General features: G+C 42.6%; 1 protein-coding gene and 1 pseudogene across 1 annotated transcript; one reads left to right on the plus strand and one right to left on the minus strand.

The window, feature by feature from the left end:
• Positions 1–10636: 10636 nt before the first annotated feature.
• Positions 10637–121563, plus strand: CACNG4 (calcium voltage-gated channel auxiliary subunit gamma 4). Its single transcript, XM_070735982.1, has 4 exons — positions 10637–10865; positions 102623–102706; positions 113784–113924; positions 120894–121563. The coding sequence occupies exons 1-4, from the start codon at positions 10637–10639 to the stop codon at positions 121427–121429; spliced, it is 990 nt and encodes a 329-aa protein (XP_070592083.1). The 3' UTR covers positions 121430–121563.
• LOC139163244 (large ribosomal subunit protein uL23-like) lies at positions 89838–90229 on the minus strand (annotated as a pseudogene).
• Positions 121564–133756: the final 12193 nt, after the last annotated feature.

Raw genomic sequence — 133756 nt, forward strand, 5'->3', positions numbered from 1 at the left:
GCAGAAATGGTAAATTGCCGTAGCCAGGCCAATACATTTGCTGACCTGCAATACAGTGCATAAGTCAATCCTAAAGGAAATCAGTCCTGATTGGTCTGTGGAAGGGCAGATACTGAAGCTGAAGCTTGAACATTTTGGCCACCTAATGAGAAATGAGGATGATGAGACGGTTAAAAAATCAAGAAGAATCTGATTTTTATAATATTTGGGAAAAGATTTATGCATGGCTGAACAAAAAAAATGTTAAATGAATGGAATACAAAGAAAAATGTATATGGATTGGATTTTTTTTCTTCTTTTTTTTACTTCCTTTTAAAATTAATATTAAGAAAGATAAAATTACATGAAAAAACTTATTTTCTCACTTAAATTACTGTATTAATTTTACAATTCTAGTGTTTTTCTTTTCTGTATTAGAAAGACTTCTACTACGAGCGGGGCAATTGTGGCCCCTGTATATGTTAAATGTATGTTTGTCATGTTCGTCTTTTTATGATAATTAATTTTTAAAAAAAATTTAAAAAAAAGAGAAATGAGGACTCATTAGAAAAGACTCTGATGTTGGGAAAGATTGAAGGCAAAAGGAGAAGGGGACAGCAGAGGAGGAGGTGGTTAGATAATGTCATTGACCCAATGGATATGAGTTTGGGCAAATTGCTGGAGACAGTGGAGGATGGTGGAGTCTGTTGTACTGTGGTCCATGTGGTCGCAAAGAGTCAGACATGAACAGATCAAATGCCCCATTTTTGTTTTTGTTGTTTTATATGTGTGAGTGTGTGTGTGTGTGAGAGAGAGAGAAAGAAACTGGACAGAAGGGCAGGCCCTTAGGACTTATTTCAATATTTGCTCACTAACTGATGGCATGAAGAGTAGGTAATTGAACTTCTAGGAGAGCCATGGAACTGATAACCACAGCAAGGACCAAAGTCAGTTTTTGATTCTTCAAAATCTCTCTGGACAATGAGAAGATAAGAGATCATTCACAGGTGCTCCATATGTTGGTGGCTCCTCCTGGAAAACACGCCGGTGGTCTTCAGTGGGTTTGAGCATTAGGAGATGAAGAGATTAGCCATGTTGCTTGCAACCACAATGGAGTTAAGAGTAAAGATAGTTCATAGATCTCCCTTTCTAACCATTTATGGAAATTACCTATTAATTACCATATTTTGAGGTGGGGAGAAGATACACAATTTTATTCTTGTTCCACCTTTTGAGAAGTGTAGATATGAGAAGAAAATCTAGTTATATAGTTGGATAGGACAGAGATGCATTCATTATGCTCTTGAGAAGAGATAAAAGGATTTCATTGTGTGCTTATTTATTTATCAGATATAGAAGTCTCCAATTTCATTGGACTCACAGGAATTTACAGAAATTAAATATCTCCTGTAAAAGTAATAACATAAAAAAGCAAAACAAAAAAAAAAATAGCTAATAAATGTAAAATGTCTGCAATAAACAATCAATACATGACCCAAGCCTTAGTAAATTGGAACCAAACTCTTTTCAAAACCGGGTGTTAATTTATATCTGTCATCTGCACCTCTATAACTGTCTAGTTTGGTGCTGCAACCCAACAGGACCGACACAGAGGATAATCAGAACTGCAGAAAAAACAATAGCTGCCTACCTGCCTTCCATTGAGGACCTGTATACTGCACGAGTCAAAAAGAGGGCGGGGAAAATATTTACTGACCCCTCACATTCTGGACACAAGTTGTTTCAACTCCTACCCTCAAAACGTCGCTACAGAGCACTGCACACCAAGACAACTAGACACGAGAACAGTTTTTTTCCGAACGCCATCACTCTACTAAACAAATAATTCCCTCAATACTGTCAGACTTTCTACTAAATCTGCACTTCTATTCTACTAGTTTTTCTCATCATTCCTATCACCCATTTCCTCCCATGTTGACTGTATGACTGTAACGTGTTGCTTATATCCTAAGTTTTTTATTAATATTGCTTCTTCATTGCTTATTTGACCCCTATGACAATCATTAAGTGTTGTACCACATGATTCTTGACAAATGTATATTTTATTTTATGTATGCTGAGAGCATATGCATCAAGACAAATTCCTTGTGTGTCCAATCACACTTGGCCAATAAAAATTCTATTCTATTCTACTTTGTTATGAATCAGAATATATATTTTTAAATGCGTTAACTATAAGTACATATCAACTGCTTTATCTGATTTTATTTAAAATTAAATCGGATCAAATTTAATTTTGGTCTTCTCTTTGTGTTGTTCTCTTTCTCAATCCTCTATCACTGGACCCATTTTAATGGCTCTCACCCTGTTAAAAATTGCACAGCAAATAGCAAAAGCATTCTTGCCAGTGACCTTCTAAAATGTCTTCTAAATGATTAACAGACTCATGTTGTTTCTTCTGATTGGCTTTTCTTGAGTTCTAGCTCGTGTGCCTGCTTGCTTACTCTGTTCCTGCTCTCTGAAATGATCAAGACCCAAACTGACAAATAAACCTCTGCTGACGTGGAAGAAACAAGATTAGCTCACTTGACAAGTCTAAATATGCAAAGCAAATACAGAGTGTTTATCACCAAGCTTGTCTTCTATAAATAGGGAATTACTCTCTATTTCTCAAACATATGAACTGTGAAAGGCCCTCTGGCTGCTGGACATCATTGTCTCCACTGAAACTCTGTTGGGACCAGCCAGCCTTCTTCTTTCATCACCCTCCTCTTGATAACCAATCAGCTGGCAATGTTTCTACATAGTTTTTCCAATCCTAAAACCAATTTTCTGGGGGGAAGGGGAGGAATCCCACTGAAAATAGTGGAAAGTATTTCTAACTGTACATGCATGGATCAGCTATTACTCCCTCTAGCCAGCAACAGGACAAATCTCAGCTATATTATATGGTATAATATTAAATTGATATCTTCTTACTTAGATGTTGAGTTTTTAGATTCTTTTTTTGGTATATCCCCAGACACTTTTCTCAGGTAGGATACAGAAAAGTATGTAGGATTCTTAATAGCTCCCACAAGACGTCCATTTTCTGACCACATAACTAATGTGAGTAGGCTCATTTTTTTAAAAAAAAAAGTATTTTAATTAGTTTTCAATAAAAAGCTTAGAGCATTGTGCAATCCCAGTTGATTTGGTTAATTTATTGTATGAACCCAGTAAATGAACAACTTCAGTAACCAAATTAAATGTACTGTATCAACACATACAGTATGTGGTATACTTTTGGAATAGTTTTTTCCCCAAAAAATATCCTTTAAATTCTCATTGTAACACAATGTTACTTGGCTGATTATAATAATTAATAACTGCGCCAATTGTACAAAACTTTGTTTTCTATAAGATTACAGGTAGTCTCCAACCTACATCTGTAACTGATCCCTGAATTATGGCTGTAAATTATGCCAGTGGTTAATCAAATCACCATATAGCCAGAGATGGTGTTCAGCAGGTTCTGACCCGTTCTGGAGAATTGATAGTGGAAATTTTGAGTAGCAATAGCATTTAGCAATAGTATTTAGATTTATATATTGCTTCACAATGCTTTACCTCCCTCTCTAAGTGGTTTACAGAAAGTCAACATATATTGCCCCCAACAATCTGGGTCCTCATTTTACTGACCTTGGAAGGATGGAAGGCTGAGTCAACCTTGAGTCTGATGAAATTTGATCTGCCAAACTGCTGGCAGCCGGTGTTCAGCAGAAGTAGCATGCAGTACCGTGCTCTCAACACTGCACCACCAAGGCTCTGTAGTTTGGAGAACCACTTCTGATTGGCCCCGCCCCTATCTATTCTCTGCCTCCTGAGTCCCAGCTGATTGGGAGGAAATGGGGATTTTACAGAATCCTTCCCTTGCCATGCCCACCAAGCCACGCCCACAGAACCGGTAGTAAAAAAACATTGATTCCCACCACTGCATATAACCAATTTCATTGTATACATTATGTACAATGACAATAAAGGTTATTATTATTAACAAATTTTACAACTTTTTTTGTGGCAATTGTTTGTCATTGTCATTAAGCAAATCCATTGTCTGCAATGAGTGTTTTTTGTAAGAAGGATATGCTGTTTTTCTGCAAAAAAAATTAATAATAATTGCAAATTGTGATTGAGGTCATGTGATTGGGGGGTGACAATGCAAACAGCTGTAAAGGCAGAGTTCACAAAATGCGATCACATGACTGGGAGGGGCGACTGTTGAAACTTCAGATCCAAATCAAAGGAGCTCTGGGGACCTCCTTTGAAACGTCAAATGGTCAAAAAGCAATTAATTCCAGGACCGCCTTCTGCCGCATGAGTCCCAGCGACCGGTCAGGTCCCACAGAGTTGGCCTTCTCCAGGTCCTATCAACTAGACAATGTCACTTGGCGGGACCTAGGAGAAGAGCCTTCTCTGTGGGGGGCCCTGCCCTCTGGAATCTGTTCCCCACAGAGATTCGCACTACCCCCACCCTCCTCGCCTTCCGTAAAAGTTTAAAGACCTATCTGTGCCACCAGGCTTGGGGCCATTAGACTCTAGCTCCCTGGCTGACGAGTGTAGTATGTCTTGCTGTGTGCATGGGAATGAATGATTTTTAAATGTTATTAAAGTTTTTAAAGTTTTTTAGCGATATTAATTGGATTTGTTAGATATGTACATTGCATATTGTTTGATATGTTGTGAGACATCCCGAGTCCTCGGAGAGGGGTGGCATACAAATCCAAATAATCATAATCATAATCATAATCATAAATCAAGGACTGTACAGTACTAGTACATATAGAAAAATAGAAGAAGCTATTAGAAATGTGAAACAAGAAATGCTACTCCCTTCTAAATAAATCCTCCCTACCGGTACTCAATCAGCTGTACTTGATAAATTATCAATGTCTTTTAAGGGTGCTATGCTTAATGTGGTTGGGGAGAATAAATTTTTGTGTGTGCACCTCTGCAAGGGAGAGTGAGAGCCCATTTTCCCAAGTACAGTATGTGAATCTTGTCTTCATGTCTGCTGCTGTTTTTGACACAACAAAGCTTAGATGACTAGGTGACATTAGAAGAAATCACTGATAGGAAAAAGTAAAGAGAGAAAATGTGCATGTAAAGATTCTGAGTTTATACACAGTTTGGGGGATGTACAGATGAAAGTTCATTAATTGACCTCAGCAACAGATTTAGTGAAAATTATCTTGTACAGTGGTACCTCTACTTAAGAACTTAATTCATTCCAGGTTCTTAAGTAGAAAAGTTTGTAAGTAGAAGCATTTTTTCCCCATAGGAATCAATGTAAAAGCAAATAATGGGTGCAAACCCATTAGGAAATAATAATAATAATAATAATAATAATAATAATAATAATAATAATAATAATAATAATTTATTAGATTTTTATGCCGCCCCTCTCCAAAGACTCATGGCGGCTCACAACAATGATAAAAACAATATTATAGTGGCACAAATCTAATATTAAAAGAAATAACTAAAACCCTATCATATTAAAACCAGACAACACATACATACCAAACATAAATTATAAAGAGCCTGGGGGAAAGATGTCTCAAATCCCCCATGCCTGGCGGTATAGGTGGGTCTTGGGTAAGTTTACGGAAGACAGTGAGGGTGGGAGCAGTTCTAATCTCCGGGGGGAGTTGATTCCAGAGGGCCGGGGCCACCACAGAGAAGGCTCTTCCCCTGGGGCCTGCCAGACAACATTGTTTAGTTGACGGGACCCGGAGAAGGCCAACTCTGTGGGACCTTATCGGTCGCTGGGAAAGAAATAAAAGCTCAGAATTTGGGTGGGAGGAGGAGGAAGAAGAGGAGGAGGAGAGTCGCTGCTGAAAGAAGAAGGTGAGGGGAGGGGAATCAAAAAAATCCAAAACTTTAAGGCTTAAAAAAAAAAGAGGGACTCTGAGGCGGCGAGAAGGAGCACATGCCTCCCATACACCCAGCACGAGGCTGCCTCCCATACACTGTGCCAAAGAGAGAACCCCAGTGGGAATGGCAGGAAACTGGCCAGCCTTCGTGCCGCTCTCAAATTTCCTGGGAATTTTTCTGGGCTTGGGTTCTTAAGTAGAAAATGGTTCTTAAGAAGAGGCAAAGAAATCTTGAACACCCAGTTCTTATCTAGAAAAGTTCTTAAGTAGAGGCATTGTTATGTAGAGGTACCACTGTACCCAAAATAGAAGGGGAGAGAAGTGTAATAAAATAACAAAGATTAAATTAAATGGAAGGTCATTTGAATTTCTGAAATGGCAAGAAACTTTGTATTCAGTCAGGAAATTTCTCAATCTGTTGTGTCACAATTATTTTCTATTTTACCCCCTCCCCCTCCTGTGACATATATTATAAATGACTGGGGGGTTTAAGCTGATTTCTTCTTCCACGTCATCTTTCTTTCTACTATCACTTCTGTAGTAAAACAACAATGCAGGGTGTGTTCCAAAAGTAATGCATTTTTGAACAGATTTGTACAAACACTTAAAATTCTTCAAAGTACTGTCCTTGGGCCTCTACACATTTTTTCCAGTGACTCTGCCATGACTGGTATGTGCCCCTGAAGGCGTCTTCGGGGACCTTTCACCAGGTCTTTGTCACGGCTGACTGGATCTCTTCTATGGATGAAAAATGTACCTTGCCACAACGTGATACGAGTCTGCAAGTTCCTGGTCAAACACCAGGTGACAACACTGCCCCCCCATAGGTCTGACATCGCCCCAGCAGACTTCTTTTTGTTCCCAGCCCTGAAAGGAATCCATTTTTCATCCATAGAAGAGATCCAATCAGCTGTGACGAAGTCCTATCGGTCCATGAAGACACCTTCCAGGGTGCATACCAGTCATGGCAGAGTTGCTGGAAAAAATGTGTAGAGGCCCAAGGACAGTACTTTGAAGAATTTTAAGTGTTTGTGCAAATCTGTTCAATAAATTACTTTTTAAAAAATTGCATTAATTTTGGAACGCACCCTGTATGTTTCTAGATATTTTCTTACTTTTTAATTTCTCTTTTTCTTGAACTATAGAAGATAGAAGTATTTTCCCTTTGATCAAATTTTCATATCCTGCTCCAATTGTTCATTCATACTGATTTCTGCAGATTCCTTAGTCTAATGCTTGCTAAACATGACTTATTTCCCTAAACAGAGAAAAGGGGGGGGGGGGCAGGGTACAGGAAGGACTTCCCCAACTTATCTCACCAAGTCTGGACTTAAAACAAAATTAACACAATCTAAATTACTCCAAACCTTGTCAAAGGCCAGCTTTTGAATTCAGAATGTCAGACTCACAGTCTACAGTCTGCCTGTGACCCTCCAGGTCATTCTGTGGAGCCCACCCCATGAATCAAAACAGAGACACAAGTTAGGAGAGTAGTGTCCATGAGTGATAAGGGGTAAGGTGGGAGGACAGAATGAGAAAACAGTGTTGTGGCATTGTGCTGTAAGCCACACCCCTTTTGAATGTATATTACAACATCCACAAGCACATATGGAACAAGGGGAGCTTATAAAAGCACTATTTCCTATAGAGGCCCAGAGCTTAAGATGGAGCCCAACATATCACCATGCCTGGGATGAACCAGGAATATAGCCTAGCTCTTGCAACTTGGGCTGGGATAACAGTCTATCCTGTTAATTGAAAGTGTATTCTCTTCCTAGTCAAATTTGCTAGGGTTTAGTGAGAGATGCCTTTGGGCACAAAATGGCACAAGAAACCAGATTCACAAGCTAACTTCTTTATTGTATTCTGCCTATAATGCAGGAATCTCCCCAGACTTCTTGCCTTCCCTTGGGAACAGATAGATAAGAAAAAAAACTATAATTCTAAACCCCTGATTAAAACCCATAACAAGGCAACACATGACCCGCATACATACCATTCACAAAGTCATGTTTATACAAGTGGTAAAGTTGGTGTTAATTTAATATTCCCAAGCCTGCTGGCATAGCCAAGTCTTTATGGCTTAATGGAAAGCCAGCAGGGTGGGAGCAGTGTGGATATTTGGTGGGAGTTCATTCCAAAGAGCCGGGGCAGCAACAGAGAAGGCTCTCCCCCAAGATCCCGCCAATCTACATTGCTATAATTGGTCTCTGGGAGGTATGTGGCAGGAGACGTCCCATAAATAGGTACCATTAAACTTGGCTGGGCAGTCAGTTCTGGAGCTCTTGTGGCTGCACAATGATTCAAGGTTAATTCCCCACTTCATTCCTCCTTCTTGTCTAACTGGGCACTTCCCAACAATGCCACTTCATTGCATTTTCCCACCTCCACTCTCCTTCTTGCCATTCTCTTGACCTTGACTAATAGCTGCAGAACGATATCAACCTTGTCCTGCTATTACCCATCTCGCTGGATGAGGAGAAGGAAACCACTGGGAAAGAAGAGGGCCCTCGTAGGAAGAAACTTTGCTATGCCAATTGCCATTTGTCTACCCTCCACTTTTAATCTCCCTCTTTCCCAGCAGTTCTCTTACTGCACTTCAGCTGGGATGGATTACAGTGGCTTTCCCGTGAATTATAAGTGAGAAATACCAAAAGGAAATTCCTTTTTTTTTGTGGGACAGATTTTAATTTTGTTTTAGCTTACTTTGCATTAAAAGTCATCTGAAATTGAACTGAATTTTGCAAAATTGCCCCATTATACTAACTTAAATGAAAACAAAATTTGACTTTTATTTCTTTAACCACCAGTTTCATTTTTACTTGATTGGTAGAATTGGAATTAATTTTCTGCCCATAATAGTTGGTTTTGGGGGGGGGGGTTGGGGTGGTGGTGTTGCGAGGTGTTAAAAGCCAGCCAATTTTTAGATGTTTAACTTCAAGAGTTTGGGTTGTTATACAGCAACAATAAAACAAATCCTGATGCGTTGGTTAATGGAAAGGTTTGCCAGGTAAGTGGCCAAAATGAAGTGATAGGAAAATATCTGAGTTTCATTGTAAAGTTAATTTATGCCCAAGTGAATAGTTTGATAATCTTTCTGATTTAGACACTTTTGAACAACGCAGAGAAAAGCTTCAGGAGTGCTGCCCAGATTCACCGGTGATAGTGAGATGGGTGACATATAAATTTAAACAGATAAATAATAGATAAACTATATATATGAAAATATGTATATGCAGGGGTGGGCTACTGCCCGGACACGGTGGGGGGGGGGGACGACACAGTGGGGTAGCAAAAATGGAGCTCCACCCCAGAGCAACCAATTTGCACTGAAAGATGTTGAAAGAAAATGCAGGGCGTCCTGCATAAGCCACACCCACAGTGTGGTAGTAAAATTTTTGGTAACCCTCCACTTGTGTGTATGTGTATATGTGTGTGTATGTATATGCAACATGTTTTTGCTGAATTGAAAATGAAGAGAAAACATATATATTCGACAGAAAATATACACTGCTCAAAAAAATAAAGGGAACACTTAAACAACACAATATAACTCCAAGTAAATAAAACATCTGTGAAATCAAACTGTCCACTTAGGAAGCAACACTGATTGACAATCAATTTCACATGCTGTTGTGCACATACAACTTTGTACAGAACAAAGTATTCAATCAGAATATTTCATTCATTCAGATCTAGGATGTGTTATTTGAGTGTTCCCTTTATGTTTTTGAGCAGCGTCTCTCTCTCTCTGTGTGTGTGTGTGCGTGTGTGTGTGTGTGTATACACACACAAACACAGGCGCACACACAAGCATATAGAGAGGGGGGAGGAAGGGGAGGAGAGGGAGAAATCCTCTGCTACTAGATTTTACAATGAGATTTGAATCCCTGGTCTGAATAAATCTCCTCTTTGGGCACTTTAACCTGAAAGAAACAAGTGGCTGGGAAAGCATGGATAAAAGAGTCTGAGCCCCAAACAGCGACAGGTTTTATTCCCAAGCTCCTCCAAAGTAGATTCCAGAGAAAACTGCCTCGAAATCTCGGCTACTAGGGACTTCTAGGTCTCCTCAAAAGCCCCGCCATCCATCCCCGCCCCTTTTCAAAGGCAGAGCCTTCGGCCGTTTCCCACCGCGCCGAGAGGCGATCTCTTCCACCCGCGCGCCGTTCGCCGGCGGTCTCGAGAAAGCTGCGCTGAAGGGGCGGTCGGGCGGGTGCGCGCGGCCAAGCCCCGACCCTCACCCACTAAATTTCCTCCCCTCGCTCTCTCCGTCTCTTTTCTCTCAGGGAGGGGCGGAGCCCGAGCTGCCTCGAGGGGCTTTTAGGCGGCCCGCCTCCTCTGCCTCTGCCGAATTTTAGGCGGCGGGAAGAGGTAACTCGCGGCGTGTGCCGCTGGGCGCGTGGCGCGCTGGAGTGGCGAGGGAGCGCCCTGAGGGGAAGGAGCCCCAGGGGTCGGTCGGGGCGCCGGCTGGCAACGCCGCGCCTCGTCTGACTCCTGAAAGGGCGGCGACCTTTTTGGGGGTGGGACACTCCCCCCCCCTTTCTTTCTTTCCCCGCTGGGTTTGGCGCGCAGCTTTTTTGGCGCGCCCTCCCCTTCCCCTCCGCCCATGCTTCGTCTCCTTTGCCACGTCCTGGGTGAATGGAAGGAGGGAGGCGAGGGGGGAAAAGAGAAGCTGGAAGGAGGGGAAGCCACCGCTCGGGCGCGGCGGGGGGGGGAAGCAGGGCTCGACTGCGTCTGTCTCTTGCTGCCCCCTGAGCCCGTCGGGTGGAGCATGAAGCACCATGGTGTGGTGCGACCGTGGGATCCAGATGCTGCTGACCACGGTGGGTGCCTTCGCCGCCTTCAGCCTCATGACCATCGCTATCGGCACCGATTATTGGCTCTACTCGAGCGCCAACCTCTGCAACGGGACCAATGTCACCGCCGCGGACGACACGGCACCGAGCCAGCCGAAAAAAGTGAAGGGCGACCTCACCCACTCCGGGCTCTGGAGGTTCTGCTGTATTGAAGGTAGTGGCCCCCGGCGGGAAGGGGTCGAGCGCCTCAGACACGCGGGGCGAGGCGGGAACGTGGTCGAGGGCTGGTTCCGTCTGCGCGGGAACGATCTCATGGGAAACAAAGAAAGGGGGGGAGATTCAGGGAAAGTGCCCAACTTCCTCGCTCGGAATGGCTAGTGAGGAACAATGCGAGGCTTTCGTGTGGAGATCGGAGGGTTGGCCAACGGAATTGGGAGTTTTCAGTTCTCCACTTTTTCCCTGGCAAAGCTATCTTTCTTTTTCCCTCTCTTATTTCTCTCTCCGACGTTCTCTCATTCTCTCTCTCACTTACACACACACACACACACACACACCCTTTCCTCCAGATACAGCTGGCCGCAGCCGAGTTGGTACTTCTGCTCTGATGCTGTCTGGGAGGGAGGACGTTGTTGCCTTGGCAACCGATGTCTCTCTGATTGCTATGGGAACCGGACAGTGGGAGTGATGCTTAACCCAAAGTGTCTGCGTTGCCTCAACCCCAGTCCTGTTGAATCTTAACCTTCCCCCCCCCCCCCTGGACACTAGCTTAGCCAAAGATTGAAAGAAATGCAAAAGAATGAATTTAAAAAAACACACAAGTAGGTAAGAAATTGGGGATGAAAGAAACAAAGAAAGCAGCTTCACTACTGTCTGCAGAATACTAAAGATTGCTTGTGAATGTGTCTGTGTATGAGCTAGTAAAATATTCCCCAAACTGGTGCCCTTCACGTGAGCTATAGCAACTGGTGGTCTGCGATGGTAGTCTGCAGAAAAGTTACTTGCATTTCTATTGCACTAAATACTATTTACCTTTTAAATATATATATTAGTGGTCTATGGGATTTAAAATTACGAATTTGGTAGTTCCTGAGGTCCGAAAGGTTGGTGACCCCTGAGCTATAGAACAATGCTTACAGAATCCCCAGCTAGCATTCCAACTGGAAATTCTGGGAGCTGTAGTACCAAGCAAAGGGGTAAGGGGTTACATTGGGGAAGGTTCAGCTAGAGAGCTTCAGGGATGAAACAGGTTAGACTTGGGAGATTGTTCAGAAGAATATGCAAGTATTTAATTTTTCAGTCACATTTGCACATGACAAATTGGTGTTCATCCTGATCAAATCATTTCAACAATCTAGAGCTGATTATGGGTTATGGAGTAAATTTATCACCTTATCAATTGGGGTGGGTGGGTGTCAACCTCCCACTTACTTCTGATCTTTTCCTTAAACATGACAAAATCCCGGCAGGGGAATTGATAATCAGATCATGCTCTTTCCAGGTGGTCTAATGAACAGGATGGGGCTGCCTCTTCCTTTTGGAGCACAACAGCACCAAGAATTTCAAACTCCAGCTTGAGACTCATTGCTGCATCCTCCCCTAGACCCAGCTCAAGCAAGGGAAAAGAGGAAATGGTCCTTACCTCTGTAGCCCCACTCTTTCGCCCTGTTCTTCGGGTGGCTTTTTTAAAAAACCTCTGTCTCTCTGGATGGGAATACTAGGGGGAAGTTGACTTAATGAACTCATTTCTCACTCTGGTCTTCCCAAAGGATGAACTCGTGAAAGTGAATGAGATGGCTGCTCTGGGATAATAGTGAGTCAGTGGAAGCTGTAGATGGTCTTTCCATTGCCCTAGGTAGCCCAAATGTAACATTTTCTGATTTTTTTAAATAATTACAGGACCTCTGATGGAATTGTAAAACTTGGATTTCTGGAGGACAATGGAACTATTTGGAAAAATCCTTTGTCCTGCTTCGATTCTTTTCCAATTTCTTCCTTTCCTTACTATACCACCTTTTAATTTTCTGTCTCCCAGTGTTGGGAAGTGGACTTTTTGTTTCTTCATTTAGAGAAGCAGTAGTCAATCTGGTGTCTTCTGAATGGTTTTCCATTACCTTCTAAGTTCCAACCAACATAGTAAGCTGGGAAAAAATGAGTTATTCAGAATTCATATTCTCCCTGAATGTTATTACTGAATTATATGATTCCAAGCAGTGCTACTCCACGTGGTGTAGAGTGAAGGATGTTGGAAACTATAATTGTGTGAATTATGTGATACTGGGAAGGATGAATAGGGAGGATCATGAAAGATAGCTTGTCTTCTGTTCTTTGGGTGACAGAGGCTGAGTGAGAATTTAAAATCTGACAGGTTCACCATCCTGTTTATGTACTAGTTGCCCTGCTGCCTTACAGGATCCCTTTTCTGAATTTCATTGCTGGGCTGGTGTTGGAGGATTTCCACCTTCTTGCTAGGGATGGGAGGAATCTGGGAAGGCTCAGGTGTCATGGTAGTGAGTTTATCCCAGGTGAAGTCTCACTTGTCACATACAAAAGGACACATGTTTGTTCTTTTCTTTATTTTGAGCAGTTGGTGTATGATCCGAAGATGGAAGAAGTACTTTCATCCTTTGCCAAGATCACATCGCTACCTGATCCATATTAGATTTCCTGCCTTCAAAGACCACTGTAGGGGTAATGGGTTGATTAAGATGGTTCATACTAGGTACCTTATAGATTCCAGTGAATGGTGGGAGATTCTCTCGGGCAGTTGTACTGAGTGCTTGGTTGAGAGCTGTAGTTGAAGATGCCCAGCATACTTGATATAATTGCCCCTCAAGTAGTCTCTTCACCAATCTGGCATGTCTCTTGGTTTACAAAGAGCCTTGGGGAGACAAAGCAATAGACGAGACGACTGGTAGAAAAAGGCCAAAATTGAGCACGATCACACAATTTGAGCCTGCACCAAGCATCAGTGTTACTGCGAACTTATTGCATTAGCAGGTTGTTTGTCCAGCAGCTTCATTTAAGCTAGCCTGCTCCCTGTGGGAAATAGCAGACAGAGAGGTCTGCTGCTACCCTGTAACATGTTTGCTTAAGAAAAATCGCTCATATTCAAGAGGGCTTGACCCTTCCGAGGCAGCGTCTGAAGTAGTGATTGGAGTAGCATCTTGTAATGTCACATGCGATTAGGTTGGTCTGTAGACTCTGATGAAGTGGGTAGGGTACTTTTCATAAAAAGTCTTTTTCCGTGGGCTCCTTTGGGAAGCTAGTAGCAGGGCGAGGTGACGGGGAGCTGGTGTTAAGGGAATTTTCAGTATCTCCTTGGTAGAGTGAGTTCTGCTGGATGGTTTCAAAAGAGTGATGCCAGTGGTGGAGTGCTGCCGGCTTAACCACTGGTTCGGTGATCACGCGCACATGCCTAATGCGCACTGTGCACGCGTGCACAGTTTTACAAATACTAACCTTCTGTGTTATACCGCATGGGAGTAACACAGCTGAAGCACTGCAATCTGCTATGCTGCGCCAATCAGCTGAGAAGATAATGGTAAGTGAAGCGCAGGGGTGGAAGTGCAGGCCGACCTGATCATCGGAGTGAACTGGTTGATTGTCGGAACTTCTAGTTCACTCGAACCTGTAGAATCCCACCCCTGTGTGGTGTTATGAATCTCCTGAAGAAGGCCTCCCTGGATCAGGATATCTTGGACAACTACTGTGCTGACTTCAAACTTTGTAAGAAAGGTGGTGGGACTTTAATTATAGAGTTCCCCAGAGCTGAATCAGTCAAGGTTTAAGCCTGGGCATTGGACAGAAATCGGTGTACTCGCTTTGGGTGACCTTTGTTAGTACTTTTTACAGTGTTTTTGTTGTTGTTGTTGTTGTTTTGTTTTACCATTTATCATGGTACCGTTCTGGATAGCCTGCTTTATTGTAGAGGTTCTTCAATGGTTCTACTCTTTCCTAAGTGGTCAATAGCAATAGTATTTAGACTTATATACCGCTTCACAGTGCTTTACAGCCCTCTAAGCAGTTGCAGAGCTTGGGAGGGTTCAGGGTGGGAACAGAGAAGAGAGTTTGGCCTAGGAAACACTCCCATGTGGAATGCTGAATGCTTTGGCCTCTTCATCCCTATTCTTTAACATATAGAGGAAACCGATAGGAGAAGTCATGCGTCTCTTGGAGATGTTGATATCTAATTGTTTCACTGGACTGAACAATTTGGAGATGCTGTGGTAATGCACAGGGCCACCATCAGGAATTTTGGGGCCCCATACAGCCTAAGTGTCTGGGCCCCCCCCCCCCGGCCATTTTAAAACTACTGCCCCCCAAATCCGGTGCCATGCCCACCATGGCCACACACCCTGGGCAAGCCCTCCCCCGGCCCTCTGAGGTCAAACACAGCCCTGATGTGGCCCTCAATGAAATTGAGTTTGACACCCCTGACCTAGAGGCTAAATCCTATGAACAAGGGCTAAGAGAATGAGTATGTTTAACTCAATAAATAGAAAACTGAGGGGGAATATAATAGTAGTTTCCCAATCTTAAAGGGCTGCCACAAAGCAGATGGCATCTATTTATTCTCCATGCCACCTGAAGGTAGTAGAAGAAGCAATGGGCGGAACCTCACCAAGAAGAAATGCAATCTGGAAATAAGGAAAAACTTGGGACTGGGCGGCATAGAAATAAAAAATAAATAAATAAATGAATAAATAAATCCCTTCTTTTTTATTAAAAGAAATTAATAGAAACATAGAAACATAGAAGACTGATGGCAGAAAAAGACCTCATGGTCCATCTAGTCTGCCCTTATACTATTTCCTGTATTTTATCTTACAATGGATATATATTTATCCCAGGCATGTTTAAATTCAGTTACTGTGGATTTACCAACCACGTCTGCTGGAAGTTTGTTCCAAGGATCTACTACTCTTTCAGTAAAATAATATTTTCTCATGTTGCTTTTGATCTTTCCCCCAACTAACTTCAGATTGTGTCCCCTTGTCCTTGTGTTCACTTTCCTATTAAAAACACTTCCCTCCTGGACCTTATTTAACCCTTTAACATATTTAAATGTTTCGATCATGTCCCCCCTTTTCCTTCTGTCCTCCAGACTATACAGATTGAGTTCATGAAGTCTTTCCTGATACGTTTTATGCTTAAGACCTTTCACCATTCTTGTAGCCCGTCTTTGGACCCGTTCAATTTTGTCAATAATAATTTAAAAAAACCAAAATCCATTACTATTAAAACTAAAACAACCAGCAAAACTATTAATAAAAACAGGTGAGGGCTGGGTTTTTTTCTCTGTTATTATTTAAGTGCTTTTACCATATGCTTTAAATCAAGAATCACTTCTCCCTCTGTTTCTCTCTCTTTTCTGTCATTCTCCGTACTGAAGGAGCGGGTCCAGCAGTCACATGGGTTGCTCATGTCCAATCCGGTGGAACTGAGCCTAGTGTTAAAAAAGCTTGCTGGATCCGCCCCTTCCCCAGAATTCGCTCAGTTCTCGCATCCAGCGGAATATATGTGAATAGCTCGTTCATCACTAACACCTTCCCTTCGTTCTATCCTTCCAAACAGTAAGAAATCCTTTCTATTGAATTTCGAGACTTGCTAATTAACGCCAGCCATCGGCGGCTCGGCTTTTCTCTCAGGGGAGAAGTAGCGGTTTAGCTTCCCGCGGCTCCTCTCGCCGCTGGCTATTTCTGCTGCCGTTTTGGGTTATTTACAATCCTTCGGCCTGGAGGTCATTAGGCAAGTCTATTTATTATCTTTTAAGGGCTTTACCTCCTGCGGTGTGAGACGCTTCCCTCTCAGTCTCCTGGACTTAGCCGGCCGTTTCTTTTAAAACTTTTACGGAACGGTTTCGTTTTTGGCGCGAAGGCCTTCGCGCCCTGTAATTTAGTACCTCGTGTTGGCCTCCTGCCGGCCGTTGGTGCTTCAGTCCACCGCCTGGATCCTTGGAGTGGGCTTTGAGACGCTCAGGCTTAATTCTCCACCGGCCAGACCTCCAACCAGGGTGCCTTGGTTACTTTAATTGAAGTTTAGGGAGGCTGGCCACGCTGTATTTGGGAACACGAACTCTGGGTTTGCCCAGATTGCTCTCAAGTCGCAGCAGCTCCGAGGCCTAGGAGCAGGATCCCAATCCTCTTGGGAAAGCTTGGAATTCTTCTCCCCCCTATAAATCAGATTTCTTTTGGCTCAAGCCTTGTCTTCTGTAAATTGTCAGACTATGGCTTCCTTTCCCAAGAGAGGCACCACTCAGGGTCCCAGAGAGGCCAGGCCTACAGGTGATGAGATAACCAGTATCCCCCAGGCCTCGGCCCCCTCTTCTGCCATAGCCCGCCCCTTGACCAGAACCACCAAGGCTGAGAAGAGAAGGGACCAAGCCCTACAAAAAATTCATGATAAATCTGCTAAACGCTTGAAAGTGCAGGCCCAAGTGCTCAGCAGTCTTGACCCCCCAGAGGCTCCTATCCTGCCTCTCTCTGGTGTCACTGTGTTATCTCTGGATGAGCCAAACCTAGACAGACCCCAACCTAATCTATGGGGCTTAGGTCCAGAGGAACCAGATATCGTTGAAGAATCTTCCCAGCCAGGAACCTCTCAGGCCATCAGAGATTCTTCTGTCACTCCTGCTGATATTTCTAGCCTCCCTCCAGAGTTCCAATCCATTTTCTCTGTGTTGTCCAAGGCCATTGATGCCAAGCTCTCTGCCATCAATGTGCCCTCTTTACCTCTTCCTCCTCCTCGTCCCCTCCGTCCCTTGAATTCTCCTTCAGCAGTCAGAGCTCCTATTCAGGAAGAATCAGATTCTTCTCAGGATGATTATGATCAGGATATGGAAGAGGATGAGGATCCATGTCAAGGCCTCTCGGACGATGAGGAATCCCAAATCAAGGTTCCTTCTCCAGTTACTATTTTTCCCTCTCAATTGTTCAAATCTCTCCTTCTCAAGGCTAGAGTTTCCACAGGGCTAGCGGCACAAGAGAAGCAGGCCACTACATCCACTGACCCTCCGGAGGAGAACTTACCCTACTTCACAGAGGAACAGGAGGATAACGAGGTAATCCCTATGCCAAAATTGTTTAAAGATGCTTTGCTTAAGCAGTGGGAGTTTCCAGCATCAGGGCTTAACCCCACCACCAAAGACAAAAGATTGTATAAATTATCCCCCTCTTATGAGGATCTCTTATCCTGCCCTAAGCCTGATGAACCGATAAAAACCCTACACTCTGCGGCTGCAGTTCCAGGCGAAGCAGAAGAGGTTCTCCGCCCAGAGGACAAGAGGATTGAACAGATGCTCAAGAGAGGGTTCACCGCAGATACCTGGGCTATTAAAAGCTCCGCATCTGCTTCCTTTTTTTCTAGAGCCATGCTCCTATGGCTTCGTCAACTTCAACAACATATTCCTCCCGATGACTTAAGAGGTCAACAGGACTTCAACAAGGTATTTGCAGCCGCCCAATACGTGGCTGATGCCACACTGCAATCCACCAGATTCGCAGCCAAGTCCATTGCGGCCTCCACAACGGCCAGAAGACTCCTCTGGCTTCGCCAATGGCAGGCAGGAGTACGTCAGAAGTGGCAGTTAGCTTTAGGTCCATTAAAACGCGACCTCCTATTTGGAGATCTCCTAGACCCACTCCTAACTGAAACCACGGACAAGAAAAAAGTATTGGGCCCGACTACCAAAAAGACCACTAAAACGCAGTCCTTTCGTCGACCGGGGCGCCAACAAGATCAGGCGACCACTTACCAGAGGAATCCAGGTCAGTACTCCCCTCGTTTTCGTTCCCAAGGTAGGAACCCCAGGGGTAAGGGATACCGCTACCAGAGAGGAGCGTCCTCTAACAGGGCTTCTAAAAAGCCTAGATGGTAATCCCCCTTCGGTCCCCATAGGGGGGCGCCTGGCCTACTTCTCCTCTAGCTGGCGCCAATCTTCCAAGGACCCCTGGGTCATTGATACAGTTCAAAAAGGTCTCCTTTTAGAGTTTATTTCTCCCCCCCCCCAAACGTTTTATTTCCTGCCCTTCTCCCAGTACTCCCTCTGCTCATACCCGGATGGAGGAAGCCATCTCCCATTTATTATCCATTAGAGCCATCCAGCCGGTCCCCTCCGGTCAGAGAGGCCGGGGTTTTTACTCCATCCTTTTTATGGTCCCTAAGACCTCCGGAGGTTGGAGAGCTATCTTGGACCTCAAAAGGCTGAATTTATTCATCAAATATAGAAAGTTCAAGATGCATTCCCTGTCATCTATCTTAGCAGCTATTCATCCGGGGGACTTCATGGCTTCCTTAGACCTCACTGAGGCCTACCTCCATATCCCCATTGCCAAATGCCACAGAAAATTCTTACGTTTCTCCTTCCAGGGCAGACATTTCCAGTATAGGGCTATGCCATTTGGTCTCTCCTCGGCCCCTAGAGTCTTCACAAAGCTTTTGGGGTCATTGGCGGCCTATATCCGGGCCAAGCCCATCCACATTTTATGTTATTTAGATGACATTTTAGTTCATGGAAATTCTCTAGAGGAAGTAAAGGTAAACCTTTCTGTCACCATGTCAGTTTTACAGACCCATGGCTTTTCTATTAACTTTGATAAAAGCCACCTTCAGCCTTCTACTTCCATATTGCATCTGGGATCTATCATTAATTCAGAATCATCCCAGGTTTTCCTCTCCCCTGAGAGGAAACATAATATAGGGGAGTTGATTTCTCGCATTTTACCCCTGCAATCAGTCTCCATAGTCACCTTGTCCTCCCTTTTGGGTAAAATGGTGTCGTGCATAGGCATCATTCCCTGGGCTCGTCTCCATGCCAGGGAACTACAGTGGCTCCTATTACCCTTTCAGAGATCGGGGCTCAGCAACTCAAGTCTTCGCATTGCCATTCCATCGATGGTTCGCAGATCTCTCAGGTGGTGGATGTCTCCGGCCATGGACAAAGGATCCCCTTTCAGGTCCCCGGACCAATTCGTCATCACCACAGATGCCAGTCTATCAGGATGGGGCGCCCATGCCCAGGGGATGATAGCCCAGGGCACGTGGTCACCGGAGGAAGCTTCCAGGCCAATCAATTGGCTAGAGTTAAGAGCCGTATCCCTGGCTCTAAAACAGTTCAAGCCTCGCATCCCCAACCGGCACGTTCTCATTCTCACCGACAACATAGCCACAAAAAGCCACATCTGCAGACAGGGGGGCACGAGATCCAAGGCTCTCATGAGGGAGGCCCTCAAGTTAGGCCTTTGGGCAGAAAAACACCTTCAGTCGCTCCTAGCCGATCACATCTCGGGGAGCCTCAACGTCCAGGCGGATTGGCTCTCTCGAGCAACGATAGACCCAGGAGAGTGGAATCTACATCAAGACCTGTTCCATCAAATCAGCCTCAGATTCGGCCTACCAGTGCTGGATCTCTTTGCGACCGAAGCGAATGCCCAACTCCCTCGATTCTTCTCCAGGTTTCCATCCCCGGGAGCAGAAGCAACCAATGCCCTCAGGAGCCCCTGGCCCCCAGGACTCCTGTATGCATTCCCTCCAATTCCAATTCTTCCGGACGTGATTCACAAGGTCCTCATCGAGAGGGCCCGAGTAATCCTAATCGCCCCTCATTGGCCCCGCCGGCCCTGGTTCGCGGATCTCCAACAGCTGTCCGTCCAGGACCCCTGGCGACTCCCCGTTTCGGGGGATATGCTACGGCAGGGGGCCTCATTCCATCCAGACCCGGAGTGGTTCCACCTCACCGCCTGGCTGTTATCAGGAGAGACTTAGAACTGCGTGGACACGACCCCGACACAGTGGAGGTCATCTTAAAGCCCAGAAGAGGTTCGACCAATCGAATCTACGACCATACATGGTCCAAGTTTCACCAGTGGTGTCTACAGGAAGGTCTTTCTCCCCTGTGCATTCCCATACACAGGATCATTTCCTTCCTTATGCAAGGGTTCCATCAAGGCCTTTCCACCAGTACTCTCCGTCGTCATCTGGCGGCCATTTCCTCTGTCCTAGCAGGGCCCCGCAGACAGCCTCTCCGTTCCTTCCCAGAAGTTCAGGAATTCCTCAAGGGTATAGCCAACCTCAGACCTTCTAAGGTCCACAGATATCCATCCTGGGATTTGCCACGGGTTCTCCATTCCCTCACGCAGGCACCCTACGAACCCCTAAAATCTGCATCCCTCAGGTACCTATCCTTTAAGGTAGCATTCCTGGTGGCAATTACCTCTGCCCGACGCATTTCGGAGTTGGCTGCCCTTTCAATCAGGCAGGACCTCTGCCAATTCCATCAGGACAAGGTAGTCTTACGACTGGACCCCACCTTCTTACCTAAGGTCAGTTCCATGTTCCACAGAACCCAGGATATTGTCTTACCTTCTTTCTGTCTCCAACGGGACCATCCCTTGGCAATTAGATGGCACACCCTGGACCTCATTAGAGCGCTGAGGATCTATATCCAACGCACAGGACCCTTTCGGAGGTCGGAAGCACTTTTTGTAGCCTATCACCCCAGAGTCATGGGTGCCAAAGTGTCTTCAACAGTGATAGGCCGTTGGATCAGAGGGACTATCTCTAAGGCCTACGAGTCGGCCTCCCTCTCAGTTCCAAAGAACATCACAGCGCATTCCACCAGGAGCGCAGCCACTTCGGCCGCTTGGGCGACTCAAGCCCCGTTGGAGGAGGTCTGCAAAGCAGCCACTTGGGCCTCGCCAAATTCCTTCATCAGGCACTACAAGATTGACTCTTACGCCTCAGCGGACGCTGCCTTCGGCAGAAGGGTACTCCAATCCATTATCTCTCACGATAGCAATCTAATCCCACCCTAGGGACCAATCTATTGGGTATGTCCCATGTGACTCCTGGACCCGCTCCTTCAGTACGGAGAATAGGCGTTGATTGCTTACCTGAACACCTCTTCTCGTACGGTGAGCGGGTACAGCAGTCACTTCCCGCCCTTGTATGTGTCTTCTATACCTTCTATAACCTTTCTTTCCTCTAACAATGAGAGTTGAACACTAAAGAGCTTCACATCTGAGCCTAGTCTACGGATTCGCGAATTCTGGGGAAGGGGCAGATCCAGCAAGCTTTTTTAACACTAGGCTCAGTTCCACCGGATTGGACATGAGCAACCCATGTGACTGCTGTACCCGCTCACCGTACGAGAAGAGGCGTTCAGGTAAGCAATCAACGCCTATTCTCTGCCTCAATCATTTTCTCATTTCTCTTTTTTTCTCCATTTTTTTCTATCATTTCTCTCTCTCTTCCTTCCACTCTTCTCTCTCTCTCTTTCTTCCTCTCTTTCACTCTCTTCCTTCCTCTCTCATCTCTTTCTTTCTTTCTTTCTTTCTTTCTCTTTCTCTCTCTTTCTTTCTTTCTCTTTCTCTCCCTCCCTTCCTCTCTCATCTCTTTCTTTCTTTCTTTCTCTATCTTGCTTTCTTCCTCTCTCTCACTCTCTTCCTTCCTCTCTCATTTCTCTCTCTCTCTTTCTCTCTCTCTCTCTCTTTCTCTCTCTTGCTTTCTTCCCCTCTCTCTTTCTTTCTTTCTCTCTCTCTCTTTCTCTATCTTGCTTTCTTCCTCTCTCACTCTCTTCCTTCCTCTCTCATCTCTCTCTCTCTCTTTCTTTCTTTCTCTCTCTCTCTTTCTCTCTCTTGCTTTCTTTCTCTCTCTCTTCCTTCCTCTCTCATCTCTTACTTTCTTTCTCTCTCTCTTTCTCTATCTTGCTTTCTTCCTCTCTCTCACTCTTCCTTCCTCTCTGATCTCTCTCTCTTTTCTTTCTCTCTCTTTCTCTATCTCTCCCCCTCTTTCTCTCTCTCTCTTTTTCTCACTTTCCCTCTCTTGTTTTCTTTCTCTCTCTCTCTTGCTTTCTCTTTCACACTCTTTCTCTCTCTCGTTCTCTTTCTCTTGCTATCTCTTTCTCTCCCCCTATTTCTCTCTCACACACACACTTTCTCTCTATCTTGTTCTGTCATCGCTCTCACTCTCTCTCGTTCTCCGGAGGCTGGTGAAAGTAATTTTCAATTACTTTCAATTGTAATTTTCAATTACAATCAACCTATCTCTCCTTCCTTCCTTTCCCCCCTCCCTCTTTTCCTTTCCTTTCCTTCCTTCCCTTCCCCTTTCTCCTTCTTTCCCTTCTTCCTTCATTCCAACCAACCAACCTATCTCTTCTTCCTGTTTCCTTCTCCTCCCTCTTCCCCTTCCTTCCCCTCCGTCTTTCCCTTCCTTCCCTCCCTATTTTTCCTTCCTTCCTTCCGTGTCCTCCTGGCCCTCTCTTCCCCTCCCCTCCCCTCCCTTTCCCCGACGAGGGCAAGAGCCGCAGCCGGGCGGGGAGCGCCCCACTCGCTTCGTTCCCGCCGCAGGGCTCGGTCGGGACTCGGGAGCCCGCTGGTCAGGGCTCGGTCGGCGCCACCAGGAATCCAGGAAACCGGGGTCAGGGGACGGTGCCTGGAATGTCGGGCGCGTGGGCTGACGCGCGCTTTCTCCACCCCCTTGCTGCCAGCAGCCCAACCCGGAAAATTCAAAGTAAGAAAAACCTTCGCTCTTACTTTGAATGCTCTGGGCAGGCTAGCAGGGAGATGGAGAGAGCGCGGTGGCCCCCGCTGTGAGAATGCCTGCAGGGAAGAGAGGCGGAGCGGACGGGTGGGTGAGGGCAGCGGCGAGTAGCCAGGGGGGCGCGGGGGGCGGCCGCGGCCGCGGCTTCATGCGCGCCCTTGGAAAAGGGTGTGCGGGGGGGCCTTTTGGGGGACGCTGGTGCACGCGTGGGAAGCCTACAACTTGCGCTTGTGTTAAATTTTGTTTCTTTCCTAAGCAGCGTTCTGTGTAAAAAAATCCATTTGGGAACGACTCGTTCCCAAATGGATTTTTTTACACAGAAGGCTGCTTAGGAAAGAAACAAAATTTAACACAAGCGCAAGTTGCAACCGCCACCCCGAAGGGGCTCCTACCTTCGCCGCACGCTTTACTCTGGGACTGGAGGACCGCGCTGCCAAAGGCTCCGTCGGGGCTTCTTCGAGTCCTGCCTCGCGAGGGCCAGAGGGCCCGCCTTTTTCATTGGTGAGGCAGGCAAGAGAGGGCCGGTACTGCGCATGTGCGACGGCGGGCAAAACCGGGCCCCCTCATGGCCGGGCCCGGTACACCAGTACCAGTAGTACCCCCCTATCGGCGGCCCTGGTAATGCAGACTGGTGCTTGAAGGTTGTAAGATGCTGAAAGTTGAATCCTGCTAAGTTGCTGTCTGTCCAGAAACTATCTGGCTATCAGGTCTGGTTATAAATAATCTGGGTGTTACTGTCTCAATTAAGTGAGTCTAACTCTTCTTATATTCGTGAGTCCTGCTGGACTTAACAGTTAAGTTGAAAGTCAAGGTAGGCTTCACCTTTGTTTGGGTGGTGCCCTATCTGAAGTGGGAGATTTATGTTCTCATCATTATTATGCTGAACTCCTGCAGCATATTTTAATATTTATTTATTTATTCAATTTTTATGCCGCCCTTCTCCTTAAACTCAGGGTGGCTTACAACCTGTTAGCAATAGCACTTTTTAACAGAGCCAGTATGGGCTGCCCTTTCCAAATATTGAGTTAAACTGCAGTTGGTACACCCCAAAGGTGTTTTTTCCAAAAGGCAAGTGGACTTTCTTGTTATTGTTTTTCTTTGAAAACGTTTCTCTTCTCCAAGAATCTTCTTCAATTCTCTTGGACTAGATCTCTCGGATGAGTAAGAAAGTTACTTTTGAAGAAAGTACCTTTGGGACAACCATGACTTAGATGATTGAGAACCTCCATAGACATACAGTTGGTACAACATGTAGCAGCTGTGTACTCTTCAAAGCATTGGTTTTAATATGCAAAGTCTTACATAGCTGAATCCTAGGTATCTGCAAATCTGCCTCCTCCACACAGAAGTGTTTCAAATGGGAATGTTAATAGTGTCCCCCCCCCTCCCAATTTGTGACGTGAAAGTGTTTATTTACAGTGGCCCTCACCTTGTAGAACAGTCTTCCCGGAGAGGTCCTGTACTTACCCACCTTGGCATCGTTCTAGAAGGTTGTCAAAATATAGATTTTCTATAAGGTCTTCAAGATGTAAGAATTTTTTATCTGTATACTGATCTATATGCTTATAGTTACTGTTTTATTGATGATTGGACATGGAAATTAGTGATTTTATGGGTCCTTTGGTTTTATTTTTTTGTAAATCATAGCTCAGCTGAGTTGGGCTAATCATATGGCGTACAAATTTAAAATGAGTGAAAATTAAAAGGTAAACCTTTATTTTCTTTGATAATAGGTAAGCAAATGGAAGGAAGTATAGATAAAGTCATTTGCCTTATCATTCTGGATTCCATGGAAAGATGGTGATAGTGAGGAAGTGGGGAAGAAACACTTTCTCTTTAATCATCTGCTTACATGTGTCTTTCTGTATAGTTTGACAGACCTAATCCTAATACCTCCTAAAGCAACAACAGACAATCAGAGAGCACCATGCAGCCTACCAGTCCTCATTTACATTCAACCCCCAAAATATCCTGAGGTTGCGCCACTGAAATTTAGCTGCCAGATTACAAAGGCTTTTAACTAAAAAAATTGAAAAATGGGGCTGAAAGTGGGAACACAGATTTAATGCAAAATGGAAATATCCAGCCTCCTCAAAAGGGCGGGGAGGAGGAGCAGATGATAGATGGACAGATAGACAATACACAGAGATAGATAGATAGATAGATAGATAGATAGATAGATAGATAGATAGATAGATAGATAGATAGATAGATAGGTACATAGATACATAGATAGATACATAGATAGATACATAGATAGATACATAGATAGATAGATCAGACAAACAGTAGATAGACACCATGTTCCCCCAAAATAAGACCCTGTCGTATATTTTTTTGAATCCTGAAATAAGCTCTTGGCCTTATTGCCATGCACTCAAAAGCCCGATTGGGCTTATTATCAGGGGATACTTTACAGTATTTTGGGGAAAACAGGATACATAGAGATAAATGGAAAAGTAGAAATTAATAGATAGCTAGGGATGGAGGGATAGCTAAGTAGGTAGATAGGTAGATAGATAGACCGACAGAAATATACATACGTACGTACATACATACAAACATACATACAGCAGATAGACAGATTTTGACCTCTACTCTCGATACACATGACCATATCATAAGTAATCCTACTGGCCAACTAATCAACTTACATGCTCCATTCAACATTTCTGTTTGGAGTAAGCACAAAGCAGGAATAGGGTTCAGCTTAAGAATCAACTGCATCTAATCAGTCTTCCTGGAAACTGCCTTTTTGAGATGTTTGGAAGGCGACACAAGCTTTGATTTAAGACTTATCTAGAATCTCAACCTCAAGGCTGCCCTAATTGGATCCCACCAAGCTAAGCTAGAACGAGTTCTAGACACAAAAAAATGCAAGGGTTGCTGAGCAACTTTGGCAAAATGAACCGTGGAAAGAAAACAAATGCCACAGGTCAGAGTGCTGAGCCTCTGGCACAAAAACCCATTGTAGTGCTCTTACGTATTGTCAGCTTTGTTGCAACATGATTGGTCAAAAGTCTGGCCATAATAAGAATGACATACTGGTGGAAACTGGATGGGGAAAATATCTATTCATGTTTTATTTCATTTTGATGCTAGAAGTGTGTTTCTTTCCAAAACAATATTTTGGCATAGCAGCTTCTGTTTCCCCAATACTATCATCAAACATAACCCAAAAACCTTGACAAACCAGATGTTTGGGTTTATTCTAAATGACAGATAGTACAGAATTGACACAAAGAAAACCCAAGAATAATTCTGAAACTTTCATTTATTTTATGAGCACGTTCCAACAATTAATGACTTGGTGGACATCAGCAGCAAACTAAGATTATATTAAAATGATCATACAGTGCCTTTACATAATTGTGTGCCATTTTTTGAAACAAGGGTGTAAGTCATGCCCATGGGGAACTGAGATATTCTTTCCCCCCAGGCCTTTACAATTTATGCATGGTATGTTTGTTTGTATGTATGTTTGGTTTTACAAATAAGGGTTTTTAACTGTTTTAGTATTGGATTTACATGCTGTTTTGTACTACTGTTGTTAGCCGCCCGAGTCTACGGAGAGGGGCGGCATACAAATCCAATAAATAACAACAACAACAATAATAATAATAATAATAATAATAATAATAATAATAATATTAATTTTTGGATAGCCCTATTCTGTTTGCTGTAAAAATGTCCAAATTTAAGCATGTTTACACCAGTAGGCATTCATGTCACTGTAACTTTAGTTTACAAAACATAATTCTGGACCTGAATGACTATTCCATTAAACATAATATATACATTTTGGTTTAAGGAGAAATGAACTTTCCACAGTTCTTAATTAGCCAGTTTCTCAAAGTTTTCTTGGCTAACTCTTTTCACAAGATCTTAGAGTGAAATCAGAAAGATGTAGCCCAAGGGAATTTAACAGCAGACTACCCAGGCAACATCCTCTTTCCACAATATGCCTTTTTAAAAGGCTATAGCGGCAGAGCTAATTAGGAGTGATTCGGTAATTGAAGCATCTACAAGTATATAGTATACCTTAGACAGGCAAATCAGTGAAATTTACTTAGCTTCCCTGCCGGTTTAGAAGTGTGCACTTTGTGCTTTTGCGCACTATGCACACTTTGTGCTTCATGCACACTTTGCAAGCACCACCACTGTGTGTACATTTTCACCCTCTGCACATGCGCAGAAGGCTTTGCACATGCACAGAGGGTTAAAAACAACAAAATTGTGACATTTGGGTGTCTAGGCGGAGCATTGCCCTACCATCACTACTAGTTCTCCGAACTACCAGCAGCAGCCACTGTAGCAGCAGTACGCCCAAACCGGTAGCATTTCACATCTGAGTCAAATATGCAATATCATTTGGAAATTAAGGCCTTGAAAACAAAACAGGTGATTCTTTTTGGCTTAGCATTACATACATTTCTTTATTTTTTATTTGTTTGGAATAGATGACATTTTAAAGTGTGAATTTGATACTTTTCTCCTTTTTATATGATATTGTTATTTTCAAAGCAGTGTCAATTATTTTTTCTCTGGTGTAAGTCTCAAATATCTTGCTGAATTTTGCTGCTAATTATGTATGGTTTGGACTTGCCATGTATTGTCTGCAACTATAAGTCCAATTTCTGTATTTAGCTAAACATTTCAAAGAGTTCTGTATATGTTAATACTGACCTGAATAACAGTAGGGTGTGCAAGTTCTTTCCAATTGCCTTCCATTTCTGTTGAAAGGTTTCTAAATAATCAGATGTGGCTTGACTAAGATGTCTTTGTAAAATTTTAAATTAAAAATGGATTCTAAAATCATGCTATAAAATTTTACAGTATTTAGAATTTAAATTTAGTATCAAATATGCATATATTTCTCTTTATGAATTACATTTGTGTTCACATTCCTTAAGAAACATTAAGGAACATTTGCAACTGGGTAAGTTTACAGTTACATCTTCATGCTATATCTAATGACCTACTGATGGCAATGAAAATACAGTTCTTAGTACAGTAGTAACAAAAAGCAAGGTCTGAGAAGGTAGACCATGCAGTTTTAACTGTGTGTTTTAAAAGCCGACTTGGTGTCAAATAAATAAAGTTAATGACTATTGTATTTCAACAATAGAAAATGCTCCTATTAAATAAGGGTACTTTGGTACTAATTACCATTATTAGAAATGGGTCATTGTACCATATGCAAAGTGTGTGTGTTCTTTCTTCCAAAGGGTTCAGGATAGTATTCAGGCTTCTTTCTAATACCAAATCTATCTTCATAATAACCTATACGCTAGGCTATGTTGATTAGCCAAGATCAGACTTAAATTGTTCCTATCTGATAAAATCACACCACATTATTAAATTGACTTTTTCTGCTATATAGCACAATTATAAAAAGAGATGATGAGTGGTTTGAAATGAACAAAGAATACAGAACTACTTATGTGCTCTCAAAGATGCTTTTTCAAGAGACAATTGGACTTTCTGGTTTTTCTTTGAAGCCCTTTTGCTTCTCATCCTAAAAGCTTCTTCAGCTCTTATGTGCTCCTTATATATTGTTGTGGTTCCATCTGAGGCCCCTCCGGGAACGGCTGACCTTCTGTCGGTTTCCAGCTCAGAGGGAGAGGCTGAGGAACAGGAGGTGCAGACAGACGAGGAGGAATCCCAGGCTGAAGAAGAGGGAGGACAGCCAGAGTCCCACCAGGGGGAGCTCTCCTCAGCAAGCAGCCTGGATTCCTTAGAGGAAAGTGCACAAGCCATAATTGATCTGCGACAACGAAGAGCTAATCAGAGACGGAGTCAATTGGCTAAATACTTTCAGCATTAAAGTGGCAGCAGCTGGGTTTGGGTGTGGTGCTCTTGGGAAAGGCTAAAAGGCAGACCCACCCTTCCTGGCTTGTGGAGTTTTATCTTTGAGAGTCGTGGAACCTGACTGTGAACTTTGGTGTCTTGGAATCCTGGTTTGTGCCTTTGACTATTGAAACCTTGGGGGGGGTGCCAGCAAGAAGCTTGCTGTATTGTCTGGACATCAGGACCCTGCTGTACCGTATTATATCCTGTCTGTTGGGAAGAACAGGTTTTCCTCTGTGCTTATTTTTTCCAGTTATAAAATACTTTTGGCTTTTACCAGAGTGTCTGGCTGTTTTTTCCAGTTGGTGTTGAGGTCTGGGGGAACCCAGACAGAACATATATTATATAATGTAACTGTCTACAAGTACAGTATACAATATATAGAGTCTACAGCAAGTATACTGAATCAAGGGTCAGGCTGTACTCTGTCTTACTGAATAATTCTCGTGTTGTCTGCAGAGATGTCTTTTTCCCCGGTGAATGTATAGGGAAAAGAGTCTTGCATCAGGAACCATTTATAGGGCTATTGAGCATTAACTTTAGCTAATATGGTCCAAATAACAATTTGCATTGCAAAAAAAGATAATGCACAGTTTGGTCCTGATAGCTTGATTATGTACCGTGAGGTCAATGTCAACTGTTTGCCATCACATAGACAGTCTATTCTTAACCTGGTTTCTCAGATCTTCCAACGATGCACCATCATCATTGTAACAGAGTTCATCCATTTTTCTGCGGGCAATCCTCTTCTCCTTCCACCTTTCTCAGAATTAGAGCTTCTCCAGAGACCCAGATCTTCATGCAGTTTGTTCAAAGTAGGATAAGTTGAGCCTGGTCACTTGTGCCTCAAGTGAGAACTTTGTATAGATTTCTTTGATAATCCCTTTGTTTTCTTGTCTGTCTCTCATATTCTCAAGAGTTTTCTCCAATTTCAAAGTGTCTTAGTATCTTTTTTTTTCAAAATCCAACTTACAATCAGCGTCATAGTTTGGCACCATTCATGACATTAATCAGTGTCATGGCTCATATTAGTCTGATCTGTGTAGGCTTAGATACATCATGGCATCTGCACATCTTTTCCAAGATGTTCATGGCTGTTTTAAGTGCTAATCTGGGGTATATTTTTTGACTCTTGTTTCTTCTTTGTTGATGGTTGGTTTTGATATCTTATCAATTCTGTGTTGTTTTTACATGATGTCATTAGTTTAGCAACATTCTTTATGTTGATAATCTTTATATTTAACTAGCTGATAATCCGGCGTTGCCCAGATATTTATAGACGCTGAAGCATTTGTCTGACAGGGAGCCATTGGGAGGGGCTTTACTTCCCCCTACTCCCATGCCCATTATCCCTGCCCTCTCCCTTCCCCCTCCCATGTATTCCTCTTTTCCACCGTGTCTATGATCTTGGCACTTTGCCCCAAATCCATCAGGCGCTGCCTCCTTGGTCCATTGGAGGGTGAATATCATGGCTGGCTTTCCAGAGGAAGCTTGAAGGAACTGACATCACAAACAATTGCCACTCTAGGATGCCACACTCGCTTTATTTAATGACCCAGCCATTCCAGAGTTATGTTGTAACACAGAGAGAGAGAAACACTGACACCCAAGATATCTCTCCCCCCCCCTCCCAAGTATAGTGGCACCTCTACTTAAGAACTTAATTTGTTCCATGACCAGGTTCTTAAGTAGAAAAGTTCTTAAGTAGAAGCAATTTTTCCCATAGGAATCAATGTAAAAGCAAATAATGCGTGCAAACCCATTAGGAAAGAAATAAAAGCTTGGAATTTGGGTGGGAGGAGGAGGACGATGAAGAGGAGGAGGACAATCACTGCCAAAGGAAGAAGGTGAGATGAGGTGAATTAAAAAAAATCCAAACTTTTAAGGCTTAAAAAAAGAGGGGGACTCTGAGGCGGTGAGGAGGAGCATGTGCCTCCCATCTGGACTGCCAAAGCCTCTTTAAGCACCACCAAAAGGCTCCTCTGGCAGCCCAGAAAAGCCCGAGATGGCTGGGATTATAGGGGGAATGGCAGGAAACTGGCCGGGCCTTCGTGCCGCTCTCAAGTTTCCTGGGAAATTTTCCCTGGCTCGTTTTCTTAAGTAGAAAATAATTCTTAAGAAGAGGCAAAAAAATCTTGAACACCCGGTTCTTATCTAGAAAAGTTCTTAAGTAGAGGTGTTCTTAAGTAGAGATACCACTGTATTTGTTTCGATGGTGTAAATCATCTCTGTACCTAGTTTGGTTGAAATTGTTCAAGGCAGAGTTATGCTGGAACATACGTACATAAGTAATATTAGGACTATTGTACAATAGTCACATCTCTTTCTTTCTTTGGTATTAGAATGCAGATTGACCTCTTCCAATATGTTGATCACTGTGTCATCTCCGGATTTGCTAGCATCGTTTGATTAGAGCCTTTACTTATTCTTACCATGTATCAATGGACATTTCCTCACTTCCTGTAGTCTTCTGACTTAGTAATGATCAGAGTGCTGATGTAACTTCATCTTGCAGTAGTATTAGAGATTCATGTAAGTATATCTTAAGGTATATTATATGTTGACATTTGTACTATACTTTATTTTAGTGTACTACTTCCAACTTTCTTTGATATCCTTTGAATATGTTACTACAGTAATATCTCGTCTTACGAACTTAATTGGTTCCGGGACGAGGTTCGTAAGGTGAAAAGTTTGTAAGATGAAACAATGTTTCCCATAGGAATCGATGGAAAAGCCAATAATGCGTGCAAGCCCATTAGGAAAATCCAAAACATTAAGGATTTTTTAAAAAGCAGCAGGCAGACAAAGCTGAGGCGAACGGAATGGGGGGAGGGACAGCGAGAGGTGGCAAGAGGTGGCAGTCCCAATGAAGCAAGGCGAAAAGAGCCTCTCTTGAGCTCCATGGGTCTTTCCCTCCTGTTTTTGCCCACCCCGTCTTGCTCATTTTCCCCACACCTTTCTCCTCTCTTGAGCTCCATGAGTCCCTCCCGTTTTTGCCCACCCCGTCCTGCTCATTTTCCCCACACCTTTCTCCTCTCTTGAGCTCCATGGGTCCCTGCTTCCTGTTTTTGTCCCCCCCACTCTGCTCATCTCCCCCACACCTTTCTCCTCTCTTGAGCTCCATGGGTCCCTCCCGTTTTTGCCCACCCCGTTCTGCTCATTTTCCCCACACCTTTCTCCTCTCTTGAGCTCCATGAGTCTTTCCCTCCCGTTTTTGCCCACCCCATTCTGTTCATTTCTCCCACACCTTTCTCCTCTCTTGAGCTCCATGAGTCTTTTCCCCATGCAGTTTGGAAGGGGGGAGTTTGTCCCTGGGATTCAAAGCAGCGCTGGCAAAAATGAAGGGAATCGAGGAGCCTCAGGGAAATCCCGGCAGCTGCTTGGGGCTGCTTGGGTTCCTAAGGTGAAAATAGTTCGGAATAAGAGGCAAAAAATTCTTAAACACTGGGTTCATATCATGAAAAGTTCGTATGAAGAGGGGTTTGTAAGACGAGGTATCACTGTACCCTGTTTATTGGCATCCGTTTTCCAGTTTTTCCTTGTTTTCCCATGTCTCTTTTCAATTTTCAATGTCTGTACAGATGTTGCTGTAATACTGCCTCTTAACTCTGAAACTCTTTGTCATGTTTGTCCCTGAGATTTTTGTCCTTGGCTTTAGCTTCGCTTATCTTCTTGGCAATTTTCACAGATTGTTCTAACATCCATTTTGTCGTCTTCTCTTTCTTCATCATGGGAAAAATAAATACACTCCATTTACATTTTTCACTTTTTCAACATATTTCCATGTATAGATATTTAATCTTCATTTCTTTTTTTTAAAGGTTTTTTTTATTTTTGTCCACATCAAAAACATACATACAACATCATATACCTTCAATGGAACTTAATAAACATATTCTTAAATATACTAATTCATCTTAATTTCATGTTCATTCTTATTTATATCTTTACTTATAGTATATGTCATTTAGATCGTGCTGCCTCCACTACTAGTTATTACATCTCCTAGTTCTTAAATCTAGGTTGTTGTGCTTCATTATCTTCCTTATATCATTTACTTATTATTTGTTTTTCTTTACCCTTATTTTCTCATAACTAAATGCCCCTAGGTAGGTCCACATTTACTTATCTTCAATAATAAGATATCAATTCATATTACCTGCTTTATACATTACTAATATCCTTTACAATGCAAAAAGAAATAGAAATTATTCAAGCTCCAAAATTTCAACACACATAACTTATTTCATTCATTATTCATTGTAATTTTATCTTTCCCTCTGGTAGTACAAATATATATTTACTAATACTAAATGTAATTCCACAAATCCAATTTAAAACATTTCATTCCCTAAGTAAAAAAACCCTTATCCCTTATCAGTATGAATTATCATCATTGATTATATTTGCGTGACAAAAGAAAAAAAATCATTTGAATTTCCAAATTTTAAAAAATTAATTCATTTCATCTCTTTTTGGCTATGGTTCTTCTCTCTTAATAATACAGATGTAGATTAACCCATTTTAAATTTAATCCATCAAATCAAACCTATATCAACCCTCTATTTATATCCATGATTATATTAGTTTATATTAGTACCTATTTACCTATTTAAATTAATTCTTATACATTATCAATATTAATTTTGACAAGCCATTTTCCGGTGCTGCTGGTTGGAAGCTTTTTATTGGTTCCTTGGGGGGGTTTAATGTCCCCTCCCAGATCGCCAACAGCGTCTCCCTTCTTCACCATCCCTCCAGGTCGAACCAGATCCCCAGGCAACACGGATATCAGGGTTCCCCAGCAGAGTACAGGGAACTCCGTGTTGCCACGGCATTTGGCCACGTCCCCCTCCCTTTAATCTTCATTTCAATTACAGGTAGTCCTTAATTTCTAACCAATCATTAAGCAACCATTCAAAGTTACAATGGCACTGAAAAAGGTTGTGTCCTGTCCCAGTACACACATGCACACTCACACGCACAGCACAAGTGGAGTAAGCATGTTTATTTCACATAACCAACCCCATAGTCGTTCCCCAGGTCTCAATTCCACATGAGCATTTTTAAAGTCCGTTTTAAAGTTTGTTTCAGTGTGTAACAAAGGCAATGGAGACAAGTCTGCCTGCAGCCTTTTCTGTATCTAAGGCACTGGTATGTCACCCACAAGTTGGAAGTCCCATGATGCTCAGGGTTCAAGGCCTGGCCAAGGCAAACATGGTTTCCGTGGGTTCAAGGCACAATGAAAGCCACATGACTCCAGCAGATTCAAGTCATGATGAAGCCAGCTTGGCTTTAATGGGTTCAAGTCACAACAAGGGCAACTTGACTTCAATGGAATCAAGACATAACAATAGTAATATAAAGGCCCAATAAAGTTTTAAGGCCCAATAAAAGAAGCTTGATGTCTATGCGATCAAATCACAATGGTGGCAACACAGTCTCAATGAATCCAAGGCAGTGAATCAAGAGAGTTAGAAACATAGAAGATTGACGGCAGAAAAAGACCTCATGGTCCATCTAGTCTGCCCTTATACTATTTCCTGTATTTTATCTTAGGATGGATATATGTTTATCCCAGGCATGTTTAAATTCAGTTACTGTGGATTTACCAACCATGTCTGCTGGAAGGTTGTTCCAAGCATCTACAACTTTTTCAGTAAAACCAACTAACCTCAGATTGTGCCCCCTTGTTCTTGTGTTCACTTTCCTATTAAAAACACTTCTCTCCTGAACCTTATTTAACCCTTTAACATATTTAAATGTTTCGATCATGTCTCCCTTTCCCTTCTGTCCTCCAGACTATACAGATTGAGTTCATGAAGTCTTTCCTGATACGTTTAATGCTTAAGACCTTCCACCATTTTTGTAGCCCATCTTTGGACCCGTTCAATTTTATCAATATCTTTTTGTAGGTGACTTCTCCAGAACTGAACACAGTATTCCAAATGTGGTCTCACCAGCATTCTATATAGCGGGATCACAATCTCCCTCTTCCTGCTTGTTATACCTCTAGCTATGCAGCCAAGCATCCTACTTGCTTTCCCTACCGCCTGACTGCACTGCTCACCCATTTTGAGACTGTCAGAAATCACTACCCCTAAATCCTTCTCTTCTGAAGTTTTTGCTAACACAGAACTTGGTTCTGGAGTTCATGGATGGATGGATGGATGGATTATGAACAGTTATCTCCGACCACCACAAGGCTCCAAATGCCAAAATAAATAGGTGCTGACAAGTGCACCTTACTGTAGGTGCACACATAATATCCACAGCTGCACACAGCCCAAGTGTTGAAGTATTTATTGGGACTTTGCCAACTCCAAATAGTATTCCCTATGGTTCATCTCTACACAGGAATGCGTGCAAACCCAGTGAACACAATTCCCCCATCTAGAAACACAGCACGTGTCCATAAAGTCCCGAGTCCAAATACAAGTCCATGACCTGAGCACAAACCACCAAAAATAAAATCCAAGTTCAAGGTCCAAGAGGCAAGTCCAAAGCCCGAAAACAGAGTCAAGGTGTACATCCACGGCAGGAATCACCATGGCTGAATGAACCCAAAGCAAGAAACTGACGAATTGTTCCTAGTGACACTTTGCTCCATGTGCTGGGATAAATAGCCCCTGACTGGGGAGGAGCAAGGCTACCCTCTCAGAAGTGGCTTTGCTGACCTCCATTGTGTCTGCCTTTTCTCAGCCCTGCACCTTCATGAATGGCCAATTGCAACTGTGCACCTTCTCCCCTCCTCCTTTTCCTGCGGGAACTCTGTTCTCTCCGGCTGCTGCTGTGCCTGTCCTTTTCTTCCATCAGCCGGCCTGACCACTGGGTAACTTCTTGCCCCTTCTCCGCACATCTCCATCTCCCCCAAATTCATTCATTCATTCATTCATTCATTCATTCATTCATTTGCTTCATATGCCGCCACTCTCCGAGAACTCAGAATTGGCTCTTTCTCATTGCCCAAGATGGCATCCAGGGAAAACAGCACAGCCAACCTCCATTGTTTCTCCCACCTCTCAACTCTGCAACTTAGGATCAGCCTGGAATGGCAATTCCTCTGCTGGCTGGCTGCAGCTGTGCCTCCCCTGCCTGTGAAGCCGACTGTTTGTCCAGCTACTCACTTAGGTTCCCCTGACGTTCCTGACATATGGCTTCACCTAGACCAGTGATGGCAAACCTCCAATACTTAAATATTTAAAATTAGATGCACCAGAACTGGTGCAATGATTAAAACATCTTTGGAGTGGATGTAGAAGGAATCTCAGATGATTCATTTGATTTTCTCTTTGTTGAAGTTCTGGTAATGTATGTCTAGATTGAAAGTGCACTCAGACCTTCAGAAAAAAAGATGCCTATGAGTCTATGGAAGGATTTACAGAGATTGCCAAAGCATTGGACCTTAATCATCTCACTGTCTGCAGGAATATCTGCTTGAAAGAACATCTAAAAATGGAGAAAATTTCAAACACTGCCAACTTGTTCAGGCCAAGTTGTCCAAGCTAATTCAGTCGGTGAGCAGAAATCCTATATTGATGTTGAAGTGCATGAGTGTACCATTAGAAAGAAGCCACACGAATTAAATCCATGTGGAAGGTATGCCAGGAAGAAGCTTTTGTCATCCACAACGCACATCAGAGCATGACTACATTTGGACAAAGAATACCTAATCCAAAGACACAGAACAATCACTTAAATATGAGCCAGCGATATGCTGCAGCTGCCAAAAACCCAACACAGTCCTAGATTGCATTAACCTAGGGCAATGATGGCTAACCCTTTTCTTGTCACATGCTAGCACCCATAATGCAATGCATGTGTGACACCGCCCATACATGCTCCACTCCCTGTATGTGTGTGACCCCCTGTGCTCCCCCCACACATGCACGTGTGACTCCCCATGATCTCCCTGACCCCTCCGGAGAATGGGGGAGGCTGTTTTCACCTTCCCATAGGCTCGAGGAAATCGTCCGGAGCCTGGTGATGCGCCCCACCCTCCATGCATGGATGGCAGATACCTAAAAATCAACTGGCTGGTGGAACTGAGCTGGGTGATGGCTTGTGTGCCCACGCATGCCATAGGTTCACCATCACAGACTTGGGGATATAATCAAGGTCACACAAAGTGTTAATACTACTTTATAATACTTTGAAAAGATCCCATTTGGAATACCGCATCCAGTTTTGATCACCACCATGCAAAAAAAGATGTTGAGACTAGAAAGAGTGCAGAAAAGAGCAACAAAAATGATTAGGGGACTGGAGGCTAAAACATAGGCAGAATGGTTGCTGAAATTGGATGTGTCTAGTTTAATGAAAAGAAGGATTAGGGGTGACACCATAGCAGTGTTTCAATATCCCAGGGACTGCCACAGAGAAGAGGGAGTCAAGCTATTCTCAAAAGCACCTGAAGGCAGAACAAGAAACAATGGATGGCAGATAATCAAGGAGAGAAGCAACCTAGAACTAAGATGAAATTTTCTGTCATTGGAATAATTATTCATTGGGACGACTTGCCTCCAGAAGTTGTGAATGCTTCAACATTGGAAGTTTTAAAGAAAAGATTGAAATGGTATAGGGCATTGATGGAGAATCTTTCTTTCCTCGGGTGCCAAAAGAGCGTGGGCGCATGCTATTGCACATGTACAAGTGTCCACATTCATAATTCAATGCCTGGGGAAGGCAAAAACAGCTTTCCTGGGCCCCTGGAGGTGCTCTGGAGACTGAAAATGGCCTATTTCCCAACTTCTGGTGGGTCCAGTAGGGTCGTGTTTTGCCCTCTCCTTGAGCCTGGGGAGTGTAAAAATGCCCTCCCACATTCTCCTGGAGGCTCCCTGGGAGCTATAAACGGCCTCCCAGAGCCTCTGTGCGAGCCAAAAATCAGCTGGCAAGCACTCACATGCGCGTTGGAGCTGAGCTAGGGCAATGGCTTGCTTGCCAGCAGATATGGCTCTGCATGCCACCTGTGGCACCCATGCCATAGGTTCGCCCTCACTGGTATAGGGTTCCCTGCCAGAACAGGTGGTTGGACTAGAAGACCTCCTACGTCCCTTTCCCAATCCCTGTCCCAGTCTGTTAACAGACTGGACAGACAAGGCAAAGGTAGAGTTATATGACCAAAATGCTGGAAAACCAGCTTGGCAAAACTACAGACAAGCATTTCACTAAAAAATCTAATATCAGCTATAAAGGATAATGGTGGAAACGTTGTGGCATGGGCCTGTTTTGCTGCATGGGAGGTGGGTGGTTTCGGAGCAACTCACTAGCGTAAAATCCACTATGAATTCTTAATTGTACTGAAGCATGCCTAAGGATAAAGTGAGACCATCTGTCAGAAGATTGAAGTTCAGCCAAAAGTGGAAATTGCAACATGACAATGACCTTAAACATTCCAACAAATCCACCAAGGAATGGCTGAAAAAATATATATCAATGGATGGTTCTGGAATGGCCAAGTCAAAACCTGGATTTAAATCCCATCAGTGATTTGAAACAGGCTGTGCGTGCAACAAATCCCTCAAACATCACACACACACACAAAAAAAATCAGAGAAAAAAAGTCCTCCCAGCCAATGTCAGAGACTGTAAGACAGCTGCAGAAAATGCCTACTTGTGGTGTTTTCCACCAAAAGAGGCAATACCTGGGATTAAAGCCAAGGGTGTACTTACTTCACCATAGAAGAAAACGTTTGAATAACTGTTTTTTGTAATTTATTTTGTTCAGTTACAACTTTATACAATCGTGTGAAAAAATAAGTACTGTACATCCCATGTATTTTTCTTCTACTTCTTCAACATATGTGGACATATCATTATTGTATCTTTTTTATTCAAATAGTATATTGAAATATATTGAAAAAGGTCATTAGGGCATACCGTATTTTTCAGAGTATAAGATGCACCTTTCTCCCCTTAAAAAGACTGAAAATTTGGGTGCGTCTTATATTCCAAATGTAGCTTTTCGTGGCTCCCCCCCAGCCCTAACGAGATGCTAACAATCTTTGTTTGTTTGTTTATTCAAATGTATAAGACGTCTTTCTCCAGGGGATTCAGGTCGGCATACAAGATAAAAGAAATACAAAATGTTACAACTACAAACATTAAGAAAAAACATTCATCCAATTCATCCAATATCACAGACATACAGGCCTGCCAGAAAAGGTGTGTTTTTAAAGCCTTTTGAAAGGACAGGAGGGTGGGGTCAGTACGAATCTCTGGGGGGGGGGAGTTGATTCCAGAGGACTGGAGCTGCCACAGAGAAGGCTCTTCCCCTCGGCTCTGCCAGCCGGCACTGCTTGACTGACAGGACCTGGAGAAGGTCAACTTTGTGGGATCTGACCAGCCACTGGGATACAGGAGGCAGGAGGCAGGAGACAGTCCCATAAGTAATCTGGTCCTAAGCTATGTAGGGGATCTTCCCAGCTTGCAGGCTTATTTTCATTGCTTCTCCAAAGAAGTTTTTTTTCCAGCCCTAAGACTTTGCAGGTTTGTTTTCATTGCTAGTCCCTATGAAGATTTTTTTTCCAGTCCTAACCAGGGGATAAAATAATGTGCCGAAGCTGACCAGACTAAGGACAGATGAATACCTGGTAGGTTTGATTTCCTCCTCCAAAACTAAGGTGCTTCTTATACTCTGCTGCATTTTATACTCCAAAAAATACGGTACTTGTTAAGCCAAGAAGCCAGAACAGGAGTAGAGTTTAAAGCTCTAAAGGTTTGTTTCATGCTTATATAGAAGAATCTGATTTAAAAGATCAAGCCAAATTGGAGCTAAATAAGGGTTAATGGAATTCAAGTATTAGGCCCCTTGTGAGAAAATAACAACCCCAAACCAATAATGCCTTTAATCCTGTCCTCAGGCTTCACTGATTCTCTCCTACATAACTCTCTTATTTTGCTTAGTAGCACCATCTTTGCCAATCTTATGTCCTTCAGATGCAACAGGAGTTGTAATCCAACAAATCTGAAGGAATATTCTCAATGTATAGTAACTGAGGAAAGCTGCTATATCATATTGGCCATTCTTGCATCTAGTAGCCTACATTATGACCACATGTTTTTGGAATTGCATATGAGTTACAGAATTTGTAGAATTGGTATTATTTGTGAAGTACTTCTGAATGTATTTCAGTCTAGCAACTTGCCCTCAGTAAATATCTGTAGTACTTGCTTTTAATAATTTAACCCTGAAATTAGCTCTTGGAACGGCTACTAAATGAAATAACATTGTTACTATTCTTTGACTGGATGTTTGGAGCAGAGAGAAGGAAAACATTCATAAATCTCATACTGGATACACAGATCTATTGGAAACATATGTATCACAAATGCCTCACCATTTATTTATGTTGGGCATAATTGTAATATACAGTGGTACCTCATGATATGAACCCCTCGTCATACGAACTTTTCAAGATACGAACCCAGGGTTTGGAATTTTTTTGCCTCTTCTTACGAACTTTTTTCACCTTACGAACCTGCCGCCGGCCGCTGGGATGCCCCACCTCCAGACTTGAGTTCCTCCTGTTTTTTCCCACCCTCTCCTGCACCATTCTCCCCTCTGGATCTCCATGGGTTTCCTCCGTTTTTCTCCACTCTGTCCTGCCCCATTCTCCCCTCTGGATCTCCATGGGTTTCCCCCGTTTTTCCCCACCCTGTCTTGCACCATTCTCCCCTCTGGATCTCCATGGGTTTCCTCCGTTTTTCTCCACTCTGTCCTGCCCCATTCTCCCCTCTGGATCTCCATGGGTTTCCCCCGTTTTTCTCCACTCTGTCCTGCCCCATTCTCCCCTCTGGATCTCCATGGGTTTCCCCCGTTTTTCTCCACTCTGTCCTGCCCCATTCTCCCCTCTGGATCTCCATGGGTTTCCCCCGTTTTTCTCCACTCTGTCCTGCCCCATTCTCCCCTCTGGATCTCCATGGGTTTCCTCCGTTTTTCTCCACTCTGTCCTGCCCCATTCTCCCCTCTGGATCTCCATGGGTTTCCCCCGTTTTTCTCCACTCTGTCCTGCCCCATTCTCCCCTCTGGATCTCCATGGGTTTCCTCCGTTTTTCTCCACTCTGTCCTGCCCCATTCTCCCCTCTGGATCTCCATGGGTTTCCCCCGTTTTTCCCCACCCTGTCTTGCACCATTCTCCCCTCTGGATCTCCATGGGTTTCCTCCGTTTTTCTCCACTCTGTCCTGCCCCATTCTCCCCTCTGGATCTCCATGGGTTTCTTCCGTTTTTCTCCACTCTGTCCTGCCCCATTCTCCCCTCTGGATCTCCATGGGTTTCCCCCGTTTTTCCCCACCCTGTCCTGCCCCATTCTCCCCTCTGGATCTCCATGGGTTTCCTCCATTTTTCTCCACTCTGTCCTGCCCCATTCTCCCCTCTGGATCTCCATGGGTTTCCTCCGTTTTTCTCCACTCTGTCCTGCCCCATTCTCCCCTCTGGATCTCCATGGGTTTCCTCCGTTTTTCTCCACTCTGTCCTGCCCCATTCTCCCCTCTGGATCTCCATGGGTTTCCTCCATTTTTCTCCACCCTGTCCTGCCCCATTCTCCCCTCTGGATCTCCATGGGTTTATTCCGTTTTTCTCCACTCTGTCCTGCCCCATTCTCCCCTCTGGATCTCCATGGGTTTTCCCCGTTTTTCCCCACCCTGTCTTGCACCATTCTCCCCTCTGGATCTCCATGGGTTTCCTCCGTTTTTCTCCACTCTGTCCTGCCCCATTCTCCCCTCTGGATCTCCATGGGTTTCTTCCGTTTTTCTCCACTCTGTCCTGCCCCATTCTCCCCTCTGGATCTCCATGGGTTTCCTCCATTTTTCTCCACTCTGTCCTGCCCCATTCTCCCCTCTGGATCTCCATGGGTTTCCTCCGTTTTTCTCCACTCTGTCCTGCCCCATTCTCCCCTCTGGATCTCCTCTCCCCTCTGGATCTCCTTGGGTTTCCTCCGTTTTTCTCCACCCTGTCCTGCCCCATTCTCCCCTCTGGATCTCCATGGGTTTCCTCCGTTTTTCTCCACTCTGTCCTGCCCCATTCTCCCCTCTGGATCTCCATGGGTTTCCTCTGTTTTTCTCCACTCTGTCCTGCCCCATTCTCCCCTCTGGATCTCCATGGGTTTCCTCCGTTTTTCTCCACTCTGTCCTGCCCCATTCTCCCCTCTGGATCTCCATGGGTTTCCCCCGTTTTTCTGCACTCTTTCCTGCCCCATTCTCCCCTCTGGATCTCCATGGGTTTCCCTCCCCCCACTCCGTTCGCCTCAGCTTCGTCTGCCGGCAGCTTTTTTTTTTAAGCCTTAATGTTTTGGATTTTCCTAATCGGCTTGCACGCATTATTGGCTTTTCCATTGATTCCTATGGGAAACATTGTTTCATCTTACGAACTTTTCACCTTACGAACCTCGTCCTGGAACCAATTAAGTTCGTAAGATGAGGTATTACTGTAATAGATTTGTATAAAAATATACTATATTCCTTGCTCCCCACTCAAGCTTGATATGAAATAACTAAGCTAGGAATTCTGAGAGGTATGATCTCCCAAGTGTTAAGCCACAAGGAAGGATATGTATTAAAGTTGCCTACTAGTAATCCACAGTCTCTCGAAACCTTAGCCTGTCACTCAAGCAGAGAGCTGGTAAACACCACAGTTTGAGGTGCTGAACTGGCACAGCTGTGTGCCCATTTTGATGTGGCATGGCAGTTTTTATCTGCTTATGAGTGATTATGCTATGAGTTAGCAAAGTAGTATTGGCACAACATTCTGCTTTCACAGATGTTCTAGTTAACAAAATGTAATTGCCTGAACAAATGTTTGTGACAAGCTAATAAAATGGAATTAGCAGTGAAGGTGATGCCATCAAAGCAAGATTGTAGATTTGTTTAGCCAAATGAATCCTGGAAAATTATTCACTCCCTTTTTTAAAAAAGCCCTGCAAAATGAAAACAACAATAATAAAGAAAATCCTTTGTCTAGATTACTTTTGGCTATCTAATATGAATTTGATGTAGATGTTATGGCCAAAGCATCAGTAATAAGTTTTGTCTCCTGGCCTGGTCCCAATTAAATATGCCCCAATTCTATTCTGCTTCTCATTTTTCTGTGTTGATTCCCTGTGCAGCAGGAGGCAGTGCTTTGGATTCAAAGGAGAAAAAAGTATTTTCGAGCGGGAGGGATGTGCACGTTGCAGTTGTCAAAAAACAGCAGTCCCATCTTTTCTTGCAGTGGCACATGTGTGCTCTGGGAAAAGGCATACCTGTTTTACAGAGTTACAGACAGGTATAGTCTAATCACCTTTTTGCTTTAGAATCCAAAGATATATATGTGTGTGTGTGTGTGTGTGTGTATATACAGTATGTGTGTGTGTATGTGTCACATGTTTTTGCTGAATTTGAAAATTAAGGGAGACTAGGATAGATCTATTTCGGCCTTGTTCTGGCCTCATCAGCTAGCCATACCCTCACTGGGACTTCAGGCTGTTGTCTTCGGTTTTGTGTTTAGACCTAATCTAGGTCTTGAGAATCTTAAATCATAGAAGAATTGAGAATAAAACAAAAGCAATAGCAAAATGTCCAACTTGTCATCTTTTCTCTTACCTCACATAGACTTTCTTTAAAAGCTATGAGGCACTAATGATTGATTCACACTACATATTCCAAAACATTTTATCTGCAAATATAGGGCGAATAACTTGCACCTCTTCCCCAATCTGCAGGAACTGTTCATGGCCCCCATGGGCCCTTATTACCTTCTCCCATTGATTTTTTTGGTATTTCAGTGTTGCTACAGGTGTTTTGCAAGGTTTAATGGTAAGCTCCATAATTATATTATTTATCTTGCTGCCCTGATAAAATTGAAATCACAGTTCAATGCAACGTGTTTTAAATAGGATACATCAGTGTATTCCCACCAGTTCCCCCAAAAATCTCTTTGGCATCTAGTGTAGAAGAAGGTTCATATCCTAAAATTTTGCACACCTCAGTTTTATACCATAAGGAGTATATGTGTAAAACTTTGTTGAAATTGAAGGTGGTTGAATGGGGACACCTGGTCCACTTGACAAAGAATGACCCGAATATATTTTAGGGTTATTCTACATTGGTACAGAAGGCTGGTTAGGATTATCCATCCTTGTTCTTATTCTTCATAAGATGTATGCCTTAAAATAAGTCCAGCATCCAAATTTCATTTCTGTACTGCTCACAACATCTTCAGTAAGTATCGATAATTCACATAACAATGTACACTGGTAATGCAACAAGAAGGAACATTTTACCATAAGTAGTAGACATGTAAAGTCTACGGAGAGGGGCAGCATACAAATCTAATAAATAAATAAAAAAACAAACCCTCGTATTGGAAAGAAATAAAGAACACTATTCAGAGAACTTCAGAAATAAAGTTTTAGATGAAATTAAAATAATTTTTACTTATAACCCCAAAATATATGAACCAAAATAATATAATTTATTAAGATACATTTTATACCATAGATAAATTCTGCACAACATTGGAAGAAATATAAGTTTCTGAGGATATCAAGACAGGGAACGTACACTTGGAGAATATTCTGTAATGGCTAAATTGGCAGAATATATTCACAACAGAAGTTTAACCAAATGTAAGCAAAAATGCCTTTGTAATACAACATATTACTTAGCAAGGCAAATATAAGTTCCTGTATATAGAATATGGCTTTTAAGAAAAAAAGAATTAAAGAACTGAAATCAGACAGAAAAAGGAAATAAATGTCTATAATATTAGTTGGAGTACATGCCATCCATCCATCCTCTAATAAAATACATACTGTACACTAACTATAAATCATAGTAGTTCCTTTGCCCATTTACAGATATATTTCTGTACCAGTTTTTTTTCTTTTTTCCCTTTTGCTTCTTTGCCTTTTTTCATTTAAAAATTATCAATAAAAGAAAGAGGCAAGCACAGATAATCATATCTCCCTAAAAGTTGCCTTTATGTATTGCAACAAGATCAATTCAGTAATGGTGGACAAATTATCTAGGGAATAATTTCTTCAGTATTACTGATTTTGCTTGTTTGTTTTTTTCACACACAAACTGAAAACTCTATTTGTATATAGGACAAATCAATCGGTAGAAGTTTAATTGCAACAAATAATTGGTTGCCTATTTTTCAGAACTCTTTGAAAGAGATATCTTTAAATTGTTTGACCGTAAATCAAATTTGGGAAAAAATATCTAACACTAAAAAGAAAATAATTTCTGTTGCATTTTCTTTTATGATAACCATAATCTGACTTTTCCTAAACTAGCGATCTGAATCTTCCAGAATTTCCAATCAAACACATGCTCCAACATATCTGAAGATTGTATCGAATTGAGGAACTTAATATAGTTATTCCATCTGTCCTGCCATTAAACTGGGGGTGGGGTGGACTTTTGATCCCCTCAGAGAGGGTCCACAACTTCTGCACTCCTCCTTAATCCACAGCTGAGGTTAGAACATCATCTCTCAGCTGTGGTCTGCCTGGTGTACCAGTTGCGGCCCTATCTAGACAGGGAGTCTCTTCTCACAGTCACTCACACCCTCATCACCTCCTGGATCTATTACTGCAATGCTCTCTACATGGGGCTACCTTTTAAGAATGTTCAGAGACTGCAACTAGTCCAAAACGCAGCCACACGAGCAGTCATGGGCATTGGCTACTAATTGGTCTCTGAATGCAATTCAGAGTGTTGGTTATCACCTATAAAGCCCTACATGGCTTAGGACCAGACTACCTACTGGACCATCTCCTGCCTCATGTATCCCAGCGGCCGGTCAGATCCCACAGAGTCAGCGTTCTCCAGGTCAATTTTGTCTGGTGGGGCCTAGGGGAAGGGCCTTCTCTGTGGCGGCTCCAGTCCTTTGGACAGAGATTCATACTTTCCCCACCTTACCAGCCTTTTGTAAGGTTTTAAAAACACCTTTGCCGGCAGGCCTGGGGCCATTGAGCATTGATATCTGCTCCGGCCAAATACTGTGATTTTGATGAGACAAATGTTGATTGAATGGTTTAATGTTTTGGGTTTTTAAGAGTAGGTTTTAATTATTTGGATTCTTAAATGTAGCTTTTAGCATAGGATTTTATATTGTTGACTTTGGTCAGGTTTTTTTATGCTATAAGCCAACCTGAATCCCCTGGAAAAGGGCGGCATAGGAATCAAACAAACAAACACACAAATAAATAAATAAATTTTATTTTCACCATCTATATCAGCCTCTTTAATTGTAGTGGAGGTTGATAGAGATCCTATATTATCCTAAAGCAACACAAGGTAAGAAATTAATTAGAATGTTTATTATTTTAATTAAAATCCAACTGATTCTCTGTGATAGTTTTGTCCTGGCATGATTTTTAATCATGCCAGAACCTTCACTACACAGCTAGATACCTGAGGACCTTCTTAGAGAACGAGACAGGGAGAAAGTTGTATCCATGCTAAGGTGAAAAGTCCCCACTCCTTCCAGCTAATAACATCCTTCTCCCCAGCAAGACTCAAATGAGAAGCATTAGCATTCAAATCCTCATGGAAACCATGGTCTCTGTGATATAAATTCCTTCTTTAGTAAATGGCTGCCGAATGTTGACATTAGCACAGCAAGCCTAATGGAGAGGGTACAAAATGATGCAGCAAATCTCTCTTGTACAAGCTTAAATTTAATGGGTGATTTACCACCAAATTCTCCTGTTTTGGGTTGTTTCAATTCTAAATTGGGCAACCCAGACCTTCCTTGGCCTTCCCCCTGTAGAAGAGTTTATTACCTGATTCCAACCTGTTCCAGTGTATTAACAGCACTGGATCCCAGCCTCAGAAATGAGAGCTTATTATCTAAGCTATTACCGCGCTAATTCCATTAAGCTAACTCTCATAAATTCATGTCAGAACACAAAAGCAAGCTCACTGTGAAATAGTGTCTAAAGGGATAAATGAAGGCGAAAGCCCAGAAGTAAACAAAAATCAAATATAGGGATGGTTTTATAGCAAGGAATCAAGGTAGGTCTACATTTATCATGCCCAGGTTGCTCCCTACATGGATAGCCTCCATTAGCAAGAAATGGCCTTGGATTCCCTCAGCTGCTTTCTCTTCAGGTTTTAGCTCTTTTTGTTAACCCAAGCATCCTACACCTATCTGTCTTTAGATGGTCTTGGTGTTCTGCTAAATCCAAACCATGGGAAATGGGGTCAGTTGCTGACTCAGCATCATTGTTGAGGCCTGGAATTACAAAGTCTGACTTTTGGGATGCAATGTTCTTCGTTATCTTGATTGAACGGGTCCAAAGACAGGCTACAAGAATGGTGGAAGGTCTTAAGCATAAAATGTATCAGGAAAGACTTAATGAACTCAATCTGTATAGTCTGGAGGACAGAAGGAAAAGGGGGGACATGATTGAAACATTTAAATATGTTAAAGGGTTAAATAAGGTTCAGGAGGGAAGTGTTTTTAATAGGAAAGTGAACACAAGAACAAAGGGACACAATCTGAAGTTAGTTGGGGGGAAGATCAGGAGCAACATGAGAAAATATTATTTTATTGAAAGAGTAGTAGATCCTTGGAACAAACGTCCAGCAGACGTGGTTGGTAAATCCACAGTAACTGAATTTAAACATGCCTGGGATAAACATATATCCATTGTAAGATAAAATACAGGAAATAGTATAAGGGCAGACTAGATGGACCACGAGGTCTTTTTCTGCCGTCAGTCTTCTATGTTTCTATCTTCCTTGAATGAGAAGGATTGTTAGCCTGGACTATGACATTCTCAAAGGCAGGGCTGTCAAACTTGCCTTGTCATGGTGGTATCACATGACTTATCAGGACTTTCCCCCCCTTCGCTAAATGAGTTGGGCGTGTCCACGTGACTTATCTGGCCCGCTGGCTGGGAATTTGATAGTCCTGCTCTAAGGAAAAGAGGTCTTACCCATATGAGAGGAGGACAAACCAATTTCTTATCTTTGTTAGTAATTTATCTATCAGATTTATTTATTTATCAGATTTCTAGGCTGCCCTTCTCCAGGGGACTCATTTGAATGCTAAGAGTTAGGTGGGCCCAATTCTTTAGATGCCAGTTGCTGCAAAGGACCAGGAGGCATGTTGTTGTCACTAACCATCTCTTTCTTTATCCTATTTCTCTCTCTGCCTTATCCTTCTATGTGTGTGTGTGTGTTTCATTTTTGCAATACTGCTAGCATCTTTTTCATCCACATGTATAGACAGTCCTCGACTTAAAACCACAATTAAGCCCAACATTTCTGTTGCTGAGCATGACAGTTATTAAGTATATTTTGCTCTATTTTACAAGTTGGCCACAGTTGTTTTGTGAATCACTTCAATTATTAACTTAGTAGCATGGTTGTTAAGTGAATCTGGCTTTCTCATTGACTTTGCTTGTCAGGTGGCAAAAGGTGATCACGTGACCCCAGGACACTGCAACCGTCATAAATATGAGTCAGTTGCCAAGCATCCAAATTTGGATCATAAGGCCATGGGGATGTTGCAACAGCCATAAGTGTGAAAAATGCTCATAAGTCACTTTTTTCAGTGCCATTGTAACTTCAAACAGTCACATATGAATAGTTGTAATTCAAAGGCTTCCTGTACTGTAGCTCACTTCATCTAACCACTGTTTGTTTATCTACTTCATCAGATCACTTTTTCTTTCTACAGTTGGTTAGCTATTGTAATCCTTATTTTCATTTGGCCTAATGTGATTTGTGTAATTCCTTTAATTCTCATACCTCTTCAACTGCCACATGTTACCCTGCCGTTTACCCTGTTCCTGAGAATGCACCTGTTCTGCCCTATAAAAGAATAAACGGCCAACAGATGGTTTAGAATCTGTGTTTCCATTCAAAATGGCATTCTGAATTATACTAAATGACTCTTGCCAACCTAAACTGGACCTTGGGAATCCGAATAGGAGTGTTTTGTTGCTGTCGAATATGGCCACGACTTGTTTTCTTGGCAGCTGTGGTTGTAATTGGATAAAATTAACTGAAGTTAATGAAGTTGCACATAATTTCTGTAACTTAATTTGCCCCCAATTTTCCTGCATCATATTATGAGACTAAGCAAGCCCATGCTGTAATTGCTTTTGTCACTTCTTGTTGATGAAGGCAGAGGATGAAGGAACTTGAACATCATCCTCAACACATCATGTCCAAAGATCTTTAGGATGGTATTAAAATTCATGGCTTTCGTTTTGCTCCTGCATTCCTCCCCTTCCACTGTATAACTGCTCATTTTGGGGGGGGGGGGTTAAGTGGTATTTTATTTCACAAACAGAAATTGGCAGCAGACATATGTGATCAACAATAAATTAAAAAACTAATAAAAATTTCAGAAAGGCTAGTAATAAACTGACATGCATTAAAAACATCCATGGTGAAAAGTAATTTTAAAATGGATGAAATATAGTATATTAACAAGCTAAATCCGTAGACAAAATAAATAGAGTCACTTTGATTAATGTGCCTTCTAGGAAAGCTTGGTCCTTTTTTCCCCCTCAGAAAGCAACTCTGAGGGTGGTGGGGCTAATTAAACTTCTGGCAGAACACAGTTCCACAAAACAGAAGTTTTGTGGAAAAAGCAACACCACCTGTGGGTCTCTCTTCCCTTCCAATGGGTGGACACCACAAGCAGCTTCATTGGCCAGCTCATTAGTGATTGAAGAAGGCAGTTCAAGAATCACCCCCCAAAAGGGGATTTTTAAAAAGGTGATTATTACTTAATTAATTAATTCATTCATTCATTTTTCTAGTCCACTCTTCTACGTAGACTCAGGGCGGTTTACAATGTAGAAATGAATACAACCAACATAGACTATGTGCAGGTAGAAGCATTAAGGAGATTTGATAGAATAGAATAGAATTCTTTATTGGCCAAGTTTGAATGGACGCACAAGAAATTTGTCTTTGGTGTGTATGCTCTCAGTGTACATAAAAAAAAAAGATACATGAGGTACAACAATTAATGATTGTCACAGGGTCAAATAAGCAATGAGGAAACAATCAATATTAATAAAATTCTTAAGAATACAAGCAACAAGTTACAGTCATACAGTCATAAGTGGGAGGAAATTGGTGATAGGAATGATGAGAAAAAAACTAGTAGAAATAGTACTGCAGACTTAGTAAATAGTTTGACAGTGTTGATGGAATTATTTGTTGAGCAAAGTGATGGCATTCAGGGAAAAACTGATTGGGTTAATGACTGAATTAAGTGTGTTGGAATAGTTCCTGTAAATACATATTCACATGGAATTTACATCTCATCAGAAACATACCACACCCATTCCAACTGATCCTTTGGATGCAATTTTCCTTCAAAACTGTTAATTTTTTTCTCTCCACTAGATTCCTTTTCCCCTCCTTCTCTCCCCTCCCCCATCCATGACCACAACAATTAATCAAGTCAATTATGGCTTCTGTGTGTAAAAACTGAAATGCTACTTTATTTCTGGAAGTTTAACTAGAGGTCTGTGAGGAAGAGGAAGAAGCAGGAGTCAACCCGTGGAGACTATAACTAATTTTCTTTCCTTCTATATTTTTCCAACAACAACGCTGTGAGGTCAGGTTGGACTAAGAATGAATGTCTGGCCCAAAGTCACACGGTTGGGCATGTGGGTGTGCCTCAGGCAGGACTAGAACTCACAGTCTTCTAGTTTCTACACCAATACCTTATCCACTACTTCAAATTTTAAAAAATAAATCGGAAAAACAAATGAACATTAGAGAAACAATGGATCTGACCTCTTCATGTTTGCAAAAAGAAAATTGGACTTAATGCATCATAGCATCCCTACTTCTCTCACAATCACAGGGTCTGTGCCTATCAACAGATGAGAGAAAGTACATAATAGAGACATTTATATGATGATGTCATCACACATGTCTGTATTGATACCCTCACAGTTTGTTGCAGATGCTGCTGATTATACAGCTCTCATCTGTGGCTCTCCTATACCTACCTATCAAAGTCCAGTTGCATCTTGGGAAATTAACCGCTGCCATAAACCCTCCCACACAGCAGAGGCTTCAGCCTAGATCATGCCTGCAATAGTTTCCTCTTTCTTAACTGCTAAGCAACAGCTCAATATTAATGGCCACAATTCCAATTTTGTAGCCTTAGCAATTTATGATTCTCTGGAAGAAGGGGGGGGTTCCTTTATTATAAAGCAGAAGAAAATGTTTTCTGGCTCAAGAGGCCAGCAACTAAGTGACCGGAATAAGTACGGTAGCAAAAAAGCAATTTATCAGGATAATATATCCCACAACTTTACAGAATAAAAATCAAAGGACAAATGGCACAGCTCGCTTGTAAAATTCTGAAAGCATTGCAATTATGATTTGGTCCCATCAAGATGAAATACGTTTTCAAATTAAGTTATTGAAAAAGCGCTTTTCAAAATTTCACGGAGATTAAAATATGGTGAACATACTGCTTTATCATTGCATTATTTAATCACTGTAGATTAATCTTGAAATAATCATGGAATCATAAAATGTAAAGACCGAAATGGACCTTATGGTTTGTCCAACCGGTACTGTTTATGTCCCTTAAAGGCGAGCCCCCAGTTTAACTTTTTAACTTTCATTTTTTAATAAATCGGTCTATGTATAGTCTGGAGGACAGAAGGGAAAGGGGGGACATGATCAAAACATTTAAATATGTTAAAGGGTTAAATAAAGTTCAGGATGGAAGTGTTTTTAATAGGAAAGTGAACACAAGAACAAGGGGTCACAATCTGAGGTTAGTTGGGGAAAAGATCAGAAGCAACATGAGAAAATATTATTTTACTGAAAGAGCAGTAGATGCTTGGAACAAACTTCCAGTAGACGTGGTTGGTAAATCCACAGTAACTGAATTTAAACATGCATGGGATAAACATATATCCATCCTAAGATAAAAAATACAGGAAATAGTATAAGGGCAGACTAGATGGACCATGAGGTCTTTTTCTGCCATCAATCTTCTATGTTTCTATGCGTCCCTGGAAAAGGGCCTTCAGTGGTGGCCCCTTCTTTAATGGAACATCATCGCCCCAGGAATACAATTCCCCCTCACCTTGTTGCTTTTCCAAAAGGCCCTTAAAGACATGATTTTGTCAGCTCGTCTGGGGACCTTGAATGGAGATGGAACCAATCAAGTAGTTGACCTGAGTGTGTTGTTGCTAGCATTGATGAGGCATAGTTTTATGTTGTAGTTTTTAATGTTGTAAGCCAGCCAGAGTCACTGGGATTTGAGCAGACATACCAGTATGGGCACAATCTGAGCTTAGTTGGGGGAAAGATCAGAAGCAATATAAAGCCGACGGTTGTTGAATGTGGAGCTACTGCCACCACAGCAAACAGCGGCCAAAAGCCAAAGCTGAATCATGGCGAAAAGGTGGCTGAGGGCTTCTTGGTGCACTTCTGAAAGCTTCCTTAGAACTACAATTTCCAGGATGCTGCACGGGGCGAGGGCGTTTGGCAGGGCTGCGACTTCGACGCAGTCCCCGAAAAAGCATTCTGGGAGGGAGCAGAGGCAAAAGCAGAGTAAGGCGATGAAAGCCCAGACTTGAGGCAGAGGAGGATGCTGCATGATACGGTCCTGGTCGTGTGGGGTTTTTTTCTCATGAAGTTGCGGAACCCCTGGCTGGCCCTTACAGAACCCTTAGGTTCCACGCAACCCCAGTTGAAAAACACTGGCTTAACCATTGTGAAGAGAAAAGTCATAAAAGGGGACAAAACTCAATTGTTTTGCTTAGCAAGAGAAATTTTGAGTTGTAGTCATAATTTGAGGTCTATCTGTAGTAATTTCTTAATGAGAAGTATGACTAGAATATAGGGATAAGCTGTATAGGGCAATGGTTTCTTCTGTCCCCCAACCTGCCTCATTTTTAACAGCTGTATATTGTAGAATTTAACCCCAAACTTGCTTTTAGCATTAAATATGTCATTAAGCACCTGCCTGATAGCATAACACAAGATAATGAAGAGGAAGATCCCTATATATGTACTTATACTTGAAATGGGCAAGCACAACATGAGACTGAGCTGTCACCAGTTTATAATTAAAATGTAGTGCTTAAATGTGACTGCATTGTAAGCATCAATTAGCCAGCATGATTCTTCTTCCGGCTTCCCTTCCCCCTGAAAAGCAACGATAACAAGCTCACATTCATGATCAGAGTGGATTTCTTCCTCTCCCCCAACTTTGTCGCTTTGGCCATCCTGGAGCTGTGTATTGAAACATGATTGCGTTCGAGTCTTTTCACCGAAGTCTCTTTTTTTTCTTTTTGCTTCAGCAACTTGGCATTCAGTACAAAGAGTTCTCTGATTTTTAGTAAATGTTCCTCTTCTCGACATAAACATGATTTCTGTTTTAGTATACAGGCATATTTATTTGGTGTGTCCAGGTGCATGGGCTCCCCAAACATTGAACGGATCAGTAATAGCACTTACAGCCTAATAACCAGGTTTTCTTGCCAAATTGCATTGTTAAGCAACAGAGACGTATTAAAATGAAGAATGCTACCATTGGAATACAGGGATGTGGTTTGTAAAAGCCCTTTCTTGCTACAATTTTATAAAGAAGGAATATTCATCCATGGTTGAAATCCCATTTTCTTCTTTTTCTAGCCTTTGAACCAAAATTCACAGAGCTCTTAAGTCAAAGATCTCTAAGATGGCACCCAAAATTGCAGGTATCATGGAAAGCAGCTTCACTGGCATCCATCAAGTTCTCTAAAAAAACTTTACAAAATCCCTTGTAATTAAAAAAAGGAGGGAGGAAATATTATTAAGAAAGCAAACTTATCAACCTCCAGATTCCAACCTTTTGGGGTACCAGGGACCAGTTCCATCAGAAAAGGTTTTTCCGCAGACCAGATGAGGTGCGGTTTCACATGCTGGCTGCATCCCACGGATGGGGCTTTGCTTGTTTGTGCAGGCCAGTTTCTGGCCTGCTGCAAACCAGTCCAGTCTATGGACTGGAGGTTGGGGACCTCTGTTGCACATGATCCAGAGGATGATGTCCTCTGAAAGAGAGATCTGCTGAAGACAGATCTGGATCCTTGAATGCTGTTCCTCTCTTGTTATTTTGATTTTGGCTGATGCAGAAAATGGACATTGTCTTTCTCATTACTCTAGATTTTAGGGGTTCGCAACCTTTTCTCCGTACTGAAGGAGCGGGTCCAGCAGTCACATGGGTTGCTCATGTCCAATCCGGTGGAACTGAGCCTAGTATTAAAAAAGCTTGCCGGATCCGCCCCTTCCCCAGAATTCGCTCAGTTCGCATATCCTGCGGTTGTATTGTGATAGCTCGTTCAACATTCTAACACCTTCCCTTCGATCTTTTTCTTCAAAAGTAGTAAGAATTGTTTTATCATTATTATTTACTTGCACTAATAGCGCCAGCCGTTTGTGGCTCGGCTTTTTTTCCTTTGGAGAAGTTGCGGTTTCGTTTTCCCCCGGCGGTTTTGCCGTGTACGATCCCCGCGGCCGCTTGTGGATTCTTTTAATCCTTTGGCCTGGAGGTTCTGGTGCAAGTATTAATCTATTGATTTATTGATTCTTTATTGTATATAAAATATTAAAGGGCTTAAGAAATTCCTCCTGCGGAGTGAGACGTCTTCTAGTCTCCTGGACTTAGTCGATCGCTTCCCCTTTAAGAAATATTACGGAGCGATTTTTCGGCGCGAAGGCCTTCGCGCCCTTTTTAAATTTAGGCCTCTCGTGTTGGCCTCCTGCCAGCCGCGTAGGCCTCAGTCCACCGCGTGGATCCCGGAGCGGGCCTTGGGGGTCCCAGGCTAAATTCTCCACCGGCTAAGCCTCCAACCAGAGTGCCTTGGTTTACTTAATTAAAAAGTTTAGGGAGGCTGGCCCCGCTGGATTTGGGGACACGAACTCTGGGTTTGCCCAGATTGTCCTCAAGTCTCAGCAGCTTCGAGGCCTCGAAGCAGGATCCATTCCTCTTGGGAAGTCCTTGAAATTCTTCTCCTTATTTATTCAGTTATTGGCTCAGCCTTGTCTTCTGTTAATTGTCAGACTATGGCTACCTTTCCCAAGAGAGGCACAACTAAAGGTCCCAGAGAGGCCAGGCCTACAGGCGATGAGATTACTAGTATCCCCCAGGCCTCTTCCTCCTCTTCTCCAGGGGCCCGCCCCTCGACCAAGGTCACCAGGGCCGAGAAGAGAAGGGACCTAGCCCTACAAAGAATCCATGACAAATCAGCAAAACGTTTGAAAGTGCAGGCCCAAGTAATCAGTAGTCAAGACCCCCCAGAGGCTTCTAGTCTACCTCCTTCTGGGGTCCCTGTGTTATCTCTGGATGAGCCTAACCTAGACAGACCCCAACCTAACCTATGGGGCATAGGGCCAGAGGAACCAGATATTATTGAAGATTCCCCCCAGCCAGGATCCTCCCAGGCCTTTAGGGATTCTTCTGCCATCCCTGCTGATATTTCCAGTTTACCTCCTGAGTTCCAATCTATTTTTGCTGTGTTGTCCAAGGCCATTGATACCAAACTCTCCACCATCAATGAGCTTCCCTTACCTCCTCCTCCTTCTCGTCCCTCCCGCCCCTTGGGTTCTTCCCCAGCGGTTAGAGCTCCTATTCAGGATGATTCAGATTCCTCCCAGGACGAATATGAGGATATGGAGGATGAGGAGGATCCTTTTCAAGGCCTATCAGATGATGAGGAATCCCAAATAAAGGTTCCTTCTCCAATTACCATTTTTCCTTCTCAATTATTCAAATCTCTCCTCCTCAAAGCTAGAATTTCTACGGGATTAGCGGCCCAGGAGAAACAAGCCTCCACTTCCACTGATCCCCCGGAGGAGAATTTACCTTACTTCACAGAGGAACAGGAGGATAACGAGGTAATTCCTATGCCTAAATTGTTTAAAGATGCTTTACTCAAACAGTGGGATTTCCCAGCCTCTGGCCTTAATCCCTCCACCAAGGACAGAAAGTTGTACAAACTTTCCTCTTCCTATGAAGAGCTTCTTTCCTTTCCCAAACCGGATGAACCTGTCAAGATTCTTCACTCGGCAGCGGCTGTGCCAGGCGAGGCGGAGGAAGTCCTCCGCCCAGAGGACAAGCGCATTGAACAAATGCTCAAAAGAGGATTCACCGCAGATTCCTGGGCCATTAAAAGTTCGGCAGCGGCTTCCTTTTTCTCCAGAGCCATGCTGCTGTGGCTTCGCCAACTTCAACAGCATATTCCTCCCGATGACTTGAGAGGTCAACAAGACTTCAACAAGGTCTTTGCAGCTGCCCAGTACGTGGCTGATGCCACCTTGCAATCTACCAGATTTTCTGCTAAGTCTATTGCAGCTTCTACAACGGCAAGAAGACTCCTATGGATTCGCCCTTGGCAAGCGGGAGTACGCCAGAAGTGGCAGTTATCCCAGGGCCCCTTAAAGCGCGACCTTCTCTTCGGTGATCTTCTGGATCCACTCCTCACGGAAACCACGGACAAGAAGAAAGTTTTGGGCCCAACCACAAAAAAGGCTACCAAAACGCAGTCCTTTCGTCGCCCAGGGCGCCAGCAAGATCAAGCGGCTTCCTATCAGAGATCTCCAGGTCAGTATTCCCCCCGCTTTCGTTCCCAAGGTAGGAACTCCAGGGGTAGAGGTTTTCGCTTCCAAAGGGGAGCTTCCTCTAACAGGGCTTCAAAAAAACCTAGATGGTAATCTTTCCTCTATTCCCATAGGGGGTCGCCTAGCTCATTTCGCCTCTAATTGGCGTCTCACCTCCAAGGACCCCTGGGTCATTGACACTGTTCAAACAGGCCTTCTTTTAGAATTTATTTCTCCTCCCCCTAAACGTTTTATTTCCTGCCCTTCTCCCAGGTCCTCCTCAGATTGTAACCGTATGGAGGAGGCCATTTCTCATCTATTGTCCATCAGAGCCATTCAACCGGTCCCTTCCGGTCAGAAGGGCCTAGGTTTTTACTCCATCCTATTTATGGTTCCAAAGTCCTCCGGAGGTTGGAGAGCTATTTTGGATTTAAAGAAACTAAACCTATTCATCAAATATAGGAAGTTTAAAATGCACTCCTTGTCTTCTATTTTGGCCGCCATTCACACGGGAGATTTCATGGTCTCCTTAGACCTCACTGAGGCCTACCTTCACATTCCTATAGCCAAATGCCACAGAAAAATTTTACGTTTTTCCTTTCAAGGCAGGCATTTCCAGTATAGGGCGATGCCATTTGGCCTTTCCTCGGCCCCTCGGGTCTTTACAAAGCTCTTGGGGTCCCTGGCGGCCTATATCCGGGCGTCTCCCATCCACATTTTATGTTATCTTGATGATAATTTGATTCATGGGAACTCCCTAGAGAAAGTAAAAACAGACCTTTCTGTCACCATGTCAGTCCTTCAGGACCATGGGTTTTCCATCAACTTTGATAAAAGTCACCTCCAACCTTCCACATCCATCTCACACCTGGGATCCATTATTGATTCAGAATCCTCCCAGGTTTTTCTCTCTCCCGAGAGAAAACTCAGTATAGTGGAGTTAATTTCTAACATTTTATCTAATTCTTCAGTATCCATAGTAACTCTGTCTTCCCTTTTGGGGAAGATGGTGTCATGCATAGGCATCATTCCCTGGGCTCGCCTTCATGCTAGGGAACTCCAGTGGCTCCTATTACCCTTTCAGAGATCGGGGCACAGCAACTCAAATCGGCGCATTGTCATCCCACTAAGTGTTCGCAGATCCTTCAAGTGGTGGAAGTCTCCGGCCATGGACAGAGGATCCCCGTTCAGGTGTCCGGATCAATTTGTCATCACCACAGATGCCAGTCTATCGGGATGGGGCGCCCACGCCCAGGGGATGATAGCCCAGGGCACGTGGTCCCCGGAGGAAGCTTCCAGGCCAATCAATTGGCTAGAGTTAAGAGCCGTTTCCCTGGCTCTGAAGCATTTCTCTCCTCGCATTCCCAACCGGCACGTTCTCATTCTCACCGACAACATTGCCACAAAAAGCCATATCTGCAGACAGGGGGGCACGAGATCCAAGGCTCTCATGAGGGAGGCCCTCAAGTTAGGCCTTTGGGCGGAGAAACATCTCCAGTCGCTCCTAGCCGATCACATCTCGGGGAGCCTCAACGTCCAGGCGGATTGGCTATCCCGAGCAACGATAGACCCAGGAGAGTGGAACCTCCATCAAGACCTGTTCCATCAAATCAGCCTCAGATTCGGCCTACCAGTCCTGGATCTCTTCGCGACCAATGCGAACGCCCAACTCCCTCGCTTCTTTTCCAGATTTCCATCCCCGGGAGCGGAAGCAATCAATGCCCTCTGGAGTCCATGGCCTCCAGGCCTACTCTACACATTTCCTCCAATTCCAATCCTCCCGGACGTGATTCACAAGGTCCTCACCGAGAGGGCCCGAGTAATCTTAATCGCCCCTCATTGGCCCCGCCGGCCCTGGTTCGCGGATCTCCAACAGCTGTCCGTCCAGGACCCTTGGCGACTCCCCGTTTCGGGGGATATGCTGCGGCAGGGGGCCTCTTTCCATCCAGACCCGGAGTGGTTCCACCTCACCGCCTGGCTGTTATCAGGAGAGACTTAGAACTGCGTGGTCATGACCCCGATTCAGTGGAGGTCATTTTAAAGGCCAGAAGGGGTTCGACCAATCGAATCTACGACCACACGTGGTCCAAGTTTCACCAGTGGTGTCTACAGGAAGGTCTCTCCCCTCTGTGCATCCCCATACACAGAATTATTTCCTTCCTTATGCAAGGCTTCCATAAAGGACTTTCCACCAGCACCCTCCGGCGTCATCTGGCAGCCATTTCATCTGTCCTAGGGGGTCCCCGCAGACAGCCTCTCCGATCCTTCCCTGAAGTTCAGGAATTCCTCAAGGGCATAGCCAACCTCAGACCTTCCAAGGTCCACAGGTATCCATCCTGGGATTTGCCACGGGTTCTCCATTCCCTCACGCAGGCACCATACGAACCCCTAAAATCGGCGTCCCTCAGGTACCTATCCTTTAAGGTAGCATTCCTGGTGGCTATTACCTCTGCCCGACGCATTTCGGAGCTGGCTGCCCTCTCAATCAGGCAGGACCTTTGTCAATTTCATCAGGACAAGGTAGTCTTGCGACTGGACCCCACCTTCTTACCCAAGGTCAGTTCCATGTTCCACAGATCTCAAGATATTGTCCTACCTTCCTTCTGCCTCCAACGAGACCATCCCTTGGCAATTAGATGGCACACCCTGGATCTCATCAGAGCGCTGAGAATCTATATCCAACGCACAGGACCCTTTCGGAGGTCAGAAGCACTTTTTATAGCCTATCACCCCAGAGTCATGGGTGCCAAAGTGTCTTCAACAGTAATAGGCCGTTGGATCAGAGGGACTATATCTAAGGCCTATGAGTCGGCCTCCCTCTCAGTTCCAAGGAACATCACAGCGCATTCCACCAGGAGCGCAGCCACCTCGGCCGCTTGGGCGACTCAAGCCCCGTTGGAGGAGGTCTGCAAAGCAGCCACTTGGGCCTCGCCAAATTCCTTCATCAGGCACTACAAGATTGATTCTTACGCTTCAGCGGACGCTGCCTTCGGCAGAAGGGTACTCCAATCCGTTATCTCACACGATAGCAATCTAATCCCACCCTAGGGACCATCTATTGGGTATGTCCCATGTGACTGCTGGACCCGCTCCTTCAGTACGGAGAATAGGCGTTGATTGCTTACCTGAACGCCTCTTCTCGTACGGTGAGCAGGTACAGCAGTCACTTCCCGCCCTTGTATGTGTCTTCTTTACCTTTCTATATCTTTCTTCCTCTAACAATGAGAGTTGAACACTACAGAGCTTCACAGCTGAGCCTAGTCTATGGATTCGCGAATTCTGGGGAAGGGGCGGATCCGGCAAGCTTTTTTAATACTAGGCTCAGTTCCACCGGATTGGACATGAGCAACCCATGTGACTGCTGTACCCGCTCACCGTACGAGAAGAGGCGTTCAGGTAAGCAATCAACGCCTATTCTCTTCTATGTACCCCTAGAAGCCCTAGAACTCTTCTGATGTATTCTTGCACCCCTTACAAAAGTAAATAATTATATGCACTTATAGTACACACTATAATCTTGAAACTTCTAAACCCAAGTTTTTGCACCCCCTAGAATATCATCTCTCACTCCCAGGGGATGTGAGCACCCCTGTTTGGGAACCCCTGTACTAGAATATCAAACTCTCAGGAGATGAATAGACCTGTCCTCAAGAACCTTGCTGTTTGATGTGGGTCTACATTATGAATGTGTGCCTGTGAGATTGTAAAGTAGGTAGAGAATGTGAGAGACATGTATCCATGCATAACATGGAATGGTGCATGTGTGTGCGTTGGAATTTTGTTTTACAAAAAATTATTTGTAGAGGACATTGGCTTCAGGAGAGAGAAAGGAAAGAAAGATTCCAAGGCACAATAGCACTGAAAGCTTTTGAATTGGATTTACAGGTAATCCTTGACTTTTGACCAGTTGAGCTAAAAGTTTATGTTGCTAAGTGAAGCGTTTGTTAAGTGAATTTTGCCCCCCTCTATGACTTTTCCTGTCTCAGTGATTAAGTGAATCGTAGTTATTAACATGGTTGTTAAGTGAATCTGCCTTCCCTATTGCTTTTGCTGGTCAGAAGGTCACAAAAGATGATCACATGACCCTGAGACATTACAACCATCATAAACATGAGTCAGTGGCCAAGCCTCTGAATTTTGATCACATGACCATGGGGATGCTGCAATGGTTGTTGTAATAATAATAATAATAATAATAATAATAATTATTATTATTATTATTATTATTATTATTTATTAAATTTGTATGCCGCCCGGTACATGGTGGATCACATTCAATTTGAGATGATGTTTGCATGATGTTTTTAATTACTGTTGTTAGCCGCCCCGAGTCTACAGAGAGGGGCGGCATACAAATCCAATAAATGAATGAATGAATGAATGAATGAATGAATCAATCAATCAATCAATCAATAAATAAATAAATAAATAAGGATAAAGGATAAAAGGATGAATTGGGTTAATGAAACTGATTTGCGACAACTGATGGGACGATGGGACAAGGTAAGACGATATATGGCGAGTAGAATCCGAGGCCAAGCTACAAGAAACAAATTGGAATCACTTTATAATATGTAAATTTGCTCTTGGGTTAAAATGGTTTATACAAAAAACACTCCCGATTTGGTGGTGGGGTATGGTGGTAGGCACAATTCACAAAGCACTTGTTTTATGTTGTGTGGGTGTTTATATTGTAAAAAAATCAATAAAAATATTTTTTAAAAAAGATTTGTATGCAGCCCCTCTCTGAAGATTTTGGGTGGCTCACAAAAACAGTAAGTGTGAAAAGCGGTCATAAGTCACTTTTTTCCCCAGTGCTGTTTTAACTTTGAACGGTTACTAAATGAACTGTTGCAAGTCAAGGACCACCTGTATTTGCTTTGTATTTCGGACCATCTCTTCTGATCACTCAGGAAGAATTGGGTGGGTGTTGTTTTGCATACTGTAGGTATCATAGATTCCATAAATGCTGTCACCTAAAAATTTTACCCATCTTATTTGTTTGTTTGTCAAATTTTATTTGTTGCCCATTTCACAGTTCAAGCGATTCTGAGCTTTATTACTGCAGGTAATTTTGTACTTGTGCACCATTTCTACAATACTTGTGAAATTTTTGCCCATGAATGTCGCTTCCCTGAGCAATCGGTCAACCTGCCAAAGAAGCAATCTGAAAATAAATTAAGTCTAAATAAATAAACAGCAACAAATTAAGGCTTTGAATTCCCAATTTTGTTCTACCACATGTTCAGGAGAACAATGAAGTCCATTTCCTGCTACTAGGAGAAAGGGCAACAAGGCATCCGCCAATTGCTGCTTGGAAACTACTGCACGCTACATTGTGTGGGGAGAGCATTGCTGCCCAGCGATATTGCTCAGAGGTGTTAAAGATGAGCTGAAGAAGCAGCACATTTTATGTCAGTATTCTGTCCTCCCAACGTACGGCTGAGAAGAGAGCACATTAGCATGGCTGTGAGGAAACATTCTTAAACCTAGAATGTGACTTGTGTTCTCATTTTTAGTTCACAGTGTGGTGAATGGGCTAGCACAATGAAGATGCTAGATTTCATTTCTGTTCTATTTCCAAAGGAGAAAAGAATGACCTCTACGGCACATGCCAAGCAGCAACCCATCTCTCTTGATGTCATTTAATAACTAACCATGGAGAAAATTACACTTTACTGAAAAGGCCAAATTCATACTTGGCTTAACCCAACTGTTGCTGGTGAAATTATGCAGAAACAAGCCCGAAGCTTTTTCTGTGAAGATATCGAGTGTGTTGCCTTACACTGAAAAAGAAGGTATCTTAAAAAGCATGCTAATTTAATAGCAAGGTGCTTGTTTTATATGTTAACGCTCAGTCTGCAAGACAGCTAGAAGTGTGTAAGATGATTATTAAATATTTGGACAGCATGAGGGTTGACATTAGGTTACCATATAATATCATACTCATTTTTGTTGCTAAAAATGATCTTTATTTTACGTCACTACATGGTCATTTATTTACACATTCTCTTCCATTTGATTAAGATGGTCAAAATAATGCTGAGGGGCTTCGCAGACATCTAATTTGTGAAATTGTGCTGCTGCTGCTGTTGCTAGGGAGGAAATGGCTCAATAGCTCACTGTGGCTTTTTGCACACAAACAGGATTAAAGGACTTCCAGTCTCTCATGCAGTGCCATCTGAGGGCATCCCAAAAACATGTGCTCTTAATTAACATGGTCCATATTTTCATGGAAGTGTTGGGTGTAGATATTTGAAAGAGAACCTGGTGTTTGGATATTTTAATTTGGGGGGAAAAGTTAAAAAAATAGAGAGTATTGCTTCAGGTCAAATTAAAATAATAGTATTTATTTAGCATTAGTAAATGCCCTGATTTGAGAAGAGCACACAGATTATAGCATTCTTGTAATAAGAACACCATCTTTTTCTGAAATAGAGCACTTTTATTTCCTTAGAATTATATTCAGGGGTTTTTTAATGATATTTTTTCTGCATATGAATATTTTGAGTGTTGAAATATGGAGAGAGGTGGAAACATGGAGACCATTTTAACCTTTTGAAATATATTAAACATTTTTTCTACATTGCTTATATTTAAAATGCTCAAAACTCTTTTCATAGGTTAGAAGGAAGAGGAAATATGCTTTAGTACAAAATATATTGACATTTCCTTGTATTTGGAAGGATTGCAAAATAATGGTGCTTTAAAGACGATTATTGATTGGTTTTTAGTGTGTGTGTCATTTAGTTGGCCAGACAATTATTTGAACAGGAATGAATTTCTGCAATTCTGTGTAGTATTAGCAATATGAATTATAGAGCTGTATGGAAACTTGGGAGCAGCTCTAGAAAGTCATCTGTGAGAAATTCTAGATTTCAAGAACATAAAATTAGGAAAGCTTTTCTCATTTCAGCCTCTTTCCAATGACCTGCTCTTGAAATATCCTTCCTACGTTAAACATATGAAGTTCTAAACATATGAAATCTAAAATAGTACTAAATACTAATAGTAGTAAATAGTACTAAATACTAATAGTACTAAAAATCCTGGCAGTTTTTTAATTCTGCAAATTCTTTTTACATATTTTCTGGATATTATTTTACAGTACACATACATGTAAATACACTGAACATTTTTGCACATATTAAATGTGTATTTATTGTGTATTTATTAAAGGGAGCAGTTTTGTTGTATGATGATTTTGTAGGTACAGCAAGATATGGATAAAGACAATGACTTTCGATGCTTTGGACTTTAACTTTAGAAGCTTTTAAAGTTTTACCCTTATTTTGTAGGCATTATTTCATATTATTGGATGCAGATTGGGAATTTAAAATATTTTGTAATGCTAAATTATATTCCTTTCTGTTGTATCTTGAAATGGCTACCTTGTATTCCCTGTAAATAGTTTGTTCCGTCTACCAGCGCTGTCTGAGCTGAAGCAGGAAGTCGCTCCTGATTGGCTCAGACGCGGCTGGCTCTTGCTTTGGCGGGAGCCGCAAATGTATAAAAGAAGCGGTTTCTCCAAGCAGAGTCAGTCGGTACTAGCTGAATTGTCACTTGCCTTGCTGAGCTGTCACTTGTTCTCTGAGCGAAATAAAAGTACCGATTTTGTTTGAACCCTGCCTCTGGGTCTACTTCACTTTCATAATATCACCTTCAAGGGTTGAATGAAAAGCAATACCTGCAATGTTAAAAGTCAATAACGTATGGCAGTATCAATGCGCTAGAAGGTCTCATCTATTTAAGCATCTGTTTTATATATTCAGGTGCCCATCTCACAATAAGTGATTCTAGGTGAACAATAAATACATATAAAAAGAGTCACAATTCAAAATAACTTTAAAAAGGCCTACACAGTCAGGGAGCCATCACAAAATCTCCCAGAATTTATTTTTGTTTTTTGTTTTCACTTCAGTGGACAGGAAGTTGCTATAAGAAAAAGTGGCATTCTTTATATAATTGTATTTACTCAACTAATAATTCCCATTCACAATTTCTGAGGCTAGCTTAGCATTGTGGCCCCCAAATGTGAGGTCTAACATCATTCAGAAATCAGCCCTCAGGGGAGTTATAGTTCCAACATATTATATAGTTCTGGCATTCAGTATCATGTTTTTGAGATTGCCAGGTAATCTTTCCTACTTTGAAGGAAAGCACAATGGTGGGTTCATTGATCTTTAATAAAAATATACTTCTAAATCCGTTTTTGAAAGTTTATTTTTAGATTAGTACACCTTTTGCAACTTTTCTGTACAAGTTTCTTTTTCTGAAGTATTTGGAGCCTGCTGTGCTATCTTTTTTTTCTTCCCTGCTCTTTTTGCTTTTAAATAGATGCTGGAAAAGTTTTCAAATTATCATGAAACTCTTGTAACTATAAAGCTGAAACTATAGAGAGCTTCCTTCCTTCCTTCCTTCCTTCCTTCCTTCCTTCCTTCCTTCCTTCCTTCCTATTTCAGATAGGAAGGAAGGAAGGAGGGAGGGAGGGAGGGAAGGGCTGTATATATTTACATAACCCCATTATAGTGTGTAGTCCATTTTTAATAGACTTTTGAATCAGTTTGAATATTATTTCCTCTGGATCTTAGATATTAATCTTGGCTTGTGTTATCCATATTGACTGATAATAAGTATACAGAGTTTTCTCAGTTTCTGTTTATAATAGAGAAAGTGAATGCTTAATCATTAAATTATTTTCCCATTTCACTAGTACCTTTCGTACAGTCTGTATAATCATATTTTGTAAGGAAAAAGCAATGATTTCTATGGTCCAAGGGGATTCTATTGCCCCATTACAGGCAATGACTTTAATCTCTGAAGAGATTTTGGATGTCCCCCCGTTAGGTATCAGCTACCTACATGGTTTCACTCAAGTCCAGCATTTGAGTGGGAAAATACTCAAACACCATTGGTTGATGCATCCGACAGCTCCCTATAAAAGGGCTAGCTGTCAGACTGCAAGTTGCTGGTTGTACAGAGAAGTTGCCAAGTAAAGAAGTTCCTTTTGAAATCTGTCTCCTGTCATTATTCCCACTACTCAACAATTCCAGATACACTTCACCCACAGCGAACCACTGAGGGTAGCAGCTTGATGGGCAATGACTGCTTATGAGGAAGTGGCACAAATCTCGTAATCTATTAATTCCCATGAGACTATAGGAAAATCTATGTAAGTAGGTTCACAGTCTCTTGTTGTCGTTTGCCAACCTTGTCTGCTATCAGCCAGAAACGTGAAGCTGAAAACAGTTGTGTCACTTGACAAAAGTGCAAGGTGTCAAGTCACTGCTCTTTTTTCAACCTTTTTTTCTGGAATGTAAATCTATCCCTTCTCTTGAATGACAATTTCCTTCCTAGAAGGCAAATTATTGATAAATCCTTATGCCACCTTGCCAATAAAGAGCAACCACTTGGCAGTTCTTGGCAGAGTTGAACTGAAGCCTAGTTCTTGATTAAAAGGCATGCTTGTAGCCAAACTGTCCTTTTCTAGAGAATGAGGGTGTAGGGAGTTTGTTTGAAAGCTCCTTCGTTTCCCTCCATTTCTCCTTTTTTTGCACAAAAGGGGAAATGTTCAGAGAAAAGATTTTGTTCTAGTATGTACTGGCAATTATTGTTTTGTCCCTAGAAAAGAATCTATGTAATATCGGGTGGGGAGATGAAAGTAGGCTCCATAAGCTGCTAGAAATGGTACCACACGATCACCGTTCCCCGTAAGCTGAGCGCGTGAGCATGCGCGTGCCCCAAAATACCCCCCCGCACACCCTTTTCCACGGGTGCGGCTGCCCCTGCCTCCCCACCATGCCTCCGGCCCCCTCGTGCCCCTGGCCTCTCGGCGCTGCCCCCGCCCACCCGATCCGCCCCCTCTCCTCCTCTTCTGCCGAAAGAAAAGCGCGGAGGCTGCCTGCTTGAGCCTCCTGATGCTGCTTCGCCCTGCCTGTCTCCGTTGTGTTTTTGGGGGGGAGCGACGGGAAAGCCCTGTGCCGGCCAGGAAAGCCAGCTTTCCAGGAAAGCCAGCTTTCCAGGAAAGCAGCACCCCTTTTAAACACACTGCTTTCCTGCACCTCTTTCGTGGGGGGGAGTGGCCTCCTCCTTCCCCTGCCCAGGAAAGAGTTGCAGGAAAGCAGCGCATTTGAAAAGGGCACTGCTTTGCCAGAAAGCCGGCTTTCCTGGCTGGCACAGGGCTTTCCTGCCGCTCCCCCCCGAAAACACAACGGAGACAGGCAGGGCTAAGCGGCGTGGAGCAACGGGAGGCTAAAGCAGACCTCCGTTGTGTTTTTGGCTGGGGGGGGGCAGGAGGACCTTCCTGGCTTTCCCGGGCAGCTGGCTTGAGCCTTGTGCCATTCAGCAAAGCTGGCTGCCCACCGGAGACGTGGAGAGAAAGAAGGGAAAGAGAGGGAGGGAAAGAGGAGAGGAAAGAAGGAGGGAGGGAAGGAAGGGAGAGAAAAGTGAACAAGAGGGAGAGAGAAAGGGAGGAAGAGAGGAAGGAAGGAAGAGATAAATATAAAGGGAGAGATGGAGAAAGAGAGGGAGAGGGAGGGAAAGAGGGGATGGAAGGAAAAGATGGGAGAGAAAGAGAAAAAAGTGGAAGGAAGAGAGAAGGAAAGAAAGGAAGGGAGAGACAGAGAAAGAGAGAGAGAGAAGATAGGAAGGAAGAGAGAGAGAGAGAGCAAGAAAGAAAGAGAGAGGAGAGAGGAAGGAAGAGCGTGAGAGAGAGAGAGGAAGAAAGCAAGAGAGAGAGAGGAGTGGAAGGAAGAGAGAGGGAGAGAGAAATGATAGAAAAAAGGGGAGAAAAAAGAGGAATGAGAAAATGTTTCAGGTAGAGTATGACAGGAAAGAGAGAGAAACAGAGAGAGAAGTGACTCTTGATTTAAAGCATATGGTAAAAGCACTTAAATAATGACATAGAAAAAAAACCCAGCCCTCACCTGTTTTTATTAATAGTTATGTTTTTGGATTTGCTGGTTGTTTTAGTTTTAATAGTAATAGAGTTTTGTTTAGTTTTATTATTAATTTATTTTAATAAAAAAGAAGGTATTTATTTATTTATCTATCTATCTACTTACTTACTTACTTACTTACTTACTTACTTACTTACTTACTTACTTATTTATTTATTGCCGCTCAGACACTATACTTTTCCCCCCACCCCGAAAAAAAATTAGAGGGAACATTGCACACGATTATAGATTTGAATGCCCAGTGGCCTAAGTCATATGTTACATTTGGCCTCTTCCTGCCTCTTTCTGCTACTGCCAATTTCCCAAGAAGCCCTGTTTATACAAGGGCCTAGTGCAGTGTTGGCGAACCTATGGCACGGATGCCACAAGTGGCACACAGAGCCATATCTGCTGGCACGCAAGCTGTTGCCCTAGCTCAGCTCCAACATGCATGTGTGTCCTGGCCAGCTGGTTTTTGGCTTGCACAGAGGCTCTGGGAGTGTGTTTTTGGCTTCCAGAGAGCCTCTGGGGAGATGGGCAAGGGCGTTTTTACCCTCCTCTGGCTCCAGGGAAGCCTTTGGAGCCTGGGGAGGGCAAAACACAATCCTACTGGGCCCACCAGAAGTTGGGAAACAGTCCATTCCCAGCCTCCAGGGGTGAGGGAAACTGTTTTTGCCCTCCCCAGGCATTGAGTTATGAGTAGGGGGGCTAGTTTGCCATCACTGGCCTAGTGAATACAGAATCCTTTCCATGCTAAGCCATAACATCATCTACTGTTGCTTCTAGGCTCCCATGGTCTCTTGACTTCTCCGTACTGAAGGAGCGGGTCCAGCAGTCACATGGGTTGCTCATGTCCAATCCGGTGGAACTGAGCCTAGTGTTAAAAAAGCTTGCTGGATCCGCCCCTTCCCAGAATTCGCTCAATTCTCTCATCCAGCGGAACGTTTGTGAATAGCTCGTTCATCACTAACACCTTCCCTTCGTTCTATCCTTCCAAAAACAGTAAGAAATCCTTCTATTGAATTTCGGGACTTGCCTAATTAGCACCAGCCATTTGCGGCTCGGCTTTTCTCTCAGGGGAGAAGTAGCGGTTTAGCCTCCCGCGGCTTCTCTGGCTATTCCTGCTGCCGTTTTGGGTTATTTTGCAATCCTTCGGCCTGGAGGTCATTAGGCAAGTCTATTTATTTATTTATATTTATTTTAAGGGGCTTTACCTCCCGCGGTGTGAGACGCTTCCCTCTCAGTCTCCTGGACTTAGTCGACCGTTTCCTTTAAAACTTTTACGGAGCGGTTTCGTTTTTGGCGCGAAGGCCTTCGCGCCCTGTAATTTAGTACCTCGTGTTGGCCTCCTGCCGGCCGTTGGTGCTTCAGTCCGCCGCTTGGATCCTGGAGTGGGCTTTGAGACGCTCAGGCTTAATTCTCCACCGGCCAGACCTCCAACCAGGGTGCCTTGGTTACTTTAATTGAAGTTTAGGGAGGCTGGCCACGCTGTATTTGGGGACACGAACTCTGGGTTTGCCCAGATTGCTCTCAAGTCGCAGCAGCTCCGAGGCCTAGGAGCAGGATCCCACTCCTCTTGGGAAAGCTTGGAATTCTTCTCCCCCCTAAAAATCAGATTCTTTTGGCTCAAGCCTTGTCTTCTGTAGATTGTCAGACTATGGCTTCCTTTCCCAAGAGAGGCACCACTCAGGGTCCCAGAGAGGCCAGGCCTACAGGTGATGAGATAACCAGTATCCCCCAGGCCTCGGCCCCCTCTTCTTCAATAGCCCGCCCCTTGACCAGAACCACCAAGGCTGAGAAGAGAAGGGACCAAGCCCTACAAAAAATCCATGATAAATCTGCAAAACGCTTGAAAGTGCAGGCCCAAGTGCTCAGCAGTCTTGACCCCCCAGAGGCTCCTAACCTGCCTCTCTCTGGTGTCACTGTGTTATCTCTGGATGAGCCAAACCTAGACAGACCCCAACCTAACCTATGGGGCTTAGGTCCAGAGGAACCAGATATCGTTGAAGATTCTTCCCAGCCAGGAACCTCTCAGGCCATCAGAGATTCTTCTGCCACTCCTGCTGATATTTCTAGTCTCCCTCCAGAGTTCCAATCTATTTTCTCTGTGTTGTCCAAGGCCATTGATGCCAAGCTCTCTGCCATCAATGTGCCCTCCTTACCTCTTCCTCCTCCTCGTCCCCCCCGTCCCCTGAATTCTCCTCCAGCTGTCAGAGCTCCTATTCAGGAAGAATCAGATTCTTCTCAGGATGAATATGATCAGGATATGGAAGAGGATGAGGATCCATGTCAAGGCCTCTCGGACGATGAGGAATCCCAAATCAAGGTTCCTTCTCCAGTTACTATTTTTCCCTCTCAATTGTTCAAATCTCTCCTTCTCAAGGCTAGAGTTTCCACAGGGCTAGCGGCACAAGAGAAGCAGGCCACTACATCCCCTGACCCTCCGGAGGAGAACTTACCCTACTTCACAGAGGAACAGGAGGATAACGAGGTAATCCCTATGCCAAAATTGTTTAAAGATGCTTTGCTTAAGCAGTGGGAGTTTCCAGCATCGGGGCTTAACCCCACCACCAAAGACAAAAGATTGTATAAATTATCCCCTTCTTATGAAGCTCTCTTATCCTGTCCTAAACCTGATGAACCGGTCAAAACCTTACACTCTGCGGCGGCAGTTCCAGGCGAAGCAGAAGAGGTTCTCCGTCCAGAGGACAAGCGGGTTGAGCAGATGCTCAAGAGAGGGTTCACCGCAGATTCCTGGGCTATCAAAAGCTCCGCATCTGCTTCCTTTTTTTCTAGAGCCATGCTCCTATGGCTTCGTCAACTTCAACAACATATTCCTCCCGATGATTTTAGAGGTCAACAGGACTTCAACAAGGTATTTGCGGCCGCCCAATACGTGGCTGATGCCACACTGCAATCCACCAGATTCGCAGCCAAGTCCATTGCGGCCTCCACAACGGCCAGAAGACTCCTATGGCTTCGCCCCTGGCAGGCAGGAGTACGTCAGAAGTGGCAGTTAGCTTTAGGTCCATTAAAACGCGATCTCTTATTTGGAGATCTCCTAGATCCACTCCTAACTGAAACCACGGACAAGAAAAAAGTATTGGGCCCGACTACCAAAAAGACCTCCAAAACGCAGTCCTTTCGTCGTCCGGGGCGCCAACAAGATCAGGCGCCCACTTACCAGAGGAATCCAGGTCAGTACTCCCCTCGTTTTCGTTCCCAAGGTAGGAACTCCATGGGCAAAGGATACCGCTTCCAGAGAGGAGCGTCCTCTAACAGAGCTTCTAAAAAGCCTAGATGGTAATTCCCCTTCGGTCCCCATAGGGGGGCGCCTGGCTTACTTCTCCTCTAGCTGGCGCCAATCTTCCAAGGACCCCTGGGTCATTGATACAGTACAAAAAGGTCTTCTTTTAGAGTTCATTTCTTCTCCCCCTAAACGTTTTATTTCCTGCCCCTCTCCCAGAACTTCCTCAGCTCGTAGCCGAATGGAGGAAGCCATCTCCCATTTGTTATCCATTAGAGCCATCCAGCCGGTCCCCTCCGGTCAGAGAGGCGGGGGTTTTTACTCCATCCTCTTTATGGTCCCTAAGACCTCCGGAGGTTGGAGAGCTATTTTGGACCTCAAAAGGCTGAATTTATTCATCAAATATAGAAAGTTTAAGATGCATTCCTTGTCATCTATCTTAGCCGCTATTCATCCGGGGGACTTCATGGCTTCCTTAGACCTCACTGAGGCCTACCTCCATATCCCCATTGCCAAATGCCACAGAAAATTCTTACGCTTCTCCTTCCAGGGCAGACATTTTCAGTATAGGGCTATGCCATTTGGTCTCTCCTCGGCCCCTAGAGTCTTCACAAAGCTTTTAGGGTCCTTGGCGGCCTATATCCGGGCCAAGCCCATCCACATTTTATGTTATTTAGATGACATTTTAGTTCATGGAAATTCCCTAGAGGAAGTAAGGGTAAACCTTTCTGTCACCATGTCAGTTTTACAGGCCCATGGCTTCTCCATTAATTTTGACAAAAGCCACCTTCAGCCTTCTACTTCCATATTGCACCTGGGATCTATCATCAATTCAGAATCCTCCCAAGTTTTCCTCTCCGCTGAGAGGAAACATAATATAGGGGAGTTGATTTCTCGCATTTTACCCCTGCAATCAGTCTCCATAGTCACCTTGTCCTCCCTTTTGGGTAAAATGGTGTCGTGCATAGGCATCATTCCCTGGGCTCGTCTCCACGCCAGGGAACTACAGTGGCTTCTATTACCCTTTCAGAGATCGGGGCTCAGCAACTCAAGTCGTCGCATTGCCATTCCATCGATGGTTCGCAGATCTCTCAGGTGGTGGATGTCTCCGGCCATGGACAAAGGATCTCCTTTCAGGTGCCCGGACCAATTCGTCATCACCACAGATGCCAGCCTATCAGGATGGGGCGCCCATGCCCAGGGGATGATAGCCCAGGGCACGTGGTCACCGGAGGAAGCTTCCAGGCCAATCAATTGGCTAGAATTAAGAGCCGTATCCCTGGCTCTAAAACAGTTCAAGCCTCGCATCCCCAACCGGCATGTTCTCATTCTCACCGACAACATAGCCACAAAAAGCCACATCTGCAGACAGGGAGGCACGAGATCCAAAGCTCTCATGAGAGAGGCCCTCAAGTTAGGCCTTTGGGCGGAAAAACATCTTCAGTCGCTCCTAGCCGATCACATCTCGGGGAGCCTCAACGTCCAGGCGGATTGGCTTTCTCGAGCAACGATAGACCCAGGAGAGTGGAATCTCCACCAGGACCTGTTCCATCAGATCAGCCTCAGATTCGGCCTCCCAGTGCTGGATCTTTTTGCGACCGAAGCGAATGCCCAACTCCCTCGATTCTTCTCCAGGTTTCCATCCCCGGGAGCAGAAGCAACCAATGCCCTCAGGAGCCCCTGGCCCCCAGGACTCCTGTACGCATTCCCTCCAATTCCAATTCTACCGGACGTGATTCACAAGGTCCTCATCCAGAGGGCCCGAGTAATCCTAATCGCCCCTCACTGGCCCCGCCGGCCCTGGTTCGCGGACCTCCAACAGCTGTCCGTTCAGGACCCCTGGCGACTCCCAATTTCGGGGGATATGCTACGGCAGGGGGCCTCATTCCATCTAGACCCAGAGTGGTTCCACCTCACCGCCTGGCTGTTATCAGGAGAGACTTAGAACTGCGTGGACACGACCCCGACACAGTGGAGGTCATCTTAAAGGCCAGAAGAGGTTCGACCAATCGAATTTACGACCATACATGGTCCAAGTTTCACCAGTGGTGTCTACAGGAAGGTCTTTCTCCCCTGTGCATTCCCATACACAGGATCATATCCTTCCTTATGCAAGGTTTCCATCAAGGCCTTTCCACCAGTACTCTCCGTCGTCATCTGGCGGCCATTTCCTCTGTCCTAGCAGGGCCTCGCAGACAGCCTCTCCGTTCCTTCCCAGAAGTTCAGGAATTCCTCAAAGGTATAGCCAACCTCAGACCTTCCAAGGTCCACAGATATCCTTCCTGGGATTTGCCACGGGTTCTCCATTCCCTCACGCAGGCACCCTACGAACCCCTAAAATCTGCGTCCCTCAGGTACCTATCCTTCAAGGTAGCATTCCTGGTGGCAATTACCTCTGCCCGACGCATCTCGGAGTTGGCAGCCCTCTCAATCAGGCAGGACCTCTGCCAATTCCATCAGGACAAGGTGGTCTTACGACTGGACCCCACCTTCTTACCTAAGGTCAGTTCCATGTTCCACAGAACCCAAGATATTGTCTTACCTTCCTTCTGTCTCCAACGGGACCATCCTCTGGCAATTAGATGGCACACCCTGGACCTCACTAGGGCGCTGAGGATCTATATCCAATGCACAGGACCCTTTCGGAGGTCGGAAGCACTTTTTGTAGCCTATCACCCCAGAGTCATGGGTGCCAAAGTGTCTTCAACAGTGATAGGCCGTTGGATCAGAGGGACTATCTCTAAGGCCTACGAGTCGGCTTCCCTCTCAGTTCCAAAGAACATCACAGCGCATTCCACCAGGAGCGCGGCCACTTCGGCCGCTTGGGCGACTCAAGCTCCGTTGGAGGAGGTCTGCAAAGCAGCCACTTGGGCTTCGCCAAATTCCTTCATCAGGCACTACAAGATTGATTCTTACACCTCAGCGGACGCTGCCTTCGGCAGAAGGGTACTCCAATCCGTTATCTCTCACGATAGCAATCTAATCCCACCCTAGGGACCTATCTATTGGGTATGTCCCATGTGACTGCTGGACCCGCTCCTTCAGTACGGAGAATAGGCGTTGATTGCTTACCTGAACGCCTCTTCTCGTACGGTGAGCGGGTACAGCAGTCGCTTCCCGCCCTTGTATGTGTCTTCTATACCTTCTATAACCTTTCTTTCCTCTAACAATGAGAGTTGAACACTAAAGAGCTTCACATCTGAGCCTAGTCTACGGATTCGCGAATTCTGGGAAGGGGCGGATCCAGCAAGCTTTTTTAACACTAGGCTCAGTTCCACCGGATTGGACATGAGCAACCCATGTGACTGCTGTACCCGCTCACCGTACGAGAAGAGGCGTTCAGGTAAGCAATCAACGCCTATTTTGCAGGTCCGAATTTCGCGGAAAGGCTATACCATGGTTTTTCAAAACCCATGGTATATCCCACTTCTGCACAAGTATAAATTTAGATGCTATGTGGCTCAAAAAGTAGCAACTGTGACAGGGGATCTAGGAGTCCTAGTGGACAACCACTTAAATATGATCCATCTATGTACTGCAGTTGCCAAAAAAGCCAACACTGTTCTAGGCTGCATCAACAGAGGGATAGCATCAAGATCATGTGAAGTGTTAGTACTGCTTTGCAAGACCACAGCTGGAAAACTGAATGCAGTTTTGGTCACTACAATACAAAAAAGGTGTTGGGACTCTAGAAACAATTGAAGGAAGAGCAAGAAAGATGATTAGGGGGCTGGAGGCTAAAGCATACCATGAATGGTTGCAGAAGCTGGATATGTCTGTCTAATGAGAAGGACTGGGGGTGACATGATAGTAGTCTTCCAATGTTTGAGGGATTGTCACAGAGAAGAGGGGATCAACCTATTCTCCAAAGCACTTAAAGGCAGCAGGAGAAGGCATGGGTGGAAACTAATCAAGGAAAGAACCAACCTAGAACTAAGGAAAAAATTCCTGATAGTGCAACAGGAACAGCTTGTCTTCAGCAGTTATAGGGGCTCTCTCACCAGAGTTTTTTAAGAAGAGATGGGACAGTCATTTCTTCAGTATGATAAAGGATCTCCTGCTTGAGAAGGGGGTTGGACTAGAAGACCTCCAAGATGCTTTCCAACTCTGATATTCTGTTTTCTATGAATTAAGTTACACCTCCCATGGTCTATTTCTTCACCCATTCACTAATACTGGTGTTGCAATTCAATCCTAATTCATTATCCCAGAATGAACACACCAGATTCCACACTTCGTTCCTATCGATCACTCATTTTTGTATTCAGTCCATATTCACTGAGTATTAATTTCTGTGTTCTTGCCTCTGTGTCTTTATTCACTTCTCAAATGGCCCATTCTCACTGCATTCAATATATTTTGACATACCCGAGCCACCTCTTCACGTTTTATTATGTTATCCAGTGGGCTTTGTTTAGCTTAATACTGAAAAGGGGATAGAGTACAGTTGTGAGAACAAATCCAATTTTCTTTTCTGGTGCAAACCCAAATTACCTGTCGGAGATTCTGAGAATTCATCCTATCCTACACTGGTGTAGCTTACTGATGCAGCACGCAGGTCTGTTCCCTTTCACAGGCACCTGGAAAGAATTAGCTGCAAAGATTTGTCAGAGGTATAACGTAAGAAAAAACAACAAGTGAACGCTAAGCACAGACAGTGACTTTCAATACAGTCATCCATTTATCATTTCAGAAGTTTCTGTTTCTCCTTATTCAGTATCGCAAAGCTCTGTGACGACTTTTCCCTTTTAAATCAGATTTTCTTTTCCTAGAACTCAATTTGTGCAAGCAAAAGGACAATAGAATTGAAAAGGAATTTTCTCTTACTTCGCCGACTGACTTGCTGTGTTTCTTTGAATTCTTGAACCAACTTTTAAACTTCTCAAATCATTTTTATTTTATTCAGCCAGGAAAGAATGTATTGCCTTCTGTAGTTTTGGAGTCAAGATTGATGCATTCTCCCACACCCATTAATTCAGTAAACTTTTATTAAGTAAACCATAGCTGGCAGGTTATGTGAATCCTTTGCTTGGTATTCTAGCTAAACATCAACAACACCTTTGGAGCCTGTGCATTTAAGGGCACCATCTTCCACAGGTTGATGCTGGATTTTAAAGTCAATCTTTGTAGCCATATGGCCTCCCAAGTCTCAAACATTATGGCCCATTTCTTCCTTTCCCCAAAGGGAAGCTACTGAATTCTTTTGTGGTGATTTCCTGACACCTGAGCAGTGTCTTCTCCAGATGTGGATGAACAGTTCCAGTTATTTGTATGTTTTGACACAGCTAAATATGACATTAAGACATATTTGTTCCCCAGATAAGAGTTCCTTACCATGTTTCCCAAAAAATAAGACCCTGTCTTATATTTTTTTGAACCCTGAAATAAGCACTTGGACTTATTGCCATGCACGCAAAAGCCCGATTGGGTTTATTATCAGGGGAGGTTTTATTCTGGGGAAAATAGGGTACTCTTGTGAGAGAGGAGGATATAATGTATTAAGTTCTCTGGTTAACTTTGAGGTATATTCATAATGATATATGACTGATGAATATTCAACTACATTTTCAAAAACAAAACAAGGCAGCAACATCAAATTTATATCAGATGCTTCTGCAATACAATTTATATATATACAGTGGTACCTCTAGTTAGAAACTTAATTTGTTCCGTGACCAGGTTCGTAAGTAGAAAAGTTCGTAAGTAGAAACAATTTTCCCCATAGGAATGATTGTAAAAGCAAATAATGCATGCAGACCCATCCCAAAAGTCACAATTTTTGCTTTGCGCTGCTGGGAATCCCTACTTCCAGACTTCCATTGCCACCTGAAGCGCCCGTTCTTGTGCTGCTGGGATTCCCCTGAGCCTTCCCTCGCTAGGAATCCTTGCCTCCAGACTTCCGTTGCCACGTGAAGCGTCCCTTCTTGTGCTGCTGGGATTCCTCTGAGCCTTTCCTCGCTGGGAATCCCTGCCTCCAGACTTCCGTTGCCACGTGAAGCGCCCCTTCTTGTGCTGCTGGGATTCCTCTGAGCATTCTCTTGCTGGGAATCCCTGCCTCCAGACTTCCATTGCCACGCGAAGCGCCCCTTCTTGTGCTGCTGGGATTTCCCTGAGCCTTTCCTCGCTGGGAATCTCTGCCTCCAGACTTCCATTGCCACCCAAAGCACCCCTTCTTGTGCTGCTGGGATTTCCCTGAGCCTTTCCTCGCTGGGAATCTCTGCCTCCAGACTTCCGTTGCCACCCGAAGCACCCCTTGTGCTGCTGGGATTTCACTGAGCCTTCCCTCCCTGAGAATTCCTGCCTCCAGACTTCCATTGCCACCCAAAGCACCCCTTCTTGTGCTGCTGGAGTCCCAGCAGCACAAGAATTCCTGAGCCTCGGGAATCCCAGCAGCACAAGAAGGGGCACTTTGGGTGACAATGGAAATCTGGAGGCAGGGATTTCCAGTGAGGGAAGGCTGAGGGGAATCCCAGCAGCACAAGAAGAGGTGCTTTGGGGCAATGGAAGTCCGGAGGCGGGGATTCCCAGCGAGTGAAGGCTCAGTGGAATCCCAGTAGAGCAATAATGGGTGCTTTGGCTAGCAACTTTCCAGAGGCGGGGCATCCTAGCGCCAGCGGCTTGGGTTTGTAAGGTGAAAATGGTTCAGAAATAGAGGCAAAAAAGTCTTAAACTCCAGATTCATATCTCGAAAAGTTCATCAGTAGAGGCGTTCGTAAGTAGAGGGACCACTGTATATAAAAATCTGCAGTATAGTTTGAAAAAAATAGTGTTTTTAAAGCTAATCCATGTAGGATTATTTAAAAAAAAATTGTTGCTGATCTTTGAATCTGTATTTGTGTACTCCCCTCCCCCATTCTCATATAATATTGCAATCTGGTTAAAAAATATACTGAAGGAAAAGGGAAGAAAGATAAAAGCATTTTCTAAGATGCTGCTGGAGCCATACTTTTGGGTGTAGCTCCAAGACCCCACTGAGTCTCTCTCTCTCTCTCTCTCTCTCTCTCTCTCTCTCTCTTTCTCTCTCTCTCTCCCCTCCCTCCTAATTACATTCAAAGTAATTAAAATATTTTTTTTTAAAAAGAGAAGATGTGTGATATACAGCTGCTTGGTAAAGAAAAGAAAATGTGTGTGCTGGAAAAAGATTAGACAAAAGGACTCAGCGGAGATAGTTTGGGAGGGAAATGATGCACCCAGGGTGTTTGAAGCCCCTGGGAACATCTTCCCTGATGTCTTCTCGATAGGAAAATAAATTAAGGCTTGCTGACACATCACATTGTCAGCAAAATGTTTGTGACAGAAACTCCCATTTCTTTCTGTAAGGTGAATCCAGTTACAGTAATAATATTACTTATAAGGATATAAGGAGCAATATAGATTGCAAACTCTACTGGTGAGCAGAGTAAATATGCAGCTTTGGTCACTGGTTGCAAGGTTGAGAAGTATTAAGATGGACATGTGCTTGGGCTATTGGACTAATTTTCTTGTTATCTCTGGTTTTCTGCTCTTTAAGCACATACTGTATTTATTTTCCTATGATTTACAGAATATTTATATCTGTTGTTTTTAATATCCATAATAGCCATGTTCTGGGTGGGAGCGGGATTGGGTTTTCTAGGTAGTAATGGAAATTGTGAATGTATTTTCTCCATCCAAATAGTTTCACAGAATGATCAGGTTCCAAAGTGAATTGCAGCTGTTTGCCAGCAAGAATTTTGTAGTGATAGTGCATATATTCAGAAGAGTCAACCTATCAGGATTGAGGACTGTATCTCCTTTCTTACATGTCACAGAATTCTTCTTCAAGAGGGAAAGTTTGAATACCATAAAGCAGTCATACTGGCCTTGATTTAAATTCTGAATTCTTCCATTTAAATCCAATTCTTAGCCTTAAATAAAAGAAAGCATTCTTACAAGCATTCTTATTGGTGGACAGTTCCAAGAGATGAATCATTTGAACTTGGCCACCTATGGGTGAGAAATATAAAGCACTTCTGCAATCTTCATGTTTTTCTACAAAATGTCCTGCATTTGGACAAAATAAACAGTTATTTCTTTAAGGCAGTGGATCTAAATTCTCTTCCTTCTCTGTCAAAACCAATGTTTAGAGAGATGCACCTTGAAGTCCAAACAATTTATCACATCTCTTATTTTACTTTTCTAAATTGCTCACACACACACACACACACTCCCAAACAAACAATCCAGGCACCATCAATAAACACTAGTGGTCAAATATATACTATGCATGAAAAATGAAGGCTTTCTGTTATGTACTACTTCCTGTGTTAGAAATTAATGCATATTGCTATAAGTGATGTTTACCTAAGTCCACCACTTTGTTCTTACATTGTTTCTACTTTTACTAATTCAAAGAGATGCTCAAAATCTCTCAGCCACTTGTTCCCACAAGTGAACTATTAAGTAGATGACTTAATAATAAAAGAATCTTGAATATCTATCGTTACATTATTTTTTGAAAGAGTTACCATATCTATTTTCAAGTTGAGATGTCTTTGTTTTCTTCTTCAAAAGTTAGTTTGCATGGATGGTTATGGAGGTCATGCTTTCCATTTTCCTTTTTATCTTGTTATTTTCCTAATTTATTTAAATCAAATTGAATGTCTGTCCCAGGTCTCTGTCATATTTGGATGGAATTCTCTAACTTTTGTATCATCTGATGACTCCCTACTCAAAGAGAAGAATCACATATACTGTACAAAGAAAGTGAGAAGGACAGATGTGTAGCAGAGGAAGTTCAAAAGTTCTAGTGATTAACTATGGGCTCAGTTTTTCCAATACCTGGAAGGAAGTGCTGTTTTTTGACACAATCATCAGAAAATTATATAACCACAGGATGCTGCAAATGTTTCCAGGTGCCCAAAGTTTGATCCTATTGACCACAGAGAGTGGGGGACAACAGTTAGATTTTTGTATTTTTGTATTTTTCCCCCAAAATAAGACATTCCCTCATAATAAGCCTGAGCTTTGGAATGCATGGCAATAAAGCCAAGCACTTATTTCAGGGTTCAAAAAAATACAAGGTAGGTAATAAATAGCCCCAAGACAGATTCCCTATTGCTGTCATAACTTTCAACAATTGCTAAGTCAAGAATTACCTGCAAAAAGACCAAATATATTCTGTGATTCTATCCTCCCTTAATTATTTTAATATTGTTCTGTGCTGTAATTCCAAAATAGCCAATGAGACAGCATACTATTCTTTGGCCATGGAAACAGTAGATTCTTGGCTTCTATAAAAAGAATAATCAATGAAACACATAGCTGCGTACGCTAGGAAAGAAAGCCAGTCTTTTTCCGTAAGTAATTTATTTTTAAAATTGGAGAATCATCTTAGGTTCATTACGACTGTGATATTAGAGGGAACTGAAGGCTGCTCCTGTTTCATTTTGTCTCCTTTCAAGAGGTGGTGGTCGATGTTCTTAAATTTAGACTGTGTTCATTTTGAGTAAATACTGTAGTTCTTCAGCTTCGGTAGTTGCAGTGACAAACTTCTGTAGGTGTAGCAGTCTAATTACTGAACATGCTGCCTTCATATCTTCCTAGTAGCTATGTATGGATTTCTTGGCTAATTAAAAACTAGACCAGAACTCGGAAATCTTTCAGTTGCTAAACAAACAGAAATCTCAACAGCCTCTTTCAGCATGTCCAATAGTGAAGAAAAACAGTTTAATTCTGTAGCGATTGGAGAGCTCCTTACTCCTATCATATTCCAATATTTTTCAGGTTGGGTTTTTCAGGCTCCCTACACAACTGGAAGGCATTAACCTGGAGAAGGTTGCCATCCATCCATCAGATCTGTGTTCTACTGCCTGTTATTAGAAACAGAACATTGGACTCAATTAATTTAGTTTTGAGCTGTTTTGGCTTGTGTGTTATATGTGCTTTGCTACGAGCCCATTTAGCAACTAGGCAAATCCATTCAAATTTCCATCCTCTTTTTGAAAGTTACAGATCTGCAACTGTCCCAGTAAAATACTGGCCGCACATCAGATGTCTCTGTATTTTTGACAATGAGTACACTTGGAATTTTGAGAAGGTATCGTGAATACTTCTTGGTTACTAAGTGAGAAGGGTCAACATTATTTTAAAAAGTCAGCCATTGTGGAAAAAGCAAATGTGTTGACAAGGATACTCTGCACCATCCCCTGTAACAGGGGTAAAACGCACTTACCTTTCCTACCAGTTTGCTAATGCGTGCTTCCTGGCAGCTTTGCGTTTTCAAAAGTGGCAACTGCAGTCTCTTTATATTTATTTGTTTGTTTGTTTGTTTATTTATTTATTTATTTATTTATTTATTTTCTATGCCACCCTTCTCCTTAGACTCAGGGCGGCTTACAACATGTTAGCAATAGCACTTCTTAACAGAATTAGGTCGCCTCCTGCTGCTCTGGGATGGCGGCAGCAGCACTGAGTGCCCAACGTTGATGCCTCTCCAGCTAGCTAGTCATCATGCTCTTTGCCCTCTTTTCTGGCCGAAAGGCTGCCGGGTACTTTGGGGAGAGGGATTGCTGCCGAATGCGGTCTCTCCTTGTGCAACTTGCCAAACAGATTCTTCCCTGCCCCTTTCCATATCCACCAAGGGCTGCCCACTTCAGAACTCTTTCCCCCCACCACCACCTTGGCAGTCGCACTCTCCCCCTTTTCGCACTTTAGCTTTCAATCATGTTCACGACTTCTGAGCTTTGGCTGGCTTCCTCTGCAGAACCCACAGGCAGCTAAAGATCTGATGGGGAATGTGTGGATTGAAAAGGGGCAGGGAAGAATCCACTCAGCAAGTTGTGCCAGGAGAGAGTGTGCTTGGCAGCGATCCATCTCCCCAAAGTGTCCGGCAGCTTTTCAGCCTGAAAAGAGGGCAAAGGCTAGCCCAGCTACCACCCCTCTCAGACCCAGAGCAGCAGCAGCTGTGTCTCCAAGGGCTGCCCACCCACCCACCCACTGAATGGGCCAGGCTGGATGCCAAATTCAAGAGGAAAGTGGCTGTGGGTGACTGCTGCTCCCTTCGCCATGGCCCGCCAGCTCCAACATGTTCATCTGTTTTCCATGTGGTCTTCCGCTTGCCTGTCTTCGAAAGCTGCACACAGGGACACCAGGAAGGCTGCGTGGAAGGAAGCATGTCGGGGCAACGGACCCCAGGGAATGGAGTAGAGAAGGCAGGCTGGGTGGGGTGGGCAGAGGCCGCTAGGTTGGCCACGACTTCACAGACTTACCTGGCGGGCAGATCAGAGGCACAGTGCTTCAGGCAGGCAAGCTTCAGAACAGAAATTGGCCGGGGCAGGACGAGCGACCAGGAGACCAGTTTGGAGGGGTGGCCAGCCAGCCGTCACTACTAGCTTGCCCAACCACCATGGCCGCCACTACCGGTATGGCCAAACCGGTCCGAACCGGTAGCATTTTACCCCTGTTGTAACCCATGTACCCTGATAAAATATAATGTTGGGTAGGAATTGGCAAATGCCAAGGAGATGTCTCTGATCATTCCGAGGTCTGCAAATAGTCCTTTGAGGAGTTCCAGAAGCAAGTTCTAATAACTTTACAGACTGAAAAGTATTTTGTTTTTAATAGATTCAGAGTTTTCAATTCTAAATTCTCCTGACTCTGCCCAGTGAAAGTGCCTGTTAAAACAATTAGGGTAATTCTTAAGGACAACTCTTGTGGGAACCTTGGTGTACTTTGAGTTTGGTTGTTTTCTTACAGACATTTCATTACGAAACTAGGCAAGATCATCAGTGCTAGAAGGCAATGAGGTTTGCTCTCATTTTATATATTAGTGGCGACTCTGGCACGATTGGTGGGAGTTGTCTAGGTGATTGCTTGATTAGACTGTTGTTTATTATTATCAATTTTTGTCTCGGTTGGTGATTCCTGGATTGGGGCATTATTTATAGCATGCTTGTTGGTCTAGTATTAATCTTGGTGTTAATCTCTGGTTATCTGAGTATTGATTGTTGGTGAGGAGGTGTTTTGGTCTTTGTGTTTCCTATTTAGCTTTTTGGTTGTCTCTTTTGAACGGTGCGCAGATGTTGTGTATCTCTATATATTTGTTGATGGCTGATTTGTATTCCTGTTTCAGCATGTACACATTTTATTTCTGGTATTTGTAGCAGAAAGGTAAATGTGGTGAATAACCTGAAGAAGGAATTACGTTCTCACCATCCTCCATGTAGCTTCTTTTCTATCTGCCCTCTATGAATCAAACCATATACAAACTAGGCATTATCTGGGGGAAATGCTGGTGAGGAAGCTATGGAGGAGAAAATAGCATTCATTGATTTAAACATAGGATTCTACACTATATTGAATAACAATAGCAATAACATTTAGACTTATATACCGCTTCATAATGCTTTTACAGTCTGCTCTAAGCACTTTTACATATTCAGTATATTGCCCCCAACAATCTGGGTCCTCATTTTACCCGCCCCGGAAGGATGGAAGGATGAGTCAACCTTGAGCTGGTGGTGAGATTGGAACTGCTGAACTAGAGCTAGCAGTTTGCTGAAGTAGCCTACAGTGCTGCACTCTATTTATCTATCTATCTATCTATCTATCTATCTATCTATCTATCTATCTATCTATTAGATTTGTATGCTGCCCCTCTCCGTAGACTCAGGGCGGCTCACAACAACAATAGAACAATTCAAGACAAATCTAAAAATTTTAAAACATTTTAAAAACTCATTATTAAAGCAGACATACACACAAACATACCATACATGAATTATATAGGCCCAGGGGAGATGTCTCAATTCCCCCATGCCTGACAACAAAGGTGGGTTTTAAGGAGTTTACGAAAGGCAAGGAGGGTGTGGGCAGTTCTAATCTCAGGGGGGAGCTGCGCCGCCCCGGCTCTGACAAACTATTTTCAGAGGAGTCTATCTAATATCCTTTTTCATTTCTGATTAAACGAAGTGACAAAGACACCTAGAGAAGCTATGAACTTATCTAAATGTCTTAGGACAGCCATTTTGCAAATAGTGACTATTATTTATTGAGAAGGTAAAGGGGGGGTAGAACTGTATCTTTTGCTTTGATCACCTTGGACAAAGGGTGGGATATTAAAAAAATCAACCTCTTTTCCGAAATTATTTTAAAATATCATGGATAACCTATCTTTTTAAAAGGCATCATGGAATCAATGCTACTCTGCATTGATTAAAGGATCACTTCGCAACATGGCAAATGAAAGATATCACACCACAAGATTAACATCAAAGATTATTTCTTAATTAATGAGGACACCCAACAAAAGTATCAAGATAGATCAATAGTCTGATTTAGGGGATTATTATTATTATTATTATTATTATTATTATTATCATCATCATTGTTATCATTATTATTATTATTATTAGATTTGTATGCCGCCCCTCTCTGGAGACTCGGAACAGCTCACAGCAAGAAAAACAGTACAAATCCATTAATTAAAAAAATTTAAAACCCTCAATATAAAAAGCAATCATACATCTCATAAAAACCACACATAAAACGGAAACAGCCCATGCCTGACGACAGAGGTGGGTTTTAAGGAGTTTGCGAAAGGCAAGGAGGGTGGGGGCAATCCTAATTGCTGGGGGGAGTTTATTCTAGAGGGTCGGGGCCGCCACAGAGAAGGCTCTTCCCCTGGGTCCCGCCAAACGACATTGTTTAGTCGACGGGACCCAGAGAAGGCCAACTCTGTGGGACCTAACCGGTTGCTGGGAATCGTGCAGCAGAATGCGGTCTCAAAGATATTCTGGCCCGATGCCATGAAGGGATTTATAGGTCATAACCAACACTTTGAATTGTGACCGGAAACTGATCGGCAACCAATACAAACTGCGGAGTGTTGGTGTGACATGGGCATACCTGGGGAAGCCCATGATTGCTCTCGCAGCTACATTCTGCACGATCTGAAGTTTCCGAACACTTTTCAAAGGTAGCCCCATGTAGAGAGCATTACAGTAGTCGAACCTCGAGGTGATGAGGGCATGAGTGACTGTGAGCAGTGACTCCTGGTCCAGGTAGGGCCGCAACTGGTGCACCAGGCGAACCTGGTCAATCACAGTGTTGAAAATAATGACGCTGCTGATTGATAGTTATAGAGCTGTTCTTTCATTTCTTTTGATTACCAGGTTTGGATAGAAAGGTACTTTATCTGAAGCGTGAAGAAGCTGCTAAAGATCAGAGCTCCTGTGCTGCCATTTTAGTTCAAAAAACATCAATAATATATCACCCACTTACTTTTCTCTCCTCAGTTTGAAAGCATTTGATAGTTGAAACAGTTCCAGCACCATGTAAGTGAGCAGGATGAGGGAAGATTTTTAAAAACCCAAAAAAAAATCAGTGCAGCACTTTGTACCTACAACACAGCATATTAAACTTAGTTTGTTCTTGTATTGCTCACTGGCAATTAGATGGATGAAGTCGTTTTATAGGCATTAACCAAAATCGGAAGTGTTTCTGCAAATAAATTAAATAACTATATGCTTCTTCTAATGTGGAGACCAACGAGCAAATAGCATGCTTAAAAGCTCTACTCTGAAGCTTTGCAAAAAAAGAAGCTTGTCTGATGAATAATTAAAACTAAAAGGGCACATGCTGCCTCTTTGCTGACATTTGTTCATGTTTTCAGCATCAAAGCTTGAGTTAAACAAGCACATTTTAGACCAAGGATTCCAGTAAAATAGGGTCCCTTAAAAACAGGACATTGGTAATATGCAGTCAGCTGTTGTTTCCCTTGTTAGCTTTAATGGTTTAATTTCACTGTCAGGTTTAGGGAACTGAAGGGCTGGGATTGCAGACTGTTAATTACTATATGCAGGAACAAAGCACATGCATCCATTGATTCATGAGAACATGACATTATCAAGGCAGAGAGAGTAGTGGCCAAAGGTCCTTGCACACATTTCCATACTCATGATCATCACAAAATAGTATCATATAAAAAGGAAACCAAAGATGAAAGGCTTTATTTAAACCTCTCTTCCTCCTTGGTTAGAGATTTCTCTCTCTTAATGCCTCTTCTTCAGGCCCTATTTGATGTATGATAGAATTTACATACTGTACCTTGGACAGTTAGTGCCACAGCTTCATCTATTCCCATATTCTTTGAATAGTAAGTAGCCTAACTAGAACCATTCTTTTAAACAGGCTGGGAAGTGGGTTTTACTACTGTATTTCTTTTTTAGTTTGCAGCATCAGAATGTACTGTGGTTCAAAACCCAACATCTTAAAAATAAAATTAAAGTTAAAAAAAATCCATCATCCTAAGCACGAACTAAGCATAGCCCATAAAATCATTTGCTACACCGTCCTTCCTGTCAATGACTATTTAATCTTCAACCACAACAACACATGAGCACACAATAGATACAAATTTAAAGTAAACCACTCCAAACGTGACTGCAGGAAATACGACTTTAGTAACTGAGTAGTTGATGCATGGGATTCATTACCAAACCCTGTAGTATCATCACCTAACCCCCAAAACTTTACCCTTAGACTATCCACTGTTGACCTCAACCAATTCCTAAGAGGTCAGTAAAGGGTGTGCATAAGTGCACCAACGTGCCTTCCATCCCCTGTCCTACAGTTTTTCTTTTACTACTATCATGTGTATAAATATTATTATATCTCTGTATACCACCAACACGTACTTGACAAAACAAATAAATAAATTTATATATTTATAAATTATATTTATATATTTATATATAAATATATAAACATGTGATACATATGTGTGTGTGTATGTCACATGTTTTTTTTGCTGAATTTGAAAATTAAGGGAGACTACGATAGATCTATTTCGGCCTTATTTTGGCCTCATCAGCTAGCCATACCCTCACTGGGACTTGAACCTGCAACCTTTGCCTTGTAAGGCAGAGAATTAACCTCTAGGCTACAGTATCAAATCTCTTCAGCTCTGGACCAGGGAAAGTTTACCTCCTGACACAGATGGAAAAAGTCTGCAAAAAGTCATAGCACCAAAGTGTGGTTGATTGTTGGGTTCTAGCACTTAGTTTTAGGTGTGTGTGTGCACACCAAGTTTTTTCTAGGTGTTTGCCTATTATATATATAATAAAACAGGCAAACACCTAGAAAAAACTTGGTGTGCACACACACACCTAAAACTAAGTGCTAGAACCCAACAATCAACCACACTTTGGTGCTATGACTTTTTGCAGACTTTTTCCATCTGTGTCAGGAGGAAGGAAATGGCACCAGATTCTTCCTTTTTACTCTGTGTTTTGCTTTCTGAAAGAAGCAGTTGAGTAATGGATTTGTTGGTGGATAGTTAGAATCCTTCCATGGCTGAAATGGACTAGGGACTAGGCAACCCTACTAGCTGTTGAAAATAGAATATTGAGCAATTGGTTTTTATTCAGAATAACCTAGCTAGTATATCTAAACCTGAAGTAAACTGCTGATTCTAATTAGGAATTAGAACATGGATGAGACTAGGATGCTAAAGAGTTCAAGACTACATCCTGTCTTGGGGCTATGAGTTTTATAATCCTAAGGCTAGGCTTGAAGATGATAGAAAATAAGATCAACGTAGGGTAAAATGCTATTGGTTCAGACTGGTTTGGGAGAACCAGTAGCAGACATGAGGCCTGGGTCACCAAACTGGTAGTGACCGCTGGCTGGCCACTCCCCCCAAAACAGTCACCACTTGCTCACCCTGCCCTGCCCCTTTTCTGCAAAGGTAGAGCCCCCCTCTGGCCATCGCCTTGTTGTGTCCCCCCTCCACAGGAGAGGAGGAGGAGAAGAAGGAGGTTGCCGGAGCCTTAGTGCAGAAGAGAAACTGTGTTCTTTTGCATCTTGTTAAAACCCTCCTTAACTGAGCGGCCAACTGCCACGCATGCGCAAGAGTGACAGACAAACAGAGGTACCCACACACACACAGATACAGAGAGGGAGAGAGAGAAAAGAGAGAGAAAGAACAAAAAAGGAAGAGAGAGAGAGAAGAAAGGAGAAAGAAAGAGAAAGAAAGAAAGAAAGAAAGAAAGAAAGAAAGAAAGAAAGAAAGAAAGAAAGAAAGAAAGAGTTATGACTCTGTCCATAACTATTGGGCTGGCAATATGAATACTTTTTATTCTATTGGGGTTTTAACTATTAGTTTTAGTGTTAGGTTGGGTTTCACTCATTATATTGTATTGTATTCTTTTGTTGTAAGCTGTCCTGAATCTGTGTAGAAGAGCAGCATAGAAATCTGACGAAATAAATAAATAAATATCGGCTGTAGGTGTTGCAGACTACCACAAGAGGGAGCTAGAGTTCATAGCTTATTTCTCTCTGTTTCTCTTTGTCTGGCTATTCACTGTTAACAGCTACTCACTGTTAGGTTTGCTCTGCAATTCTCTGAATGCTCTGTATTGTAGTTATTTATTGCATCTTAAATGTGTTTAAGCTTGATATCTTTGTTTACTGATTGTGACAAAGACAACTGGTAAGAAATACTATGTAATTAATAATATTTGGATTGTTATTCTGACTTATGTCTGTGACTTTAGACTGCTTATCTGAATATGTTATTTCTGAAAGTAAACTTTAATTCAAGTTAGTGTGTGCCTGAGTAGTTATTCACAACTAATCTCAATCTAAACATTTTTTGTGTGTGCACAACCTTGGTAAACAAGGATTACTCTGCTAAAACATTAACAGAAAGAAAAAAAAGAACTTATGACAACAATTGAGCCCAAAACTTTGGTTGCTCAGCAAGAGTTTTCGTGAGTTTCACCACATTTTACAAGTTGGCCACGCCCACCCCATCACCTGACCAAATGGCGACCAAATGTTAGGAACAACCATCTATTAGACACACATCATATTATAGGGAGATATGCTTACCTAGAATACTTTTATACTTGTTTGGTGCTTTTAGACTATCAAAATATCACTTGGCAGGACAGAAACTATGTACTGTACTAAATAATGCAAACAATTAATGTTGAAGCTGATTATAAGTGAAAGCATTTGTCTCAGAGGTGGGTTCCACTTACCTTCGCCACCAGTTTGCATCTCGGGGATGAATCGGCATCTGTCAAGCAGCCTCAGCAGCATAGTTCCCTCTAAGCTGAGCAGTGAGCAATTGCTCACTTAAAAATCATCATCAACTCAGAGTTTTCCAAACCTGCCCAGAAGCCGAGAGGGAAAGAGTGAGAGGGAAGGAGAGAGGAAGAGAGAGAAACAGATAGAAAAAAGAGAGGAAGGAAAAGAGAAAGAAAAAGAATGGGAGTAAGGAAGAGAGAAAGAAAATCAAAATCTAGTTTGAAACTAGCTCAACTATTTAAGTGGCATTTTGATATTGATAGAGTTGCCCTATTATGAGCTCACTGTTATAGACACACAGTACAGTATTTTATTTTGAAATTCTCTGAGGCAAAACAGGGTGGGTTTTTTGTTTGTTTGTTTGTTTGTTTGTTTATTTATTTATTTATTCAATTATTTAATTATTTAATTATTATTTCTGTGCCTCCCAGTCCCGAAGGGACTGCCGCTCAGACACTATACTTTTCCGCCCACCCCAAAAAAAAAATTAGAGGGAACACTGCTCAGCAGCACAAAAAGTTCAGCAGGAGAATTCAATCCAGCAATGAGAGAACACTTTCCACCTCCTTTTGCAAAAGAAGAAGCAGAAGGAAGGAAACGGATCAGCATCACAACATTTGTTGTGAGCCGCCCTGAGTCTTCGGAGAGGGGTGGCATATAAATCTAATAAATTATTATTATTATTATTATTATTATTATTATTATTATTATTATTATTATAACTCAGGCATTTTGGGGTGACAATTCTCATAGTTAAAAAGCAAGGATATATTCTGTAAAGGTACAGGAGACTAGAAAATACAAGAAACAGCTTCATGTTGGGATTCTTTATCAAATGGGCAATTTCAGAATAGAGCTAGCTTTGATAATAAATGGAAATATCAAACTGCTGGTCTCTTATTAACCAGGGTTAATAGTATGGAAAGTTCTGTAAGTTTACACTGATTACTACTGGGTTCTCTGAACTTGCCCAAGATTTGGCTGAGTTCATAATTTGCCTTTCTCCCCATCGGGCCTGATCAAGGTGTTGACCTTGGATACTGTTTCTTGCCCGCCTGTTTGATCTGGTGCTTGTTGGCCTTGACGTCCACGATGAACACCAGAGTGTTGTCCTCAATTTTCTTCATGACCGACTCCGTGGTCAGTGGGAATTTGATGATGGCATAATGGTCAAGCTTGTTCCTTCGTGGGGTGCTCTTCCGGGGATATTTGGGCTGCCGCCGTAACCGCAGAGTCTTTGGTCTCTGGAAGGTGGGAGATGTCCGGATTTTCTTCTTGTGACTGTGCACCCTTTTTAAGATGGCTTTCTTAGCTTTAAGTCCTTTGGATTTTGCCTCCGTTTTTGCTGGGACAGCCTCCTTCTTCACCTTTGCCGCCATCTTGGCTGACAAAAATAATGAGACAATTGTCACCATGACTAATTCATTCTTATAGAAACATAGAAACATAGAAGACTGATGGCAGAAAAAGGCCTCATGGTCTATCTAGTTTGCCCTTATACTATTTCCTGTATTTTATCTTACAATGGATATATGTTTATCCCAGGCATGTTTAAATTCAGTTACTGTGGAAGTTTGTTCCAAGCATCTACTACTCTTTCAGTGAAATAATATTTTCTCACGTTGCTTTTGATCTTTCCCCCAACTATATAGAGTCTTCGGAGAGGGGCGGCATACAAATCTAAATAATAAATAAATAAATAAATAAATAAATAAAATCCTATTGCTTATAGATATCCTATTGCTTAATTTTCAACAGGAATTCCTGTCTAAAATGGGATTTAAATCTCCTTACTCCATCTAGCTGGGCTTGGGGTGAAAAGCAAGGTTTTATGTACCTTGCTGTACCTGTGCTTTTCAATTATTTTCCCCCAGAAGAAGTAAACATTTTGTGTGCCACCAACTCTCCAATCTGAACCCCAATGGAATTTTAGGGTTAATATTTATTATTTTACTTATTATAAGCTGCAAGCAAACTATTGGCTGGGGAAGGCTGCTTTACCCCCTTACCTGGGAGTAAGTCATGCTGAATTCAGTGGAGCCTGTTTTTGGTTAGGCAGGCACAGGCTACTGTGGTCACTGATTTGACCCACAAGTGCTGCCTCTACCGGGCACTCACAGCGAATGGTGTGGAAGGAGGCTTTAGGTTGCCGTTTGAAGCTTTCACCCAGCTGCAGATAATGCTCCTCCTTGTCCAGCAACAGGGTCACCATGCTGTTCATGGCTACCGGGCACCCGACAAGAACAAGAACCCACACAGCCACCCGGTCCCATGTGGCTGCTTTTTCTTCCGGGCTTGGAGCAGCGGGCAACTGGGAAAACACTCCCTGTCTGGGGGAATCGATCAAGGGGGATCACACATGTTTCTCAAGGTCACATAGGCTCCTTGGCATCGCTCTTCACCCCCCCACACACAGGGGGGCCCACCCCACTATTTGAGAAGCACTGCTGTAAGTAAATGTGTGTACTTACAAAGTTGCTGTAAATAAATGTGAGTGAATGAGTCACTGACTAGGTTTTCCCAATACATTAAAGTATGGAGAACTAGATTTCATAAGTTTTCTGGAACTATGGTATGTGATCAAAGATTTAAGGCCCAGTATGCTGCACGAACTCTGCCAATTGCAGTCTAATGAAATAATGAAATAAATTAGGATTTATCATAATGGATGTATCCAGTGAGTTACTACTTCCATTTGACTCAGTAAGGGGAAGATGAAAGAAGATTTCATAATAGGACTGCCTATTATAGGACTCTGGATAATATTACCAAGAATCAGTATTGCAATGGGCCTCATGATGTCTCCTCTTCTACCCTTTTCGATATGTATCGCAATTTTATTTTTTAATTTTAAAAAATGGACTGAAGGAAAGTTTTTAAATCATTGGAAAAGTTAAAAGGAAAGATGTAGACATTCTTACTTTTAAATAAAGTCAGTAATCTCCTTATATACAGTGAGCTATAACTACTTTTAGAATAGGATCAACAATTCCACGATAAGCATTCAGTAAACTGAAATTGTTGAGCATGGAATGAAGTGTTTGCAGCAAACATCATGAATAAATTTCACTGTGTGTTGATACTCTTCTCAAGATAAAGCAGCTTTCCAAAACACCCTGATTTGCATATTGACAAGAGTTAGTCAGGAACTGTGATTATTTCAAATGAAATAGCTTGTTTTGTTTTAGAATTTTAGGATGGGCAAATGTTAGATGAATGTAATTAAAGTTTTCCAATGCAAAATGAATTGTGTGTGAAAGAGGGTGTGATACAAATAGCAATAGCACTTAGATTTACAGTATACAGTGTTCCCTCATTTTTTGCGGGGGATGCGTTCCCAGACCGCCCGCGAAAATCGAATTTCCGCGAAGTAGAGATGCGGAAGTAAATACACTATTTTTGGCTATGAACAGTGTCACAAGCCTTCCCTTAGCACTTTGAACCCCTAAATTACAATTTCTCATTCCCTTAGCAACCATTTAGATTATTACTCACCATGTTTATTTATTAAAGTTTATTTTAAAAAAGATTTATTAAAGGCGGATGAAAGTTTGGCGATGACATATGACGTCATCGGGCAGGAAAAACCGTGGTATGGGGGGGGGAACCGCAAAGTATTTTTTAATTAATATTTTTGAAAAACCGTGGTATAGCCATTTCGCAAAGTTCGAACCCGCGAAAATCGAGGGAACACTGTATACAGCTTCATAGTGCTTTACAGCCCTCTCTAAGCAGCTTATAGAGTCAGTAGATTCTTCCCAACAATCTGAGCCCTCATTTTACCAACTTTGGAAGTATGGATGGCTGAGTCAACCTTGGACCAGTGAGAATCAAACTCCTGGCAATGAACTCAGTTAGCGTGCAGCGCTGCATTCTGTAAGTAAATAAATAACAATTTGTAGAAGCACATTACTGGTTTGTCACTAGTGCAGTGATGGCGAACCTTTTTAAACTCCGGTGCCAAAAGGGTACGTGTGTGTGCGATAGTGCATACATGCCCACACCCATAATGCAATGCCTTCCCTTGTGTATGCACACAACCCCCCCCCCCCAACTTGTCCCCCCTCCCCCCCGTCCATGTGCACAGGCCTCACTGAAGCCTCTAGAGTTCAGGTAGGCCCATCGGGCCATTTTTCGCCATCCCCAGGATTCAGCCTGGGAACAGCAAAAACAACCCAACTGGAAGTTCATTTCCAAACTTCTGATTGGCCTATTCCATCATTTTTCACCATCCCCAGGATTCAGGAGGCTTTCCTGAAGCCTGGGGAGAACACAAACAGCCAAAAAGTAGGCCCAAAACCAGCATGTGCGCAGGAGCTGACATAGGGCGATGCCTTGTCTCATGCCCTCAAATATGGCTCTGTGTGCCACTTGTGGAATATGTGCCATAGATACACCATCAATGCACGAGTAGATGAAGCTGGTCTCACTAATTCAAGGAAATAATTCCTGTAGCATAGTCTGCAATGTCTATTTATATTGCTAGGACCTTGGTGGACAGCAGTTACTTAATAATGACATTAATTCACTCTGTAAATTTCATTCATACAATGATTTATTGGTAATATGGGGCTCGGAATCTTGTAGATTAATATAAATATAATGGCCAGTTAGCTATGAGGGAGGTTAATAATGGTTAGAAGATATAATCATATATAACAGGTATGTCCATCTCATGACCCATGGGCTTCATGGAGCCCTGGACAGCTAATAAAGCAGCCCCACAAGATAATAATAAATACAAAAATATACAGGAACTTTGTTAGTTATATACAGTACTGTACATTAACTATATTATATATTTTACACGTCGCCCAGAATAACGCCTCTTTATTCAATGCAACCAAAGCAAGCTAAAAGGTTGAACAGCCATGATATATATAGTAAGAATACAAAAATATTGAAGCAAATGGGCAGGACCTAGTAGTCCAATAAGCACCCAACATGCTGAGTAGACATAGAAGAAAAATACCTAGGAGGAGGAACAAATAGAATATAGTGTTGCATATAGTGTAGTTACCAATTTATTACTAATAGCAATGTTGTTCTACTTTGAGAACATTTGAAATGTTGATGAATTTAAATATTTGGGGACACTGATATTTTTCTGTCATGAGAAAATATAGTATTTTATTTTTCAAAGACTTTGATTTTGGGAGATGGATGTTTCCTGCAGAAGCCAATTTTGATAGAAAAATGCATGGATCAAATAAAGAAAGTGATAGAGCAAATGTCTATCTGTATGAAACTTGGCATAGTTGTATTTCAGTTGTCAATTTTATGAAGGGCATTCCTCAGTAGTAAAATATTTACTGAAGATTTTTATGCTTGGCTTGTGAAAGACTAATGAAAAGAATTTTTGAAAATGTTCCATCTGCTAAAACAACAAAAAGAATCTGTCATTTATTCATATTGATTTATAACAGCTTTTAGAGAATGCTATTATATAAACCCTTGGTACAGGGCAAGAATTATACTTCATTTGTATCATATGCAATATCATAGCATTTGACCAGAATTGCATTCGAATTGCAAATATTTTAGATTGTGCCGATTCGAGGACATGGTATAAAGAAGATTTTGATACTCAGAGCAGTGATTACTTTATAGTATTGCCAGTTTGTTTGGTTTATTACAATGCCAGACTTGAGAGCAATATCAAGGAACAGATAAAATAAATGTTTGTTGTATTGGCTGTTTCCATGATGTCTTGAATTTAATGGGAACAGTAATCTAAGTGCAAATGGAAAGCACCAACTTGAGGAAAACTGGATTCAGTCTGGCTCACAGTTGTCAGAATATTACTAACAGTCTTTTTACAGTCTGTTAGTGATGGAACCTAGAATTTTATTCAGATCAAAATTCAATCTCAGATGCAGATAAGAAAAAACAGGGCTACGTATAAATAAAATAACAACAACAACAATAATAATAATTAATAATAATAAAAATTTGGAACCTGTGCCACAACTACCACCTACCAGTGGTAAAGAATTGGTGGGATCATAAACCCGAGAAAGTAGTTGAAAACAAACATGCCAAAAGACTTTATTCGAACTGACAGGGTTTTGGAACACAACACACCAGACCTCATGATTGTGGAAAAGAAGGGGGTGTGGATCATTAATGCCATCATACTAGATGACAGTCGAATTGATGAAAAACAAGAAAAACGTGGCCATTATCAGGATCTTAAAATTGAACTACTGTACACCAATTCTGGCATAAACCAGTACAGGTGGTCCCAGTATTTATTGGCACACTGGGTGCTGTCCCAAAAGACCTCAGCCGGCATTTGAAAACAATAAACATTGACAAAATCACAATCTGTCAGTTGCAAAAGGCCACCATACTTGGATCTGCACGCATCATATGAAAATACATGTTTGGGAAGTGTTCGACTTGTGATATTGTGATACGAAATCCAGGATATAAATCTCATTTGCTATGTATTACTGGGTTTTTGTGAAATAATAATAATGATAATGATAATAATAAAAGATAAGGACTTGCAGCATAACACCTCAGGCATAACAATTGTCAATAAAAAAGACCAAAAAATAGTCTGGATAGTGGAAATGGCCAAACCTAAAGACAGCAAATTAGAAAAGAAAGAACTGAGGAAAAAATCATAGTACAAAGACCTGCATGTAAAACAACAACAACAACTATGGGGAAAGAAAGCAAAGCTAGTATGAACAGTGATGGCACCTTGGATGTAATCCCAAAACAATTTGAACATTACTTAAATATCATCAGCATTCACAAAATTTACTTGGAACACCAAACAACATTTCCCAGATTGTTGGGAAGGACTCAATAGGTGGATGAAGGTGCCAAATCCAGTCTAAACATCTTGCTGACTGTGCAATTAGCCATAATAATAGCAATAGCACTTAGACTTATATACTGCTTCATATTACTTTACAGCCCTCTAAGTTGTTTACAGAGTCAGCATATTGCCCCCAACAATCTGGGTTCTCATTTATCAAGGTGTGCTACAAAAAGATAACAAATCAATCCATAAAAACAATTTCAATTAGAGTAAACAGATATTAACATAGAGCAACCAATATCACAATAAATTTAAAACAACATCCTGGGGATAGAATTGAATGAATATCTGTCTAGCGTAAACAGTTATTACCTAGAACATCAGATAAATAAAAGAAGTACGGAACAACCAGACCCTTCATTAACACATTAATGAAATAAAATGTATTTCAATGCCTTTTAAAGACCATCACATTTCTACAGAGGGAAGTGTGGTAGAATGTAGTCTGGAGTCCCAGGCTCTTTCCTGGAAGACAAAATGACAATACAACTTGGAATATCTGGGGTAAATAGGAAGAAGGCAAGAACATACCTTCCCTTGCAATTCACAGAGGATATCTATAGTTATGCATCTAATTGCTTTAATCTGGCAAGATTCTGTCTGTAAGTGAACAACAATACAGGGAACTACTCAGTAGTATCTGCATGTGTTTTGCTTGGTTCTTTGGGCCTGACATTAAGATGTTGGGGCCAGGTTCTAAAGTCTAAAATCCTGGATAACAGAAACCTGGAATGAGAAACCAAAATAAAACTCTATTCAGATGAACATAAGGAGTAGACAGGATTGTAGAAAGAAATAAGGGTGGAGGTCAAAGGCTGTGACAGGCAGTGTTCCCTCTAATTTTTTTTCGGGGTGAGCGGAAAAGTATAGTGTCTGAGCGGCAGTCCCTTTGGCACTGGGCGGCATATAAGTATAAATAAATTAAGTAAGTAAGTAAGTAAGTAAGTAAGTAAGTAAGTGTGGGCGTGCGCTATCACACATGAGCAAGTTCTTGCATCCATAATTCTATCCTTTCTATGTCTTCCTCCCTCTTTCCTTTCTATCTCTCCCTCCCTCTTTCCTCCCTCCCTCTTTCCTTTCTCCCTCTTTCCTTTCTATCTCTCCCTCCCTCTTTCCTTTCTATCTTTCTCTCCCCCTGCCTTTCTCCAAGCCCTTCCTTTTCCCTCTCCCTAACTACCCCCTTCTCCCTCCTTTCTATCTCTCCCTCCCCCTTTCTCTCTCCCTTCCTTCATCTTTCATTCCCTCTCTCTCTCCATCCCTCTTCCTTTCTCTCTTCCTTCCTTCCTTCCTCTCTTTTTTGCTCTTTCTCTCTCCCTCCTTCCCTCCCTCTATGTCTTTCCCTCCCCCTCCTTCCCCCCTCTCTTTCTCTCTCTCTTGCTTTCTTTCACTGTCTTTCTCTCTTGCTTTCTTTCTCGCTTTCTTTCTCATTCTCTCTCCCCTCCTTTCTCTCTCTCTCTTGGAGAGAGAGTGGAGGACGCCGTTGTCTTCACCTCTGCCCGGCGGCTCTGCAGCAAAGAGGAAGCAGCCGCGCACCGCCTCCCGGGAGCCCGGCTGACTTTTGGGGCCGTTTTGTTTTCGGCCGGGCGGAGGCGGCGCGTGGAGGCGAAGACACGGCGCCCAGCCAAGCTCCGCCTCCCGGGTGCCCAGCCGACTTTTGGAGCCATTTTGTTTTCAGCTGGGCTCCCGGGAGGCGGAGCGTGGCCAGGCACCATGTCTTCACCTCCGCCTGGCTGAAAACAAAACGGCTCCAAAAGTCGGCCGGGCTCCTGGGAGGCGGTGCGCGGCTGCTTCCTCTTTGCTGCAGAGCCGCCGGGCAGAGGTGAAGACAACGGCGTCCTCCACTCTCTCTCCAAGAGAGAGAGAGAAAGGAGGGGAGAGAGAATGAGAAAGAAAGCGAGAAAGAAAGCAAGAGAGAAAGACAGTGAAAGAAAGCAAGAGAGAGAGAAAGAGAGGGGGGAAGGAGGGGGAGGTAAAGACATAGAGGGGGCACCATGTCTTCGCCTCCGCCTGGCTGAAAACAAAACGGGCTCCTGGGAGGCAGAGTGTGGCCGGGCGCCCTGTCTTCGCCTCCGTGCGGCTCTGCAGCGAAGAGGAAGTAGCCGCGCACCGCCTTCCGGGAGCCCGGCCAACTTTTGGAGCCGTTTTGTTTTCGGCCGGACGGAGGCGGCGCGCGGAGGCGAAGACATGGCGCCCGGCCACGCTCCGCCTCCCGGTATCCCAGCCGACTTTTGGAGCCGTTTTGTTTTCAGCTGGGCTCCTGGGAGGTGGAGCGTGGCCGGACGCCGTGTTGCAGTGGAGGAGAGAGGCGGCCGGGCGGCCAGGTGTTCGGGGGACAGCCGGCGCGCGCTCCCCAAATCTCCCTGCCAGCCCACCCGCCCGGAACATTCAAAATAAGAAAACCCTTCGCTCTTACTTTGAATGTTCCGGGCGGGCGCGCAGGCAGGGAGATGGAAAGAGCACGCGCCCGCCAGCCTCCAGAGAACACCTGCCCCGTCTCTCTTGCAGTGGAGCAGAAAGAGAGGCTGGGTGGGTGGGGGGCAGGGCCGAGAGGCCAGGAGCGCGAGGGGGCCGGAGGCACCATGGAGAGGCAGGTGTGGCCGCGGCTCCCTTCTACTGCCCGCGCCTCCCCGCCCCCCCCGCTCCCCCGGCGGTCTGGCAGGGGGATGGGGAGTGCGCGGCCGAGGAAAAGGGTGCGTGCGGAGGTATTTTGGAACGCGTGCGCGCTCACGTGCGCAGCTTACAGGGAACGGTGGTGACAGGAGGACTCTGTAAATATAAAGTTTAAAGAGGATATCAAGAAGTTGGCAGATGAAAATAATAAGAAAGACAAATTGAAACATTTTTTAAAAACCAAGTTTCCTTGTTTGTTTATAGTATGTATAATCTTCCCCTTTCTTGTGAATTCTGGATAATGTGTAACCACAGAAAACAGTAAAATTCAACAGGAGAAATCTTCAATAATTATGGTGAGCATCATCCTTCAGTCAACTGTGGAATACAGTATGTAAGATTGGGATTTTTTTGTTCTCCTTTACTCCAGCCTACAGCGTTTTCTATTTTTCCTATAGTTCTTTTGAAATTGCTCTAGTTTTCCCAGCCTCCCTTTTGGTTCTGAGTCAGGTGTACGATGCCTCTTAAGATCATCACGTTGTTTTGATCAGATAAGAGGTCACTTGCCACTGATTCTGTATTTCGATGTCACTCCTATTCCCCAACTGAGAATGTTTGTAATTAGACTAAGCTTTTCCATCACATTTATCTGTGGAAAGGGGATTCATAACAAGGTAAAGGATTGGGATGTGATTTTCCATTTTTTAATAAGCACGACGACACCATCACATTTGGGAATACCAGCCGCAAGAAAAGAGCCTATTTGAAATGCAGTCGAGTTATTAACACAGCAAGAATGGAAGCTGATTGATATAACTCCAAATGCTTGCAATTATCTTCCCTGACATCTACTTACTAACAAATTTTCATAATTATGTTACCAGCATTTGCAGAATGCATTGATCAGCCCGTTAAGCTCTCTGAATGAGCTCACAGGAAAGTGTGGAGTTTAGGATGAAGAAGAAGCAAGTCCATTTCAATGACTTACAAAGCTGGCTTGCTTCAATACACATTTTAGGATCCGGCTGTATTATATTTAACTGAAAATGGAAAAGAAAGGTTGATTATCTCTTCCTCTTAGCCTTGCAGGAGCAGGAGGAGTAGGAGAGCACATGTTTCAAGGCTTTTTCATAAAACATAAATCAACATTTGTCGTTGCACACAGATGCAGTTAAAAGCCTCTTTCCAGTAAAAAGCCCTGTCTCAGGTACCGCTAAGACTTTAAAATAGAGCATATGCCAACCAGCAACATGTGGCCAGGCATCTGGATAAGTATTCCAACATTGCAGAATGTCAAGCAATAATTAGTTGATGCAACTTCTTCCCTTCTGTGTATTTTTCCTTCTGGAAATATCATTTCGTAATTCACAGAGCAACTTCCTCTTTTCAGTGGCTCAAAACCAGATGTGCAATCTCCTCCAGGTAGTTCTCTCCCCCTCCCCAATTTCCTCTTCCTCCAACCTCTATTTTCCCCTTGTTTCTCCATAAAGCAAATCTATAATGTATCAATCTCCACCAAGTACATCCGGTCAATAACTTCAGTGGGCATATCATGCGTATGACAACCTTCAACACCTCCTTACAGAATGTCACAAAACTGACATTTCATGTCGACATTTAAATTAAAGCCTCCTTGAAGGAATGAGGAGGGAAAGGATGGTCTACTTCTGTCAGGATTCAAGGAGGAGAAGCTCAGATCAAAAGAAACCCATTTATCAGCTGAAAATGTGCAAATTATAACAGGAAATTGCCTGAGAAAGATTGGAAACAAGGATTTGAGAAAATTGGACACTGAAAACTAGGTACCTAGTTATCATTATTATTGCTAAATTTATTGTTACTTGCTTCAAAAGACTGGCTGGCTGTATTATGGACTGGCCTGTTTTGTTTAGCTTGCTTTGAAATTGCTAAGGAGACCAGGAATTACTTCTCTCAATGCCTATGGTACAATAAAGATTGTCACCAAACCAAAATGTTTGTTTTTTCTTATGCATCTCTGACTCTTCCCAACCCCATACGTGGCCACATAAACAAAGACATGAAATAATAAGGCGATATTAGAGAGATACAAAGTTCTTAGAGAAAGGTCCATTTTCTCAAGACAATGGAGAACTAATCCCCTGGTAGATAATGAAATACTGCTCTTGACAAAACATTTCATCTATCTATCTATCTATCTATCTATCTATCTATCTATCTATCTATCTATTTTATTAGTTGAAAGGGACCCTGCAGATCATCAAGTCCAACCCCCTGCTCAAGCAGGAAATCCTACACTTCCCCAGTCAGATGGCAGTCCAATCTCCTCTTGAAAATGTTCAGAGTTGGGGCGTTCACAACCTCTGTTGGCAGATCATTCCACTGGTTGATCGCTCTGACTGTTAGGAAGTTCTTCCTTATTTCCAGGTGGAATCTCTCCTTGTTCAGCTTCCATCCGTTGTTCCTTGTTTGGCCCTGTGGTGCCCTGGAAAATAGTGTGACCCCTTCATCTCTATGGAAACACCTCAATTTTACTTTATCCAATCCCCTTTTAGTTAAGTGAGTCATTGTGTGGATTTAAGAGTTGACACAACACGCAGTTTAATTGTTTATGGCACAGCTGTTAAGTACATCGAGAATTCAAACCTATGCAATTTACCTTGACCGTAAGGGGGATTTTCTTCTGAAAAGACAAAAACAGGACTGCCTGCTAATATAAACCAATTCTGCATATGTTCTAATCTAAATGCGTGTGGAGATCCTATCAACTAGTTTTAAAGAGTGAAAAAGCAAGTTGGCTCTTTCATGAAAAATGTAGGCACAAAACCCTCCATTTCTTGTTCCTGGGACAAACAAATAAATATTGCTCTTCACTAGGTAAGTGTTCCTAGATGGCAGAACGTCATTGAAACACAATATGGTAGGGCACTTGTTTCCACTTAATCAACTGTAAAAAGACCGATTCCAGCTTGCATTATTAGGAAAGGAATGAAAAGATATTGTGTGGGTGTTGTTCTGTTCAAGAAAAACCTTAAGTATGTCAGTCACATGGGCCCTAGACCAGGGATGGTGAACCTATGCCATAGGTGGCACGCGAGCCATATCTGCTGGCACGTGAGCTTTGCCCTAGCTCAGCTCCAACAGGCATGTGTGCGCCGGCCAGCTGATTTTTGGCTTGCACAGAGGCTCTGGGAGGGCATTTTTGGCTTCCAGACAGCCTCCAAGAGGATGGGGGAGGGTGTTTTTACCCTCCACTGGCTCCAGGGAAGCCTTTGGAGCCTGGGGAGGGTGAAACACGAGGCTACTGGGCCCACCAGAAGTTGGGAAGACAGTCTGTTTCTTTCCTACAGAGGGGCTCTGGGGGGGTGGGGGAAGCTGTTTTTGCCCTCCCCAGGCATTGAATTATGGGTTTGGGCACTCGCGCCTGTGCAATAGCATATGCCCACGTTCTTTTGGCACCCGAGGAAAAAGTGGTTTGCCAGCACTGCCCTATACCATGGCAGAAGTCTGAAAGTTTAATACTATATAGATAACACTTTAAAAAACAACAACACCCCAATTAAAAGAAGCAGAAAATAAAACAAAAGTGTGTACTTTAAGTTTCCCGAGTGTTCATATATTCGAAGGGAAGGAACATTATGAAGAACTTATTTATTTTATTTATTCGATTTTTATGCCACCCTTCTTAGACTCAGGGTGGCTTACAACATGTTAGCAATAGCACTTTTTAACAAGCCAGCATATTGCCCCCCACAATCCAGGTCCTCATTTTACCCACCTTGGAAGGATGGAAGGCTGAGTCAACCTTGAGCCGATGGTGAGATTTGAACCGCTGACCTACAGATCTACAGTCAGTTTCAGTGGCCTGCAGTACAGCACTCTACCTGCTGCGCCACCCTGGCTCTTATGTGCCAGATACACCATTAATTCAAAAAATATACAGAAATCCCAACATTTCAAACATTATACAATGACATTGAAAGCTATATTGGTTTAGCAAGTAAAGGCACAGAGCTAGAAACCCTGCAGCCATGAGTTCTAGTCTTGCTTTTGGACAAAGACAATGAGTTGGGGCATATTTGCATTAACAGAGTTTGTTCTCCTTCCTTAACAGGTCTTCCAAAATATTATATACGGTAGCACTTGTTGAATGCAGGGGAGAATTCAAATACTTCGGAAATCTTGGTTCTTTTGACAATTCCAGGAAATTACTCTCCTACATTGATTTTATTATTATTATTATTATTATTATTATTATTATTATTGTTTGGATTTGTATGCCGCCCCTCTCTGTAGACTCGGGGCGGCTAACAACAATGATAAAAACAGATGTTTTCTTCTTTTGCAGGGATATACAAGGGACACTGTTTTCGAATCAACCATTTCCCTGAAGACAATGACTATGATCATGATAGCTCTGAATATCTTCTCCGTAAGTAAAAAAAACAACCCCCCCCCCCCCAAATCTATCTAAATAGTTATTCGTGCTTGGAAAAGGATTTCTGTATGGTTTGTTTCTTTTTAGAAAAACTGAATATAATGCTTGGACTTGCATGCATGAATGTAATACCATTGTATCAACACCACCAGAAATTTTGACTTTATCATTTTGTCACTTTAATTAACAAGATTTGAATACATTGTTGAAAAATCCACTGGTATATCTGTACCAAAGACAAATAGTCCATAAAATATAAGCAGCTTGTGAAGGCTTCTCTGCAGCCTTGGGTTCTCTACCTATTTGGCTGCCAAATTTCTGTGGCTGGGTCCATTTGTTCTGGTTTTGGCAGAATCTCGTATGAAGTACCATAAAAGAAGTAACCGCAGTGCCTCAGTGTAATACTCTACAATGAGAGAGGGTATAAATATGGCTATTTAGCACCACTGTGGTTTCCACTTGCTTCCTTTGTTTTGCAATAGGCATTACACCATTTCAGGTTTCTGCTGCTAGATTCCACAGTACATTTTATGTTCCTAAATGTTTATATTCCAAGATCCCTCTGAGAATAAAGTAACAGTCCTTTTTTTTTTTTTTTTGCAAATCTTTTTATTGTTTTATAGATACATATATCACAATTTGTTTATACAGTTTACAGGTCTTATCCAACTTTTTTACCGGTTACAGTTGTTATATGGATAGTATTAACTTAATACTATGCAATGCAAAACAGGGTAAAAACATTCAAATGGTATTTTCATTTTTTTTTTTTAAGGTTTGTACTGCTATTTTGTATAAGGTAATACAAATCTTTTCCTTTGAATCCACTCGTGCTAATTGTTCCACATGCTTTTAGTTTCGTTGATTCTGTTTCCCTTAAGTAGGTTTGTCAATTTATCCATTTCTGCACATGTATATATTTTTTCTATTATTAAATTTATATTGGGGGTCTGTTTGTTCTTCCATGTTTGCGCAATTGCAATTCTTGTAGCTGTATTTATGTGAGTCACTAAAAAAGGGGTTTGTTTCGAGTAACTATTTTACAGGTGGTATCTACCACCGGCAAGACTTGCCAAAATTTACCCCAGCACTACAAAATGTATGTTGGAAATGCAATAAAGAAAAAGGAACTTTCTTCCATATGTGGTGGTCCTGCCCTAAAATCCAAAAAATTTGGGAAACAATTTACAAATGGTTAAAGGAAATCACGAAGGAGGAAATAGAGTACTCACCGGAGGGGATGCTACTCGGAATTTGGAAAAAATCTTACTCGAAACAGTCCTTGTTATTAAATGATTTCCCACTTATTAAAAAATTGCCCCAACTTGTCAAAGAAGATTTTGATACTCTGAGCAGTGGAACAGTTGCTACAACCTTCTTCCAGCTTTCTTCCATCCAAGAAAGTTTGCAGGGCTTTCAAAAGAGATTATTCCCAGGCATTGTGTGAAGGTAGATCCAACTTCAGTTCTCAGAGACAGGATATGAAAGTAAGAAGTCATGGAAGCTGATTTTAAAGAGAGGCTGTGCTGTACTCCAGTGTTTTTCAACCAGTGTGCTACGGCACACTAGTGTGCCGTGAGACATGGTCAGGTGTGCCGCGAAGCTCAGAGAGAGAAAGAAAGCAAGAGAGAGAAAGAGCGAGAGAGAAAGAGAACAAGAGAGAGAGAGAAAGCAAGAGAGAGAGAAAGAGAGAAAGAAAGCAATAGAGAGAGAAAGAGAGGGAGGGAAGGAGAGAGAGGGAAAGACATAGAGGGGAGGTAGGGAGGGAGAGAGAAAGAGAGCAAAAAAGAGGAAGGAAGGAAGAAAGAAAGAGGGATGGAGAGAGAAAGAAGGAAGGGAGAGAAAGAGGGAGGGAGAGAGAAATAGAGCAAAAGGGAGGAAGAGAGAGAGAGATTTTTTTTGTCCAAACTTTTTTTAGCCCCCCCCCCCCCCCGCTCAATGTGCCCCAGGGTTTCGTAAATGTAAAAAATGTGCCGCAGCTCAAAAAAGGTTGAAAATCACTGCCGTACTCAAGAAAAGATAGAGAGGGTGATAAGTGAATTTAATCAACTGCTTTGAGCAGACAAGTCATGACTATACATATTTAAATCATACAGTATTTTTCACTGATCCACTGAGTTTGGGGCAAATCTCCAAAATCCCACCACCATTTATTCTTGGACATGTTTGTTCCTTATCTTTCAGTCTTGTACACATTTCTCCCCGAGTAATAATCATGTATTGCTTCTTCTGCTTATTTTTTTAATTGTATTCTGATTTGCCCTCAAAAAGATATGCATGGCATCAATTTCATGTTATCTTAGTGAGCCTCCTTTGTTTCTCCCGAATTTATCCACGTTTGCATACTTCCATTGACTGTTTTCCTCTCCTATGTTTCCACCTAATCTTCTCTGTCAGCTTTGTTGCTCAACCATGATCTACTGTATTCTGTATTCTGTTTCCAGTCTCTGTTTAAAAGCCTCTCTCATTAGCCAGCTGATTTTTCAGTTCAGTTTTCTAAACACTGGCCAACCTCTCAGAAAAATTAGAAAATCACCAATTTTTTTCTGCCTAGGGAAGAAGAGATAGGAATTGCGGATGATAGCTAAACCTATGTTTCTATGATAGCTAAACCTATCTTTTTAGCTTTCTCTTATTGGAAGAGTTACAGCTACTTGAAAAGCTTCATGCATTAATGCTGCTGAAAACACATATTATAAAACTGCTACAAATCAAGGTTATATATCTACTCTATAAATGGTAGAAGTGTAGAATTTGTCTTTTAATATTCACTTGTAATAATAAGATGCCAAATAACGACAGCTGGGATGTCAACTGCTAGCATTCCTGGGGCGGGAGGTTTTGGCAATGTCCTTTTCCACTCATGTATGGACAGCTATAATGCATTCCACATGTGCTTGCCCTTGAAGACCATTTAGAAGCCTCCATTGGTGCAGAAGTACATGCTTACATGCTAACTGGATCTACTAGCTATAGCCATATAACATTGGTACTGTAGGAACTGCATTATCTTTCCCAACTATTTTTAAGCACAGAGCAGAATGCTAGTAATAGTTTAGAAAGAGTTACAAGGCTTAGAATCTGGTTTTCTCCATAAACTGTAGAGGGCATTGGAATCATCTAGAACATGTCATCAAATTTGATCGCATCACTTGACATTTTTTTCCTTTGTGGGCGTGGTCTGTGTGTGACTTATCAGGCCCATGGGCCGCCAGGCCTGGTCTAGAAGGAGAGAAAGAAGAGCTGCTACAAAGGCAACAGTCATTATGATAAGGCAATCTTGAGCTCGTTCCAAGAAACTAATTAGAGAGATATAGGCCCTTCCCTAATTTATGCAAAGATAAGGGATGAGGGGGTGCAGCACTTTCAGACTTGCAAGATTCTGTTACTACAGATGTGAAAATGGAAAGTATTCATGGCCGATATGGCATTAAGTTTCTTAATTTGGTCTACCATGGAGGATTTACACAAACAGAATCTACCCACCCATCCCAAGGCATATCTGCAGGAGTATCACTCCATCTCTCCAGGGGTGGGATTCAGCCGATTCGAACCGGATGCTAATTTTACATCTGTTTCACTGAACTGATAGTTGCAGGGACTGGCTGGCCCAGCCCAATCTGCCCTGCCCCTTCCAGAGTCTTCATGCAGTCCGTTTTGGATGCCAGATAAGTGCATGGCCCACACGGAGGCTCTGGGAAGGCAAAAAATGGGCCTTCTGGAATGGGCCTGTTTCCAGCCTCTGGGGAGACCATTTTTGCTCTCCTGGAGGCTCAAGGAAAGCCTCTGGAACCTGGAGAGGGTGAAAATGCCCTCTCCTCCATGGTGCAGGAGGTCAAATAGGCCACACCCACCATGGCCACACCCACCCAGCAACCAGGCAGGTTGCTAAAATTTTTGAATCCCATCCCTGGCTGTAATTTATTGGGTATTCTGATAGATTGTTTTAAATTACAGATGTTATAAGTCATAGTACCAAGGATGTTATTTTTATACATATTGTTTATTTGGGAGATGTCTTTTATTTTTTGTTTTGGTTTTTTGCCATTAGCTATGTAGTGAGGAAGTCTGACATAACATTAAAGCCATTTTAAATCAATAAAATAAAGCAACTAGACAAAAATTTAAATGTACAGGCAGTGACATGAAAATAATGTATTCTGTCACAGTATTTAGAACAATAACGTTCTAAGATACAAAGCACACGGTTCAGTAGTCAGTTCAGCCGTAGGCCACTGATCTAATACAGTGACTATAGAAGGGCTGACAGCAACATGCTGCCTTGATTTTCAAATTATCCAGCAATTTTCAGGATTCAGGTTTCTGGAAAATGAGGGAATTGTCATTCAACATTTTTTAATAAACCAGAATCCCTTCTCACAGACAAATTAAAATAAATCTCTATGCTACCCAGCCAGTAAAGGAAACATGAATAAGAAATGGTTCTGCTATGTGCAACTAGCTCTTTTGGTATGTCCTATGTCAAATTATTTAGCAGGAATCCTCACACTAAAACATACCTGTTAGACAATGATAGGATAATTGGTTCTCATTTTTAAGCTTAGACAAATTAGAAGTTTGTTTCCTCAGTAAAAAGAAGACATTTTTAAATAATTAAATTTTCTGGTATTATTCTTTGTGAAAAGACCAGAGTGGATTAGTTTCTTCATTTTTTTAAGATGCAAAGACTTGAATGCCAAGATTTAATTAGTCTTGCATGAGATTAAAAAATTGTCAGTTTAGTTTCTTTGGTGAATACTTTTTTTTAAATTCTCTGAAAGATCAAAAATACTTACATATTAACCGAACAACCTTCCTCAGCTTAGTTCCCATCCAGGATTATGGCTACAAAACTCACAAAACTTCCAGCTAGCATGGCGAATGGGTATGGGAATTAGTATCTCAGTTGTAGCAACATATACATTTAATAATGAAATATCCAGAGATTGCCTACTTGAGGCAACGACACCAAGGAATTATAATAAACATGAGACCATTTAACCAAAGGAGACTTTCCTGAATGGCTGAAATAGACAACAATGGTAATAAAGCCTTTAGTTACTTTTTTCATGAGAAGTCTTTTTCCTCTTTCTCCGTATTAAACAATACTGTATTATTATTGTTTAATGTGTATGGGCATTATAAGCTCTAATGTTATTGGAGTTTATTATTCATATAGTAGTTCTTGTTCTTAGTGAAAGTCAATCCACAATTATTTCGTAAAGGAGGCTTTAGTTCCTTCTTTCCTATTGTCCATTGTTCCTCTCTCATTCTTTTATTTAATGAGGTTTCTATAAAAGAAAAAAATGCTAGGTATTAATATTATGATACACACAACAATGTGAGATCATAGCTTCCAGAAGCTAAAGTGCTCTGGGGTTTTAGAATTCAGACAGACAAGCACCTGCCATATAACACCCCAGATTTGACAACTGTAGATAAGAAAGACAAAAAATGTCTGGATAATGGATATGATAGTAGCTGAAGACAGGAGAATAGAAGTGAAAGAACTGGGGGGAAAGCACAAATTACAAAGACCTGCAAATAGAAATAAAATGACTGTGGCAAAATAAAGGAAAGGTAGTACCAGTAGGAATAGGCACCTGGAGTGCAATCCCAAAACAACTGGAGCACCATTTGAACAACATTGGCATTGAAAAATTCATCACCAGTCAATTGCAAAAGGCAGCTTTATTCAGAATAGCTTACATCCTGTGACAATATCTCTAATACTATCAAACATCAACATTTGCCTATCCCAAATCCTTGGAAAGGATTCAAATAAAAAGGCCAAATTCAGTCTGAACATCTGTCTGACTGCAATGATTCATAATAATGAAATGTGGATGATAGATATGGCAATACCAGGAGATAGTGGAATGCAAGATGAAGAATTGGAGAAGATCACAGAGTATCAAGATCTGAAAACTGAAATTGAAAATGGCCCCAAAGGGCATTAGCACATTGGGTGCTATATCAAAAAATCTTAGATGACACTTAGAAAGTGTGTGCATTGACAATTGTCTGTCAATTACAAATGGCTAACCTACTTAGATCTAGACATATACTATGTCAATACAATAAAATACCCTGGGTTCTTGTGAAGAATGCACATGAAGGCCAGCTAAATTACTGACAATTGTAGTTTCAGATTTCTTTTCTTTGTTATAGCCATCCAACTCCAATGGATTCTGACCAGCATAAAGAACCCAAAAAAGAAATAAATTAAATTAAAAAACCAGACAGACAGCCCAGTCTAAAACAATCATAACAGCAAAAGGAAATCACAACTGTGCTCCCAAAATACATTATATCCAGACCTCTAGGATAAAAATCAGATTTTAAGAGCTTTCTTGGGCCTCAGGAAAGAAAGTAGTAGAAATGTTCACAGGAGCATAAATATAACATATCCTGCTTTCCAGCAAAGAGTTTGCTGTGTAGCATCATCAGTAAGAATGTAAGATACTCCATGTCTTTCTCTGCCCAGAACTTCAGCTAACATGGAAGCCACTTGTTGTCATGCTAAAATATTCATTTAACTGTGATATGATTTCTGAGGTTGCCTGAGCAGTTGAACAGATGCTGGACATCCAGAACAGTGAGAGCAATTTATCCTTTTCACTACAGCAGGTGCAACTTTGCTGAAACCAATCTTCATGCACGTATGATGTTGTCTGAAAATATTCAGCACCCAAAAATGTCTTAGCTTGCGTGACTCAGTTGATAGCGAGTCTTGGTCGCTAATCTTCCCTTTTTCCTAGAGCCTGGAAGGAAACCAAGCGGAATGAACAGCTGCCACATTCTACCACTCTTGCATAATGAATAGCAATGCTTCATGGGGACTTTTATTGGAGCATGATCGGCTTCATTTCTAGACATGTAGAGCACAACCTATATTATGTGACAGTTTTCAAGAGGAAGTTTACATTCTCACACTTCTCTGTCTAGGATAATCAGAGTTGAGCATGCAATTCTAGAAAATTAACATTCATTTGCAGGGAAGGAAGAAAAAACAAGTCCTTGTTATTAAAGCAGAAGCACTGTTCCCTGAAATAACTTAATCAGATGATGATGGTGATGATGATAAACAAGGAGGAGAAGAAGAAAATAACTATGAGGTATTGTTATGGTCTTTGGCCTGGATATAGGAAGATCACACCTGCCATAAAAAAATACAATTTAAGTTACAACGAAGAATATTTCAGTATATAAAAAGAGAAATTCCAAATAAAATATTCAAATATAAATTTGACATTCAATTTATAACTGTGAATTTATAAATGGAAATATGACAACATCATCATCATTATTATTATTATTATTATTATTATTATTTATTAGATTTGTATGCCGCCCCTCTCCGTAGACTCGCTGCACTTATGGACTATGTCTTTGCAAAAACAGTTATAATTTATTGTAACTTCATCATTTTGGCACTACTGAACCAGGACTCCTCTAAAGCCACTTGGGAGCTTGACAGTATCACTGCATTATCTCTAAAGTAAAATGGAGATAAACCCATCTGCCAGTTTAGGAGATGAACATTTGGGTTGCCTAAAGGCCCATCATGGCATAGATATTATTATTAAACAAAAGTGGAGCAAGCATGCAGCCTTGTTTAAACACCCTTACATGTTGGAACAGCATTGGATAAGTATCTCTAAGGATAATCTTTCGCTTTCAGAGAGGTGCTGTTATAAAGCATCTAAATAAGAAATAATGAATGGAGATCAATTTAAGAAGTTTCCAATGGACTATCTATGTTCTGTTTTGGAAATAGAATCAAGTACCGATTACAAATCAGTGAAGGCTACCTGTGAGGAGATTATAGCATTTGGTATTTCTCAATAAGATGCTGGAGCATCAGGAAAGGTTCATAATCGGCCAACTATTTTAAAAACCAGCCTGCGCCTAAACTATCAAATGTTCTTAATTCCCCAATCTCTTAATTTTTCTTGGAGATGCCTGGCAGGCGGAGATATCTCTTCCATTTGAAGACGGTGACTGCAATTGTTGTGCCTTAATTCTTACAAGTATTGCCAGATTTATCAATACGTGTAAACAGAATAGCCGGACCAACCGATAACAGTACCTCCCTCCCTCATTTATAAACTTTTTAATTAAAGCAAGAGGAATTAGATATCTCTATAAATATTCCCTGGCTCTCAAATGAGAGATCAAGTTTGTAATCATAGAGGCCTAACTGTCATTTGTTAGCCTCAGAGGCTAAAACAATATTATTAAGATTTTCACAACAATGCTGTTGATGACAGAGCTTAAATCTCCTTTATTCCTATTTCAGTTGAGAGAATCTCCATTGTTGGGAATATTTAAGTGGCAAGAATCATAGGAATTATACTTAACGTTTTTTCAGGTTTCCAATCCAATGTAATTGGAAGAACAACACTGGATAGTTTGCTGTTGAAACAAGTATAAATAATATATTGTACCAAGCATCACCTATTCCTGTTTTAAACCCTGCTGTTATGTTCGGGTCTGTGAGACCCGAAATCAAAGTTTGAGCCCCTGTAAAACAATTTCCCTGCATATCTGAAACTTGAAATTTCATGACTTTGCATCATTTCAGGGGTTCTCTCTCTGAGAATTTTTTTTGGGGGGAGGCTTCTTTCTTGCTGAAAAAATCTCTATAAGATCATACTAAAATAGTTTCTTTGACAAACAGGCCCAGGTCAAGCTCTATCATATTAAATAAACCCAGGTCTTGTGTCCTCAATCCATTTTATTCCAGGATGCCTAACCAAGTTATGAGCACCACTGCTCTTCTTTCTCTGTCTCTAGATAATTGTGAGCCTATTCAGAAGCTCTTGCCTGAGGTAATTCTCTTGCAAATCAGCAAGCATCTCACTGTGATTGCAATTTAGCCTTTAGTGTAGAATAAAAAATGCCCATTACTTAATGGTGAAATCTGCAAAAGAGACATTGTGAAACAAGCTCAAGTATTGATCTTTCCTGACAGAGCCAATTTCCAAGATGCTGGAAATCTAATTTTTCCTCTACTACCAAAGCTCCTCTGTTAATCTTCCTCAGCACTACTCTTCTTTCCTTCCCTTTTTTCTTCCCTGGCCTCTCTGATTCTTTTTACTTTTTGTGGTTTGTGGCCCTATCACCCAGTGCTCTTTGGAGAATTTGCTGAGGCTGAAAAGAGGCTGACTTTCAAAGTGATCAATAAGTAAATCAGCAAACGTGCAGTAAAGGAACAGAATTCTGGGGAACCAAAGAAGAAAGTCAATGCCCTGCAAGTTGATCAATCAACCCAGACCTTGAAGGGCTGACCAAGAAGGCTGATTATTGCTTAAACTCATAAGGCAATGACCATCCATTCCCTTTTCTGCCTTCCTCTAAGCAAGCTCCCCTTTAAACTGTATAGCAATAGCATTTAGCAATAGCGTTTATTATTATTATTATTATTATTATTATTATTATTATTATTTAGATTTGTATGCCGCCCCTCTCCGTAGACTATATTTAGATATATATACCACTTTACAGCCCTCTCTAAGAGGTTTACAGAGAGTAAGCATATTGCCCCCAACAATCTGGGTCCTCATTCTACCAACCTTGGAAGGCTGAGTCAACCTTGAGCCTATTGAGATTCAATCTACCAAATGACTGATAGCCGATGATCAGCAGAAGTAGCTTGCAGTACTGCACTCTAACCACTGCGCCACCGAGGCTCTATGTGTTTGGTCTTTCATGCTTCAGCCCTAGAGAAGACCAGATGGGACAGGACAGCTCCCATACAGTCAGTCTTAATTATCCAAATCCACATGCCTGCAAGTGGCTCTTCATAATACTGCCTCTCTGGCATTATGCCATCATCTGCTCATCCATTTTTCATTACTCTTCCGTGCATTAATTTCTGGGTTATTCTTTATAACCCCTTTAGCTGGTAGCTTGTCAAAAAATGTTTCCCCACATTGTGACTCTAGAAAGCTGATTATGGTAAAAACCTCATAAATTTTCCAGCAGGAAGTGCAAAAACTTCATCGGAGGGGAGTAAATGGAAGGTACAATATTTTGGGGGAGGCTTCCCATTCCAGAGGCAAATATTTTACGTAAATATGAAACCTCCCTTATTCTGATAACTTGTGGTCCCATTGCATTACTGTTCTCTTTATTCCCTATCATTATATTGGCCGGGGTGGTTCTCACACTGCTGGATAAGTTACCTGATGGACTCCAGGTTCCAGGACGTTGATAACTATTTGGCTTTCTTTCACCGTTCTTGAAAGTATTTCCTGCAATTTTCTGACATTCTCTTGGCGTCACTTTTATATTGCTGATTTTACAGCATCTACAAATGCCTGGTGATGATGTTGATGACAATAATGTAGTTATTTGGAAGCCGCTTCAAAGTAGCATAATGCTCAAAGTGCAAAGTGTAAATATGATTTGATTAATAAACTGTCACTGATCGTATTAATTTGGTTTTTTAATTGCTATACAGTGATACCTTGTCTTACAAACTTAATTGGTTCCGGGACGAGGTTCTTAAGGTGAAAGGTTTGTAAGATGAAACAATGTTTCCCATAGGAATCAATGGAAAAGCGATTAATGCGTGCAAGCCCAAAATTCACCCCTTTTGCCAGCTGAAGTGCCCGTTTTTGCGCTGCTAGGATTCCCCTGAGGTTCCCCTCCATAGGAAACCCCACCTTTGGACTTCTGTGTTTTTGCGATGCTGCAGGGGAATCCCAGCATGGGAATCCCAGCATTGCAAAAACAACCGCTTTCCTGGCAACGGAAGTCTGGAGGTGGGGTTTCCCATGGAGGGGAGCCTCAGGAGAATCCCTGCAGCGCAATAACGGGTGCTTCGCTGGCAACGGAAGTCCGGAGGCGGGGCATCCCAGCAGCGGCGGGGGAGTTGTAAGGTGAAAATAGTTTGTAAGAAGAGGCAAAAAAATCTTAAACCCCCGGTTTGTATCTCGAAAGGTTTGTATGATGAGGTGTTTGTAAGACGAGGTATCACTGTATTTCCTTTTTAAAAACCCCAGCTAAACAATCTTGCTCTGTTATGGTCCCCATTCTCTCTCCCATCCCCTTTCCTTCTCAGGTATAGTACGTGCCTCCAGCGTGTTTCCCATCCTAAGCACAATCTTGCTGTTACTGGGAGGGCTCTGCATTGGAACTGGGAGGATTTACAGCAGCAAAAACAACATTATCCTTAGTGCCGGGATTCTTTTCGTAGCAGCAGGTAACTTCATCTTTATTTTATAGGCTGCTTCTTTAATTTTTCAGTGGGCATTGGGAATGGAAAAGGTCATGTCCTCCAAATAATATCAGCAAAGGTATCTTATGATTTACTGGTTGAGTTCGCCGAGCCAATTCTGCTGGAATTGAAAGAAAACAAAAATGTCATTTCCTCCAGCCCTTCCCCTTCCACAGCTCCAGGTGACACCATATAAAGTCAGCAGACTTCAGGCTGGGAGGCACAATTTCTGCTTTGCAAACTGCTTTCTTTTTTAACATGGCTTTTAAAAGGAGGATTGGAGTAACAGAATAAATGGCAAAGCATGGATTTAATAGAAACCTATTGCCAGGTTGAATCCCCATTCCCCAAATGCTGCTCACTTTCTAAACACCCTGATAGAAACCACTCCTCCAAATTTTGATATAGTTTTTTAAATGGAAGGGGAGAAAGCCTTAGGTTTCTAGAGGAGCAGGATAAAATCCTCTATGTTTCTACCATGGTCTAATCATGGTTAGGTATTTCTGCTGCCATTTCCTCTCTCTTCATCAACACCTTCTAAAAATACAGCTCTCCTCTTTGAAAAGCAAGCTAGCAAGTGATCAGTTTTGCAGTTTATCCATAATAGATAGTCTGATATCTTTTGGCTCCTATAAAGCCCTTGGTATCAACCGTGCTGGCTACAGCTAATGGGAACTGAAGTCCATTTGGTACCAGATTACTAATCTCTGGTGTGGCTGTTATATTCCCTTAGTTTAATTCTTATACCCCACACAGTAAATGCCTCATCTTTCCACTTTTAGGATGTAATTTTGGATTCTATTCAATTTGCATTGGAAATTGGGAATGTTCAATTTAAATGTAGCCGGGTTAGATTAGCATTAGTAATACTAAGGTTATATCAGAACCAAGTAATGATTAACAGTGAGGCTTCTGACGCTCTTAATTTCACTGGGAGATACTTTGTCTTCTGGGTAGAAAAGCAGGTTATAAATCAAAGATGTCAGAGAAAGAAGTGTGTCTTCCACCATTTAGTTATTTTAAATATTAGATTTGTCTTATGCTGTTTTATTATTGTTGTTAGCCGCCCCATCTACGGAGAGGGCGGCATACAAATCTAATAAATAAACAAATAAAAATAAATAAATATATCTATATAGAAAACAACTATATCACACACACACACACACACGATTTTTAAAGGAATGCTGGTAGGTCTTCACTGAAAGGGTAACTTTAGAGCAAACTTATGGTGTGATATTGCCATCACATAACGTTTTCTTCATTTGCGGAGCTGGGGTGAGTGTGACGCACCCAGCCCACGGACTGCCAGTTTGATACTCCTGCTTTAGAGGAACCCTGAGCATTTACATTTTTAAAAAATGTAGATATAACAAGTAAATCTATTTTCATTGCAGCCGCACAGAACAGGTCAAACTTGTTGTACCTTACTCTTAATTCAGGATTTACAGTGGAAAGAATACAGAATAGTTAGATTTGCTGAGAGCATCTTACATTATTCTTTATGGATAAATTCAAATTAGTTCTGTTTTTACAGACCAGCAATGTTAGTCTGCACATCTTGGACATATAGGTTTGGCCATCACTTACTTTACACATAGAGGAATCTTCTCAAAAATATTGACTGTACGTGTGGAGAAATGAGAGCTACTAACTCAGTAGGCCCTGTAGTTAATTAAATTGGCCTGTGTGGGAACATTCAGCTCATGATTCTAGTTACCAATTCCGTCTTGTGGCAGGAATTTATTTCCCACTGTTCAAAAAGGCAGTACCAAGAATCTCTATTGAGGAATCATTCTTTCTCTTAGAAGAGTTTTATAATTACAGACAAATCACAAATATTACATTTTAGGAAAGATGATTGAGAAGGCCGTAATTCGTCAGTTCCACAAGTATCTGAGTGATATTGACTCTGTGTGGAAGCTAAAGCTAGCAAGGCTGGAGGTAAACAGAACAGAGGTAGTACCCTTATGGTGTCATTTATTATGGTCATCTTTCTAACTAGCCTTCTGTTCAGAAGATAATGGAATCTGATTAGGTAACCCCAAACTAATCCGATGGACTAAAGGTTGGAAGTGCTTCAGGGGAATCCATGGGAAGTGTCTCATGTTATTTAAACTGTTTTTAGATCCAGTAGAATATAGTTTACACTTTACAGGTGAAACTCAAAAAATTAGAATATCATGCAAAAGTTCATTTATTTCAGTAATGCAACTTAAAAGGTGAAGCATAATATATGAGAGAAAATCATTACATGCAAAGCAAGGTAGTTTAAGCTGTGATTTTTCATAGTTGTGATGATTATGGGGCACAGCTCATGAAAACTCCAAATCCACCATCTCACAAAATTAGAATATTACATGCAAGGAGCAAGGAGCCGAAGATTGGGGTTCCTGGGAAGGGGACTCAGCTGGGAAGCGGCGCTGGGGTTTCCCCACCGCCCACGCAAACTCCTCGCTGCCGCTCGCCCGCCCTTCGCCCGCCCTTCGCCCGCCCACGCCGCTCGCTCGCGCCGCTTCCCAGCTGAGTCCTGAAGCCAATTCGCTTCAGGACTCAGCTGGGAAGCAGCGCGAGCGAACGGCGTGGGCGGGCGAAGGGCGGGCGAGCCGCGGGCGCGCGGGCAGGCAGGATTGCACATAGAACAATATTTCATCTCTGAAAAGTATAAGCATGCATATGTACTCAGTACTTGGTTTGTACCCCTTCTGCAGCAGTTACTGCCTCAGGGAAGCTATCAGCCTGTGTCACTGCTGAGGTGTTATGGAAGACCAGGATGCTTCAATAGTGGCCTTCAGCTCTTCTGCATTGTTTGGTCTCATGTTTCTCATCTTTCTCTTGGGAGTGCCCCATAGATTCTTTACTGGGTTCAAGTCAGGCAGGTTTGTTAGCCAATCAAGCACACTAACCCCATGGTCATTGAACCAGGTTTTGGTGCTTTTGCAGTGTGAACAGGTGCCTAGTCCTGCTGGAAGTTGAAGTCATCATCACCATAAAGCTTGTCTGCAGAAGGAAGCATGAAGTGCTCCAAAATCACCTGGTAGACAGCTGCGTTGACCCTGGACTTAATGAAGCACATTGCAACCCTAGCAGATGACATGGCTCCCAAATCAACGGAGACTGTAGAAACTTTTGCATCTCATTTGGAAACCAATGACACAGACATGGAGGAAGAATGGAGAAGCACACACTGCAAGACTCTTGAAGTCCAGTGTGAAGTTTCCACAGTCTCTGTTGATTTAGGGCAGGGGTCCCCAAACTTTTTACACAGGGGGCCAGTTCACTGTCCCTCAGACTGTTGGAGGGCCGGACTATAAAAAAAACTATGAACAAATCCCTATGCACACTGCACATACCTTATTTTAATGTAAAAAACAAAATGGGAACGTACTATTTGGGGGGGGGGAAAGAAGTCTGAGATTCATATATGTTTATGTTTTGTTTTTAATTTTCTTTTGTTAACATCTGATTGGTTATACAAGGTTTTCTTGGTTTATAGAAAAATATATAAAAATATTTATAGAAAAATATATAAAGAAAGAAGAAAGCACTTTGGCATAATGGTTAAGTTAGAAATATAATTGATGTACTTTTAGAAGGAACATTAAGGAGGGAATTTAATTAAAAGAAAAGTATGTACCTGGATCACAACATTAGAAAAAAAAACTTTTGCAACTTTTTGGATGATTGATATTAGTTACTGACAAAATACTGCATTTTATTCAGGGAAAATTAGATGGTACATTGTATTGTTTGAATGTATGTTGAGAGAATTTTTTAAAAAAATTTACACCGCCCCCCCAAAAAGTCCTTCCTTCCTCCACCCCTCAATTCATTTCATTCTTCCTTCCTTCCTTGTTCCCTCCATTTTTTCTTCTTTCCCTCCTTCCCTCCTTTCCACTTCTCTCTTCCCTCTCCCTTTTTTTCCTTCTGTCTCATTTGTTTTGTTTCCCTCTCCCTCGTTCTTTCCCTCCATCATTTTCTCATTTTTCTCTTTCTCTCTCTCACATTCCCTCCCCCTCTCACTTGTTTTCTCTCCCTCTCTCTCATGCTTTCCTTCTCTCTCTCTCCTTTTCTTCTCTCTTCCTTCCTCTCTTCTTTTTTTTTCTGCCCTGCAACGCGCCGCGAGCCAGTCGGCTGCAAGCAGAAGCTCCAAGACAGTGGCACCAACGTCGGGTCGCAGTACATTGCTGGCGCTGCGCTGGGCCTGGGCACAGGGCTGGCACTGGCCCGCTGGCTGGGCCGGGACGGAGGTGCCAGCCCCATGTCCAGCGCAGCGCCAGCAATGTACGTAACACATCAAGGCGCCGGTGCCTTGCAGCCAACCGCCCCACCGCCGCCTTACGGCTACTGCTTAGTGCCCCCCCTCCCGCTCGACCCACATTTGGCGGCGCCACCTTCGCGGCTTGCCCTGCTGCCCCGTGCCCGCCAGAGCTGCCCAGTGCAGCCGAAGCCCGGGGCGGAGTAGGCGGCGGTGGCTGCTTCAGGCCCGCCCCCAAGCTGAGCTTCCTTTGGCTTCCTTCGATGCAAAGCTGCAAAGCTCACCTGCCGCCTCGAAGGAAGCCAAAGGAAGCTCAGCTCAACGAGGACCGGGTGTTGGTCCCTTGAAGCTGCAGCCGCCGCCGCCCACCAAGGAGATCCCTTCGCCCAAACGGAGGCGGTGGCGGCAGCGAGCTCAAGGAACCAAGAGCCGGTCTTTCTCCGCGCTGAATTGTTGCAGCTTCTGAGGCCGCATCCGCCTCCAGGCGAAGGGATCTCCTCGGTGGGCGGCCTCGGTCCGAAAAGGACCGGCTGTTGGTCCCTTGGCGGAGGCAGAGGCGGCCTCAGAGGCTGCAACAATTCAGCACCAAGAAAGACCGGCTGTTGGTCCCTTGAGCCCGCCGCCGCCACCTCTGTTCAGGCGAAGGGATCTCCTCGGTGGGCGGCGGCGGCGGCAGCTTCAAGGGACCAACAGCCGGCCCTCGTTGAGCTGAGCTTCCTTTGGCTTCCTTCCTTTCTCCACCAAGGAGATCCCTTCGCCCGAACAGAGGCGGCGGTGGCGGGCTCAAGGGACCAAGAGCCGGTCTTGTTTACTGCCCCCTCCAGATCCTCTTGCAGGGCTTCCAGGCTCCCCACGGGCAGCGAAGAAGCAAAAAAGCAGCACTCTCCCGCTCTCTCTCTCTCCCTCTCTTTCTTGCGTTATTTCTCTCTCACACTCCCTTTCTATGTCTCCCTCTTTCTCTCTCTCTCTCTCTCCCTCTCCGCAGCAGACCCCCCACACGCCAAAAGTGCCCAAGCGCGCGCAAACCTCACCGGTGCAAAAAAAAAAAAAAAGCAAAAAAGCGGCACTGGAGGGACAAAGACGGTCTGCAGCTGAGCGTCTGGAGGAGGAGGAGGCGGAAAGCCAGGGGGCGGGGAGGAAAGCAATTGGCCAATTTCTTTCTCAGAGGAACTGTTGCTGCTCTGCCATAGGGTGCTTTCCTCCCCGCCCTCCTGGCTTTCCTCTTCCTTGCCGCCGCCAGACGCTCGGCAGCAGAGTGGAGATGACATTCGGAACTTAGTATATTATAGATGGTAAAATCTTGTACGCTGCCACGGGCCGGGTAAATGACCTCAGCGGGCCGCATCCGGCCCACGGGCCATAGTTTGGGGACCGCTGATTTAGGAAGCCATGTCATTTGCTGGTGTTGGTCCACTGTGCTTCATTAAATCCAGGGTCAATGCAGCTGACTACCAGGAGATTTTGGGGGACTTCATGCTTCCATTCGCAGATAAGCTTTATGGGGATGCTGACTTCATTTTCCAGCAGGACTTAGCATCTGCCCACACTACCAAAAGCACCAAAACCTAGTTCAGTGACCGTGGGATTACTGAGCTTGATTGGCTAGCATGTAATGAATCTCTCTCATATACAGTATTACGTTTTACCTTTTAAGTTGCATTACTGAAATAAATGAACTTTTGCACAATATTCTAATTTTTCGAGTTTCACCTGTAAAGTGTAAGCTATATTCTACTGGATCTAAAAAGAGTTTAAATAACATGAGACACTTCCCATGGCTTCCCCTGAAGCACTTCCAACCTTTTATCTACCTTAAGTAAGACAAGCATTCAATCATCTTGAACATAGTTTAGTAACTCTTGTTATCTGTGACTTACACTATTGATTTTATTCTTGAACATTCCTAGAGTTTGTTGGAAAGTATTTCCTTAAACTACATAGATAACATAAGCAGAATTAAAGCTTTTGATGCCCTCCAAGTGTTTTGTATTTCAAATCTAGGCAACTATTCATTATATACATATAGTTAAGGTTCCGGTCCAAGAATATAAAGCAAATAAAACCATTCTCCGAACTGCTTGAAAATATATTAGTGTTGGTTATGACCTATAAAGCCCTTCATGGCATCGGACCAGAATATCTCCGGGACCACCTTCTGCCGCACGAATCCCAGCGACCAGTTAGGTCCCACAGAGTTGGCCTTCTCTAGGTCCCGTCGACTAAACAATGTCGTCTGGCTGGTCCCAGGGGAAGAGCCTTCTCTGTGGCGGCCCCAACCCTCTGGAACCAACTCCCCCCCAGATATCAGAGTTGCCCCCACCTTCCTTGCCTTTCGTAAGCTCCTCAAAACCCACCTCTGGCATCAGGCATGGGGAAATTGAAATTTTCCCTTCCCCCTAGGCTTATAGAATTTATACATGGTATGTTTGTATGCATGATTGGTTCTTTAAATTGGGGTTTTTTAGATTATTTTTAATATTAGATTTGTTTACATTGTCTTTTTATTATTGTTAGCCGCCCCGAGTCTGCGGAGAGGGGCAGCATACAAATCTGATTAATAAATAATAAATAAATAAATAAATATTAGCCCATGGACTAATTGTAGAAATAAGAGGATGTGGCAAGAAAGTTATAATGATAATTGCACCCTGTAGCTTTTCTCCTAACCAGATTTCTCCCCGCTATTTTCTTTTCAGGGTTAAGTAACATAATAGGAATTATTGTCTACATCTCCAGCAATGCAGGTGACCCTAGTGACAAGCGGGATGAGGATAAAAAGAACCAATACAGTTACGGCTGGTCTTTTTATTTTGGAGCCTTGTCTTTTATCGTGGCAGAAACAGTCGGTGTGCTGGCTGTGAACATTTATATTGATAAAAACAAAGAGCTGAGGTTTAAGACCAAGAAGCAGTTCCTTAAGACTTCTGCTTCCCCTTACGCCAGGATGCCAAGCTACAGATACAGAAGAAGGAGGTCCAGATCCAGTTCTCGGTCCACAGAACCTTCTCCATCCAGGGACATTTCTCCAGTGGGGATGAAGATGGCCGGTTCTCTTCCGATGAATGAAATCTCCATGTACACCCTCTCCAGGGAACCTCTAAAGGTCACCACAGCAGCAAGTTACAATATAGAACAAGATGCTGGCTTTCTTCAAGTCCACAATTTCCTTCAAAAGGAATTCAAAGAGGGACTTCATATCAATATGGTCAACAGGAGAACAACGCCTGTTTGAAGGAGTGTGTTGGGTTGTGGTTGTTGTTTTCTGAAACAAAGCAACGGAAGCGAAATCCAGATCCTTTATACTGTAGGTGAAAAGTATGTCTTTTGAAAATGCTCTTGCATACTTCCGGGAATTTTTTAAAAAATCCCAAAATGAAGTTGCAGGCACAGACATTAGCATAACACAATGACCTGGAGAGATGGAACAATACCTTTTTAGCTGATTTTTATAAGCTCTTTCAAAATTTGGTTAAGAAAAGATTATTTAAGAAATAATTAAAATCAGCCGTTCCAATCCCTGCACTTTTGTAGTATGTATTGTGTAACTTGTGTCCTGGAAAATATTTTAGTGGAAATAGATTTTTAAATTTTCAATGTGGACTTTTTTCTACAACCCGGCCCTTTGGTACTATCTGAAATTCATCATAAATGCTGCCTAATGTTTATGTTTCTTTAGAACAGAAGAAAAAGGCATGAAAGAGAATGGCGGGTTGGGGAATTCTGGGAATTGAAGTCCACAGTGTGCCAAGGTTGTACACCCCTCTTTTAGAGCAAAAGTCAGACAATGAAAGTGGGGAGGAAGCGTGTAGTTGGTTCCAACTTTTGAAGACCAATGAGGGGGAACTAATTAACCTGGAGTTCTGCTCCTGACCCTTAGGCATCCTTGGAGAAAAAAAATCTGTTTTTTGACTTTAAACACACTGTAATATTTCTAAGAATGTAGATGTAGATTCCATTGACCTCTCTTCCTTGTTTAATAGTCCTTGCCCAATAGTCCTTCGCTTTTGACTTTTTATTCTGCGCACTCTCAAGTAAAGACTGTGATTAGATGAAGAATATCAGTTCCTTCAAAACTGCCCGCCCATTCTGTATATAAATGAATATAGGATTGAAGGATTGAAAAAACTTGAATTGCAAAGTCAAAAGCAACAATTTGGGGAATGAGACAGTATGAACTGATGCTATATATCTGTAAAACAAGTTTCCCAAATGTGTGTCAGAGGTAAGTTTAGCTAACCCCACATTCTAGATTTCAAACATTTGTATAAAATCAATCAATCAATCCAGAACTCATAACATGAATCAATCTGTGTGGGTGATTGAGGAAAAGGGGCCTCTACTAAACCAATCATTTGCAGCCATAATTTTCTAGGCACTTCGTCAGAAAGTAATCCTTTATTTTGAGCTGCTATGAAATACACTTGGCACCCGTTCTAGCATGCTAAAAATGAAGTTCCATTCCTTCTTACATGTTTTAAATATTGACCAGAGGCTTAGAACAAAGTTGGGAAGTAGAAGTTTGACTGTGTTAGTGGCAGGAATTTATATAATTTTTTTTCTATGAAGGGCTATTGATTCCAAACAGGAACAACAACTACTATTAATGTAGTTCCATGTTTGAATACAAATTAATTGTATTATAGATTCTTACCTTTTTTTTTCTCTGTTAATAAAGAGTAATTTTTGAAAAATAATTATCTAAAGCCTAGAAAAAGACTGCTGGGGCATTTGTTGAGTAAGAAGAAGACTTACTCAATAGTTCTTGCCAGAGAGGGAGATTGTAAAATTGGGCATGTGCTTTTGCTAGGGAAAAATCTCTCCCGTTCTTGGAAAGACATGCATGAGATTGCTGGTCATGTCTATGGCTACCTTTTTAAGTGGCAAAGGAACTTCCCAGAATTACAAATAGAGGGAAGGAATGGAATTAAGGAATGGAATTAAGTGGAAGATCTACCTCTCTCACTCTCTGATTGGAGATTCCCCGCCTCAGATTTCCTAGGTTTATAATTAATGCCAATTCAAATTTATCTGCTCTCTTGCAAAGCCTTAAGTTCTCTTAACATCACCGCAGAATCCTTTTGCATTGCATTCAGTTTCTATCTACTTCATAATACAAGCTGAGCTGATTTGAACCAATTTTAGAGATATTTGTAGAGATAACTTTTTTAAAAAAGAAAAAGCTACTTTGATAGTACAAAAAGATCTTTTTAAAAGAGAAGGGGGAAAAGGTCTGAAATGAATGCTGGAGGATGGTGTATTTTAAGATTATAAAGCACCTCTTCCAAAACAAACCAAGCTCCACTGCTTCCAGCATTCAGCCTTCAACCAGTAGTGGCAAGACCAAAGCCTAGCAAACCAATTGCCTGTTCTTACTTTTACACCAACTAAGGCTTCATTTTGATTTTATGGTTAATGGCCATTGATGAATCCACCATGATTCTGACAAGTTCAGGGATCAGCAATGAATGCCAACCAAACATCAAAGCAGTTCCACTAGGCCTTTCCAACACAGTTAATGGTGTAAGGCATGAGGGGAGAGCAATTCAGTAACATCTGGAGGGCCACACATGACTCTATCTTTGTAGGCCTTTTGCAAAACCATCTCAACAACTGGATGCAACTACATTTTGTGTAAAATTGATGCTAATGTCCGTTAACCCTTTATGTGACAAAAGAGTGCACGAAGGTTACACTTATTTCAAGATTTACTTTAAGACGCTGGGGAGGTTATTTGTGTCTGTATACCTGTTCATGTTCTTACAAATGATAAGTTATTTCTTCTTCGAGATGTCTTAAAGTGTTGATAGGGGTAGTATAAAGCTATGATAAGAGTACATAAAGAAGCAGTTTGTGTCTGTGTCATTATTAAGTGCTTATATATCTCTTTTCATTGCTGTATATTCAAGTGTGATTTCTCTGAATTATGTTTTCCTATTGTGTTAATAAAACTAACAGGTAGAATTTAGTTCTCATGTGTATTTGCTTAGAGTATCCAAACATATCCAATTAAATTATCCCCCTTTGAAGATTGTGGGATGGCCCTGTCTAAGAATTTTCTGCATTAAGATTGGGTGTTCGTTGCATTGTAAAAATTGACCATATTCTTCCAGTGGCTATGTTTTTGTTGATAGTTGACTAGCTCCTGCACCATTCCACATATAAATAAAATTTGTATCATGTTTTGTGCACTGATATCACCTGGCGATGTGCTTCTATACATTAAACAAATGTTTGTTTATCTCATTGCTAATTTTTTAAAAAGTTTAACCCCCAGAATTACTCAATTGTCATACAAACGTAGCCAGCAAAACAAGGAATGCTGCCATACATCCTTTTGACTCTTACTTATCTTAGATAATTGAGTGTAAAATGGCAGTTTTTCCAATGTGTAATATTTGGCCTGGATTGTCAGCTAAAAGCAAGCCTTCAAAACAGCTTTTGACAAACTTAATTAAAATGCAGTGTTTATTGATTATTCTGAAAATTTTACAAGCTTGAGCTCCAGTGCTTAATCTTTGACTACAAAGTACAATTTCCTAACTCAAAAAACTGGAAAGAGGAGGAGGAAGGGAAAATGCCTAGAGGATGGCAAAGAACACACATTTTTTCCATATACTGTAGTATTATTTTGAAAAATTCAAAGACATTTAAGTTATTATGTGTGCAACATATCTGCCCAAGAGTAAAATGAACAGTCTTAATAACTCTTTAAGAGATATTAGCAACAGTCCATTCTAATTTGGTCCATAAAATAAAAATTATCGAGGAAAAAACAGTTCGGTCAACAATCTACTTTAGAAAATATGTTGATCGGGTTGCCATAAATCAGAGAAATAACTAGTATAAAATTGCCTCAAGTAGGGATATGAAAGACTACTGTATAAATTCCTCAGGAAATGAAGTTGGTCATTCTATCTAACTTCACAGTGGGGTAGATGTTATTACTGAAGAAAATCTTTTCAATCAAAAATGTGCAATCATCTTCCAGAAGAAATTTTTTTTGAAAGTTGCATGCAAACAGTAATAGCGATTTTTTTTTAAAGGCTGTATTTAAATACCCTCCATCAAGGTTATTATAGAATGAAAGGAAGAATTACTATCATTTTAAAAATGGAAAAATTGTACATGAATAGTTAATTATAAGGGACTGAGGGTAATCCTTCATGTGCTATAAGAGAGGCTTATGGTCTACTTTGTTTTAGTTAATGACCCTTTCTGCCTTCTTTTTCTTTTGTTATACAGGATATAATTTAGTCCTATTTTAAAATGAACCATTAAACCTTGATTATCTGGAATAATAATAATCACTCTTTCCTGGGATAAATAACCAATAAACTTCCTTTTTATAAAACATTTATTAGGTAAATCTGGATTCAAGTTTTCTAACACGAAAGAATGATTTCTTTTGTGGCTCCCAATGTTTGATAAATCCATAATTTTATGTGATGTTCAAAGCTTTTGGTCTATAATTCAAAGTACATTCACACCTTTAGGATATATTGAGTTTTGTAATTCCACATGAAACACATGCACATTATATACCAAAACAATAACTATAGAGTGACACATGGTCATAACTCTTTAATCTTACATTTCCAATATATTCAGATTGACAGCCAGCCTCCGTTTTAAAACAGAAATTTTAAATTACCCAGTTAATGAAGGAGGGTGAGGCAATATTTTCTTTAAATCATGTTAAGAACATAAGAAGTACTTACAATGTTCTCTTAAGAGTATTAGCTGTTGATTTGTTCAAATGCACCGAAGATAAAATCCTTGTGTATCCAATCTCACTTGGCCAATGAAAAATTCTATTCCATTCTATATAGGACATACCAACTTTTTACTTAAGAATTCCTGCAAATAACCAATGCTGTCTTAGAAATACTCTTTCTTTGTTTTTAAAGATTATTTCAAACTTGGAACAATCCAAAATACATTCCAAAACTAATGGGAACTTTATTTTCTGTTAATGCATATGGATCAAATTCTGATATAAAAGGTAACATTTCACATTTAGATCCAATCCAAATTTCTCAGGAAAAAACCCTCAAATGGCTTAAAAACTTGATTGCAGGAAGCTCATTTGAATATTATTACTTGCCTATGCCTTTAATAAATTCAGATTGGGATGTAAGCTCGTCATAGTAATATGGGTCAAAATTACACTCCCCTCCTCCCACCAACACCTAAGTTTATCTTTTCATCCTTTATTGTGGGAAGTGCATAAAGCATTATGGCTGGAGGATTCTGGGAATTGACATCAACACATCTTAAAGTTGTTGAAGTTAAGAAACATTGCAAGAGAGCTATGGCTAAAAATGAATGCCTCCATGATGTTGGGGTCACATATTTCTCACTGCATCATATTAGTTTTTGGAATGGATCCTTTGTATTCCATCCAGAAACTAGAGTTTTATAAAATATGTGACTCATCATCCTATGACAGGTGAGATTTAGCTAAAAAGAATCTGGGGATTATCTTTTCCATAGAAAATGTATTTGTATCAATCTGCTTAAAGTAAATTAAAGGTATTAGCATAAGAGTGCCTTTAAATAAATACATGAGGCTTGAAGCAACATTCACTTTTCTCACCGGATTTTGAAACAGTTAATTATGTAGATTTTAGCTACATTTTTAAAAATGATACATTTATATCCACACTTGGAAGTTTCTTTCAAACAACAATTAGCAAGTGAGAAGTTATTTTAAAAGCATTGAGGCAACAGGTAAACCTCCAATTTTGACAAATTACTACGGAAACATTGGAACTTAAAAGGGAGTATGAGATTTTCTCCAATAAACTAAATGACCCATTAAATTATGAAACTCCTTCACAATATCAACATTTTGGTGTCTAAAATATTTGACTATCAATAAGATCATTTGTATGTAACAGCTTGTATTCCACTCTGTCCACTGTTTCAGACAGTTCTCACATTATGACCACAGTTGGTATCACAGTGATTAAGCAAAACAGTAAATTGTAATGTCACATAACCAGTTTGCTCATCAACCACAATCCCAGTAGTCCAGGTTGCAGTGGTTTAGTGGGAATCGTGAGTTCTCACTAAACTCCGGGTCTCTAACATCCTGGAGATCCCCTCCCTCATTTCAACGACCTCCCTCTCCCCAGCAGGTAAATTATCCCACTCACATCAAGCCAGGGATCATATCTGCGCCCCCATCTGCTTCTGTTTGCACATTCAACAGAGGGGGCTCAATTCTTTGCCCCCGGCTCCCCTAGCCACTCTCAACCTACTCCCTCCATCCCAAACCCACATACACACACACACCAAAATAAACATTTAATCTCTGGGATACAGAAGATGATAAAAGGTTAAAATTATGTTGTAAATTATGTTGTAAATACAACCCTAGATGACTTCAAGGGTAGTTTGTAAAATAATGTCTGTAGGTAGATTGTGAGTAGACTTAGCCAAAGTTTTGTAGGAAATGGTACTGGTTTTGTGGCAAGAAGGCCTCGCCCCCATCGACATGCAAAAAGACGCTGCCCCCTTTGCAGCCCACGACAAAAAAGAAATGTTCAGACCACCGTGATGAAAAATGCCCTCCTAGAAAGCGCACCGTCTCCACCTCCGGGGCACCCCACTGGGACCCCACTGACCAGCTTGTCCTCATTGGCACCGCAGTCCATCAACCCAACAAGCATGTCACAGAACTCGATCAGGCCCTTGGCAATCTCCAGGACATGCTGGTCAGGCCCTAGACCATCTCCCTTGGCATTCCGCTTGACATTCTCCGCAGCGCCTCGCTCAGCGTTCCCAGTGATCCATTGCAGCATTCCTGCAGTCACATGCTCCAAGCTGAGAACTGAAGATCCCAATCAGTTTCGGTTGTCCAGCATCCCCTTTCCGGCCTCGTGGTCTTCTCGGTCACCCTTTCTTCCATTGCTGCCTGTCCGTCAGATGCTCCTGGCGATGGTAGGTGACAAGGCACTGCCCAAAAAAAGGCTGAGGGAGGAGGACAATATCCCCCACTTCCCTCACCTCCTCTCACATGAGGCAAGCAATGCGGCTGGGTCATGGGCTCCTTGGTTTTCCAAGCACGCGCTAATTACCTCCGGCAACTAGACATGACTTGCACCTGTGTGCAAGAAACTGGGTTTAATACCTGTTCTAGAAATGAGGGAGGGATTCTTGTTTTCTTTCTTTCTTTCTTTATTTTATTTATTTATTTATTTGTCAAACAATTATAGGGTGATAATTTGTACATATTAGATAAGTAATGATTAGAAGTAGACAGTAGGACAGGGATGGTAGGCACAATGGTGCGCTTATGCACGCCCCTTACAGACCTCTTAGAAAGGAGGAGAGATCAATTGTAGATAGTCTAAGGTTAAAGGTTTTGGGGTTAGGAGTAGAAACCGCAGAATCAGGTAGTGCATTTCAGGCATTGATTACTCTGTTGCTGAAGTCGTATTTTTTGCAGTCAAGTTTGGAGCGGTTGACATTTAGTTTAAATTGATTTCGTGCTCGTGTGTTGTTGCGGTTGAAGGTGAAGTAGTCGTTAACAGGTAGGACATTTTGGTATATGATTTTATGAACTATAATTAAGTCGGAACGTTGACGGAGATTTTCTTTGATACGTTCTTTGAACGTATCATAAATTAGGTGGGAGACCTCACTCATCAAAATTTTACAGAGGAAAATGTCTCTGCTTATCAATTAAGTCCTAAAACAGTCCAAAAGAGAAGGAGATTGCTACTTAACTGGTGAGCGAGTTGAAGTCCCAATTCAACAGATGATCTTATACCACCAACCTAAAAGCAGCCTTGAAGTAGACCCAGAGACAGGGTTTTGAGCAATCGGTACTTTTATTCAGCTCAGAGAACAAGTGACAGCCCAGCAAGGTAAAGTGACAATTCAGCGAGTACCGACTGGCTCTGCAGGGAGAAACCGCTTCTTTTATACTTTTGCGGTTCCCGCCAAAGCGAGAGCCGGCCGCGTCTGAGCCAATCAGGAGCGACTTCCTGCTTGGGCTCAGACAGCGCTGGAAAAGAGGAACAAACTATTTACAGCGTTACAAGGTAGCCATTCCAGGATACAACACCCCTCCCCTCATAGTTGGACTCATCCATCAAGAAAGCCACGTGACGAAGTCGTCCAATCGGTGAGGCCTTCGAGGCTCTCGCGCTGACCTGCGCAGTCCAATTTCTTCTTCGCCACTGACTGTGGAGGATGGCTCGCCGCTGCTCTCCCGGTGCGGCGGACTTGGCCTGGCGGGCCCAACGAAGGCCTCGGAGGACGAGGATGGCTCGGCGTCGCTGGATGGTTCCCCCTGGCCCGATAAGTCTCTTTGCGTGTTTCTTAGTTCGGGCAATGTACTAAAGTCTGTTGAAGGGGGAGAGTCCAAGTCAGCGGTTTGTTGCAATTGGTTTCCAGTTCGTTTCCGAATGTGGTCTATGTGTCGTTTCCACAAACGACCATCCTCCAGTTTAACAATATAAGTCTTGGGTGCGTTTTGCTTAACAATAATTCCCTTCATCCAGTTTACATTTCCATCAAAACATTTTACATATACATTTTGACCCAAATACATTTCTCTTTCTGGTTTCATGCACATTTGGTTATTATTCACACAGAACCTTGGATTTAACCTGTCTAATGGTGACCTCAACTTTCTCCCCATCAATAACTCTGCAGGGCTTACATGTGTGTGCGAGTTAGGGGTAATGTGCTGGGTTAATAAGAATTGGTCCAAGTTCTGTTGCACATCTCCAGGGCCTGACCTGTGCAATGCCTCCTTTGCCACCCTTACGTAACGTTCTGCCAACCCGTTAGCCCAGGGCGAGTAAGGCGAGATGAGGGCATGCCTGACCCCTAGGCCATCTAGGAATAATTCGAATTGCCTGGCTGTTAGTTGTGGTCCATTGTCAGACACTAATAGATCAGGGCAACCATGGGATGCAAACAGTCTGCTCAATACCTTGATAGTGGCACTTGTGGTTATGTTGTTCATTGCTATTATTTCCAACCATTTGGAGAAAGCATCAACCACTATTAGGAAGTACTGAGACCCCACTGGGCCAGCAAAATCAATGTGGATCCTAGACCACGGGCCAGCAGGCTGTTCCCACTCAGCCGGAGTTGTTTTGGGGGGACTGGGCCTTGACTCTTGGCACGGGTCACACTTTGAAACCCAACTTTCAATATCAGCATCTAGCCCTGGCCACCATAAATGCCCCCTTGCTAGGCTCTTCATCCTGACAATCCCAGGATGGCCCACGTGTAACATTCTGAGTACCTTTTCCCTTAGGCGTTTGGGGATGATCACTCTATCCCCCCACAGCAAACAACCTTTTACATATGATAATTCAAGCCTTTTGTTCTTAAAATCACACAATTCAGGTTTAACAATATCATTTTGCCATCCCTTTAGAACACAGTTCACCACTTGTTTAAGGATTTGGTCTTGCTGCGTGTGTGCAGCTACCTCTTTTGCTGTGGTTAGTGGGTTTTCCTCGAGTTCTATCATTAGCACATCTGTGGCAGGAACAGGGTCTTCTACCAAGTCTGCTATGGGGCATCTGCTGAGGCCGTCTGCATGATTGATTTCCTTCCCCCCCTTGTGGGTGAGCTCATACTGATACCCTGAGAGGAAAAGGGCCCATCTGATTAGTCTTGGAGACATAAAAGGTGGAGTGGGCTTGTTGGGGGCTAGCAGGCCTAGTAGGGGTTTGTGGTCAGTGACTAGCTCAAAGCTTCTCCCAAAAATGTAATTGTGAAACTTCTTTACCCCTGCCACTAATGCTAGAGCCTCCTTGTCTAACTGGCTATAATTCCTCTCTGTGCTGGTCATGGTTCTTGAAAAGAATGCTATTGGGGCCTCTGTCTTATTAGGTAGAACGTGAGCTAAGACTCCTCCTATGCCGTACGGCGAAGCGTCGCACGTGAGCCTAATGGGTAGTGAAGCACTATATTGGACTACTACACTTTTAGAAGTTAATAAATTTTTTATTTGAGAAAAAGCTTCACGTTCAGTTTTCCCCCATGTCCAGCGGGCTTCCTTCTGGAGTAAACGATGGAGAGGCTCTGCTACTGTTGCCTTCTGCTTTAAAAAAACGGAATAAAAATTAAGGAGGCCCAAAAATGCCTGCAACTCATTCTTATCTTGTGGCTCTGGGGCTTCTCTAATTGCTCTCAGCTTCTCTGTTGTGGGGTGGATACCTTCCTTATCTATTTTATACCCAAGGAATTCAACACTGTCAGTTCCCCAGACACATTTATCAGGCTTGATTCGTAACCCTTTGTCCTGTAGCCTCTTAAGTACTTCCCTTATTCTTTTGTTCACTTGTCCCTGGTTTTCCCCTGCAATTAAGATGTCATCAAAATATGGAATTGCCCCATTTACCCCTGACAATAGGCGTTCCATGATGCTCTGGAATATTCCTGGGGCTATGCTTACCCCAAACTGTAACCTCGTGCATTTGAAAGCCCCCCTGTGTGTTACAATCGTTTGGGCGTTTGCTGTTTGTTCATCGACCGGGAGTTGCTGGTAAGCCTGGGCCAGGTCGATCTTTGCGAACCTTTTCCCCTCCCCCAGGGAGTGTAAGAGTTGTTGCACGACCGGGATGGGGTAGGGGTGGTGTTGGAGTGCCTTATTCAAGGTTGATTTGTAATCAGCGCAAACTCTTAAGGAGCCATCTGGCTTCAGTGGTGTCACTATGGGAGTTTCCCATGGCCCCTGTTCCACAGGGACCAAAATACCTTGACTAATGAGTTTGTCCAGCTGCATGTCCAGCTTGGGGAGAAGCGGAAGGGGAACCCTGCGAGGTTTCAGTCTGACCGGTGGGACCTTGGGGTCAATAGAGAAAGATATAGGGGGTCCCTTATACAATCCCAAGGTGGGGCTGAACACTTCAGGGAACTCTTTCACAAAGTTAGGCATATTATCACAGTTTACATTACACACACCCGAAATTTCGATCCCCAACGGTTCCATCCACGCTAGACCCAGCAGGGAGTGTTTGGCCCCCGTCACAATAAGCATGGGAAGGGTACATTTAACATCCTTAAATGCAATAGGTACATTTGCTGTTCCCAGGACCGAGATTACCCCCCCTTGGAAGTCTCTGATCACCAAAGAGGTTTGAGTTAGGTCAGCCTTAGACACATTAGGCATGTATAGTTTAAATTTTTCCCAGGGCATGATGGTATATCTCGAGCCCGTATCCAGCTCCATTGAGCAAGGCTGGTTATTTAGTAACAATGAGATAACAATTTTAGCCCCCTTTTTGGTTGCCGTGTTATTCACGGAAAATTTAGAGTTACCTCTATTGTAGTCGCGGTTAGCGCTTGAGTAGTTCCTTTGACCCGAGTTGCGGAACGGTCTCCTTTCTCGCGATTGGGGGGGGTTGGTTTTGAGGTCGCTGGTATTGTTGTGTGGCAAACGTTTCTTCTGGTGCCGTTGCCCTGCATGCGATGGCGATGTGGCCTCTCCGGTTGCAACGGTGGCAAGTAGCGTCTCGGAAGGGGCATCGATGGCGCTGGTGATTTCCCCGGCAGCCCGCGCAGGGGGCTGGGTGAGTAGCTCTAGGATGTCTCGGCTGGTCTTGTAGGAGGAGGCAGTTGTCCCCGTTTCTAGTCGGCTGGCTGAGGTCGTCTGTTCCCCACGGCGCTGGGAGACTCGGCGTTGATTTTGGCAATGATTTCTCGCCTTCCGTGCTCTTTTAATTCTCTTGCCGCTGCGTCGGCTGCTTCTCCGCGGTCTGTGCTAATTTAATTACGGTTTGTAGCGTCGGCTCTTCTTCGGTGAGGAGTTTATTTCTCACCGAGTTGCTCTTCATGCCGAAAACCAAGGCGTCGGTAAGGCGAGCTTCCGGGTCTTGAAACTTGCATTGAGCAAGTACCCGTTCGAAGCCGCGTTGTGAATTGGCTGATTGACTCGGTTTCTCTCTGAGCCATCATGTGAAATTGATGCCGGTAAACCATGGCTGATCTGGTTGGTTTGAAATGGCTCGCTAGTTTCTGTTGAAGGACGTCCCACGCTGTGGCTCTTGCTTGTTCTGGTTCGGTGAGAGTTTGGGCAAGTCTACGGATCTCTGCGCCGCAGTAGTTGAGAAAAATAGCCCGTCTGTCTGCGATCGGCTCCGGCGTCCTGCATTCCCGCCGCCTCGAGGAATATCTCGAAGGTGGCCATGTACTCGTCCCATGTCATTTTCTCGGAATCGAAGAGTTCTGGAGCCTGGCCGATCTGGATTTTGTCCATGTTGCACGCGAAGTTCTTCCGTTCGTTCGTCGCCAGTGAAGTAGACCCAGAGACAGGGTTTTGAGCAATCGGTACTTTTATTCAGCTCAGAGAACAAGTGACAGCCCAGCAAGGTAAAGTGACAATTCAGCGAGTACCGACTGGCTCTGCAGGGAGAAACCGCTTCTTTTATACTTTTGCGGTTCCCGCCAAAGCGAGAGCCGGCCGCGTCTGAGCCAATCAGGAGCGACTTCCTGCTTGGGCTCAGACAGCGCTGGAAAAGAGGAACAAACTATTTACAGCGTTACAAGGTAGCCATTCCAGGATACAACAAGCCTGGCTCTTTTC

Source organism: Erythrolamprus reginae, chromosome 2 (genome assembly GCF_031021105.1).
Source record: "Erythrolamprus reginae isolate rEryReg1 chromosome 2, rEryReg1.hap1, whole genome shotgun sequence".
NCBI lineage: Eukaryota > Metazoa > Chordata > Lepidosauria > Squamata > Dipsadidae > Erythrolamprus > Erythrolamprus reginae.

Coding starts and splice junctions, on each gene's coding strand:
- CACNG4 (XM_070735982.1), top strand. CDS start 10,637: ATGGTGTGGTGCGACCGTGGGATCCAGATGCTGCTGACCACGGTGGGT. Junction 102,707..113,783: donor TAGCTCTGAATATCTTCTCC/GTAAGTAAAAAA, acceptor TTTCCTTCTCAG/GTATAGTACGTGCCTCCAGC. Junction 113,925..120,893: donor GATTCTTTTCGTAGCAGCAG/GTAACTTCATCT, acceptor TTTTCTTTTCAG/GGTTAAGTAACATAATAGGA.